The following is a 121,589-nucleotide window of genomic DNA, read 5'->3' on the forward strand; positions in this document are numbered from 1 at the left end:
TGGATGAGTTATTATTTCAAGTAAATCTGCTGCAGCTCTGAAACCAACATTTTAGATGTTGAGTTGGACCTGAGATTAAATTAAACCCAGAGTGGGAGACTGGGGTGGGGTGGGGTTTGATTCCTGAAATTTTTTCATCAGTGTCATCCTCGGATTCGACCTGGGGAAAGGACTGTGTAAGTTCTTCTCAGCCTGGGTGCCTCAAGGCCCCATTTCCTACGCCCTCTAGCACCATTCAAGGAAGACCACCATTCCTAGCTGCAGCGCATCAAAGGAGATGAAAATACAGGGCAGGAGGAATCATAGGAAAAGGAGTTTGGAGAGAAAAGAAAGTGATCAGGAACAAGGCTGCCACGGGGTGGCAACAAACTGTGTCTCTTCCCTCCAGGACTGTGCGGTTGTCTTAACACTTCTCTCAGTTACACACTATTCCCTCAATTTCTCCTATGTACAAAAATATAAAACAATAAAGTGCAGTTTACGTTTCAGTGACACTTTTCCTTGCTTTAATATTTTTTTGTCTTTTTCTGCTTTTGAAACGAGGTCTCGATTACAAAATATCAAACTACACTCGAAACTGCAGCCACTGTAAGGACAGCACGGAGAAGCCCACAAGTAAGGACAGAGAGCAGCGGGTGGCACGAGGTGGGAAGCGACTGAAGCAGCGGTTACAGACGGTCACAGGAAGCTAAGCTATCCAACAGGCGGTGCCCTAACATTAGCACAGGTTAGACTGGTCACTACCCTGGCGGGTAGCCTCAGTGTGTTCAGGTTCAGATTCTACATGGCAATAACAATTTCTTCCAGTTAAAGAGTTCTTGGCCTGCACCGATCACAGGGTGGCGGGAGGGCACCGGACCAGTCTATTAGTTTTTCAAAATGCTGTCGTAGACCTGATAGATGTACTGGGAGACCTCGGGAGCTCTACACTTCAGCGACAGCTGTGCGGAGGAAAAGGAGAAGGAAGATTATTAGCACGGAGGCTGGCATTCGCTCAAAAGGTATCCAAGTACTCAGTTCAAGGGAAGATCTTTCTGATACAAGGGGAGAAGAGTTTCTATCGTTGAGCAGCCAAAGAAAGAGACCCTGCTGATAGGAGGTTCTGTGGGCTTTAGAATTTCAATTTAATCAATGTCAAGCTGTCTGTTTCCACCCACATTCTACGTGGGTCTGCAAAGTTAGGAAATAATTCACAGGAAACACTGCAGGGGACAGATGCTTTCCTGCTTTGCTAGGAGTCACTATAACCAAGTGAAAAGGAAGGGCTAAAACCCTTAACTTGGTGGTCATTTCATCTCTCTGTTCCAGTTTCTGTCTTCACAAGGACGGTTATCTCAGTCCCAACTCAGGAGGATGGATAACTAAGTAAAATAAAAGCAGGAGCTAGGCAGCTCCAAGGAACTAGTCTTCCCTGTATTATATAGAAGAGAGCATACACTGCTAGGGAATGAAGTTAAGAACCACCACGGGCTTCCCTCGTAGCTCAGATGGTACAGAATCTGCCTGCAGTGCAGGAGACCTGGGTTCGATCCCTGGGTTGGGAAGCTCCCCTGGAGAAGGAAATGGACAACCCACTCCAGTATCCTTTGCCTGGAAAATCCCATGGACAGAGGAGTCTGGTGGGCTGCAGTCCATGGGGTCGCAAAGAGTCAAGCACGACTGAGCGACTAACACTAACTAACACTAAAGAGACATTTACCGAGTGTGTACCATTTATGCCAACAGTGTTCTCTTTCAGCTTCTGCCTCTATTACCACCTCTGTCTAGTCTAACAATTACCAAATTAAAATATTAAAAAGATTTCAATGCTAAACACTGAGATTTTCACTTTGTGGGTCAACAAGCGCAAAATTTAAACCTAGATTCGGACTCCTGAATTGTACCAGATTAGGCAAATTCACCAGATTCACAATAATGTTAACAAAAGAAGCATATAAATTGCATTAAGAACCAAAAAATTTAATCCCTGTTTTTTGTATTACTGACATTATCGCTCATTTATTAAAGCAGATGAACAAAAGTTGTCTTTAATGATATACCACCATAAGATTTTACATTACCTTACCTCTTTACTGTCTTATTAGAGACTAAACAATTTAACCAAGTTCAAAGAGGTCAGAATATTTTTGGCAAAATGTCAGGAAGATGACTGGTCAACCCCAAACTTCTTAAGAAAACTCACATCCTCCGAACTGAGTGAGATTTTAAAAATGCAAAACCAAGCCAAACAAAAAGAACATCACAAGAGGCTCTATTTAAAATTTACAGCTTTAATATGCATTCTCTAAGGCATTTCCAGAGCTGCTGCTCGACATACATCAGGAAGACAGTTCTGATACACGTAAAACAAAATGTATGACTAATTTTAGAATACAAATATGAATAGAAAACATCCCCCTACTTTGGTCAGAGTTGCAGCTCTAGGCCCTTCCCTGCCTTCCTGCCCCTCCTCCAGCCTCTCCACTGTCAGTGTTGTAGACAGCTCTCATGGGAAAGTATGTGGGTTCAGAAGAGGAGGAGGAGAGGAAGCTATAGAGAGTAAGAACAGCTAAGGGAGTTAACTCCCAGACCAAAGAGGGGGTAGTTCCTCCTCCCTCAAATACAGATCTGTATTTTTCATATCTTTGTAGCAGTACTGGAACTTCCAACCAGTTGGAGATCCACTTCTGGTTCACTAGTGATAAGAGAATGTTGTCTTCCTCAATAAAAGCCCAAGGTGGGCACTGGCAGGAGTCTAGACACAGAAAGTTTGAGCTGCTCTTTGGAGAGGGGAGGAGAGGGAGGGGAGGGAGGGTAAGAAGAGAAGGAAGAATCTCTTTCTCTGGACTATTCTATCACCTCCCTCCCCCAGATACCCCAGCCTTTAACAATAGGTTTAGTTTAGGGTTAAATCCGTTCCTTGCTTTCCAACAAACACAGTTAAGACAAGCTGGAATATATTAAAAAAAAAAAAAAGCTGGAACACATTAAAAAAAAATTTTTTTTTTGGCTAATTCCTAAAGAAAGCAAGAAGAAAATGTACATTAAAAAAGCAGCTAAAAAAATCTGATTTAGGGAAAAAAAAAATCTGTTTTAGGACTCTGGTCTCATTTCACATGGGAAGAGATCTCGGTCTTGCCAGGATTTTAGCTTTCGAAGCACTGACCTGCTTATGCGCCACATCTTTACCAGCAGCCTCTGAGGAGTGCCACCCACCTAGACTCACCTCCCCTGCCTAGGCAATAAGCCAAGGGCTTAAACATCTACTCCAGGTTTATGGCTGGAACACATACTTCTTCACCTGGGACAAGTTCTCTTTCCAGGTGAGACAAAGCTACTTGGAGATTATGAGGGCTCTTCCCCCTGGGACAAACAAACCTTCTTAATGACATACAGTAAGGGGATGAAGGAAGTGATTTATCATGTAGTGTACTACTACTCTGGAGAAGGTGATGGCACCCCACTCCAGTACTCTTGCATGGAAACTCCCATGGATGGGGGAGCCTGGGAGGCTTCAGTCCATGGGGTCGCTAAGAGTCAGACATGACTTCACTTTCACTTTTCACTTTCATGCATTGGAGAAGGAAATGGCAACCCACTCCAGTGTTCTTGCCTGGAGAATCCCAGGGACAGGGGGGCCTGGTGGGCTGCCATCTATGGGGTCGCAGAGTTGGACATGACTGAAGTGACTTAGCAGTAGCAGCAGCAGCGGTACTACTACTTGGTCATCAAAAAAAAAAAAAACCCAAACACCAAATTATTAATATATGCAGTGACTTAAGACAGATGTCAAGGGTATTATACTAAGTGGGAAAAAAAGTCTGAAAAGGATAGGAACTGAATTTAACAACCCTCTCAAAATGACAAAATTATAGTAATGGGAAACAAACGTATCAGTGACTCCCATGGGTTAGGCATGGGGTGAGTCTAACTATAAAGAGACAGCAAGGAGGAGTTTTTTCACGGGGACAGAACAGTTCTGTTCCTGATCATGGTGGTGATTATCACAAATGTGATAAGATTTCACAGTACTGTACACTCCTTAACCAAATAAACTAAAAATAATCATGTAAAAACTGGTGAACTGTACTATGGGTGTAAGATGTTCTCAATGAGGAAAATTCAGTGCAAGATATATGGGAACTCTATGTGAGTCTTTTTTAAAGACTTTTAAAACTTTATGTGAGTCTTAAATTAGTTCCAAATAAAAAGGTTTTTAAAACTTTATGTGAGTCTTAAATTAGTTCCAAATAAAAAGGTTTTAAACATTTTAAATCAACTATGCGACTACTAAAAGGTCTTTGTCAAAATTCTCACTATCCTTAATGAACACAAAGACGACAGTTGGCAAGTGTTCAGATATCTGAATTCTTAGCACAACTTACCTACCAACAACTTCTGTGATCCTGAATAAGTTATTAATTATTCTGAACCTTGGTTTCCTTATCTGCAATCTAGGGGTAATCATGCTACTCTAATCTACCTGAGATGGAATACTGCAATTAAATAATGAATGATAAAAAACAAAAAAACATACACACAAATACACATACTTTGAGAAAATTTCTAGGGAAGTAAATGGAGTTATTTTACAAGACCTGATTTTACAGTAAAAACCTGTCCCTCCAGAAGACCAGACAGGGCTTTCCCTTTCTTGGGGAACTCGAGGAAAATGACAGGACAAGTTTCCTACCAAAAAAGACAAAGGACTGGTGGCGGAGGAGGTGGGTGGGAGGAGTGTACAGATTATGGGAGAAGCCTGAAGTTTCTCAGCTCACAAATGCTTGGGCAAAACAATCTAGTTAGATGGGACGTAGTATCACTCACACACACACACTTGTCCAGCTTACTTCAAGGGGAAACCAAGAATTTTCAGTATAGGGTGGTACTACTTCCTTGATGTATGCTAATGAACACACGCTTGCCTTAAAACTAAGGAATGGAGTCACAGACTTCTCGGCTAAATGGCCGAAGAGCTCACTTAATCTACTGAATATAAAGCTTTATCAGTTATTCAATTATTGAACCTTACTTTTCTCATCACTTTCCTTTCCCCTCTTTCAAAACAGTGTACAAAAGCCTTGAACATAACAGAAGAGTATGATATTTCCCCTGTCCCAAGGGTTTTCTTATACTTTACAAAATGCAGATGACAAGCAGCATCTTACTGGGAGACAGTATTTTACAATAGTAAACAAATGGCCAGTGCCTAGGGTATTAGGGCTGTGCAGATTAACAAAGCAACTGGCTCCTCCTCTAAAAATAAGGCCAGGATTTCAATTTTAGTCCAGCGTGGCACTGAAGAAGTTTTCTAAAGTTCCCTTTCAGGCTATAAATGGTGTGTCCCATTTTGCCTTTATTTTTCAACAAGCATTTAGGACATACAGTATCACTAAAGAGGCTCATATGTACAGGGATTTTGACATCCTTATGTCCAAAAGCAGGAAGGAGCTTGAAATGAGCTATGGAAACAATCCTCTTAGCGGCCTGCCACAGTACCACATGCACAGATACGCTAGATGAGCATTAACCAACACTGATGAGGCTGTAGGCTCTGTGAGCAGCTCTGTATATACCTGGAGGAGTCTAAGGTACTCCAGTGGCCAGAGGCCCCTTCCTGGTGAGTGGGGGCAGAACAAGGTCTTCTAAGAATGCAACTGGGGTCTTTTCTGACTGCTTGTTTTGGATATCTGGGGAGTGCAGCAACTCCACCAGGTCTTTCCTGGCCAATTAAAAAATGCTAAGAAAAAAAAAGAAAGGGCTCTTACCTCGCCCCATGAACCCATCTCACCCATTCTGAAAAAGGCCTTACCGTGTAATTGGGGTTTCCTGGTTGGATACGTAGCTCGGCCAAAATCCAAATGCCGTTAGTGAGCTTCAGGGATTGGTACAGCATGTCCTGCCCTTCCACATTCCTCTTGGCAATAGTATAAACATTGTTGTTTTGCAGCTTGCTGGAAACAGTGTCTAGAAACACAGATTCAAAATGCAACACTTTCAGTTAAAATACCCAACGAGGATGCCATGAGCCACGTGCCCTCAATTAGGCCCTGATACGCTTAGGCCCTGATACGCTTAGGCCCTGATACGCACCGTCACGTGCACAGGTGCACATTTCAGAAAGCCCTTTCCCCACCAGAGCCAAGTGTGAGGAAGCTCTCCACGTGCCTGTGCACCACGTTCCAGGCCAGAAAACGGAATAAGGCGCGACTAGGCACCAGTGTGTGAGAACTACCTGTGGAGCTTATGGGGGGTCTAAGCCATTGGTACCCTTAAACTATTACTAGGAGCTAGACAGGTAAAAACGCACTGAAGTGGACAGAGACAGAAATGGGTGAATGTCCGACTGCCATGTTGGGGTTCACTTCTGGAACACTGGTCCCAGATCCACAGGGACACAAAGACTGACAACTGAATCTACAACACTTCCCAAGTCACTACTACTCCACCACGAGCCACTCTGGCCTCACGTGCCAGGATCAGAAAAGTGCCAGTTGCAGAAATCCTGCAAATCAAATTTGTTAACCTTGACGTTTAAGTGTTTTTGTTTTTTAAAACAGGCAAATGATTTCTTAAGCTTCTGGAGACTATCATACCCCAAATTAGTAACGAAACAAAGTCCCTGAACAAAAGTTTTTGAGAAAGACTGAAGTTGTGCAAAGATGATTATTCCAAGGCCTGTAACCTCGACTGCCATTTCTGGTTAGAATGGAGGCCTTTGTAGTCATCAACACAGAAGAAGAACAGGTTGGTGTTTGGGGTCTTCCTTGTGACTACATACAGCACCAGAGACATGACATTCTAGAATTAAAGGTCATTTCTCTCTCCTTGTTCTCTGACTGCTAACATGAGATGCTGCAGCACCAGAGAAAGAGAAACTTTAAGAACAGAGATGATAAACACCATTTCTTTGTTGATAGTTTATTACATTTGTTTCTAGTAAGAATTAAATTACTCAGGAACTAAATTCTCTCCAAATAAAAACCAGTCATACTCTATGGGAGAAGACTGCTGTGATGGATGGTCTTTCTATTCTCCTAGACAGTAAACCCTCCGAGCACAGGGATCCTAGAGTTTTTCGTCACTGTGCTTCTCACAGTATCTGGGACACAATGAGTGCCTGCCATCAATACTTGTGAATAAGCCTCTGACTCAGGTGTTGGGGATGCCAATATGTGCATAATACCATGGGCGTTAAAACATTTTAGACATTTCCCCAAAGAAATACAAACGGCCAACAGACACATGAAAAGATGCTCAACCTCACTGACAGACAGTGATAACAGATCAATGCAAATCAAAACTAGAATGAGGCACCACCTCACACTAGTCAGAACAGCCATTATTTAAAAGTCTACAAATAACAAATGCTGGAGAGGATGTGGAGAAAAGAAAACTCTCCTACGCTGTTGGGAATGTAAATTGGTGTAGCTACTATGGAAAACAATATGGAGGTTCCTCAAAAAACTAAAAATATAATTACCATATGATCCAGCAATCTTACTTCTGGACAAATATCCAGACACAATTATAATTTAAAAAGACACATGCATTCCTATGTCCACAGCAGTGCTATCCACAATAGCCGAGATCAGCAAACAACCTAAATGTCCATCTATAGATGAATGGACAAAGATGTGGTACATATATACAATGGAATGACTACTCAGCCGCAAACAAGAGCAGAACAACGCTACCTGCTACAACACAGAGGGAACTAAAGATGACCATGCGAAGTGACGGCAGTCAGGAAGATAAATACTGTATTATATCCTAAGTGACATATGTGTGGAGTCTAACGTATGACACAAATGACTTACCTATGAAACAGAAACAGATTCACAGACACACAGAACAGACCTGTGGTTGCCATGGGCGAGGTACGTAGGGGGAGGAATGGAGTGGGAGGTTTGGGTTAGCGGATGGGTAGACAGAATGGGTAGACAACAAGGACCTACTGGAGAGTACAGCGAGCTATACTCAGTATCCTGTGATAAACCATGGTGGAAAAAATGCAAAAACGTGTGTGTGCGCACATATATACACACACAACTGAATCACTTTGTTGTGTAGCAGAAACTAATACAGTATTTAAATCAACTACACTTCAATTAAAACAAACAAACAAAGCCAACTTTCTCTGGGGAGTTCTTTGGCGGTCTAGTGGTTAGGATTTGGAGCTTTCACTGCTGTGGCCCAGGTTCAATCCCTGGTCAGGAAACTGAAATCCCATAAGCTGTTAGGCTGCCAAAAAAAAAAAAGTCTGCCAGGAAAACCTCACATCTGTTTGTTATTTGAAGTGCAGTTGATTTACAAAACTGTGTTTCAGATGTTCAGCAAAATGATTCAGATACTTATAAACATATATATATATGTGTGTGTGTGTGTGTATACTTTTTATTCTTTTCCATGATAGGTTATTGTAAGATATTGAATATAGTTCCCTGTGCTATACATTAAATCCTTTTTATCTGTTTTATATATAGTAGTATGTATCACATGTATGGATGTGACAGTTGGACTATAAAGAAAGCTGAGCACCAAAGAATTCATGCTTTTGAACTGTGGTGTTAGAGAAGACTCTTGAGAGTCCCTTGGACTGCAAGAAGATCCAAACAGTCCATCCTAAAGGAGATCAGTCCTGAATATTCACTGGAAGAGCTGAAGCTGAAACTCTAATACTGTGGCCACCTGAGTTGACTCATTTGTAAAGACCCTGATGCTGGGAAAGATTAAAGGTGGGAGGAAAAGGGGACGACAGAGGATGAGACAGTTGGATGGCATCACTGACTCAATGGACATGAGTTTGAGCAAGCTCTGGCAGTTGGTGATGGACAGGGAAGCCTGGAGTGCCGCAGTCCATGGGGTCGCAAAGAGTCGGACACGACTGAGTGACTGAACTGAACTGAACTGATGTATCTGTTAATCCCATATTCCTAATTTATCTCTCCTCCTTCCCTTTTCCCCTTTGATAACCATAATTTTGCTTTCTATGTTTGTGAGTGTAAAAAACATCTATTTAGATGTGGTCTAATTTTGGAGGTAATTCTTGCCCTGATGTCTCTCTTCCACATTCAACCCAGCAAGCACTCAGGGCAGGAGGTACTAAAGCCCATCCATTAAACAACTGCATCATGCTTAGTTATGCCTTAGTTTCCCTCCTTTTATTTCCAGTTTCCACTAACACCAAGCAGAGTAGTTATAACTCAAGAATGGGTTCTCTTTGAGAAGCCAAAACGTTTATCTCAACGTCGTTATGCACAAGACTGAAGGAGGAGGGAGCCTCAATATACTTTTTCATCACCTTCTGGGGGTCAGGCAGTTCTGGCTGTCACCTTGGTTCCCACAATGAAAGGCTCTTGCAGCTCAGACTGAGTTGCTAGGCAACATCACCAGCTGGAGTTTGGCTTACATCTTTTGACAGGACTGTCTTTAACACGAGGAGGATTGCTTTAAGTTGTAAAAGCCATTCCCAAGTTTCAAGGCTCTTGCCCATTTCCAAGGAAACAGAAAATACACACGACAGGATCTTTTGTTGAAGTTCTACAGTGCTGCACAGGCACATGTTCTAGACAATATATAGAGCAAGGCCCAGATGCCTACAGATATGTCATGGTTTTAAGTAAGAGGTGACAGGCTAAGTAAGTAGTGATAGGCTAAAAAAGAGATGACAGGCTAAGAAATGGAAGCACCCAAACACACATACACACTCACCCACTCCAGAATTAAAAAACATGGCCAACAGCCAGACGGAGTAAGCAAGTTGAATGGATGTAACTTTAATGTGTTTGGAAGCATTCTGGTTAGGAACCTGGCTCTACTCCTACTGAATGGCTGTTAGCGTGATTTCTATCAGAATACTGCATGGAGGGAAGAGGGTTCTATAACTTAACTACGTGTGAGTCAATTTTTCTGGCTGCATCACATAGCCTGTGAGATCTTAGTTCCCTGACCAGGGATTGAACCCACACCCCTGCACTGGAAGTGTGCAGTCTTGACCACTGGATGGCCAGCGAAGTCTCTGTGAGTCAATTTTTATAAACCTTCGATTGTAGGTTTGAGCTGGAGAGCTTGAAGGTGGTAGGATAACCAGACTCTGTTAAGTGAACTCATTAAGAATGGCAATGGGACTTCCCTGGTGGCAGAGTGGATAAGAATCTGCTTGCCAATGCAGGGAACACGGGTTCGATCCCTGCTCTGGAAGGATTCCACATGCTGCAAAGTAACTGAGCCTGTGCGCCACAACTACCGAGACCACGCTCTCGAACCTGTGAGCCACAACTACGGAGCCCATGTGCAGCAACTACTGAAGCCCATGCACACCCCAGAGTCTGTGCTCCACAAGAGAAGCCATCGCAAGAACGGGCCATGCAATGCCATGAGGAGTATCTCCTGCTTGCCACAACCAGAGAAGCCTACACACAGCAATGAAGATGCTGCACAGCCAAATCAGAAAAAAACAAAACAGAAACAATGGCAATGGGAGCCAACGTAAAGAAGCTTCCCCGCCAGACTGGGACAGACTTCTTGACAAAATGTCACAGTTCTTTGTGTATGTTTGTTTTTTAAACATATCTGAACTCCTGGGGAAATACGATGGAATCTTATAGCTGTGAGACTTGGAGAATGAGAATGTAATGTTAAGACACTGAGATCTGTCCTACAGGACAAGAGTTTTTATTAAAAGACAGTCAAATACGGTTACACATGCATTAAGATATTTCTCTGGGTTCATTTGTCTCCTACCTCAAATCTGGCTTTGGGTCTGAGGCCTAAAATCTTAGAAGATGGGAATGTGGTCTTCCCTCCTTCATCTTCCTACTTTAGCTAAGCTCGCACCTCTTCCAGCAGGCGTAAGAGTGCAGAAGGTACTTGGAGAGCGGGAAGGGGGAACCTGCACATGGGACCCCGCTGTGGGACACAGTCATTAGCAAGCTGCAAACCACTGTACCTGCTAAAAAGAACACCTTTAAAAAAAACCATTTGAACAACCAAACTGTATTTAAGTGCTGACTAGCAATGCACTCGTATTTAGGAAATGGGGAGAACCATGACCAAACAAAGAAACAGAACTCACCCTCACCTAGTCCCTGTGCCTGAAGAAATATCTGTCCCTTATTAGAAAGCCTAACTAGAAAATACAGATGTAACATGTCTCTGAGTTTTTCAAAGCAAAACAAGCACTTAATTTGAAAAATAGGTTTGTAAACCACTTGCCCGAAAGATTCTTTTCTGGATATGGCTGGAGATGCAGCTATTTCTTATGTACTTAATATAGTGCTCCCAGATATGACCAGTGCCAGGAAGCAAGGAGACCCATACAATTTGGTGCCTTTTCTGAACCAGTATTTTCCAGTATTCACACCACTAGTGACACAGCATAAGCACACTATCATATACACCTTTCTATTAAGAACTGATAAATTATTGAGGCTTAGTAAGAGGGTTTCTTTTCTTCTTTCTTCTCTAGAAGAAATGCAAGAGCAGAAGTAAAGCTCAATGCTAGGCTGGTCAGTACTTTAAGCCTGAGACTTCCTGTAGCCTTCAGAGTGTTAGCGCCATCTGTCAAACGTCTACTCTGGCACAGAAAAGCTATTTAAAGGGTTGGTGCTATTGTGATTAGGACAGATCAGCTGGAAAGAAGGTATTTTTAGCTCTCAACCCAGGGTGTTGAATCAGAAGGCACTAAACCTGAAAACGTTCCTGTTAATTGAGCCCTCAGACTGGAAGGAAAAGAAAAGGTCGGGGTAGGTACTCCAGACCTCGGGGTGGAGGCAGAGGAAAAGCTAGAAAGGATTAGCTGCAGAAATGGTCTTGTAAGAGATCAGCAGTGATTCAGTGGCAAATGATGGATGGCCTCAGGCTCCCGGAGAAGAGGACGTGGCTGGGAATTTTCCCTGGGCTCCATGTGCTGCACCACCACAGAGCAGGGTGCCACTGGAGAACTGATTCACTGGTATTTGGAGCACCCAAGGCAGGGAGGAACTGGCGTGAGGCCACGGCTGAATTGTTCAAAACTGAACTTGTTCTGGGAAACTGTTTCTGTTTACATCAGAAGACATAGCTCCACTGGGAGAAAGGCCAGATACCTTTTCTTTGGCAAGATCACAAATGTACACCAAGGTTCGGAGCCCCCATCTGGAAGCAGGGGGATTTTCTTTATTAACCTGACAAGCCAGACTAAAACCCTCAATCATCCTAACTTTCATTTTCTTTTTGAAAAATCATGTCCCCTCACACCAGATCTCTGAGACCAAATCTGTTTTCCCAGGACTCTGGCCTTTCTCTGCTGTCTGTAGGCCAGAGTTCTCCTGATCATATGTGTTTAAGGAACACTGGTTCTCCGTAAGACGTTAGTAATAAGCATTTTGTGATTTTAAATTCCATAGGGAAAACATTCAGTTGATACTGAGTTACAGTGGTTTCCTCAGTGCAGGAGGCCTCAGCTTCTAGTGTGCTTATGTGCAATGGCAACTTCTAAGACTGTACTTCCCAGTCTTATGACCACAGAACCCTTTTCTGAGGGACAAGTGTTCTCAGGAGTGTAATATATGAAATGACTTGGGACTGACCACACAAGGGTGACTATAACCCTAGCTATCAGCCACTGTGGGTTCTGCAGTGGAAGTTTCCTGAAAAAGAGGTTAAAAAATGTAAAACTGTCCAACTTCCCAACTCATCAAATGAGGCTTGTGGTAACTAACCAGTGAGCCTAGGAGAGACAGCAAACACCGTCACCTACCTAGAACATGGCATAAAAAGCAGCTCAAATTAAATATGAATTTTTTTTTAACTCAGCAAAAATCTGGTTTTGTTTAATAGCTACATAACCAGTCAGGCTGAGAAACCTAGAAGGCATGTGGTATTCGTGGAGAGAATCAACAAACTGTCATGACAGTGGGCATTACAGAAGACTGTCTTCCTCAAACACCTCTCCAAGGGCTAAGGAGAAGCCCTGTAAGAAAAACATCTGCCTGGAACACAGAGGATGGACGTGTCACAGAGCACACCCACTCTCTGCAAAAAAAATTTTTAGCAAAAAATTTTTAAAGAACAAGTTGAAATGTGAAGCCAGTGAGTTGTTTTTCCTTCGGTCTGCCTCATTCTCCCAGGGCAACACTCTAGCCACAGTGGGAGGGCAGCATGCCGGAAGGAGGAAGTGACGGGGAATGAAGGGAGGCGGCACTGACCAGCATCAGGGCTCACTCTCATTCAAACTCATCAAGTTATATTAACCTCAAGGAGAGACTGGGACAAAGGCAAGACCCTGAACAGCTTAGGGCTCCCCTCCATGCCTGAGGATGTTTCAGTGAAACAAAGCCTGAGGCACTGCCAGCGGGTATTGTTTCTCCTCTCCGGTTCCCAGACTGAAGTTCGAGTGTAATAATAAAACGAACTACTAAGGGGGCTATAACTTTTTAATGGTGATTAAGGCGGTCATATCGTCATATGACAGCTGACACAAGGAAAGAAAGAAAAAGGCCACCAATTAGGCTTTAAACAACTATGACATAGTCTTATTTAATAATAAACACAGGATTCCAAACAAGGATCTCAGAGTCACTACTGAAGGCTGATGTAAGAGGACAAACAGTCCTTTCAACTCTTGGGAGAGCACATATCTTCAAGTGCCACTCAATTACCTGATGCTTAGAATGTTCAAGTAACATGACTGACCCATGTTCAACTACTAGACAATTGGGCATGTGGATCCATTCTAGTTCTTAAATCTGTCAGCTTGTAGCTAATCTAGAGCCTACCATCAAAACATCCCAAGCTTTTAATGAGAAGCCTGCAAATATACTCTTTACTCACTAGAAATAGGTAGCTGTGAAGAAAAGAGGTAAAGAGAAGACAGAATTTTCAACTATTTAACTGAATATACTAAGATGAAAATGGAATTTAGAGTTATCACTCACCAGCATTTAAATGACATTCCTTAATCTGAAACTGAAGTTCATTTTCATTGGGAATATCCTTCCATGTTGCAAGGAAGACCTGGCGCTCTGTTTGGGGGAAGCAGAGTTAAAGGCTGGATGGGCACAGTCTGGCAACAGTCTGGCATCTAACCCCTTGTACCATTTCTCCTTTGGAGTGCTGGCTCCAGCAGTACGGCCAGTGGCAGTCTGAGACGAGCCAAGGCTTAGCTATGTGGAAGTGCTGCACTCCAGGTCAATTAATCCCTCATGAGTCGCACTAAGACACACTGGGAGAGACTTTACATCTAGGGTTGTTTTGGCTCCACAGTTTTCCTATTTAGGTGACTTTAGGTAGGTCTTGTGACCTTTCCAATCCTTAATCTCATCATACATTATACCTGCTATACTACCCAAAGAGTTATTGTAAGAATCAAACCAATAAAATGCCAATACAACTTAATATGTATCAATGTAAGCTGGTGGTGGTTTCCTAAGTAAGGGAAGAGAGAAATATCAACCACCACATGGGGAGTACTAACGATTTATTATAAATTACTGAATTCGTTATCTTGAGACAGTAAGAACTTAGGACAGGGCTAAGTGCTAAAACCTGCACGTATTATCTCAAGTCATTACAAAAAATTATTTCTGCTTTGTAAACGTGAAAACTGAAACTCAAAAAAATTAAGCATCTCGCTATAGTCACAAAGCTAACAAACAGCCAAGCTGAGATTTCAATCCACGTCTACTTGTCACCAAGCCATTTACTGTCTGCTGTGCTGACTGGCTTATGCAGACAGTGGGCATTGTGATTTAAAGACTAGCAGCACAGCAAGATCGACTGTGACTCAGGCGAATACAGAATTAGCAGTTATCAGAGCTTTAGAATAGCCATCCCCCGTTTTTTTAAACCTCAAGATAAACTGAACTTCTGGGGATATGCTCTACCTGACGTTCAGAGGAAGGGCAAAGGTATATTTGGCAGGACAGGAGGACATACTTACCCATTTTGCCATCTTCTACAAAAAGCACGTTGAGTGGGATGAGGCAGCTGAAGTAGAAGACATCAATATTGTTTTTCACAGCCACCTGCCCGGAAAGTAGGAAGGGAAAATTAGGACATCATAAGAAGGCAGGTAGGAGCGAAAGAACAGTTACTGCCTAGAAATATATCATCCAATTTCCTTCCTCTTTTAGGCAGTGCAGAAAACCCCAAATCAAGACACACCAGCCCATATACTGGAAAGCATGTCCCTACCTACTCCACTGTCAGAGCACCATCGACAACCTGCAACTGTGCCTCACTCCAGGAGGGATGAATTCAAGGCATAAATTCTATGCCTGTAATAATCTACTCAGTTATTTTAGTAGTTGCTCTTGCTATCACTAAGTACCTGTATTAACAGGTATTTCTAATCCTCATTATAACTCATTATATCCTCATTATAACTATCTCAAACAAAGTAGTAACTGGTACTCCTCTCTCATATTCCTGATGAGGAACTCAAAGATTAAGTAACATTCAGGGCCACATTGTAAGCACACAGAAAAACCAGGATTCAAATGCAAATGTGACTCTACACTTTTGATTTTTCTCTCTCCACAATAACTGGTGTCATAATGCCCTTACCTTTTTTTCTGACATGAGTTTTAAAGTGCTTTCTTACTTCCTAAGTCATATGGCTAGAAAAGTTTGGGTCAAACACTAGTAAATTTGATGACTCTAAGGAAAAGCCTTTGAGTGAATGAAGAAATGAGTTTTCTTCTCCCAACACAAACTTCTGGATGTGCACAGGCTGTGACTCTACTGTGGCCTGCTCAGTCCAGAGGAAGCTGTTTATATATATATTTTAAAAAGCTACAATATGTATAATACTTGTGTTTAGGGGCTATATTGTTGGTGTCTCCATTCAGAAACAGACTATGCTGGGGCAGATTATAAGAAGCAAATATGTATGAGGGGAGACACAGGAGAAAAACTGCTTGAAACCATGCTTCCCACTGGTTTCTGTCACTTGTGACTTTCCTATCTATGCTCTTGGTGCCACAGAAAAAATATTTCTCTGGGTGAGTTTTACAATCAGTTCAGTTCAGTTCAGTCACTCAGTCGTGTCTGACTCTTTGCGACCCCGTGAATTGCAGCACGCCGGGCCTCCCTGTCCATCACCAACTCCTGGAGTTCACTCAAACTCACGTCCATCGAGTTGGTGATGCCATCCAGCCATCTCATCCTCTGTCGTCCCCTTCTCCTCCTGCCCCCAGTCCCTCCCAGCATCAGAGTCTTTTCCAATGAGTCAACTCTTCGCATGAGGTGGCCAAAGTACTGGAGCTTCAGCTTTAGCATCATTCCTTCCAGAGAAATCCCAGGGCTGATCTCCTTCAGAATGGACTGGTTGGATCTCCTTGCAGTCCAAGGGACTCTCAAGAGTCTTCTCCAACACCACAGTTCAAAAGCATCAATTCTTTGGCATTCAGCCTTCTTCATAGTCCAACTCTCACATCCATACATGACCACTGGAAAAACCATAGCCTTGACTAGACAGACCTTTGTTGGCAAAGTAATGTCTTTGCTTTTCAATATGCTATCTAGGTTGGTCATAACTTTCCTTCCAAGGAGTAAGCGTCTTTTAATTTCATGGCTGCAATCACCATCTGCAGTGATTTTCGAGCCCCCCAAAATAAAGTCTGCCACTGTTTCCCCATCTATTTCCCATGAAGTGATGGGACCAGATGCCATGATCTTAGTTTCCTGAATGTTGAGCTTTAAGCCAAGTTTTTCACTCTCCTCTTTCACTTTCATCAAGAGGCTTTTTACTTCCTCTTCGCTTTCTGCCATAGGGGTGGTGTCATCTGCATATCTGACGTTATTGATATTTCTCCTGGCAATCTTGATTCCAGCTTGTGCTTCTTCCAGCCCACCGTTTCTCATGATGTACTCTGCATATAAGTTAAATAAGCAGGGTGACAATATATACGGCAATATAGCCTTGCCGTACTCCTTTTCCTATTTGGAACCAGTCTGCAGAAACCATGACTATTTCTCTTAAAAAAAAAAAGAAGGTAAAAAGTGCTTATTTAGCACCACCATTCTCCTCCCACCTTCTTGGGGACAAATGTCTACACTTTTCAGCTCATCTTCTCCACCTTAAACAGTAACTTTATTTCATCCTTCATAATTTGGTTCGGGTTTCTACTCCTTCCCAGAAGAATTCATCAAGTTACTTTCCTTGAAACTTGGGCATTGAAACTTTCAGTTAAAAACCCCTAGGAGTTTCTAATCTCTATCACGTAATCTGATGCCCAAAATGCTGAGACAGCAGGAGTCCCCCAAAACTTGAGTCTGGTGAATGCAAGCAGAGTAACTAACCGCAGGAAAGAGGGATCTTAGACATTCTTTAAGATGTACTAGAGCATCACTTCAAAAGATTATACCAGCTGCAGGTCTCCGGGAAACAGATATTTTCTAATTCATCTGGTACTCAGCAGTTAAGAGAAGGGGAACTCTGTATTGCAAATAAGGGAACCAAGAACACCTTGAGGGAGTGCCAAGCTCTGAAAAGGGCATTCAGAAGTGAAAACTGGAGGAGGTACAAGTGGGCTCATGTGGGTTATATGTCCTCCAGGAGATAATATCAATGATTCTTAACCAGAGACTTATATTAGAATCATCTGGAGAGATTTTTCAAAACAGAATCTTTGACTCCATCCTGTATTTAAAAAACAAACTAATTCCTAAATCTGGGATCTGGCACACCTATTTTTTGAAAAAGTTTCTAAGAAGATCAACCAGACAAGTAATTAACTTAGAACAATGTTACCTAGAAGTCCGCTTGGGCTTATAAATAGCCTGTGCTTTTCAGGGAATCCTTAAACCAACTGGAGCCCTTTAACCATGGAAAAGATGTGAAAAGCTCTTCTAGGTCAGCAGTGCTAAACCATTCTGCCCTGAGGACCCTTTTGACAAACACATGAAAGTCAAGGACCTTCTTTTTATAAGTTGTACATGCAATGTTTCCACCCAAACTTTAGGGGTTTCAGGAGACCCTAAAGCCTATCGCTGGGTTTCTGCTCTAGATAAATTCTCTGAGAAGCTGGCACACCCAAATTGGTGGCAGCAGACACAGTGGTTCTGAACATGGACGCAGGGACCAGACCAGACCACCTGACCTTGCTGACTGCTCCTTATTAGCTGTGTGACCTGAGGCAGGAGCACTCAGCTCAGTCTCTTGCCTGAAGAACAGAGGTAACCACAGCACTGAACGCATGGGGTCGTTAGGAGGCAAGTTAATATTTGCAGAGCACTTAGAACGGTGCCTGAATTAGAGTTAAGTACTGTGAACAAATGTTTCCTAAAGAAAAGTTCCGTTTTCTTTCACCATTTTCTGCTGTACACTTTACTCAGTTTTTCATAATTAAGGATAACCACATTAGACTTACCTGAAATCTTACAAATGCTCAAATGCAGTATTTACAACTAGCCTAATGAGAGATATCAGGGGAGATTTTTAAAGAAAGGCTTGCTGGGAAACTGTTAGTTTAATGATTCTTCTTGCGACTGTGCTCCTGGTCAAACGTCATCTCCTTATAGGATCAACTGCACAGAGCACTCCTTGGAAGAAGTGGTTCATCTCTATTACATTAGCTCTTCAAAATCTGCATTTTGCTGCTCTAACTTTTACTCTTTTGTAGAGTAAAACGTAGCCTGTAAAATGCAGGCTAGAACTGCATTTATTTCAAATGTATATGGTTCTCTTGGATGTGGCCCCTGCCTATCTCTCTAGTCCATTTCCTTAACGTCAAGCATATCAAAATAACTTCCTGCTCTCCAAACACTAATGTTCTTTCTGCTTAATATGTTCTTTTCCTAAAGCTTCATCTGTCTGGAAAATATCTATTTAACCTGAAGATTTAGTTCAAGCTTGACAAGGATTTCTCAGGAAGGTTCTAACTCCTCTCCATTGCACCCACACCATGCACTTCCACTGTAGCATAAGCAAGCATTTATCTATGCCTCACCCAAAACACAACGGTCTCTCACTCATGCAGGGGCTCTCATCTTCACTCACATCCCAGTGACTCAATAAACATTTGTTCCCTTTCATTAAAGGGAAGAAGGTGAGCAAATGGAATGAAACACTGGTTTCTCAACCTTTTTTTTTTTTAAACCTCCCTATCACTCATAGGCAAACATACTTTCACCACTCACACGGCTCATTAGGCATAGGGATATACGACAGGGCAAGGGTGGGGCAACAGGACAACACATGGGCTCACCTGGTTTCAAGTCACTGAACTGAAACAGCATCTAGATGTGGGGGAAGAGTAACACAGGTGGTAGATCACAACCCAAAGAATACGAGAGTCTCTAAGAATATGCCAGTAACTCTTCGGGAGTCCAGGCCAAAAAAAGAATCAAGGAAAACACAGTATGAAGCCAGTTCAATTTTAACCCAGATGGCAGCTACTCTGAAATAGAACTGAGTAAACCTTATAGTATGATATTGATTGCTTCAGAGGGAGAAAAGGGAGTTCTTGGTTTTCTTACTTTGAAATTCACTATCCCAACAGGTACAGAGCAGAAAGACATAATCCAGACAAGCTGAAGAAGTACCTTCTTAGAGCTTTCACAGTGATGTCTAGCCTGCCTATGGCAAATCAATTATCACATACATATCCAACTGCCTACTTAGTATCTTCACCTGGATAACTAACAGATACCTCAAAATGAACCTGTCCAAAACCAAATTCTTGATCTCCTCTCCTCATCCCTACATGGAACCTCCTGCTGACTTTTCAAACCCAGTAAACGAAAAATACTGCCAAGCTTTCTATGGTGTCTCTGCTTCTGCACTCGTCTTCTCCACCTTCAACATCTAACTTCCCAGCCTCGTCTCAACATAGCATCAGAGTGATCTTAAAATGCAGGTCAGTTCATAGATATCTCCGGGTCTGAGCCTCCAATGATTTCCCAAAGTTATAAATGCCTATGGTCAGATGCCTGTTACCTCTCTGCTGTCACATGCTGGGACTCTCACGTCAGCCATGGGAGCCAGCTGCTGTGCCTTGCACACACCAGGCACGCTCCTATCTCATAACCTTTTGTTGTTTCTTCTGTCTGAAATTCTCTCCCACCAGAAATCTGCAAGGTTTATTCTGGCCTCCTTTAGGTCTTTGCTTTAATCAAGCATTATCTTCTTATGTAGGTCTTCCATGACCAATGTATTTGTGAAATCATACCACCCAGTCTCCATCTCCAGGACTCCCTAGCTCAGGCTCTGCTTTTTCTCCCGTTGCTCTTACCTGACACACATTTTTGCTGATTTGTTGGTGCACTGCCTGTCCCTGTGCCACAAAACGCACCTCCAGGAAAGTGCAAGTTCCACAAGGTAGGGGATTTTTGTCTCTTGTTTACTACTCTATTTTCATTTCTGAAACAGTGACTGGCATAGAGTAAAGGCTCAGTAAGAACAATGACTGTAAAATACATGGCTCTAAGTTCCTGACAGCCACTAGGCTTCGACAAAACATGAACTTGGACTAAAGGACAATACTTCTCAAGTTTTTCCCAGTGTACTTCCTTTAACAGAGGAAGAAAGAATGGACATATATACTGGGGTAGAGGTAGGGGTAAGGATCAGGATTAGGGGCACAGTATGAAGTAGCCCATAAGAACAAAATTTCTTTGAACTTCTGTGCTATCCCATAATGAATCCAAGTGTTTTAATATGAAATGTGCTTCTTCACTTATCTTTAAACAAAACTGATGCTCCAGGAGAATACACCATGCGTATTCTTCAGCCTCAAGTACTTCTTAACAAGGTGGTTTTAAACATTGTGGGTCACAACCAATTGGTGGTTCTTAAAATTTGTTTAGTGGGATGTAATTGGCATAAAAAAATATAATAGAAGGGACTTCCCTAGAGGGCCAGTGGTTAAGACTCATGTTTCCACTTCAGGGGACATGAGTTCGATTCCTGGTCGAAGAAATTCTGCACAGTGTGGCCAAATAAGTAATAGAATAGAAAATGTCCTAGTGTATTTCACACTAAGAGTAAGTAATGGCTCCTGAAACTGTTTCAGTTTTATGTACTATATGTGTAAATACACTATGCAAAATGTACCTTTTATGTAATAAGCTGCAGCAAAAAACTATAAAAGCCCTAAACACTCACTCACCAAATTATAAAGCAAGCAATGAGGAACTGGGCTCAGTGAGCTTAGGAACAGGGTGCACACCTCAGTTTCTGCTCTGAGGATGCCTAAAGCAGATCCCAGATGGTACCAAGAACCAAATTACTTAAATCCTGTGTTCCTCTGGTCTGCCACGAGCAACATGGGGACACAACAATATTTACTTGCTTCTCGGGGACATCAATAGGAAGAGCAAAAAGAAATGATTATAAGGCACTTGGAAAACACAAAAGCGGGCTAGAAATGCTTAATAATAATAATGAGTTTTACAAGTTACTTTCAGTGGCTGCTGGGGAAAGAGCAGCCTGTCAGCTTCAGCCTGTAACCAACAATTAGTTCCTCATAGTATAAAAAGCCTGCTGCAGGGGCTGCGGCCCCTTTCTGGCGGCACAGCTGGAGGCGAGCAGGCTGAATCCACATTCTAACCTTGTTCCAGTGTGCTCAAAAGTACTATAAAAAGGTACGAGATGAACTCAGTCTGAACTCTGGCAAATGGGGCCTCTATCTACACCTCTCCCCACAGATCACCACAGGAGGCATTGCCACAAGAAAATTCAAGCCAAGTGGTACACAGCTCACCTTTGAGAGTATATCATCTACTCTTCCGTGACGTCACTTGTGACCTTTCCCAGTCTCTGAGGGATTTTTCCCCCTTTTCTCTTCCTCTCTATTTAGCTTTGAGAAAGATTATCTGCAGGCTGGTCCAACCGAGGACCAGGCAGTGACGCCAACCTTCACCAGTTGTCTGAGGGATGATGATTCAGATGTGTTTTAAGCACCACACTATACAGTCAACAGAGCCTAGAGGAACGGCTCTGAGTGACAGGTTTTTAATGACACTGCCTCCAACTGTGTGATATGTCATCTGAGACTCAAGCAGAAGAGGCTCTCTGTTGGCTGCTGGAGTTAAATCCACTTGCACTGCTGCATTCCCAGTCAATGTGAAAAAATACCTACCATTTTTAGTTTAAATATGGTCTTCCACTTCAAACCCTATTGACCAATAAACTACCTGAGACCTCTCAGAGACATCCTGACAAAATAGGTCTATTTATAATATTTGACAGTGTCTGAACAGGGTTAAAAATATAGCAGGAATAGGTATGCAACTCACCATGTGTGTGCACTAAGTCACTTCACTTGTGATCAACTCTTTGCGACCCTATGGACTGTGGCCCTCCTGGCTCCTCTGCCCATGGGGATTCTCCAGGCAATAACACTGGAGTGCATTGCCATGCCCTTCTCCAGGGGATCTTCCTGACTCAGGGACTGGACCTGCCATCTCCTGAATTGCAGGTGGCTTCTTTACCACTAGTGCCACCATCCACCACAGAAAATATCAATTTACTTTCCTCGAATGCTAATTACATTTTAACTTGAAGAAGCATCTTTAGTTTACTTCCAAGGCTAAGATTCAACCAAGAACCCTCTATTTTTTTTCCCTAGTGCACCCAATAGATCAGATGGATTATTTGGCAGTTGAACAGCCCTCAAAGAGTGCCTGTCTGCTGTTTATGATAGATGAAAGCCATACTTGTTTACTTTCACTGTTGAGAGTATGTGGCCAGTAGAGTCCTTGATAGGGAAAATTTGACAGGTTCACTCGTCCCAATAAAAGCAGTAGCTTCAAAACCCTAATTTCTTGGGCAACAACTTGCACTTCAGCATTTGATATTTCCAAGGCTAACTAATGTCTATCTGTACCTCTTTACAGAATAGAGGCTTTCAGAATAGAAAGGAAAGCTCTGAAGAGATCCCTGGATGATCTCTTAAACTATAAATCTTCTAGTGGTACTCATAAGTACCGGGTTTTAGAATGGTATTGAAATCTAAGAAACAACCTCTTTTAGCGAGTTTTGTTTTTGAAAGGTGCTACTGCTGCTGCTGCTAAGTTGCTTCGGTCGTGTCCGATTCTGTGTGACCCCACAGACGGCAGCCCACCAGGCTCCTCTGTCCACGGGACTCTCAGGCAAGAATACTGGAGTGCGTTGCCATTTCCTTCTCCTTTTGAAAGGTGAGAAGAAACCAAAAGCTACTAAAGCTGATGCAGCTCTGCCTCCTCCCGGAGTCCCCATTCTGTCACGCGATCTGCTTCATCTCAGTCTCAGAAACCTCCCACATAGTTTACACCATGAACTGGGGTGTAGGCAGATTAAATCGCCATAACACCAAAGAGAAGATTAAGATGTAAAGAGGTAGTTTAGAAGACTCTCAGATTAAACTGGTAAAAACCGGGCTTCCGTGGTGGCTCAGTGGTAAAGAATCCACCTGCCAATGCAGGAGACGGGTTCTCCTGCATTCCTGGTTCAGAAAGATCCCACATGCCATGGAGCAACTAAGCCACATCTATTGAATCCAAGCTCTAGAGCCTGGGAACTGCAACTCCTAAGCCCACATGCTGCAGCCACTGAAGCCTCTGTGCCCTAGAGTCCGTACTCCAAAACAAGACACTGCAATGAAAAGTCCGTGCATGGCAACAAAGAGTAGCCCCTGCTTGCCACAGGCCCGTGCAAAGCAATGAAGACCCAGTACAGCCGAAAATAAGGAAATAATATATATTAAAACAAGCCAACAAAAAGCTGTTAAAAACCACTGATTTAGGCAGGAGTAAATGAGAATGACGGTCTCCAAAAGCTGTACACACTAGAAGAACTCCAAAGCACAATAGGGTTAGAACTACTGGAATCAAATTCGGTAATTCTCTGCAACTTAAGTTAGACTCTCAAGTACTGCTTTAAAAAGAAAAAGGCATTCCTGTCTCCTTCAAAGCCATTTGGAAAAAAGTAGAAAGGTCACAATTTTCATGAAAGACTGCCTCTGTGGAGGGACTCTTTCAAGAAGCTTCTTTTCGAAGTCCACCTCAAGCCACCACTAAAGCCAGCTGAACTACAGAGTCAGGTTGAACTCAAACCCTTCAACTCTCAAGACAGCCTCCAGTGCCAGCATGTGACACCTCATCCACCCCAAGTGAATTTCAGTTTAGGATTTCCAATCTTTTTACTGCTTACCTCTGAACTGATAAACAACCACACCCATTCCCCAAAGGGCAAACTCTTCTGATAGCACATGCAGAAATCTGGAATTGGGAAGTGCTAGACCATTTAAAAATTTTAAATTTAAAATTTTTTTCCCTTTTAAAGGCAAGAGTTAGACTGTTTTGAGTATTATTTGAGAAGAACTATTTTCTGAAAGCAAAGAATGAATGATGAGATTCATCCATGGGCCAAAGACATCCCTCTCTGCCCTTCCTTTCAAAGTGTGCCTCCTATCACTTTACTGCCATCAGAATTAGGAAACAGATAGGCTTTTTTCTGGTTTCCCAGGAAGAGGTTTGCTCAGCTCCATTTTCTGTCAGATATCTGAATGATTCTGCTTTTCCCTGGGGCTCTGAGACACTTACAGAGCATCCTCGAGTTTCCAAAGTTATTCTGAGAATATTACACAAATAATTTGATGGTATTAGGATAATGGTTTAATAGTTGTAGGGTGACAGTTTGTTTTTATTTTGAAGTGGCACAAAAACATAGGTTAGTAATAGAAAAAGTTCCCTAAACATTAGAAGAGTCATATGTTCTATTATCCTAGTTATCACCAGTCTTGGAAATAAGGTCCATTAATGTGCTGTGATCTTGCCTTTCAAAATATCAGTGAACAGAGGAAAAAAAGCAGTAGCTTCTAGTGTTTGTCTGCCCACTCGAGAGAAAAATGAATTTGTGATTGTAGCCCTTAGATTAAACCAAGGCATGACCCATCCAGGTAAAAAGGTATTAAAGGGGCAGTGGGAAGACTGCAAGGCCACTAAGAAACAAGAGGCAGAGAGTGTGTTTAGGGACACCATTTGCTATGATGAGGAGATGGCCTTGCTAAGTCTGGTTCAAGAACTGGAGGCACCAAATACTTGTAAACACTTTCTTAGATGAAAGCAAAAAGATTCATTCAACAACAAATATTTATTAAACACCCACTGTGTTCCAGGCACTGGGGGATAAGTCAATGAAGGGGAGGGAAAAAAAAACTAAGACAGAAACTGTTGCCCTTTTGAAGTCTGCAATCCTGTCAGGAAGCGTTGAGCTGGGGGGTGAGGGGTGGGAGGGGGAGAGGAGAAAATGAATTAAGTACAATAAACAGTATTTAAAATGAATAAGTGCTCTGGGGGTGGGGGGAGAATAAGGATAAAGGGGATCAAGAACCCTGGGAGCAGAGTGAGGTGGCCTCATCACAAAGGTCCTGTTTTACCAAAGGCCTGCAGGAGGCAACGAGTCAAGCAGATAATGGCCACTGGGAGAAGGAGCATCCCACACGTGGGAAAGAGCCAATTCCAAGGCCCTGAAGTGGCAGCATCCGGTCAGTCTGAGGGCCCACGGGAAGCCAGCATGGCCAAGCGGAGTGAGGGAGCAGTAGCGGGTGAAGCCAGCGAGGCGGGGGCAGGTGGAAGACATGGCTGGGGCATACAGGGACTTGGGGCCACTGTCAGGACTTGGCCTTTTCTGCTTGGAAAGAACACCAATGCAAGTTCTTCTACACTAGTGATGCAAACACGTGTCTAACAGGGCACTGGTACAGCAAGAATTAAGCAACCTTACAACTCTGCTAGGACCTGTGGAGAGGGTCACTGGCAGCTGTGTGCCTCACAGGGACCACTGGGTCAAGGGAAAAGGATGCTAAGATACACTGCATCTGTTCCTGCTCTAGATAGCTTCCTCATTATTACTTTTACATGTTGGGCAAAATAAATCAGAAAACTCACAGCAAAGGTAATTTGATCTCTTTTCTGTCAATACAGAACCAACCTGCCATGCTATACTGATCAATGTGGTTACCACCCAGAAATCTTTATCACAAGCCCCAGATGCCCTCCTCCTCTAGCAGTCTTCAACAGAATTACTCTCTACACTTTCAGCTGCCAGAAACAGCCAACAGTTATTTTCAGAGGCCTTTCAGTCTTCCCAACAGGTAAGTTCCCCAAACCCAAGGTCTTACCTTAAACAGGTTCTGCCCAACCTACACAGACTCTAACCCTAAAAGCATGATCTCTTTTAGCCTTTATTAACAGCTCTGTGTACCTTGCTATCATGGGCTGACGTGCCCATGATTGCAGCTGCTGCACTACTGAATACTATTTACCATTAAAAGGCATCATGGTCTGTTTGCTATGTAGGGCTTACTGTTAAAACTTTAAAATTCATTTTGTACATACTGTACTGAACCACAGAATAGTGAAGAAAGGACTAATAAACCATCAGTTCCAGTTATTAGATAGTCCACATCCCAGTCTGGTATGTCATGGGACTGAAGACACAAAGAAAACTCAATAGAAGAATAAACGTCAGTAATGAGAGTGATGAAGATTATTTTAAAATCCTGAGGTGAAACTGATTTAGAATCTAATCTAGGTTCTAGCAAGTTAAAAATCAAGAGGGTTCACAGGTGTGCCTATGCGCTGTCTGCTGTATTATTTAATCTCAGTGTAGACAAAAAGCAGACACAGGTGGCTGTCAGATGACTGGGCACATGGGCAGGCCACTGTGCAGACACGCTATCTCTGGGTAGTTTTACCAGGGAATCAGGTCATATAAAGAAGGGGCAGAAACTATTGTCAGAAACACAACATGAGCTATGGAATGAGCTATGGATTTGAGAAGTTTTGTGCTTTCATATTTGGAGTATCTGCCTTCCCACTCTTTCAGTGGAATGTTGCCACTAAGCCCAAGACCAAATTCACCTACCTTCCAAAAATGATTAAATGATATTTTCCTTTGTCTCCAATGTAACTGAGTCTAACCACATTTACTAGTATCTCCACAGTTGTTTTCCATTAAAATTAGAATAAAACTGACATTTATTTGCAGAACACAAACATAAGTCCTTCCACAAACTTAGGCTCTCCTGAAGTAGAATAAAAGGGAAAATGAATTCAGACTGGGTATATTTTCATTATAGGTCCACCTGACTGATTTTCAGGCCTTGTGAGCCTTGATTCAGAAAGAAACTTACTGTATAAAACCTGATCTCAATACCATGAAACCTATGTATAACCTCACCCTACAAAATTGTGAATAAAAGAAACTTTTCCAATCTCACTGAACGTGATGCCACAAAGTATTAAGAGAGCTAAACACGAATGAGGGCAAGATATGGCTCTCAAGTGGGCTTCAATCCAGTTTAGGAAAATCCCAGGGTGTTTCCTTTAATTCCAACCTATAATGTACCCCAAGGCTTTGTGTAAAAATTACGTGCCACAATGAGAACATAAGGACTAGAAAGAGGTACCTACTTTTTATTCATAATCTGAAGTCCTCTAATGCATAAAGAACTATTTTCCAATCATCTAACTAGAAATTCAAAACTAATTCAATTTTTATCAACTCTTGACTTACTAACATGATATAAAGATGGTTGAAATTTTAATAGATGAAACCCACAAATCACTTCTATTACCCTGCAGAACTATGTGAAATTTAGTATCATGTGGCCAAGCATGGGCTTCTATTACTTGGGTAATCATCTCACAGGCTCTTTTTAATGATGACTAGTTCTCAAGCTTTACGAACTGAATTTAAGAACTGAATTCTGGGTTTTAGGAACAACTGTTTCCTACCACTGAAGCCAGATTTATTATTTGCTAGACCATGTCAGCCTATCAGGATACAGGATTTTTATCTATTGCTTATGTGTGGTTATTCAAGCAGGGCAGCTGCTACTGACAAACATATTTGTAGAAGAGGGTACCAGAAGCCAGTAGTTGAGTTCTGGTTATAAAAGACAAAAGATGTTGTTTACCAGAATCTTGATTATCTTGACATAAAGGATAAGGAGGTTCTCTATAGGGCCAACTGAGTGAAAAAGGAACATTTAGTATATAAGATAGAATACTTCTCAGATGAGATTAAAGGACACATTTATAGTACTGATGTGACATGAAAAATACATCAAAATTGAAATAGCAATCATGAAAAGCAATTTTATCCTTTCTTTTCTTTGGTGGTAAAATATTTTCATCTTTCATAACCATTTCCTACAGGTTGTTAATGGAATATTTCAGATTCTGTCCTGTCTATAGGGGTTATTTTCAGCACTGGATCTGTCTGTGACCTGGGAATCTCTTATAGTTTTCCTAAGATCCACCACTTCAAGGACTCAATGTCTGTTCAAGCAGCATGTGGTCCCATAAAAGCAACCAGAGTGTGCAGTCCTCAGCTGTGGATCCTGGAAGACCAAAAGAGGCTTTAATACTGAACTTGTTTGGCTTGCACAACAGTCAAGAAAAGTCAGTAAATGCCAAGCTGGTTTGCTTCCTTTGATGGAAGCTGCTTAAAAGGTCTTCCGTTTGGAAGCATTTACCGGTTTTTCTGGTACAATAGCTACAGCTGTGGGCCTTCTGAGTGTGAACGGGCATATGTAAGACATGAAATATCAGGGACAGGCACCATCTGCAACTGATGGTCTCATAGGCTGGGACTGCAATGTGGGAGTAGCAAGGGACAGAATTTTCTCAGGGCCATACACTGCCAAAGAAACAAAACAACCCCCCTACCCCTCCAAAAAAAAAAAACCCTTTTTGGTTAACAAAGATCTTAAAGACATGAATAAATGGGGTTATAAGATTCTGTCCTTTGCAGCTACCATCCTTAGCATTTCTGCCCTAATCATTCAAACGTTAAATGTATAGGGTTGATGAATACTGCCTTGTTTTAGAAGGGACATTCAAATAAAAAACTGAGACATTATTTCCTTTCTGTAATCAATATCCATCCTCTTATTAAACAACACTTAAGTAGGGTTTAAAGAGGATACAAAGATAAATAATAAAAAACCATATACACTAAAGGATCAATTATTTATCTACAGGTTAACCTCTAACCACAAAGAAATACAGAAGGAAGGAAAGAAGGATTTTTATGAAGGATTTGTCATGAGACTTTCAGGTAAAGATAGCAGACTTCAAATCACATTTAAATTTTCTTTCTCCTGGAAGAATTCAGCCATAATTAAAAGGAAAAAAGAACTAAGGGTATAAGTTCACAACAATGGGAAAGAAAAAAACACAGTAGCAACAAAATCTTGTTAACTGTAAAACAAATGCTGTTAGCAATAACACTGCACAATTCTCTAAGTCTTAGGACTGGTAGCACCTCTGGAATTGTATGGAGGGGAAATGATGGAGGGGACGTTAAAAGAAAGAGGATGAAAAAGCTGAGTCCGAGATCCTCACACCACCCTGAGCTACCTCAGCCCCTCAATAAAACTAAAAGACTGATTCTTTCAGAGGAGATAAGATAGATAGTACTTTGAAGGGAATGCTAGACATGGCTGAGGGGTGGTGGAATAAGCGAATTTATGCATACTGAGTGCTGAGACTCTCCAGTCCTCTTTCCCAGTTTAGCTCCCAGAAGGCTGGTGGAAAGCCTTTAAATTCTAATCAGGAGAGTCAAGAATAATTTTTGGAAGAATTAAGCCAGCTCCCAAAAGAAAGACATGAAAGTACTGACACAGAGGATTCCAGATGCATTCAGTGATGGGGGGGTGGAGGTCCTATCTTGGGTCTTACGGTTTAGAGGGCCATACTCTGATCTTCCTCTGGCCTCCGCAGAACCCTTCTACACAAGAATCCATATGGCCAAAGAGACATGCCCAGGTAGAAAACACAGAATTTCCTAGCTAAAAAGCCTTAACACTGTTTCCAGGTCCTGTCTGAGATACTTCTACTGGTCACTTTTTCTGAGGGTCAGTAAACATATCCTCAGGCCTAAGGGATGGCCAAAGGGTGGAAGTGGAATAGAAGAAGAGAAAGCTGTGAAACACGGTTCTCCAGTTGTACTCCTGAGTGAACAGAGGTGGAATTTTAGCAAAGAACCAAGTGGAAATCCTAGAATTGAAAAGTACAGTATCTGAAATGAAAGTTATACTGGACAGATATACCAGAATGTTGCAGCCTATAAAAGAAGAGTCTGTATACTTGAAGAGAGATCAATAGGAATTACCCATTCTGAAGAACAAAGAAAGAAAACAAAAACAACTAAAACCAGCCTTAGGGGTTGAGGCGACAATCTCAATGGACAATCAAACAGTCACACGTGACAGTGGCGTATGTATACTCAGTCGTGTCTGACTCTTTGCAAACCCATGGACGGCAGCCTGTCAAACTCCTTGGTCCATGGAATTTTTCAGGCAAGAAATACTGGAGTGGGTTGCCATCTTCCTTCTCCAGGGGATCCTCTGACTCAGGGATCAAACCCACATCTCTACTGCTCCTGCACAGACAGGTGGATTCTTTACCACTTGTGCCACCTTAGAAGTGGAATTCTAAAGGAAGGGAAGTGAGATACTGGGACTGAAAAAAAAAACTGAAGAAATAATTTAAAAAAAAACCAAAAAACAAAAAACAACTGTCCTAAATTTGGGAGAAGCTGTCAATTTACAGATCCAAGTTCAGTGAACCTGTAGCCAGATAAATGTAATGAAAACACTAAGGTACATAACAGTCAAGCCACTGAAAACCAAACATAAAAATGAAGAAGCCCATAGATTGGCACTGTCCAACAGAACTTCCCATAATGACAGAGAGGTTCCACTTCTGCACTGACCAATTCAGTAACCACCAGCCATGTGAACATCTGAATGTGGCTAATGCAGCTGAGGAAATAAAACTTTTTATTTTACTTAATTTCCATTTTGATAGCTGCATGTGGCTAAGGGTTTATTTTATTGAACAGGGTAGTTAAGGAGCCTTATGAGATATCAACCCATCATTAATATGTGCACTTTAGTGATTCAAATAAACAATAATAAATAAATAAAAACAAAAGTTTAAGACACGGAGATAATCAGAAACTTGAGCACTGACTGGATATCTGATGTTAAGGAATTCTTGTTAATTTTTAATGTGCACAATAGTTGTTGTGGTTATGTTTTTAAAAAGAATCTGTTTTAAAAATATACACTGAAATATTTACAGAGGAAATGATATGCCTAAGATTTGCTTCAAAATAATATGGGGCAGGAATATGCACAGGGAGCAAAGATGAAATGCTACTAACACTGGAGTGATTAATTATTGAAGCTGAGGGATGAGCACACAGGGATTCATTACATGATTGCTTACTTTCGTAGAGTTAAAATTTTTTCATAAAAAGTTTTTTAGAAAATAGAGCAAAAAGAAGGACTTCCCTGGTGGTCCAGTGGTTAACACTCTACACATCCACTGCAGGGGGTGCAGGTTCAATCCTTGCTCAGGGAACTAAGAGCCTGCATGTCACATGGTTATGGCAAAAAAAAAAAAAAAAAGAGCAGAAGGAGATGGAAAATAGGACAAAAAGCAGAAGATTGGTCCAGGAAGGTCAACATTCAAAGAGCAAGACTTCCAATAAGAGAGACAAAGAAAATGAAAGGAGATCTATAAAAAAGAAAAGTTCCCAGAATTGAAGGATACCAGTTTCCACACTGAAAAAGCACAATAAGGACCTAGAGCAGTGGGTGAAAAAAGACACAAACCAAGGCATTATCACTGTGAAATTTCAGAAGAGGGAAAACCAAAGGATTCTACAAGCTTTCATTCAGAGACAACACGGCACAGAAAAGGATCAAGAATCAGAATGACTTCAGACTAGGAGGAAAACTATTTCTCGTCTAGAAAGATATATAGAAACCATCATATAAGTGTGAAGAAAAAACGTTCTAAAACATGTAAAGTCGCTACCTGTTTAAAACTTTACACACCTATCCAATACTTTCGCCACCTGATGTGAAGAACTGACTCATTGAAAAGACCCCGATGCTGGGAAAGACTGAAGGTGGGAGGACAAGGGGACCACAGAGTATCAGAGGATGAGATGGTTGGATGGCATCAACGGCGCACGGGTGATGGACAGGGAGGCCTGGCGTGCTGCAGTCCATGGGGTCGCAAAGAGTCGGACACGACTGCACAGCTGAACTGAACTGGACACCTGTTTTTAGGCAGCTACTGGAGTATGTTCTTCATCAAAACAAAGCAGTAAATCAAGGAAAGGAAGATACAAGAGGAGACCCAACGTGTAAGACAGATGAAGAGAATGAATCCTCAGGGCTATGATGAAGGGAGTTCACAGGATGACAGTTCCAGGTGTGGAAGAAAATCACTCTAGATTAAAGCAGTCAAACGGCTCCCAAAGGAGACTTTAAGAGTGAAGTCGGTAGACTATTCTGAAGAGTTTGATCTCACTGGAATTTGGGAATGAATGACAGTTAACACAAAAAAATTAAGCAAACAAATAGAGACAAGTCTTACTGGGTAAATATCTAATTACTTATAAAAAGTTTTATGGAGAAAAATAATCACACTATATAGTTCAGCTCTGAGGAGTATATATAATCATAGTAACAGGAACAATGAATACTAATTAAAGCAAATCCTAAGACAGTTCTATCAGGAAAATATGAGGATTGGGAATATGTACATAGATGATGGCAGTAAGTGGGAAGAGAAGGCTGGGAACTTGGTTTTTCTTAGCTAACTCTAGAACTAGTTAACTCTAACCTGTATATTCACAGACCTGATAAAATTAAAACTTGAAAGAAAGGGGTATCAACTGTCTCCCGAAAGTTCACAGCTTGGTGAAAAAGGAGGCCAAGCAAATGTGAGAACTCCACAGCATCCATACAAAGACTGGGATGAACATGTTATGTCACGATTCTATTGTACTTTTGAAGACACTGACTTGAAGAAGCAGTCACTTGCCAGGTGTCAAATTTGAAGGAGTATACTGGGAAAATGTTTCTAAGCAACTAACACAGATGAAATAGATGCAGTGAAAGGATATCAAAGTCAGAGAAAGCTCTTTTAGACAAAATTCATTTAGACATTTGTTAAGGTTTTTTGTTTTATTTAAATACAGGAGATCAATTCTCTTTTTTTTAAGGAATATAATATGTTAAACTCAAGAGACGCTCGGGGGGGGGGGGCGGGACGGGCAAGTTAAACTTTGCTTTGTGTAGTATTTATAAGTTGGATTCTCAAAGGCTTTTGATAACCAACATTATTAGTACAGTAGATTTTCTAGGTTCAAATTTCTTCTAGGTATTTAATGCTCTTTCTAAGGTATAATCCATTTTACATTTTAAGAGAGAATAGTGTCTTTTTTTCAATAATGGTTCAAAAAGACCATAGGTCAGTAAGCAGTTTGATGATATTTTTAATGAAAAGTTTTTGTACTAAATGCTACATTACAGAGGCTAGTTTGATTTGTCTGTCCTATATATAGATATCAAATTAGCCAAAACAGCTAAAACTCACATTGCTTCCCAAATTTCATTTCCTAAAACTCTTTTTTTCTTTTCTAATTTTATGGTCTGCAGTACTAGAAAAGCACTAATTTTTCCTGCATGAGCTCTTGAATTTAAACGTATGTTTATAATGTTAATGTCAATCAATCTTTACCTGGCTTTATCTGGATCTTTATGGTCAAAGCCTACTGAAGTTAAGCTCTGACTCTATTCATACTGGGACAAAAGCAGAATAGAAGCTGAAAACTAAGGTAAGCCACCATCTTCAGTTAATCATTAGTTTCAACTTCCACCTGCAGACATTAAATAAAGCTGCTCGGGGCGGGGGGGGGGGGAAACTTCATCTGTTTTCAAGTTTTTGCTTATCTTCTCCATCGGGCAATGCCAATTAAATCAGAAAATAGCTATAATTATGACATCCTTGAAAGGAAAGAATCCATGGGAAAGCATGGAGAATCAGTAGTTGACTACAGATGGAAAATTTGTGTTTTCTCTAGAGAAGTTGAACTGCTTTAGTACATTCTGCTTAGATAGAAAAATTATAAGTTTTCTGTTAATGTCAGGTTTCATTTTCATTGTGAAAATGAAAACTTGCTAGTTCTAATGCGAAAGAAGGATTTGGACTAAGATTCAACCTCTTTTATGAGGGTTCCTGGGACTTCCCTGGTGGTCTAGTAGTTAAGACTCTGGGCTTCCAATGCAAGAGACACCAGTTCAATCCTCGGGTGGGGAACTAAGATCCCATGTGCCACGCAGCCAAACAAACAAAAAGAACAACTCATGTGAGGGTTCCCATCTGGGATGTTCATTCTACCTAATGTGAAGTGGAAATGCAAACAGGGAAGTAAACTGACATTTATTCACAGTTCCCTTTTGGTTTTAAGAGGAGGAAATTTGCCCTGATTTCTGTGACCCAAATTCCTTTCCTACTTCTAAAGTAAAGCATTCTTGCGCCCATGCTGACCGACCTCAAATATCTGGCTTGAGGCTCTGTGAGCCAACAGGAGATTAGATTTCCATGAAAAGAGAGCAGATGTAAATTTGGGTTAGTTACTTTAGGATTCTATGCTGGAAAGGCCCCTCAACACGTTAGTCTCATCATAGCAGCACAGCCAATTCCTTCTACACTGTAATCCTTGTTCTCTCTCCTAGACTGAGCCAAGTTACATTGTGACTCATTCATTGTCCCTCTATATCATCAAACTCTTTGCTGAAAAAGAAGCAGTCAACTACTGAGGCAGCAAGGTAATTAGTCAACTGGCAAGCAGGCCTGGTGTGCTGGTATTTTAACTATTTTGGAGAACATTAGTTTCAACTCTTAGTAATTTTACTGTGGATGTCTCACCATGAGTACTAGGATCCCACACTGGTATTTCCAAGACACCGAGCAATGGGATCCTACCTGTCTTGACCACAAAGTGGAAGCTTGCTATTTTTTGTTCATCATTTACAGCATATTTTATAGTCTCATTCAGACTATTCTCTCAAGTTCTTGGTAGAAGGGGATGCCCAATCCTCTTAGTTGAGTCTTGTGTCAGTCACAGTACATCACTCCCTTTTTCTTTTCTTGTTAAAATGTGAGCTCACTTTCAGTAGAGATTTTCTTTTCAGATGGGAGTCCTGATGGCCTTTAAGTTCAAAATTGTTGTAAAAGGGCCAATTCTCTATTTGCTTCTTCCAGGTATCCTAGGCTCTATCAGTTCTGGTCCAACTTTACACTGGTTTGGAGAATTCTGTACCTACCCAGTATAAATTCAGGCTCCGGATTTTTCACAAGAGGCCATTAGAACCCTGGTCAGAGGGAACTTTCTCCAATCACTTGCCTCTGTGGAAATGTGTTTCTAGTTCCCTTTTCACTGAGGGACTTGCCCTTCCAGGGGGTCAGCTTTATGCAAAGCTCAGTTACAGTTCCCCATCTCAGGTCGACCCAAGGTGGTCTCTTCCGTCCCTGTGAACATTAAAACCCTCAACTTCCAGGCTTCTATCTGTATGTTATCCCTTCAGGTTGCTGGGGCTTCAATTTACATGCTTACTACTCTACCTTCATGTTGCTTAAACCCCAGAAGGCTTATTTCAAAGAGAAATTCAAAGTGATGCAAATGAAATGAAACTCTAAGCTAGAACTTAAGCATTCTAAAAATTCAGTATTTTCAAGATGGAGAGGCTCTTTTAGACATGATAAAGTTCTGACCTCCTCTAAGTTGATGTTACACTTACCACATGCATATCATACAGATAACCCAATTATTTATGGCAGTGTATTCAAAGATGACCTCCACATAGCTTTCCTGAAATCTACTCTTGCTGCTGGAGCTGCTAAGTCGCTTTAGTCATGTCCAACTCTGTGCGACACCACAGATGGCAGCCCACCAGGCTCCCCCGTCCCTGGGACTCTCCAGGCAAGAACACTGGAGTGGGCTGCCATTCCTTCTCCAATGCATGAGAGTGAAAAGTGAAAGCGAAGTTGCTCAGTCGCGTCCGACTCTTCGCGACCCCATGGACTGCAGCCTACCAGGCTCCGCCGTCCATAGGATTTTCCAGGCAAGAGTACTGGAGTGGGGTGCCATTGCCTTCTCTGGGAAATCTACTCTTACAACGTTCAAATTCCCTTTTATGAAAGTCTTAAGAAAAAAGTTTATAAATAACACCTTGAAAAGTTTTTGTTTGTAGAGTTAAAAAAAATTAGTAACTTTCTGTGTCAATGTTATGATTTTTGCGTGTGTGTGTGTTTTAATGAAAAATAAGTCTTCTCCACAGAGTTATTTCAAACCCTATTCCATGACTAAATCTAATATGAGAGGAGTTGCTTTACATATAAATAAAATAAAATTGGCAAGATATCAACCTGTACACCCAGACTGAAGTAAGAGTCTAACCTGTAGGTTGTTCAGAGGCTCCATCTTCATGACAGGGCCCAAGGTGTTGAGGGGCAGGGAGACATCGATGCTCTGGTTTGGCATCAGTGGTGTATGGATGGCCAGAGGAGTGCTGGGGATGACACCAAAGCTAGAAGAGAGGGTGAAGAAGTCCTAGAGGTTATTAGGAGGCAGGATTTAGACACATCTTTAGGTTTCCATGGCTTTTTATACAAGGAAACCACATAACCTCTGTTTTCCATGAAATAGATTAGAGGAAGGAGAAAACATTCAGCAGCAGAGAACTGGTTAGCTAATGCCCTGATTCTAAAGTTTTATGTTTATCATGCCACTAGAGGGGCAGATTTGATAAGCATCTTTTTTTATACATCTGTCTTTAGATAATCCTTGGGAGAATACCCACCCTGCAAAGTACACTACTACTATTTCACTAGCTTGACAGCCTGCCCAGTCAGCCCAGAGGATGATTTACGGTAACTCACTTTCTTTTTTCTTTGTTTACTTACATAGGATACAATCATTGGGAAAAAGCCACTCTAAGTAAAGCAGAATTGACTGGTTTAAACATTCAGAACAGTACTCCAAAGGACGAAAGACACACTGCAGACTCAAACCTGGCCACTTTCTTAGCCTAAGGCAGGAAGTGAATATCCACTACAGTTAGACTTCTCACAGAAGCCTGCATGATAATAATATAAAACAGTAAAGAGCTAGGAAAAGCCTGAGTTAGAAGTCACATAAAAACAAAAATGTATGAAGGAAGACCGAAAGGGAAAAGTTGGGCCACAGGTATAACAAATGAACAGCTTAATGATACAAATTTACATTGAACTTATGCTCTAATTAGCCTCAGGAAGAAAGATGAGATTATAATGTAAAGTAACTAGAGTTTTTTAAGCAGTATCAATTTCAGAACAGCAGGAGAAACATTTTCCTTTTCCTAGATAAACTATACTTTAGAGTCCCAAATGTAATAAATGATTTTGAGTAGACATATCAAATCATTTTGGTATTAACATTTATAGGTCAAAAACTATTCTGCCCTTTTGATCTTGATCTCATGATTGATCTATGTGGAACACCATAGGGAATCTTTAAAAAAGGCTACCAGAACTAGTAAGTAAGTTTATTGAAGTTGCAAGATACAAGTTCAATATACAAAAATCAACTGTATTTCTATAAACTAGCAACCAAAAGTTAAAACATGCTACTTACTGTAAACATCAAAACTACGAAACACTTAAATACAACATAAGATGTGTAAGATCTATACATGAAAAATTATAAAAGACTGTAGAGGGAAGTTAAAGATGTCTTACATAAATGGAGAGATACGCTATGCTGATAGATTGGAAGACTTAGTATTGTTTGTTGTCAGTTCTTCCCCTAACTGATCTATATATTCTCTATACCTTCCATCAAAATCCAAGCAGAAAAAAGACCTAGAATTGCCCAAAACAATTTTTGAAAAAGAACATAGTTGGAGGGTTTATACTATATGACTTCAAGATTTACTACAGCAAGACTTTGCTTTGACTCTTACTTTACACCATACTGGGCTTCCCAGGTGGCGCTAATGGTAAAGAATCCACCTGCCAATTCAAGAGATGAGGATTTCCGGATCCCTTGAAGGAGAGCATGGCAACCTACTCCAGTACTCTTGCCTAGAAAATTCCACACACACAGAAGCCTGGTGGGCTACAATCCATGGGGCCATGAAGAGTCGGACACAACTGGACACTGCACATTACACCATATTATCACACCAAAATTATCTCAAAATGAATTATAAAGGCAAACATAAGAGCTTTATTGACTGCCATTTCCATTAAAATTTTTTTAATTGTATTAATAACTGTAGGTCAGGTAAAGATTTGATAAACAGAACACAAAAAGCAAAAGACTTAAAAAGGAAAAAATTGTAAAATAAACTGTGTTTAAACAAAAAACCTGTTCCTTGAAAAACACTAAGAGAGTACAAGTAAGCTACAGACTGGGGGAAGATTATTTCCACGGCATATCTGAAAAGTACTTATAGCTAGAAAATATAAAAAACTTTACTACTTGATAATAGGACAAATAATTTTTTTAAAAAAGAAAAAGGAATGATGTGAGAAGATACTTCTCCAAAGAAGATATAAGATTAGTCAACAAGATTATGAAAAAAATGCTCAGTATTGTTAGTTAGTAGAGAGATATTACTATCCATCTACAAGAATGGCTAGCACTGGTGAGAACATGGGATTCGGAACATCCACACTTACCACATGGCCCAGCAATACCACTGCTAGGTATTTACCCAGAAAAAATGAAAATACAGTTCCACACAAAGACTTGTACATGAATATTCATAGGTGCTTTAGCCATGAAAGATAAAACTGGAAACAATCCCTACTTCTACCAACTGGTGAAAAGGGTAAACAAATCGTGCTACAAGCATCATTGGATACTACTCAACAATAAACAGACTAGTGAAACACCTCGAAGTATTATGCTAAGTGAAAGAAATCTAATGCAAAAGACTCCACACTATGTCATTTCATTTATAAAACATAGAAAAGGTATGATTATATTGGCAAAGACAGAGCTACAAAGAACACGAGAAGAGATATCATAGTAAAAACAGTAACAGACACAGAGAATCAAATTTAAAAAAGCAAATAAAACAGAAATGAAGAGAAAGATCACCACTACTCATGAAGCACTCCAGTCAGAAGATCAAGTCTAAATCTAATTAGGCCTGTAGACCAATTTACATATAATCAGCAAAATCTAGACTGTGGGAAACTCTACAGATAAAACATCTAATTTCTTCTACAAATAAATTTCAAGGGAGAGAGAGGAGGAGGTTAAAAGGAAGAGAGAGGAGGTTAAAAGAGATTCAAGACACATATCAATTAATTAGTATGTATGGAGACCAATGGGATCCTGTTCAGATAAAACAAGCTGTACAACAACAATAGAGAACTGCAATAATCTGCTAATGATGTTAAAGAGCTTAATAATATTAATGATATTAAAGAACTAGATAATATTAAAGAATTTTTGAGTTTAATAATGGTGCTGTGGTTATGGGTTAAAAAAAGGTCATGAGATACATATTCTAATATTTATAGATAAGAAAATATTAGGGAGAAAAATAGTACATATAACAGACAAAGTCAATAAATACATAATTCTCCAAAGAAGAAAATATAAACAACGGAACAGTACAAAAGGTTAAACACATAAACCCTGAAAACCTCCCAGAGCTACAGGACTTCAAGGTACACACTGAAAGGGCACACCTTATTCCAGGAAAAACTGACTAACATTGATCAACACAGGGAGTATCCTAGAAAAATTACTGGACTTCAAAACTTTGGACAAACAAAATGATCAAATTACTTATACATACAGGGAAAAACCATGCTGGCAATGAACTTTTCCTCAGGAATATTAAATGACAAACAACTCTGAAGTAAAACAAAGATCTTGAGTCAAGAATTTTCAAGCATGTAAGTCATGATTTTGACCATGTAAGAATCCAAGGATTGCTGAGGCCTTGTTGAGGAACCTACTAGAAGACATACAAGAAATGATCATGGAAATGTAAATAAAAGGACTGGCAGCAAGCACAAACTCAAGAAGAAACAAAGATGAGGATAAAAGTGAAAGAATAAAATGTAGAAATGACAAAATGACAACTGACCAAAATGAAAGGAAAAGGAGACAAGCAGGTGGAAAGGAGAATAAGCTCTCAGCTATCGTTAACTCTCTTCCCTATTACGGCAGAGTTCACTGCTAAAAGCAAACTGCCTGCCTGCATGTGATTATTCAGTTAACAGGTAGACTGTCTTCCATATTCTTTACAGCAGCCAAAGTCCATTCATTTTTCTCACCAAAATGTGGGCTCTAGACACACACTGAAAGGGCACACCTTATTCCAAGAAAAACTGACTAACACTGGTCAACACTGGGAATATCCTAGAAAAATCACTGGACTTGGACAGTCAAACAAAAGTTTATACAGTCCATGGAATTCTCGAGGCCAGAATACTGGAGTGGGTAGCCTTTTCCTTCTCCAGGGATCGAACCCAGGTTTCCCGCATTGCAGGAGGATTATTTACCAGCTGAGCCACCAGGGAAGCCCAAGTTACAAACACTGGGCACATATTTAAGACATACATTTGTTTGTTTCATCACTCTAGCTTTAGCACCTAGAAATGTCTGGCACTCAGATGCAAAACAATTATTATTAACTGTATAAATGGATTTCAACTAAAAGCATTTTTTTTTTGGTAAACTTGTGTTAATAAAGACATACTAGTTCTAGAATCCTTTACAGCAGTTAAGTCAGTCCTGGTTTCCTTACTCCACAGGGACCACCTTCCCGGCAGAGCTCCCTAGGGCTTCCAGAGTTACAGCTGGCCACTGAAGAGATACACAAGAGCCTTTGCTCAGTCTACACTGAGCATCTGCCAACACAAGAGTTGTTACCCACTGCTAAACGGAACACTCACTTGCTAGACACAAAGTACACTGCTGGTCTCAGGATTAAGCTGGGGAACTCAGATTTCTTACCTATTCTTGTTAAACTGAATTGCAAAGTCTGTCATGTGCTGCAGAGCTTTGTTGGTGAAGTTCATTTCCATATAGATGTGCCCTTGGCGGTGAGTAAATGTTCCTGAAATCTCCAGGCCTTTAGCCTTTACTGCAGGCAGCCAGACCTAAAATACAGCACAAAGCCCAATGAAATCAGGCAGGACTCATCTCACTGCTGTTTTTGAGTAAATAAGGATGAAATTAAGATTTCACTTCGTTAGGCAGTTAAGGTGCTGAAATAAGCTTCATTTACAGGAGTTTCCCCTTCGTCTTCTGAATTTCCTTTTGAGCATGACATCAAGAGAGGCTGAGACTAGAAAGATATCAACGACACTAACCTAAACCAAAACTCTAAAAAGGTGCCCTAAGATGCATGAAAACCAAGTCTGAGCAATGGCACTCTAGAATCCACATGCAATTCCAGCGGAAAGGGGAGCAGAAGGAATACGAAGTAAAATGTTACGTCCTTCCCTCTCTGAACTGATACACAGCTCAAAGCACTCGACTGATTTCAGTGCTGATAAGCAAGGCAATATTTCTAAACTAGAGAACAAAACGTAAACGCTTAACATTTCCAATTTTAAGTCTAATTATAAAAATGGTTAATAAGGGTGCTATGGTGCTTTTTATTGCTAGGTTTGAGGCCACGATTCATCTTCCTCGTAAATTCTCTAGAACAAGGGCCCCAACCTTGAACTTATTATCAGTGGGAGTAATGCAAATGTTAAACATGAAATAATTCAGGTCCTGTCCACTAAGAAAGTGTTGTGTTACTTACAGCCTTAGGAGCCACATATCCACCAGGTGCCATGCCTATCCCCGTGGAGAGTTCAAACAGGTCATTCAGACCACTGCTGACCACAGCAGGAGTAGGGGAGGGAGCAAAGGTTGCAGGCACTGATGATGGGATGAAGGACTGTCCCACCTGCAGGGAATGAAAGGGAAGGGGAGCAGGGAGATCAGGAAGAACAGATTAATCGTCCTTAAAATGTTGCAATCTATTTTAATAGTTACTGGTAAATAAATAAGAACACACCATAATTACAATATTCTTAGGAGTTTAATTCATATATTCTTTGTCCTTTAAATCATCATGGTTATTTTTTCATCATTGAAAAGATACACACACCCTTTAGACGTTCTATTAAGAGAGTAATCAGCAGGATCAGGAACACAGTAACCCAAGGTTTTTTCTATTTTTTTCCAATTTTAGCTTCCATGATTCTGTGCAAAAGGCCTATAGTATCCCCAGGAAACTCTCCTGGGGGAGACAGATACTCATACTCCCCAATTCTTTTACGAGGAGAGTCTCACTTGGAGTCCAGCTGTCTCTCAAGCTCTTTCTAGATGACAGAAAAGAATAAGGGTATTCTCTCATCAAGATGGGAGGTTCCATTTCCTCTGGCTCTTTACCATCAGGAAGACAAAGAACTCTGTAGACACCAGAGCGCCAATCCCTAAAGACACCCCTACAGCACATGTGGTGTATGGTTCCAAAGATTCCAAGTAACCCTATACTACTATCTACTCTTCTTAACACTGCTATAGAGGTTCTGGTGTACAGGGCTAGATAGCAGCGGTGGCTGGTCTGAGAAGGTGCGCATAGGAAAGGCATCAAATGGGGGCAGCGCATCCCATGGTGAAAAAAACTGATGGCACTTACTGCCGGACTTCCTCCAATGCCCCCGCCAAGGTCACTGCCAAGCTGAAAGAGAGAAGGAGAGAGAGGAGAGAAAGGTAGAGTTCATTTAGCTAAGTACTAGATGCCCAAACAGAATGTGCAAATTGCTCTACCAAGTTTGCGGGGAACACATACTATTCAAGTTGACTCCCAAAGTCTAAAGAAATTCTAGATTACAAAGAAATACATCCTAGGGGAACTAACTAGGGAACATGACGATGTGCGGAAGTTGTGAGAAAACTTGGAAAGAAGATGGAGCTGAGACACCTCAGGGATGTTTCAGATCCAATCTTTCCACTGGGGTACACAGACACAAACCCAAACAGCATTTAAAGAATTTACATATTCCAAGAAGCTCTATCTCCAGGTAGTAATGTTTTGGATATGTTTTATTTTTTAAAAGGAAATTTGAGGGGGAAAAAAGAAAATAATGAAAATGTGCTTTGAACTACAAAACTTGCTGCCTCACTGAGAAAGTGGGGGCCAAACCAGTAGTGAATTGCAATTTCAAGCTCCAAAAATTACAGCTGGAACCAGAGGGATTTTCAGTTTAGAACTCTGCTAAGAAAGCAAACAGCTGGGTTAGGAGGATAGCCTACCTGGGGAGGAAGTGGGAAGGCTTGCCATTTTTCAACTCTCTCACAGCCAGTACAATTAAGGAGAAATGCTGTGATTTCTCTGAAGTAGATTATTTAAAAGGATTAGCTACTAAAGAATTAGATTAATGTAATTAGCTTGGTGACAGGAAAATAATTCCACATGGTCTTAGCTCTGCCCCACCGCCCCCCCAACCCCGCCAGGGCTCTGATATAATTCACCCTGAATTTCAGGACAAAAGTATTTAAAAGAACTGAAGCTGAAAACAGCTAGCGTGAAGAAACATAAAACACACATATACGAAACTAATGGTGCTGTTGAAAAGGCCAACGCCACTTTTTCTGTGTTACAATTTCACACTGCTGCTTCCCTAGTTCTCACTGGGTATCTAAAATTCATCTCTGAATCACCAAATGCCTTGTCTGCTTTACAAAACAGTTTCCTTTATTATCATTTAGTGATAGAAACTTGGAGAGCTCGATGCTATGGATGTGTTAAAAAAAAAAAAAACAACTGTACTATCGTCAGGATTTGAGACAGAGGATTCATTATCTTCTCAGTGAACAGATACATTAAACTGAGTTGTCAAATCTCAAAAATAATATATATATTGAAAAATAATGGGACTTATGACATTCTGTTTCCATCATAGCAGGGAAAAAAATTAAAAAAAAAACCCCACCCAGGCAGGTGCTGCCTAACTGGCACAAGTAAGCTTGCTCTGCACTAAGCTACGGAGCACTCCAAACTTCAGAGTCCACACTTTCAAAATTTGGTTTCTGAAGACTATGTAATGGTTGGACCTGGGACGAGAAATCACAGACACAGACAGATGAAAAGGTCATCACAACCAAGACTCTGAGTAACTGGAAACGTGGTGGCAAACAGAAAGGGCATTACACATCTGCCTTCTCCCTGTTCCTGGAAGAGCCCACATCCAGAGGACGAGAGCCCTTTTATTCAAACACACACTTACATAACGTTTGTTAGAGAAAAGGTACAATGGGGACTGTAAAGATGCCAGGTGATGGGGGGAATACACAGACGAACCAGATCTAGGCTTTGCAAACTAGCCGGAAAATAAAACACGAATGCAAAACCATACAGAACATGCTAACCCCAAAAAAGCAGAGTTCTAGAGAGAAGAGCCTCCTTTCGGCTGAAGGATAATGAAAAGATGTTTGTGAAACTACAGAAAGCAAAAATGGGAGAGGCTATTTCTCAGAATGTACAAAGGTTAAAAAAGTAGGAATAAAAGCATGATCAAGAAGAAAGAGCAGTCTAAGCAGACTGGGGCACAGGGCAGATAGGTGTAAAAAGAAAGAAAGAAGCCATGGAAAACAAATTTTGCAAAAGCAAGCTGCTTATGGGAGGTCTTTAGTTTTCAATTTCTCCTTATGAAACTTGGAGGTTTCTTAGAGTAAGATTCAAACTTTCTAAGAGTATTAATAACTATCTCAATTTTGTTCTAATAACTATGGCTTTCAACCTTAAAAACAAAGTGGAATCAACCACCTTTGTGTGTATAGTGTGGGGAGTTGTTGTTCAGCTGCTAAGTCATGTCTGATTCTTTGTGATCCCATGGGCTGCAGTACATCGGGGTAAGCAGACTTTTAAAACCACTGATGCCCGAGTCTCAGTTCCAGTCATAGTGATTTAATTGTTCTGAGGTATAGCCTGGGCATCAGAATTTTAAAAAGTTGCCCTAGTGATTCCAATGCACAGACAAGGTTGAAAACCACTGCCTTAGAGAACTAACTATTATCTGGAGTCAGACAAGAGTTATCAGTTTAGAAATTACTTTGGAGCTATCTCCTAAATTGAAAAGGAAGCTAGAACTTGAGCAGAAAGAAAAGCCCTTTCTAAGGAAGGCAATGATGCAGAATGTCTCATTTGTCCCAGTGCTGGTTTTGATCTGGTTTTATGACTTTCTGATGGGCTTACACATTCTCCCCACAGCCATTATCCTCCCTTCTGGGCTATCTCACAACTCAAGTTTGAAAGAGATGGAATTCTTTATGGACCTAGTTGGGACTTGATGGCAAGAAAAAAACACACTGGAAGAGAAACAGCAATAGTATCAAAGATGCTAAATTCAATAAAAGGTATTGAGAAAAGGCACTCACTAGCAGTGTTCTTTCCAAAGGGAAAAAAAGCCCATTTAATAGCCCTTACTTTCTTAGATTTCATTATTATATTTGAGCATTATATGAGTATTATCTTAGCTGGACAGGATCTAAATGTACCCTCCCCCGCCCCCCATGCTGCTTGTCAATTTTATTCAAAACCATGTAAGAGAAACTGAAAAGCAATTCTGACACTCTCCATGTATATTCAGCTGATCAGATACACCTGAGCTGCAACCCAGACTCAAGATCTCTGATCTTACAGAGAGAGAATGCAAGGGGTATTAGAGACACATAGCCAGAAATAAAAAGGTTCACATAACTGGGCTATGTCCAGAGAGCACAAGTAAAGGACAATTTCAGTATGCTTTCTAACTAGCAGAACTATAGCTTATTCAGACTTCATTTGGCAGCCTTCCTTTTCAGTGAAAAGTTTCTGAGAGGCTGTCATCTTCCTCTGAAAATATGACACAGGGGACAGCACAGGGACAGACAAGAGTAACAGGAGCTGTCAGTTAGGACAGGAGCGAGGGCCTCTCCCATCCACAGTGACAGGCAGGTTGAGGCAGGTATTAGCTGGGGGTGGGCAGGGGTGGGGCAGGAAGGCTAGAAGTCGAACTAAACAAAGCAATGTTGTTGTCATGTTAGCCTGAACCAGCCACTAATGTTTCAGTTCAGTTGCTGGTATTACCCCGAGTCAGATGAGATTCATCTGTTTGGTAATACTTTCTAATCAGGTCAGGTACAAAATCAATCAAACTGCACTTGTAAAAATTTAGTGATATCTGTTATCCACTGAACTAGGGGAGGTGAGTGAAAAGTAAGCTATGACTTTAATCTCAAATGCTGTATATGTTTTAAGTGGTCTTTAGGAGCTCTTTCCCATTATTCCCAGGATTGCCTTAATGAGGCTGCTATTTTCTCCATGAAGGAAGTAATGTCAACTTGCTTCCTTGGTGGATCACGCAGTAAAGAATTTGCCTGCAGTGAAGGAGGCCCAGGTTTGATCCCTGGTTCGGGAAGATCCCCTGGAGAAGGGAATGGCTACCCACTCGCGTTCTTGCCTGGAGGATTCCATGGACAGAGGAGCCTGGCGAGCTACAGTCTACAGGGTCGCAAAGAATCGAACATGACTGAGCAACTAACATTTTTTTATAAACCAACTAAATCAGTATACAGGAAGATGAAGAAAGGAGGGGTGATAATTTCAAGAAAAGAATATTTTAAATGGTGCAAATTAAACAGAATTTTCCTAAAGGTCCCTAGTTGATACCTACGTCTAAAATTTCTGCCAGTGGTAAAGCTTCCCCAGCCTCTAATCTAAATCACATTAAATGGCACATTAACAGTAACACTAACATTGGCTACTGCCAAAGAGTGGGGTGCTTCAGCATGTCTGAATTAGTGCTGAAACAGCTCAGTTCATGTTGAACTACATAATAATGTATTGCTTCACTGTTCATTCAGTAATTGGATGCAAAGCAGTGATTTCATGGTGACTTATTTTAATTTATGGGCTAAAGAGATTTCAGCATGGATACATGAGTTCTGCTGCAGAACCTGGTTGAGTCAAAAGTTTGAGAGCTGAGTTTGCATACCAAAAGGAAATTCCTTCATCCAATGGCAACATGCTTTAATAGCAGAAGTACAAAAAAAGAATTCAAGACTGAGGTTCTGTAAGGCAACAAGTCTGTCAGACTCTAAGAAAAGGATAAGTCTTGACATGGCCACCAAGTAGACTGAAAATAAAACAAAACACAAAACCCCATAAATGTTCACAAAGACTGATCTGGGTTAGCCCCCTCGACAAGGCGCATCTGACCAGTCTAAAGTATACCTGTGTCTGCTTCTGAAACTATGGAGCTGTCTGAGCATCTGAAGACATTCTCTTAATTAGAGGTAGAGGTCTTAAGCTCACACATTTCTTTGCTCCTTTCTGGAATTACTACCTCTTATGTGACACTATCCAGAACTGATTTAATTGAAGACAGTCTAAGAAATGTTTCAGGGCAGATAGTTTGCCAATAGTTCTGTTAGGCAGGAATCAAAATAGAATGATGTAAAAATAGTACACAATGATTCCCATCACAAACAAAACTTATACCAAAATCTTACTGGCATCAAAAATACCAATCTGTGTTTTTCCTATCAGTTTTAGATTTTAGTAGGCACACACTATCTCTGAGGTAAAGTGTGGTTTTCAGCTGCTAGGCTGCAAATTTTAATTTGATTTTTCACAAAGCTATTTAGAAAAGCACCATAAAATATAACTAACTGAACCAGTGAAAATAATCTGTAACTGTGCCAAAGCTATTAGACAAACTCATGATGAGAACAGAACAGACTTGATGTGGAATAGCATAAAGGAGTTGAGATTATACAAAATCATCAGAAGACTCCTTAACTTGAAGGAAAAAAAAAGTCTTATATCAACAGAAAAAGAGGGTGATGAAACAGATTATTTTCTGAGATGGGACAGGGGACAGAATGTGACGAGAAGTTCCTAGAATGGCCATTACTGGGTCATTCTAGGTCAGATATAACTCAACGTTCAATGCAGTAAAAGTCCACAGGAGCAGCTCTGTATCTGGTTTCATCTTTCTTTGCAGTAATTACCTGATTATATACTTGTTCACAACTATATTCCCAATACACAGAATAGAGCCTGACATAGAATAAGCACTCAAATATTTACTGAGTGACTGAATGTTTCACTAACCATATAAGCAGCACTATTATTTCTTGGGGAGATAATTTTGAAATCAATCACTTCACTGGTGAAAATTATCACAAAATGGATAGAAGGCTGACAAAATTGTTTCACTAACTGCCAAGAGCACCGTTATCTCCATCAACACTGCCAAAACGTATGAATAGAACCAATTAAGGGGGGAAAATGACCCCATCCCCTCTATTCCCAACCAAAGCCAAAGCTTTTTCTAGAATCTGAATGTATTGTCTGAGTGGTTTTGACTGTCAGTTTTCATCACAAGAATGCCCCACACATCATTTTATTGCCTTGGAAGTACTTGCTTTATATCACAGCTCACCACCAAATAGCTGGGAACACAGGATTTTGTGGCTCTACTTGAAAGAGGGTAAGATTAAGCAATCTTAGTCCTTTTGCTGGAAGACAGATGTATAAACTTATCCAATCCCTCTTCTCATTAATGAATATTTTTATTGTCTTTCTCAAACTTTCAAGTGCCTCCTAGTGGTAAGCTAGCTCATATTCACATTCAGTTCAGTTCAGTTCAGTTGCTCGGTCGTGTCTGACTCTGCGACCCCATGAATCGCAGCACGCCAGGCCTCCCTGTCCATTACCAACTCCCAGAGTTCACTCAGACTCACGTCCATTGAGTTGATGCCATCCAGCCATCTCATCCTCTGTCGTCCCCTTCTCCTCTTGACCCCAATCCCTCCCAGCATCAGAGTCTTTTCCAATGAGTCAACTCTTCGCATGAGGTGGCCAAACTACTGGAGCTTCAGCTTTAGCATCATTCCTTCCAAAGAAATCCCAGGGCTGATCTCCTTCAGAATGGACTGGTTGGATCTCCTTGCAGTCCAAGGGACTCTCAAGAGTCTTCTCCAACACCACAGTTCAAATGCATAAATTCTTCGGCGCTCAGCCTTCTTCACAGTCCAACTCTCACATCCATACATGACTACTGGAAAAACCATAGCCTTGACCAGATGCACGTTAGTCGGCAAAGTAATATCTTTGCTTTTGAATATTCACATAGAGGGTACCAAATCCCATGGATGGAGGAGCCTGGTGGGCTGCAGTCCATGGGGTTGCTAGGAGTCGGCCATGACTGAGCAACTTCACTTTCACAGACTGGAGAAGGAAATGGCAACCCACTCCAGTATTCTTGCCCGGAGAATCCCAGGGACGGGGGAGCCTGGTGGGCTCCCGTCTATGGGGTCGCACAGAGTTGGACACGACCGAGGTGACATAGCAGCAGCAGCAGCAGCAGGAAGTATATCATGGAAAGGCCTAGGGCAAGCAAGTCTTGTGTTTTATCTTAAAACATTCATACAATTTTACATTCTAAGCCTTAATATGGTGTGTTTATGTTGCTTGCCATAGAGTAAAACTTAACACTACAAGATGATGAACCAGGTTTATCCTGCAGCTTCAGATGCACCCTATGCTCGCCTGTGTACTCCAGAGATTGTGTACTCCAGTATGAGAAGATCAAAGTTAAGTGAGACTGGACTCTATTATGGAAGATGACAGTAACAAACTGCAGGAACCACAGGACATGAAGATGTGTATAAACTTTAAAGTTTTCAAAAAGTCCTGGGTTCAAAATCCTGACTGAGACTTGCTAGCTATGCTTCCTTCAGTTATCTGTCAAATGAGACCCAATACCAATTACCCTGCAGACTTATTTTGAGGGTTAGAAATTATAAAAGATCTAGCACAGAGATCCGCACTCAGTATTTGGTAATTATTCCCCAAACTGCCTGAGGCCAGCCTTCATGAAACTTATGCACTGATAAAAGAGACAGTGGTTACAAAAAGCCACTTAAGAATTTACCAGGCAAAACTGGGCTACAATTTATAAAGCTCTCTCCACAACACTTCCAACTCTAAAACTTAAGTTCTTAAATCACAGTAAATCTTTTCCAGAGGAAGAGAGATGAAGATGTAGCATGGATTTCCCATGGGCTAAAGAAACCTCAAAATCATTACTATAATAGTGCATCAGTTAAAATATCTGAAAGGTAAAAATCTGTAAGAAACAGGTAGGATGTTCTGAAAAACACACTGGAGTCTGGAAAAGGCAGTTTCTCCTCTCTCCTATTCTGTTCTAGCGGGGCACACTGCTAGCACATTTCTCTGGCAGGAAACCGTCTGTCAACATAGAGAAAGGGGATTCTGGATGATGTTTCTTTTCCATTCTTGATATACAATAGCACTATTTTTCTAAACAGAGTAACACACAGCACCTTGGATGAAAAAAAGGCCATAGTTAAGCAAGGTCTTTGCTGACAGTCTGAAAATAATGGAAACAAATAATCAAGATTCAATTATCACTTCAGTGCTCCTTAGAGATATCACATTCACCAGCACATGTTGTATCTGTATAGCGTGTATGCAAGGCTTACACACACGGGTGCCAAGTCATCTCCCACACTACACCAAACCAGAAGGGTCTGCACTGTCAGAAAAGCCACACTACCCAGGATGAGCAGTTTCTTAGACTTGGTAGCTGGGACATCAAAAGACACCCATACAGCTTCTAAAACAAAGAAGCAAAAACCCCAACAACACTGAAATAGTATACTACACTGCTCTACACACAGAACAGATCACTCTTGTAAGTTTCATTAACTGAAATTCACTGCACATCAAGCAAACAGTTAAGTTTATACTAACAGGAGGAAACTATGTTTTAAGCAAAAGAGAATATGCTAAAGGACAAGAAAAAACTAAGGAGGAAAGTGAAGAGTATATCAGAAATCCATTTTCATTTAAGTCCAGTGATATAGAAACATTTTAAAAAATCTGAAGCTCTGTATACATCAATGGTTTTCAAAGGTAAAGTGAAGTGAAAGTCGCTCATTGTGTCCGACTCTATGCAACCCCATGGACTATACAGTCCATGGAATTCTCCAGACCAGAATACTGGAGTGGGTAGCCTTTCCCTTCTCCAGGGGATCTTCCCAACCCAGGTACTGAACCCAGGTCTCCTGCACTGCAGGTGGATTCTTTTCCAGCTGAGCTACCAGGGAAACTCAACGGTTTTCAAAGACCTACCTTCAAAACAAACAAACAAAAAAAACCCAAACAAAAACAGACCAAAAAACACCCAAGAAAACAAACTAAATAACAACAAAAAAACACCATGTTAAGAATCACTTGGGAGGAATGGTGTGCACGTGTGTGTGTTTTTTTTAATGTCACAGCTACATACCTACCTCACTCTGGTTTAAGAACAGTAGCTATTATATGAGTCATTATTATTGATGGACGAAGGCTAGAGCCTTCAGGTAAGTTGTAATGAATAACAATAATGAATGAATGGACTGACAAGTATTTCCTGAATGACAGCTCTGGAAAAGTCACAATTCACTAAATCTCAAAATTCTGTAAGTGTGATAATGAAAGAGGGCAAATAAAATCTAATGGGAGGTTCACCAAGATATGAAAATGGAAGACTAATACTATCCTCTAGTGAATTTCAAGTTTTAAGACAGAGGAACAGAAAATGGATAGATAATCTAAAATACAAGACAACTTTCAGTCTCCAATTATGGACCATGAGCAAGGGTTAAAGAACCCTAAATCTAAATTGGTCAAATTCAACCTTTGGCCAATTTCTGATAGGCTGGATCACCTAACAGCAAATCACAGTAAGAAAATGTCCTAGAGTTGGGGGTAAGGGGTGAGGTGGGAAGGGACAGAAGAAAGGTAAATTCAGAGAGGACTGTTCTGTAGGAGGTGCCAAGACTCACCAGAATATAATTCTGTGGAAATCACTGTCTTGGCTTAAAGACCAATTTTTAAACTCTCTACCTAACTTCATCTGGAACTTCACTTGGCCCAATACTCTCAGTCTTGGCTGCAAAATTAAAATAACCTGGATATTACAAAAAAAAAAGAAACATCATTGAAGAGAAGTGGACAACAGAGGATGAGATAGTTGGATGGTATCACTGACTCAAGGGACATGAGTTTGAGCAAGTTCTGGGAGATGCTCAAGGACAGGGAAGCCTGGTGTGCTACAGTCCATGGGGTCGCAAAAGAGTTAGACAAGACTGAGCGACTTAACAACAATAGGGTCCTATCTCTCAGAAATTCTGTTTAATTGTTCTAGAGCTAGGTACAAACACTCCCAGTATATGTATTTTTTAAATACCAATTATGCAGCTAGAGTTGAGAGCACAAAGCTTGGAATAAAAGGTAAGTAGCTGCCATGCTTCATTAGCAGCACAGCACTGACCTCTATGGGTAAGGTTCTGTTAGAAACCAATGATAAAAGCAAGCAGAAACTTTTCAGAGAGGCTTTCTGAGATGAAAACTGATGACGTAACCTGAGTGCTGCTTGCCAGACAACCACGTATTAATAATTCTGATCCAGGCTACATTTTAAATGGGGACCTGGGTCAAATTCTACCATACCCAGCAACATTCTTCTTCTTAGAGAATAAAAGACAGACTTTTAACAAAATAATTTAAAGAGTTTCATGCCCTCCCTCAATGTGAGGCAGAGTAGGAGCCATCTTTCCAGGAATGTGTTTACTACTGAAGTCAGGAGAAAAAGGCACAGAGGTTTATCAATAGCTATTCCAACACCAAAGTGAAGTGGTTCACAGTGATTACAGATATTCCATGTCTTTACGATGCAAAATGTCGTCCGCAGACATAGGTGTTTGTTAGAAAAGAAGACTCCTAGGTCATACCCCAGACCAACAACAATTGTCTTGTTCAAGATCTCCATTTGATGTATGTACACATTAATTTGAGGAGCACTGTTAAAAGGTAAGGATTCATTCAAGAAACAGCACTATCTATATAGATTAAATAAAAACCCTGAGAACTATTTTCATCTTTCAATTAGATAATTTACACAAGAACAATAAAAGCTTTTTAAAAATGGCACAGACTACTGCTGCCACAGAAACTCATCTTTCACACAACCAGATTTAGGTCTCTTCCTTGTGATGTTCTCTTAAAAGGAATCTTGGTTCTTTGAATGAATATATATTTAACTGCAGACAGATCCAAAGCAAAAAGAAGGCCTTTCCTCCTCATTCTGATTTCTGGGATATATCTGTATCACAGAAGAAGCTGAAGAAACCTGCATGTAAACACTTTCTGGGGCTGTAACACCAAGCATGCCATTTTAAATCTCAAAATCAGAATAAGCTAAAATTTAGAGTTACAGGAACATTACTGGGCTTACACAGCAACCCCTATATAATATTTAGACATCCAATTATAAAACAGTTTATTCTCTGCCCCAAAGAGAATATCTTTTGCAAAACAAACAAGAAAAAGCCCACATGTGACTTAGTCTACTACAATCTAAGAAAGTTCTAATCAATTTTCTTCCTGATGTAAACTTTCCAGAATTCTAACAGATGACTGGACTGGCTGCATAAAATATAAAGAAAAAACTCACAGGTGTTAAAGACCAGCAAGAGCTAAGATAAAAAGAGTTAAGATACTAAGCCAAATGGAAATAATATTCTCTTTCCTTCCATGCTAAAGTGGGTCAAGAAACAAGAGGACAGAATCCTGGGCCAGGCATCATCTAAATACAGAGCCTCTTTCTCCCCTCTATCCTTCGAATTTAATTTGTCTTCTTAGGTTCAATGAGTCCACCATGTTGTAAACTTCTAGAGAAATAAGCAGGGTTGTTCAGGCATAAACGTGAGGAGGATTTAACATTTAACTTGTCGTTCATCCGTCAACAGAATACGAAGAGCTGTTTCAATGTTTAGAAAGGATTTCTGGGAGTCTGCATGAATATTTCAGTATTCATTTGTCAGTCTCCTGAGTCTAGAAAGGAGGCTATAGAGCAATGCAGAATTATCACGTGAGGAAGCCATTCAGTCAACTCTGTTCATTAAAGAGATCTGAATATGAAAAGCAATGCTTATATTCCCAAGAAAGACAAAAGGAATGCTCATCTGTGTCACCATTAGCTACAGTCCAGAGCTTGGTCAGTATATAGACCCTGGAAGCAGTGATTTCCATTAGTAAAATGTATCATCCATAGAGATATGATAGTAACCCTATCTCCTTAGACTCTCTGTCAGTCGAAAGTTAATGCATCTGTACTGGCTGGTATAAATCCCAGACATAATAACACTGTTCATAAAGTAGAAGAGAAAATGCCAGTGCATGAAGCAGAAAGGAAGGTTGTTTTGTTTATATAATCTCTGAGGACATATTTTTGTATCTAAGGCACTGACTTTCAATTTCTAATGCTGGGAAATAAATCAGTTGGGCATATATATAGTCACCAGGTTGACAAACATCTTATTTGCAAGTGTCCTGCTAAAAAAGCTTCTCTTAATTCCATCACACTTAAGTATCTAATTTGTAGGGAGCCATGTGATAAGACCTCTTATTTCTCTGGCCTGCCTCTCTACCCAGATGGAAGGTCATCCTTAATATTCTCATGTATCCTGCATGGCAACAGTAACTAATTGGCACATACTCACAGACACTTTGGACTTTGAGCCTTTTAGTATTAGAATCCTGGAAGCTAATTAAATTGGAAGTATGGCAGTGTGGAGTGGGAGATGTGGATGGAGAAGAGGAAAGAACAACCAATCAAGAAGCACTTTCCAACTGTAAGAAAGATATATTAGAAAAAAAAAACAACCACAAATGGCTCAAATGTCTGCCTCAGAATCTTTCAGAATCAGATAAGGTATAAGCCAATAAACTATTGAAATAAAAAAAAGGCAAAAGCTTGAAAGCCTCAAAGCAGGATGATCACTATGAGATCATTTAAATGATGTTCAGGTCAAAAGGGGAATTACAGCGGCTATCCAGAGTTAAGCAGCAGGAGCAATTATAAGCTCTGGAAAGGCAACTAGGTTGGTTAAACACCAAAAGTTCTATTTAAAGGCAGGACAACAAAATAATCCTGTATACATGCAAACACACCCCATACAGTATCATTTAATTCTCTGGAGACATAATCCTGTCCTTTATCAAAGGACATTGCTCTGCTTGTCATCTAGCTCTAAAAAGGGGAAAGATTTAACGTTCTTCAGCATATCAAGAATTAAAAATAACTCCCAAAATTTAAAAACAAAAAGAATTTAAAAGAACTACAAGAAAGAAGTAAGATGCTTACCAGACTATCTAGTCCTCCTCCCAAGAGATCCACTGCTCCCATCTGCATGGAAGACACCTGCGGCACATTGACTGGGGGACCAAGGTCAAGGTTTAAAAGATCCCCCAGAAGGTCACCTTGGGAGGGAATAACCTGAGGCTGCTCCAGGTTGGTGGCTGTGGTGGTGCCAACAGGGCTGTCACCTGCATCAGTGCTGCAAGGTACAAACAGAAAGAGGGGAACAGAGAAAAGTCAGTTTTAGCAGAGACCTGGAAACAAGGCAACGAGCCAATGTCATATGCTCTTATACAATATAACCTCTTCAATCAATTTTATATTATTCTATATGTACAATGACCTCATCAATCAATTTTAACTGAGCACCTACTCTATAGGAGAACACTGTAATGAGAACTCTGGAGAAATATCTAAAAAAAATAAATAGAGAAATATATTTCCTGTCTTCAAATAACTTACACTTGAACAAACCAACCCCAACACCAGTATTGACAAAACAAGAGAAAAGCACATTCACTGCGGAACAGCAGAAATGAGTATTGTGTGTCTGTCTGCACAATGACAGACTACAGATGAGATGCAGGGGGGGGCTAACTCCCAAAAGCTTCTGAGGATAGTTTTAGGGCTAGATTTTTAAGAATAGCATAGTTATATGGAACCACCAGGGAGAGACCTTCCAAAACCGAAGGGATAGTTTGTGCAAAGGCATAGAAATAAACAATTTAACTTTTAGGGCCAGTGAAAAAATTATATTGGCAGGAGCAGACACTGTAAGATTAAGGGGAAATAAGGTTGAGAAAAATACAACTCTGAAAACAGGTCTGGAGAGTTAATTTTTATATGTTAGGCAATGCTGAATCACTTTTATTTGTTGAACAAAACTAAAAATAACATTTAGAGGAATGCTATTCTAGCAGGTGTGTGTATAGTGGACTGAAGTTGGGAGAATGGACATGAAGATGATGAGCTAAGAGTAATTGTTTAAAAAGGGAATAGTGAGCTTTAAGAAAGGACTAGTCCTTTTAACATTTCTTAGAACTCACTACTCCCTTTTTCACAGTGTGGTGGCAGTAGCAGCTAAACTGATTACTCTTAGCTCATCTTCATGTCCACTCTCCCAGCTTCAGTCTACTATACACACACCTGCTAGAGTAATGTTCTAGACCTGTTTTCAGAGTTGTGTATTCCTCATCTTCATGCCCCCTAAATCTTACCAAGTGAAAAAAAAAAGAACTCAAAAGAAAATTTCCAGCTCAGCTGGCTCCACTGTGAAGTATTCTAAAAATTTATGTGAAAAGTAAAACCAATTTTAGATAAACTTTAATAAAACAGAACATTTGGGAGAATGACATTCTAACATGTATACTATCATGTGAATTGAATCGCCAGTCTATGTCTGACGCAGGATGCAGCATGCTTGGGGCTGGTGCATGGGGATGACCCAGAAAGATGTTATGGGGAGGGAGGTGGGAGGGGGGTTCATGTTTGGGAATGCATGTAAGAAAAAAAAAGAAAAAAAAAAAAAAACAGAACAGACAATGGCAACTGAAAAAATCTGAAAGAAGTTCAGTTTTGAATATTAAGGAATTATTCCTAACTTTGGCTTGATAATATATTGTGATTTTTTAAAAAACTGCTTATTTTTTAGAGATACCAATTAAAGTATTTATGAATGAAGTGATATGAGGCCTGAAATTTAAAATACTCCAGTTGCCCCCCCCCAAAAAAAATTGTGGGGGTGATAAATGGAATAAAATTGGCAAAATACTGATGACTGTTGAAGCTGAGTGTTGATGTTTTAACATTCTATCTTGTGTGTTTTCTAAGACATAAAATATTTTTTTAAAAACAAACAAAAAATATTCTATAAAAATCCCATTAATAAACAAATGCTTTCTCTAAAAACCTTAGGTAGGTTTTTTTTTTTTAATTATTTTTTATTGGCGTAAAGTTGCTTTACAATGTTATTTTAGTTTCTGCTGTAGAGGCAAAATGAATCAGCTGTATATTTACATATATCCCCTCTTCCTAGTTAGTTTTGATAATGCTTGAACAAAGAAGAATGAAGACTCAAACTCAGAGAAAAAACAAACACAAACAAAGAAGCAAAAGACTAGTGATGCTCCTTATAAGAGGAATCTGGAGGGATAACAGGGCGATTATATGTTGCTTTCAATTCTGTTAAGTTTCAAGGAAGACAAACAAATAGGGAAGTTCAATAGACAGCTAAAGCGAAGGAATTGGCAGTCAGAGTTACAGAAGTAAACCTGGGAAGAAATTCATGCACACACTTCTGGTGAAATAAGCAGAGTAACATTGGGGGTGTTGTTACTCTGCTGGGGCGATTAGAGTAAGATGACCAGGAATGGGGCGATTCCTGGTCACCCTAAGAATGGGGCGATTAGAGTAAGATGACCAGGAATGGAGCGATTCCTGGTCACCCTAAGAATGGGGCGATTAGAGTAAGATGACCAGGAATGGGGCGATTCCTGGTCACCCTAAGAATGGGGCGATTAGAGTAAGATGACCAGGAATGGGGCGATTCCTGGTCACCCTAAGAATGGGGCGATTAGAGTAAGATGACCAGGAATGGGGCAATTCCTGGTCATCCTAAGAATGGGGCGATTAGAGTAAGATGACCAGGAATGGGGCAATTCCTGGTCACCCTAAGAATGGGGCGATTAGAGTAAGATGACCAGGACCAAGCTTTGGCTCCACTAGTTGCATGCACTGTCTTGGGCAAGTGACCACCTCTCTGAGACAAAGCTTCCTCACCAATAAAATGGTAACAAAACAAAGCACTCTATTTTAGGAAGGATCAAATGAAGTGAGTGAAAGTCGCTTAGTCCTGTCCAACTCTTTGCCACTCATGGACTATATAGTCCATGTATTTCTCCAGGCCAGAATATCGGAGTGGGTAGCCTTTCCCTTCTTCAGGGGATCTTCCCAACTCAAGGATCAAACCCAGGTCTCCTACATTGCAGGTGGATTCTTTACTAGCTGAGCCACCCGAGAAACCCAAGAATACTGGAGTGGGTAGCCTATCCCTTCTCTAGGGGATCTTCCTGACTCAGGAATTGAACCAGGGTTTCTTGCATTGCTGGTGGTTTACCAGCTGAGCTACCAGGGAAGCTCCAAATGAAAACATGGTATAAACTGCAAGTTTTGTAATATATCAGGGGTAACCCAGTTGAGCTATTTAAAATCCAAAAAGATGATGCTATTAAAGAACTGCACTCAATATGTCAGCAAATTTGGAAAACTCAGCTGTGGCCACAGGACTGGACAAGGTTAGTTTTCATTCCAATCTCAAGGAAGGGCAGTGCCAAAGAATGTTCAAACTATGGCACAATTGTGCTCATTTTGCATGCTAGTAAGGTTATGCTTAAAATCCTTCAAGCTAGCTTTAGGCTCAGTGAAGCAAGAACTTCCAGATGTACAAGCTGGATTTAGAAAAGGCAGAGGAACCAGAGATCAAATTGCCAACATCACTAGATCATAGAGAAAGCAAGGGAATTCTAGAAAAATATCTACTTCTGCTTCACTGACTACACGTAAGTCTTTGACTATGTGGAACACATTAAACTGTGGAAGAGTCTTAAGAGAGATGAGAATACCAGACCACCTTACTGGCCTCCTGAAAAACCTGTATGTGGGTCAAGAAGCAACAGTTAGAACTGGACATGGAACAACAAACTGATTCCAGATTAGGAAAGGAGTATGTCAAGGCTGTTTATTGTCAACCTGCTTATTTCACTTATATGCAGAGTATATCATGTGAAATGCTGGGCTGGATGAAGCACAAGCTGGAATCAAGATTGCCAGGAGAAATATCAACAACCTCAGATATGCAGATGACACCACACTAATGGCAGAAAGGAACTAAAGAGCCTCTTGCTTGATGAAGGTGAAAGAGCTGGCTTAAAATTCAACATTCAAAAAACTAGGATCATGGCATCTGGTTCCATCACTTCATGGCAAATAGATGGGGATTAAATGGAAACAGTGGCAGATTTTATCTTCTTGGGCTCCAAAATCACTGTGGACTGTGATCCACATGACTGCAGCCATGAAATTAAAAGATGCTTGTTCCTTGGAAGGAAAGCTATGACAAACCTAGACAGTGTATTAAAAAGTAGAGACATCACTTTGACAACAAAGGTCCATATAATCAAAACTATGGCTTTTCCAGTAGTCATGTGCAGATGAGCGAGTTGGACCATAAAGCAGGCTGATTGCTGAAGAATTGATGCTTTTGAACCATGGTGCTGGTGAAGACTCTTGAGAGTCCCTTGGACTGCAAGAAGATCAAACCAGTCAATCCTAAAGGAAATCAATCCTGAATATTCACTGGACGGACTGTTGCTGAAGCTGAAGCTCTAGTACTTTGGCCACCTGACGCAAAAAGTCAACTCACTGGAAAAGAACCTGATGGTGGGGAAGACTGAGGGCAGGAAGAGAAGGGGGTGACAGAGGACGAGATGGCTGGATGGCACCTCTAACTCAATGGACATGAATTTGAGTAAACTCCAGGAGACAGTGAAGGACAGGGAAACCTAGCGTGCTGCAGTCCACAGGGTGACAAAGAGTCGGACATGACTTAGCGACTGAAAAAGACATTTTTTAGACGTAATACTACTGGACACTTAATAGACTACACTATAGAGCAGATGGAACTTTTGTATGCACTCAGAAATAACAACAAAAAAATTCGTGACTCACTTTATTGCAGTGTTCTGGATCCAAAGCCCACAATCTCTATGGTATGCCTATATATGTTTTTTACCAAGTTTTCAACTACGGGAACATTTCTATCCTCATCTTCTAGAGTCTTAAGCAACTTTCAAACTTTATCCATTCTGAAAGTTTTTACCACAATTTTCTAAAGGCATAATCTTACCAACCCTGAGATTAGAACTCAAAAAGGTCTTTTATCCATTACATGTGTGTAGCCACTAGAATTCAGATGAAGCCCCCAAGGCAGCAGAACAGGTTTGCCAAATGCATAGCAAAGCTTAAGGAAGACCAGTTTCATCTATACAGAGAGTCACTTCTCAATCTAACCAAGCCTACCCGCTCACCTCCCATGGTGTATCGGCAAGTGCTTGCGATGGACGCCGTGGCTCCCTTCCACAAACGCACTGGGCGGCTTATGGTACACGGAGGCCAGGGAGCCAATGTGGCAGATGAGCTCGTCCAGCAGGGTCGGCTCGATGAGGTCTGTCTCCTCGGAGATCAGTGGCTTTTCAGACAGCACTACCTCTTTAGCTGTGACAGGGTCAGTCGAGAGAAGGCGCCAGTAAATATAGCCCCGGTCTCGGAGGTCAGGATTATCAGAATCCTAATGGAAAGGCAAACATAGGAAGGTTTAAATGTAATTATTCTGCATATAGAAACTCAAACTGCTGATTTATTATCAAGGCAATGCTGCACCAATTTATGCAGGGTTGGCTGTTAGAAGATATTTAGACTCAATATGTTGTTAATATACTCGTAATTCTGAAATATCTAATGTCTCAAAGAATTTAAATATAAATTGAGGTTAGTTCTAAGACTCAAATTCAGAAAGGAAGTTGGAAAGAAGAAAATAAAGTTTAACCCAAGAAAAATCAATTGCTTCAAATGGCCTTGGGACATAAAAATGTTTTTAACTGCTATAAATATTAGCAGAATTATTCATGAAACACATCTGACATATATTTCACCCATACCTTCTTTCTTTATTCAAATATTAAGTATCTCCTGTGGAGACAATGGCTAGGCCCTGGCAATAGAGACAACACATGGTGCCTGGCTTCAAAGAGCTCAAAGAACATTTATTATTTATTAAAATATGAGAGGTGCTATTACCTAAATAATTTTAAAAAAAACTGTTTAAGAGAGCATATAAAACTAAGTGCTTCTAAAAAGGGTGACAAATTTAGTGTCGTTTCTTTGTGTAGTGGTTAAAATAATTTTATACATGATTGTGGCTAAGGAAAATTTATTATCAATGCCACATCACAATTTAGAAATGAATAATATAAAAGTAAGTCTCCCCCAATCACCCAGCCCTCCCCTACCTTAACTCCCCCATCCCCCAAGTACCCATCCATATAAATAGTGCACTATGAGCTTACAAACACACATATATTCATTTTACACAAAACCAGTTTCATCCTATACTCACGCTGCTTTCTGCAGTGGCACACACAGCTGTCATTTTTCCACCATATACACAGCACTGCACGATTATTTACTAGTGTCCTATTGATGAAGATTTAGATTGCTGCCTCCTTCTCCCTCCTTTATCCTAATCAGTTTTGTGGTCATTACAAAGTGGCAGTAAATATCCTGGTATCTACCTCCAAGAGTCTGTCTATGTGGTGGCATTCATCTACCCATGAATTGTTTCAGTGGTATTATGTTATTAAAGGCAACAATCAGCCCCATTTCAATTTCTGTGCCTAAAACACACATACAAAAGTATTTCTTTAAAGTAGGCCAGGGTTTTCCCATGAGTCTGTATATAAGCAGATGAACTGGTTCATAACTTAGCCACTTAAGGCACTTGCCATTCAGCTCAATACCAGAAGTGACCCAGATTGCTTTACATAGATTTTCTTCATCATATGTTTATGAGTGCTTATTTGAGTGTTGAGTGTTTATTTGCACTCAAAATGGATTGCTGGTTAAAAACAAAAAAGTATAAAGAAAACTGAGATACAAGCTAATACAGCATAAAAATGGTAAATTTTAATCTCAAGATAATCTTTATCATATTCATAGGTTGCATTATTCTAAAAGAAATGCACATTTTTACTTACATCAAACTATCTGCCATATTTGAAAAGCCATAAAAAACAAGAAACCGGCACTACCCAAATTAGATGCGACTGTTTGGCTGCATGTTGGAGCAGGAAGCTTGCTCCTGAGGAAGTGTTTATGAACGGCTGACTGGAATCTCCTTAGATTTTCATTTGGAAACAAAACTTGAATATTATAAAGCATTAAGTTGATTTTTTTTTTTAAGAATACAAGTTTCTCTGAGTATCACATCAGGAAAGCAATCCCCATCCCAGCTTTTATTGATATTTAAATTGAAAGTTTTAATCTGTACACTCAGTCCGTCCCCAAAGCACGTCATTTAATATCTGTAGACTACGTTTTTTATTACACAATGAAAATGAATACTACACATCACTTAATTGGGAAAATTTTTAATTTATCTAGTAAGTTGTTAAACGTATTAAACTATACAATGCAGCTTAATAATGTAATCAAAGTAAAATTTTTTTACTTCAAATTATTTTTCTCATATATCAGCTACATATTTAACCCCCCCCAAAAAAATTCCTGAGATTCACAAAATACATACTTCTTTAAAAAAGCTTGAGTCCTCCCACAAATTCAAAACACTACAATAGGATAATTTCTAGAGATAGAGTCAATGGATTACAGGGGGTACATGCTATAAATCTTAACACTGACTGAAAAATTTAGTCCTATGAGAAATGAGAAAATGAGTGCAAGTTTTTCATGACCGGAAGTCAGGAGTGGACAAGTATCTCCACTGTCCAAACTCGATTATCCTGAGGGCTGATCTGATAGGCCTACTATCAGCCGTCCTTCACTGCCTCACTATTCACATGGAAGCCACGATAAATCAGGGCCAGTCAAGGCTAACGACAAAAAAACAGAACCTTTTATGATTTTACAGTGTCATTATGTGTTTGGCAACTCAGAAAATTTTGTTTGGGATCTACTGTACTGCTACTCTGATAGGCCCTCATGAGGATCTCAAGAAAATAATGTATTGCCCCAAATTTGAGAGCTTCCAAAACAATTCTTACCAGGCAAGCCCCAAAACAGTAATTCCTAAAACTATAACATGCATCAACATTTTAACACACCAAGAAAGCCATTTAAAGTGCAGATTCCAGGGCTAAACCAGAGTTTCCGATTCATTATGTCAGAAGGGGGGCCCAGGATTTGTGACTCATTATGTCAGAAGTGGGGTCCAGGAATTCTTACGTTCAACAAGAAGCACAGGTGATTTTGATGATGGTGGTTTCTAGCTCACATATGGAAATGCCAAGGGGAAGACTTTTTTCCATGTACTAAAAAGGGTAATTACTAAAGTTTGGACACTTCTTGTGTATTCTTTATATTTCCTTTAAAACCATCAAAGTGAAAAAGAGATCTTATTAAAGGCATGGATTCAAGGGTTGTTCTTTTTTCATAACCAATAGTATTTCTAATTACACCACCATTTTACTTAAAATTAGAAACACAAAGATTTCATACATACTCTCATGAATCCTCAGCATAGACAAAGAACAGGATTAAGTCTACTATGAAGATAGAGGCGCAGTGGTAAAGAATCCACCTGCCAATGCAGGAGACACAAGAGACACGGGTTTGATCCCTAGGTCAGGAAGATCCCCTGGAGAAGGAAATGACAACCCGCTCCAGTATTCTTACCTAGAGAATCCCATGGACAGACGTTTCAAACATCTGATATGGGAAAGAAATCTAATCAGATAAGCCATTCAGAGGGGCAGTTAACTACATACTTATGCATAAGAGAACCCAAGACTGGTTAGGAATTTTTTACAGGGTCTCCAAGAGAAGAAAATATATGATTAAATAAATAATTACTTTGATAACAAATCCAAACAGGATAGTTTCTCATATACAACCCTTACTACAGGATGATGATACCAATGTTAATTTAGTAAAAACAATTCTAATAAGGGTCAAAATCTTGTTAGATCACCAGTTCTCCACTAATTTGGCTTGATTCAGTGGTACATTCCAACAACTGTAAGAACACAGGAAATTCTCCCTAACACTTTATCTCAGGTAAATAGTAAGAGTGAGTCTGAACTCTGATAAGAACCTAAAATACAGCTCTCCCATGCTGCCTGTTAAAATACAAATACAGAGGACTTAAGAGAAAATGGAGATAAAGTCAGGGTTCAGAACTTGTGAACACAATGGAATCTACCAAGGACATTCACTTGATTATGAGACTAGCCTTATCTATCCAGAGGTGACTGAAAAGGACCAAGGCAAAAAGTCTTTTTAGAAAACTGTTCTGATTCCATCTTAACAGAGTTACAAATGGGTGGTCATGGGTCTAGGCTAGGAAAGCTAGAATGCTCAATATAGATAATATTCACTGCCTTGATGATTATGTAAATTATTCTGCTTCAGGCAAAGGAAGATGCATAAAAGTTAAAAACTCTCTGAAGAGCTCTTACAAATAAATTGCAAAAGATGTCTCTATTTCCAATGGGTATGAATGTCAAGTGGAGTCTCAGCAGTTAAGATGACTCTGACTATTCCACACATAGCTAAACACAGCCATCTTTAATTTGGCTGAGGAATGATGTCACACAATATGAGCTGAGACAGTCCCTTACCTTCTGAGTAATTCTAGGTGCTGAGTGACCCAGCACTCTCATCTCTACCTAGTCTCTTTCTTTTCTGCTCACTGTGCTTAAGTTTCACAAGGGGCCAAATACTGCTGATGCTTTGAAATGTAGCCCTCAAGGGAGAGTTAAAACTTGAATACAAAGTAAACAATGTAATAAACAGAAATCCTATGATTCTTGGAAAATGGTATTTCTGAGAAAGCTAAAAGACTGTATAAATGTGAATTTATCTGTATTTAGGGGGTTTTCTCAAGTATGACACAGGCACTGTTAATGTCAAGTTTACTATTTTACCATCTCGAATAAACACCAGACATCTTTGGATTTGGTTAAGTTATATAAAGCTCTTTCTTTTGTACAAAGCAGAGAGGCTCCAAAGCCTGTAACAAAAGGCAGAAATGAGCTCCAAGGCCCTAAGATGAAGTCAAACACATCACTAATTTAATGGCAGTCACCCTGCAGTGTCTGTAATTAGCCCTACATGATTAAGAAGTGGCAATTTCTACTCAAAATGGCCCCCTGTAGATGACCTATTATACATTAATGTGAAAATGACTTCCTGTGTCCAACCTAAATGCTTTGATTCAAAAAGATGACCAATTTCTGCCCTTAGTACCAAGACATGCCTGATCAGTGATGGACAACCTCCCATCCACCTTTCATGGACAGACTGGTGAGCCACGGCCTGCCCTTAGCTCCACATGATCATATGAATGCTTCTCCAGACTAACTGTAATGGGGTCAAGTGAAAGCTTAGAGACTTGGGAAAACAGCATGCTCATTATTGGAGAAATGAAGAAAACTGGGGTACAAGGGTGTCTTGGGGGACAAGACACCTCTGTTTTCTGCAAAATGAATTTTACAATATCCTTTAACTCAACTACTGTTGGTCAACTGCTCCATTAAAAGATAATCAAGCAGATAATTCTCAATAATGTTTACATGAATCAATAATCAGATAAGAAAATTATCTTAATTTTTAGCTTCAGGCCTTCTTCATGTTTGAGTTCACCGACTGTAAAACATCTGTATTTGAATCAAGTGTCAGAAAGTAGCCTGACTCTAGCTGTTTTCTTGGCTGTATTTTTTTCAGAGTTGTGTAGTATAGTCTAAAAACAACTTATTTGGTAATGCTGTCTGCTTTACAGTATTCCATTAAGTTATTCAAATGCCTTATCTATCCAACAAACTTCTTGTCCTTAAAATGGATTCCTGACATTTCTAAAATTAAATACTGTCAGAGGAAAGAAGAACTTTGCATTTAACATGTAGTAAATTATGTGCTCAGATCATTTAACAGGTAATGTACTGGCAACTACTCTAGGTTCACATTTGTGGTCTCAATTTAGAACTGGGATTCAAGGAGTGTACTAGGTACATACCTCAACTGTACTAATTACAATATTTACCATATCTAATCCTCCAATTGTGCTTGTTTTTGACATGAAATAAAGTTCACCAGAACAAAAAGTAAAAAATAAAAATATAAATAAAGATGACAACTCAGAACTAGGCAAAATAAAACAGTTTCAAATTTTGAAATATACAACTGTAAATAGATGAAAGAGGAAATGGTAAATTGAATATCTGAATAGTCTGCTAAAATCAGCCTGTTTTCAAATTCAATTAAGAACATCACTGGATCATGATGGATTGATTATCATTATACTAGTCACATCAGAAAAAGTACTTCGATTTTTGTACTTCGATTTCTGTGTATCCAGCTTGGGGCCACATTCCTGAAATGAGAACCCTCCCTACGAAGACCAGCTTTAGCACTTTAAAATTACTTTAAGAGAAAGCAACCAATCTAGAAGGCAGAACAGCACACATAAGATCTTTGTCAAAGCATCTACCATCTCTCTACAGGGTACTTCCATTTGAAAGCTGAAATTAAGTCCCTCAGAAGGAAGTACTGTGAGACTCAATGTCACTTTCAGAGAGGCATGTCCTTCATTCACACTGAAGAGTCTAATTTAAGTTCAATTTTCATGAATTACCATTAAAACAAAAGTCAGTCAACTCATTTAAAAGCCATACAACCAGTTCTAATTCAGCTGCTGCTGCTGCTAAATTGCTTCAGTCGTGCCCGACTCTATGAGACCCCATAGATGGCAGCCCACAAGCCTCCCCCGTCCCTGGGATTCTCCAGGCAAGAACACTGGAGCGGGTTGCCATTTCCTTCTCCAACGCATGAAAGTGAAAAGTGAAAGTGAAGTTGCTCAGTCGTGTCCAACTCTTTAGCGACCCCATGGACTGCAGCCCACCAGGCTCCTCAGTCCATGGGATTTTCCAGGCAAGAGTACTGGAGTGGGGTGCCACTGTCTTTTCCTCTAATTCAGCAGAATATGTAAAAGAAGTACTGCTTCGAATTTTTTTTAACAGAATCTAAAGACTGTACTCTTTACATTCAAAACCTCCCCAAATGAACCTTCTTGGGAGAAGTTTTACACTTTCCAAGAATTTAAAACAAGACAAATCAACTCCATGCTTTTTCCAGATTTCTTACCTGTGTTGCCAAACTCAAGACCTGCTGCACCAGCTCCTGTGTTTCTGATGGTTTCTTGAGGAACAGCTTCACTATGGCAGTGAGCAGAGTGAGCTGCACCTAAATAAATTTAATAGATGAAGTGAAAGGCATCCATATTATTCCACACCACCAATTCCAAAGTGGTGTTTCCCCAAACATGACTGACTGACTTACTACAAGGCCTTTCTGGTTTTGATTAATAGACAAAGGTTGAAAACTCCGCCAGTATCAACAATAGCAGTCAAAGGTTTTCATCAACTGAAAACTCACTAGACTCCTACCTCCAAGTTGCATTTTTGGCATCAAAAACTGCCTGTTTGTTTATGCCTCAGATTAATCATCTATATTTCTTAAAGTATATGCTAACATGCTGATGGCAATAAAACTGGTTCCTGACCAAATTCTCTATTATTTACTTCCACCGAAAGCTACAACTTTTGGGGAACTGGAGAATCGTTTATCATACTGAGGCAAGAGCCAAGACCACAGAATTATACTAGATCACAGTCAATTAAGAGTGGCTTGCTGAACCATGAAATTACTGGCTTGTATGTATTCCTTGTCAGGGCCTATTAAAATTACTATGATAGAATACATTTATGAACTTCAATTTGCAGTGAGTATGAACACCAGGGGGAAAAGGTTTAATAATTTATCTGCTTCTCTGGGCCTTTGACTCAAAAGTCTCTCAAGGTCTCTCAATTTTGGTAGAGGACAGATAGAAGGTGGGAAGGAAGATTCTTTTCAAAATGCACATGCCAGCCTTCACCCCGACAAAAACTCCAGCTGTAACCGAGCCACAACCATTATTGACAGTAATGGGCAATCATCTTTAGGTGACAGAAAATTATAATTAACTATCGCTCTAAGCCAGTAGTTGTCAAAGCATGGTTCTGGAGCAGCAGCAGCAGCAGCAGCATCACCACTCTGAACCTTGTAAAAATGAACCATCTCAGGCCTACTGAGTCAGAAACTCTAATGTGGGTTCCAGCAACCTGTAGCTTCAACAGAGATTAAATACCAGTGCTTAGGTGTTTCTACAGCTCATTAAAGTTTGAGAACCACTAGCGTAAGCTAAACAGGCTTGTTCCAACAGACGTCAGCACAACTGAAAAAGCTCACCCCTTTTGCTTTCAGGAAAAAAATGAACATATGCACACATATATACACACCACACATATACACACTATATATACACTACAGACTATATATATATACACATATATATATATAAGTTCAGACACACAAAACTGCCTAACCTTTACCTTTCCTGAAATCCTCCCCCAAACATCTATTTCATTAGGTATAGAAGAGAACTTACTTGGGTGCTTTCATCATGAAAACCCTCCAGGAAGCTCTCTAGTAACTCATCAGCATTGTCAATTCTTTCAGCATATTCTCCCACAATCCAAATCATAGCTGCTCGAGCGTCTGGCTCATCCAGTGAATCTAAGTTCTCACACAGTGTGGCAATGATACTTTCGTATCTGATGTAACAAAATGGACTATGGTTACTGAGGGCAAAACTGAGAACTGTATTTAACAATGAAGACTAAAAGCAAAACCATGGACAAGGTATCCACACTTAATCAAGAAATTTAGAAACCCAACCCCTCTTTCCTGACAGAGTGGTAAAAGCATATCCTTTTCCCAAAAATACCATTTCTAGAATTAAAAAAAATATATATAAAACACTTAATAAACCACTACCTTGTTAAAATATTTCTTCTAATTTTGAGTCCACCATTAAACTAACTTAATTGTAAGTCACTTCATTTCATATGATCTTTAAAGATTAGTCAGAAGCCTCAGCACAACCTATCTCTATGATTATAAGGTAAAATGACATTTAGGGTGCTTAGATGATCTGCTTTTTTTTTTTCAATTGGAGGGTAACTGCATTACAGTGTTGTGATTTCTGCCACACAACAACACGAATCAGTCTTAAATTATACATATATCTCCTCCCCCTTGAATCTGCTTATTTCACTCTTTCAGATTCTTTAATTGCTTGCCTTCAAAAGCAAATCTGAAAAAGTGTATGTTTCACAAACTAAGACCTCAACATGAAAATTTTCTGTGAAGTGAAAATGTAGATTTTGCATATCTTAATGGAAGCAGCTACCATACTTGAGAAAAGGTCTAAAACGCTGATAATTTATCGTTACATGTTCTACAATTTTCTAAAAGTACTAGGTAACATACAAAGTGAATAGTGAAGCTGTCACCTTCCTGGATTTTACAATAGGGTGGCCATATTACTCAAACTGAGACATTTCTGAGAGTGGAAAGGGGGCACATTTATTAATTACGCTTGGTAAGAAGCATAAAATGGATTATGCCCAGACATGAGTATCCTATTTAATAGTAACTTCATCACCAAAGAACCTGATTAACTTTAAAAATATGTCAATCGACAATGCATATTCAGACAGAGCTTCAATTCTTCTAAAAGTGATAAAACAGTAAAAATGAGATTTTAATCCTCGTGCTCACAAACTTACACGTTTCTGATTTTTAATAAAGCATTTAATTATGACCAAATAATTCTTACCTAGCCAGTCTCAAAGTGCTTTATTTAAACATTTCCTAAACGAACTGAGGAAGAGGGGCAGAAGTATTTGGACATACTTGTTGGGGTATTTGCGGAAGATGTCCCTGATGACAACAATCGCCTCTTGGACCACATAATTTACTTTGGTTTGGATGAGATCAAGCAACGTGCTCACACAGCGCTCTGCAGATTGCTACAATGAAGAACATAATGAGAAGTCAGATATCTACCCAATAACACAACCTCAACAAAAAAAAATGGGGGTGGGGGGAGAGAACATCCAGGTACATCAACTAAACTAGATTAAAAGATGAGGCACTTAATTTGATCATACTGTATTAGACACAGGGTTATCTGATGGAGATGTACAGAAGTTCAAGATACACCCCAAATTTTACTCATTACAAAAGAGTCAGTTCAAGTGAACAAAATCATCTTGGATAGCCAGGATGACAGAAAAGAGAAGATAGCGTAAGTCAAGGTATTAGCAAAGAGTAAGAATGACAGAATACACCGGAGTAGGAGGTCTTTATCTGCAGTTCATGAATGAGCAAGACAGAGGGCATCTTTAAACCTCTTGAAATGAAACTGCCAAATTTCATTTGTGCAGACAAGCACATTTCCCAGGAAGAGAGTCCACAGTTTTCATTGTATTTTCAGTTATCTGTGACTCAAAAAACTCTTAAGGAAAATCTGCCATCTTTTGGGCTATATAACTGAAAGTTTATGGACTTATAACTGTCTAAAGGGGATGAAGCAATGAGATAAACATCACTAAAATACAACCAGCCAAATCTAGACTCTGGAAAATTCTACAAGCCTATCGATCTAGTTCCTTCAATAAATGGCACCCAAATAAATAAGCAAAGACTTAACAGACATATTAACCAAATTCAACGTGTAGTTCTTTTGAGATTTTGATTTGAACAAGGCAACTGTATTTAGACATAATTATGGAAAACTGAAAGCGGATTGGATATTTAATGAGATTAAGAATTAGTGTTAGTTGTTAAGTACAGTAGGACTTTTTAGAGGACTTATTAAATATATACCCTGGTCTACAGTAAGACCATATCTGAAATATCCATTAAAATACAACAGTAACCCAATTCCTTGAAGAAGGGAGAGGAAGTAGATCAATTGGAAACAGCAATGTATTGATATTTATTAAAGACAGATGGTGGGTACATGAGAGCTCATAAATCAAGTGCATGCCTAAAAATTTCAACATTCTGAGTAATATAAGGAAAGCAAAACTGCATCCTGAGGTTATGTATACAAGGTCATATATGATGATTCTGCATTCTTCTATGTAGTTTTTCCCTTTTTGAATTACATCTTAATTCATTTTCAGCTAGTAATTCCTGTGCTATTATTACAAGAGCAAAACAGTTGGGAAATTTGAAAGAAATAAAGAGAAGAAAAGAAATTAGAAGTGGTAAACACCAAGGAATGGAAGACTAGGAAGTAGGAAATTTTAAATATGTAAGTCATGATAAATTATAGAGCACATAAGGGCTGAATTATCAAGTTAGATAGTACAAATAAACTGCTCAGCATAGGACTTGATACAAAGCAAACATTTACTAAGCCTTTAGTTTTAATATTATAATAAAGATAAAGGCTATCTCCTAGGATGCATCAACATTCAAAAATATTTAAGTCTAGGATAGCAATTTTCAAGCAAATTATCATCTCACTTATATTGCTTTTGATAAAATTTTTAGAACTACCATTAAAGCAGTATGGCAGGTATTTTCCTGGTGGTCCAGTAGTTGAAGAATCTACTTTCTGATGCAGGTTCAATCCCTGGCAGGGGAACTAAGATCCCACATGCCGAAGGGCAACTAAGCCTGCGTGCCACAACTAGAGCTTTCATGCCACAACTAAGATCTAAAGTAGCCAAAAAAAAAAAAGTGGTATGGCAGGGGAACAAAAGTAAATATCCAGTCGCTGTACATAAAAAACAAGTCCAGAAACAAAGGCATTCAGATACATACAATTTGGTATATGATTTTTAAAAAAGGTAACATTCATAGCTTTAAGGAAAGGATCAAACGTTCTGGTGTTCGATCCCCATACTCTTTATCTTTAACCAAACCATTTCCATTAAAGTAGAAAATAATGGTGAATTTTTTATAACTTTGAGGTGAACCATAAATTTCTGGGTGTGCCACTGAAGATATTATTGAGAGAAAATGGAAGAACTCACAAGGAAGTGCGAACTTCCATGCATCAAGCTGAGGAAAGAAGTGAAGCAAAAGGCAAGGGAAAGAGGGAAAGATATACACAACTGAAAGCAGACTTCCAGGGCATAGGGAGGAGAGAGAAAAAGGCCTTAAATGAACAATGCAAACAGAGAAAAACAAAAGAATGGTTAAGACTAGGGATCTCTTCAAGAAAACTGGAGATTCAGGGGAACTTAAAATTATGTCCACGTCACCTCTGGGAGGGAATAGGCATAGGAGAACGCAGTGTTCTACTTTTAACTTCTATTATTTGATGGAGTAAATACATGGTTTTTGTTTCTACAGGACATAGTTAGTACCTTATCTTTACCTACACAAATCAGAAATGATTCACACGCCCTAAAGCTTGTACTCCACAACAAAAGAAGCCACTGCAAGGAGAAGCCCAAGTACTCTAAATACAGAGTGGCCACTACTCGCTGCAACTAGAGAAAGCCTACACACAGCAACAAAGACCCACTGCAGCCAAAAGTAAAGACGAGAAACACCTTAATCTTAGCGACTTCAGATCGGTTCAGTTGTCGCTCAGTCGTGTCTGACTCTTTGCGACCCCACGGACCGCAGCACGCCAGGCTTCCCTGTCCCATCACCAACTCCCGGAGCTTGCTCAAACTCATGTCCATCGAGTAGGTGATGTCATCCAACCATCTCATCCTCTGTCATCCCCTTCTCCTCTTGCCTTCAATCTTTCCCAACATCAGGGTCTTTTCCAAGGAGTCAGTTCTTCACATCAGGTGGCCAAAGTATTGGAGCTTCAACTTCAGCATCAATCCTTCCAATGAATATTCAGGACTGATTTCCTTTAGGATGGACTGGTTGGATCTCTTTGCAGTCCAAGGGACTCTCAAGAGTCTTCTCCAATACCACAGTTCAAAAGCATCAATTCTTCGGCACTCAGTTTTCTTTATAATCCAATGCTCATATCCATACATGACCACTGGAAAAACCATACTTTTGACTAGATGGACCTTTGTTGGCAAAGTAATCTCTCTGCTTTATAATATGCTGTCTAGGTTGGTCATTGCTTTTCTTCCAAGGAGCAAGCGTATTTTAATTTCATAGCTGCAGTTATCATCTGCAGTGATTTTGGTGCCCAAAAAATAAAGTCTGCCACTGTTTCCACTGCATCCCCATCTATCTGCCATGAAGTAATGGGACCAGACCCAATGATCTTAGTTTCCTGAATGTTGAGTTTTAAGCCAACTTTTTCACTCTCCTCTTTCACTTTCAAGAGGCTCTTTAGTGCTTCGCTTTCTGCCATAAGGGTGGTATCTTAATGACTTAGTGACTTAATCTCTCACAAACAAAATCAAATAAATAAATCTCTCTCAAATAAAATTATTTTATTTGTTAAGAAAAGGAGGGCCAGTGTTTATTTCCTCCTTAAAGAAACAAATGTATACTGTAAATATATACAGCTATGATTTGTCAATCATACTTCAATAAAACTGGGAGAAGGGTGGGGTATGGAGTAAAATCTATTAAAAAGGCAATTAAAAAAGTATAGACAAAAAGCATTTAAAAAAAACAGTACTATGAGATTTCTTTTTCAGTGCTCTTTATTGACTCAACAACTTATGCTTAACCTTTAACCTAAACAACTTAATGTGACAAAATTATAGTTTTTTCACCTCAGGCTACTTAAAGCAACAGAGAGATATCTGTACCTACAGTCATGATTGAAAAAAAAAAACACTCCAACTCTTAACAATACCCAAAGTTTACAATAGGCCCTGTTCTCTTAGCTAAACACCAAACCAAAATTCTTTTTTTCTCATCTGTCATATCCTTGAAACCAGCTACACATTAAAAAACGGTCAGGTGCCCTGAGAGGAAGCTGCAGCTCAGTTTATAAGTTACAGAGAAAGTCTATTACAATTGTGTCGCTGGTTCTTGCCCTTGTCCCACAGATAAGCCAGTTAAAAACAAGCAGTCATGACCTCTCCTGCCCTAGTAACTTTGTCTGGACTAGGCAACTCTCCAACTAATAACTTTCATGATTAAAACAGTTTTAGGAAAAGTTCTCAAGCAAATCCAAGTAACTGGAGATAAGGGAACACTAGCAAAAAGGGAGGATTCTTGAAGGTTCATCTAAAGCTTCCAGAGGAAGTTCATTCCTCACACACTCTCATATTCCCGCCAGGGCATCCTGAGTCAAAGGGAGAACTAAGAGCCACCAGCAGCTCATCTCTTTCAGAAAATGATGGATAACTCTCCCGTTAGTTACAGTAAACAGTACTAACAGCCTCTAAGAACCTAGAGGCTTTACGAACACGTTCCAGTAATTCCAGGGATTGAAAAAAAAAATCTCTTTTAACTCTGGAATGAGACTTTTTAGAGAGCACTGTCGGAGAGGTTAATAAGGCAATGACATTCAGGAAGTGAAAAGCACAAAATGACTCTTCTGCCATCAGAAAAGTTCTGAAAGTTGTCTATATTACTACCATAAGAAGGCAGCTACTGCTCAGTAAGAAAAGAAAAAGACAAAAGTATGTGAAGTGTGGTGGTAAAAAAAAAAAAGATGGACCACACCAAGATCCAATAAACAGATTTTTCCATTTCTCAGATGGAACAACAGAAGCATGTATATTAAATATCTGAAGCCTCTGAACTGGCAGAACCAGGAGCAGAAACCAGGATGAATTAACTTCTTGTTATAACAACTAGTCTACTATATGACTTATCTGTGGTAACTATATGAAATGGCACTGACAAAAATAAAAATAAGCAAGGCTAATTAGGAACTTGGCTTTCAGAGACACTTTTCACTGACACAGCATCTGTTTCCTTCTGATCCTAGGAAGCACTGGTTGTACTGTACAAAATATTTTAGAACTATCCTTGTGAAATCATATGGTCCAATCTGACTCAAAGCATTACACACAGTCCAGTAATAAGAACAAATATGGAACTCTGAATCTACAATATCACCGTGAACAGAAGCCATCATTAATTTCAACAAATTTCTGAGTGAAGAAAAATAAATGGAAGACTGATGAAGCAGAGTAATATAAGTTGCAATCCTTAATATCTACTGGAAGATTTCAATCAAGCTAGAAAAAATCTGCCCTCTAAGACCACAGAGACACTCTTCCAGAGGACTTAACAAGTAACAATCAACTCCCTGTCCCAAAGCAGAAACATGCTAGTCAACAGCCCTACCTACATGCACAGAAATCCTGACAACTTTCCTGTTATCTCATTCTTAATGTCAGTGGGCAGCCGTTTGCTATATACATGGTATGTGTGTGCTAAGTCACTTCAGTCATGTCTAACTCTGTGCAACTCTGGACTGTAGCCCACCAGGCTCCTCTGTCCATGGGATTCTCAAGGCAAGAATACTGGAGTTGGCTGCCATGCCCTCCTCCAGGGGATTTTCCCAACTCAGGGATCGAACCTGCGTCTCTTACATCTCCTGCACTGGTAAGCTGTTCTTTACTACTAGCACCACCTTATAAATCTTAATTAAAAAACCGTATACAGACATGCAACCATCACTGTAAAATATTTGAGATAATTAAATTCAAACTGTAGAAACAAAACCAAAACTATACTCCCCATCCCTACAGATTTAAGGAACTATTGCAACCACAAAAAAAGAATGCTATGAAAAAGTACTGACAACAAGAAACGGCAATGAACTGAGGCTGCATGGAAAAAGTTGTGCATAAAATAAGAGAGCAGCCAGTCAGACTGGAACAAGCACTTGAAAGACAGAGGACTGGAAGACAGAAGGGCCTAGAACAAAGGAAAAGTTTTATAAATTTGATATTATGCTTGAAAAACTGGAAAAAGATAGGAATGCAATGAAGACGTAATGAAATTAAAAAAAAAAAAGGGCACTATAAACTTTTGGAAAAAAACCAAGTCTCTCTAAGAAAGAAAATACAATCACTTGTATTGTGTAGTTTCTACTTATTTATAGGCATAATACGCATAGTAAGTTTTGTAAGACTCTAGTTGATAGAACTAGAAATAAAGGTTTCCCAACTTATAAAGATAATTTAGGAACAAAAACCTCATGATTTAAGTACACGGGAGAACAGCGGAGAGAAACAGGAGTGATGGAGCATAAGAACTAATTTATCTCATAGCAGAAAAAGTTAATAGACAATGTCTACAAATGGCAAATCAATAAATAAAAGTGTAAGAATAGAGATATGGAAGTAATTAAAATAACTGTAACTATGAACAGAGTTAAAAACAATTCCCTTAGGAAAGAAAGAGATGAGGAATAGCTGTTTTTCATTAACAATTCCTTAATGTTTTAACAATGTGCTTTATTAGTCTGATAAACTGAAAAATGTTATTTTAAGCAAAGAGTAAAGAGAATCCCCAGAATCCTATACTACCAAGGAACACTCACCTCCACCTTGATGGCACACCGCCCAATGGCTCGCACAGCTTTGCGCACAAAGTCAACATCCACCTCTGTGGCATACTCTTTCAGTTCAGCCAGAACCTGTTAAAAATCCATGAAGTGAACAACCATTAAGGATTCTCCAACAACAATTTTCAGGTCTCGGTTTTTTCTGAAGATCAGGTTTTAAGATACTAGATCTTAACTTGAATCTACTTTAAGTCTGACCTGAGCAATGTTGGCTTGGGATGCCAAACGAATCATGATGTCCAATTTCTCTAGTTTCACATAGATGGGATCATTGTATTTCACAAAGAAAACTTTTATTTCCTGCTTCAAGATTTCAGGCCTGTGATGTATAGAAATACAGGTAAGGAACATGATGTATATATTGATATATCTTTCTGAGTTTGCATGAATACCCAACCTGTGCTTCTATCCTCTCCATCCACACACCCCAATCAGGGAAAAAAAACTCAGAATCTTACTCTACACCCCTCTAACCAGATCCGTTTAGCAGACTATTTTTATGCTTTTTAAGGGGCAAAGTATATACTGCCAAGAAGAATCAGTGGAAGAACAACCACCTGATCTAAACTATGGCCTGAACCATATTAAACAGACACTAGCTAGCATACTAACAGGTCCTTCAGAAAAGAAACTAAATTATACAGCAATACTAGGCATTCACTGTATTCATTCACTGCAGGAACACTCTAAAATCAATTGTCAGCCTCCTGACCCTGGGCAAGTTGCTCTACCATACAATATTTTTTTTTTCTACACATTAAAAAAGCTTAACACAGTCCTTTTAAATACTGATATCATTAAGCTTAATTCAAAATTACAAACACTTTAATCACCAATTCATTTTTTTCCCAACCTTTTCTGAACAATTAGGTTGATGTTCCTCAGGGCGACGTATTGCACCTCTGGCTCCCCAGACAGCAAAGTGACAAGTGGAGGGGCCAACTTCTTCAGCAGCATATTGTAGTAGTCAGAGTCCTTGGGTAGCAACTCTAAAAATTTCATTAGGACTTTTACTGCTGAAAGCACCACTGCTGAGTTGGCATGAGATAACCGGGGAGTTACCCGCTCACAGATGCTGAGGGCAGAAAATGAAAATTAGTATCTTAAATTACAATTTCTGTGCTCAGTCCAATCTATAAGGTAGTGCTGTCAGAGGTTCCCATGGCCCAAGTATCAAGAAATTAGAGAATCAGTTAGAAAAGTCAAAACTCCATGCGTAGGTAAATTTGGGATTCAACACTGCAGACGCCTCATTCCCAGCAAACTACAGGCAGAGCAGGGATACGAGAAGACTTTAGGAAACCAGCAATAGGGACGTTCAAACTGGAAGGAAAATAGCCAATACCCCAAACACTTGAAGCTCACACCATTTACCTTCCTGTTTTATAGTTCTTTCTGTCTCCCCATATTATGTAAGGGCTCCCTGACTCATAGCCCATTTCTCCTCAACCTATAGGAAGTCAAATTAAGCATTCTGAGAGTTATTTCACAACGAAAGATATCAACCAATTGTGGCTGAAGTTTCATCATAAGATGGAGGAGGAGATGGACTGACAGGGAAAACTACCCAAGCTGTTGTCTTCAGGATATAAGGGAATCTTGAAGAGGGTTTTTGGTTGTTAACAACAACCAAATCTTGGAGAGGGTTTTTGATTTTTTAACAACAATACCACTGCAGTATTTACCCAACCTCATCCCCTTCTCCTCCTCCCAGTCACCTATACTTATATGTTTCATAAAATATAGGATATTTATCTGTTGAGGGTTCTCCCGAAATTAACCTAATTTTGATAGCTCTTGGGCAACATTGTTGGCTAGCTAACTCAGTTAAGGATACAAGATTAAGTGAAGCTGTGTTTTTCTCCCTTCTTCCTATATCTACTCAGCAGACTTCCTGCCCTTCTTTAGGTCTTTATACAAATGCCACCTTCTCAAGGAGGCCTTCCCTAACCACCCAATATTTCTTAGATCTCTTCCCTAACTTTACTTTCCTTGTTAGCATTTATCATTATCTGACCTATTATATGTTGGATTATATACACATATATTTCTGCTCTATGCCTCAGAATAGATTTTCCCTAAGAGCTATGATTTTAGTCTGTCCAGTGCTGTATTCTCAGAGCCTAGAACAATGCCTGGCACACAGCATGGGCTCAAAAAAAAACATTTGCTAAGTGAGGAAGTGTGAGATGTCAATGACCAAGAGAAAATAAAGCTGTATGTAAAATTCTTTCCAGGAGACATTTGTACTTTCAGTGATGGAAAGAAACTATCAGGGTGAGTTTTGGTTAAATCCAGAGGGAACAATTTCCCAGACAGGTGAAGAACATTTATATTATAACAGCTCGAGCTTCAGCCAGGCAAGGAAGGTTACTTACTACCTACCATAGTTAAAATGAGCCAACAATTCTTCAGAATTACTTTGCCAGAATCACAGTGCCTACATGCACAAAATGCTCAATAAAAATTGATGTAACTCCAATTCTGTACACCAAAATGTATGTATGTGTACATGAAATTTAGTAGTCAGCATCTGCTAGCCAAAAAAACTTGCAATACTGAAGTGGTAGAGAGCTAAGCAGAACAATTCAGGTGTGCCTGTCAAATCTTCTCCAAATATGTAATTTCCATACCTAATGGAAGACATCATACATACTACAGGCTCCAATCCACTTTCTCTAGTACTAAATTACAGGTATAAGGCAACTCACTAACTAGTATCAAGCCACATACTAAGTATCTTAAAGAATGAGAATGGTCACTATAATGAAAGACACACACAAACCTTTGCCAAGTGGCTAAGAACTACTGTATGGGAGATGTGAGAAGGTGATAAAGGAGATTTTTGCAGACTGTTTTAAGTGTACTGCTCAGAAAAGAAATGACAGATACACATCTCCTCTTAGCAAGAACTATTTTTGCATGGCTTACTCTGCTACCTAAAATGTTCCTAATTACAAAGAGAAAATACCACAGGGACAGCAATATCTATCCCATAAGTCACTGTTTTCCTTATTCCTAACGTAACAGATCCTTATTCTAATACAGACACACTAGAACTTACTGAACCAGGCGAGACTCCTAGATGCTACCCAGGAAAACAGACTGACCTCTGTGCCTCCCGGTCATCTTTGGGATTGTAATTAGATAAGCAGTCCAGGATGAAAATCTGGCCCCATTCGGTGCACTCATTCAGGGCTGTCAGTAGCTTATTAATGTTCTGTGGATTCAGATCGAGTAAGTTGCTGTTGGGGTGAGATTCACTGATTTCAGATAGTGCTGCTACAGCATTAGCCACCACCTGGGAAAAGAAGCAGAAATGACCTTGATTTATCAAGAAGAGTACAATAATTTCTCTGAATCACTTCACAGATCTTAATTCATAACTGTTCCTGAACATTTTACCTTGTCATATACAAACAGATAAACTGCTTTCAAAACATTATTTTAAAAAAAAAAACATGTATTAACCATTTATGATGGCTCATACAGCTTCCTTGTGGTCGGGCAACCCAGAATTAAAACAATTCACATATTAGCAGAGAGTCACTCGTGGTTTACTATTAAAACATTAATTTCAATAGTACTCAAACCATCAATAAAACTAAGACAAATGAACAGCTATAGAAGGAGTCAAGTTTAGGGACTTCCCTGGCAGTCCAATGGTTAGAATGCCACACTTCCAATGCAAGGGGCATGGGTTTAATCCCTGTTGGGGAACTAAGATTCTGCATACCTCGTGGCCAAAACAAAAAAGCAGTGAATTTTAATTTGAAACATACATTAGGCAACAGAAAGAAGAATCTAGGCCAAATAATTTTATGGGTATATGGCAGATAGGGAGGTGATCAGTTCAGTTCAGACCCTCAGTTGTGTCCAACTCTTTGTGACCCCATGGACTGCAGCACTCCAGGCTTCCCTGTCCATCATCAACTCCCGGAGCTTACTCAAACTCATGTCCATTGAGTCGGTGATGCCATCCAACCATCTCATCCTCTGTCATCCCCTGCTCCTCCTGCCTTCAACCTTTCCCAGCATCAGGGTCTTTTCCAATGAGTCAGTTCTTTGCATCAGGTGGCCAAAGTATTGGAGTTTCAGCTTCAACATCAGTCCTTCCAATGAATATTATGGACTGATTTCCTTTAGGATTGACTGGTTTGTTCTCCTTGCACCAACAGACTTTCAAGAGTCTTCTCTGACACCACAGTTCAAAAGCATCAATTCTTTGGCACTCAGCTTTCTTTATAGTCCAACTCCCCTTAAGTGTCAGAATAAGAAAGTGTGACCTTGAAATCCTAGTTCACTGTAACATGATGTTGGGAAATCACATAAACTCTGTGAAGTTCCATTTCCTCAACTAAAAACTAGAGATAATTTAATCCACCTCAGAGATGAGCTTTAGTTTGAGGTTAAAATCAGATGACATGTAAGTGCTTTCTACAAAGCTTTAAGCAAAGTTAAGGTGGTAACGGCATGTGGGATCTTAAGTGTCCCGGCCAGGGACTGAACCCACGTCCCTTGCATTGGAAGTGAGGCGTTTAACCACTGGACCACCAGGGAAGTCCCAAGCTACTGATTTTAACATCCACATCACTTGAGTGGTCTGCAGATTATCCCGGCATTTTACCTAGAAGATTGAATTCTAGAGAATATGATTTTTTAAATCAAATAATATACTTCTGACAGTACCCATTATTATGTAAAAAATAATGATGCCACAAACAGAAATCACCTTCAGCTATAAGATAGTGATCAGGTCAAAAAACCCCAAGATGAAAAAACCAATGGTTCACTTGGTAAGTATGGTTATGGGTATAATATTTTCTTGTTATTAAGACAAACCATGAAGGATTATCTAGTTGATCTATCTATCACATGACAGCATGCATGAGGTTCTTTTCTGACAATTTTTGTTTACCAACCACACCATTAAGCAAAGCTTTCATGAAAATTAAAAAGCATGAAGAGTGAAATAATAATCTCCATCATCTCAGTGCTTTACATGCAAGGAAAAGACATATTTTCCCTGTAGAGTAAGCCTGGTATATAGGATGACAGGATAAAGGATGAAAATGTCACACTGAAAGACCAAATACCTGTTTTCCTTTCTTGCTGTCAACACATGCCCACTCTTGACCAGTTGGTCCAAAACAAATGTCCTGTCACTGACTTTCTGCCAGTTTCTTTTTCTTGTTAAAAAAATTTAAATATAAGGTCTGTTAACAGGAAACGTAAAAGAAAAGGGGAGAATTGGGGGAATTACGAAAAGCAATGGAGAGGAAAAAGAACAGAAGGATACTGAACAGGATGAACAATTTAGAATTCCTCTGCTATCATCATCCATAATTGGAAATTAAACCAAGTATAAATGCAGCTAATGAAGTGTATGGTCTGGTGGTAAAACAGGCAACTTTCACTTATCACATTAAAATAAGAAAAGAAACAGGGAAACCTAACCTGATTAAAAGATCCAGAGAAAAGATTACAGGATTATGTTTAGAAAAGTCTGTACTGGGAAAAGAGGTCATTGCCAAATGGTCACGGAGCCAATGGCTGACCAGAGGAGATGCACCCCAATAACAAAACTCTGATGCTGGGAAAAGATTGAGGGCGGGAGGAGAAGGGGATGACAGAGGATGAGATGGTTGGATGGCATCACTGACTCAATGGACATGAGTTTGGGTAAACTCCAGAAGTTGGTGATGGATAGGGAGGCCTGGCGTGCTGTGGTTCATGGGGTCACAAAGAGTTAGACACAACTGAGCAACTGAAATGAACAAAACTATACCGCTGTTCCTCTAAATCCCTTCTAGTCTATTAATACCTTTCCATTTTCATCTCCTAATCTTCACATTCAGACTGCTAGATTTTTAGAAACATACTGAGGTGGATCCATAAAGGGTTGCTTAGAGTTCTCCTGGTCAGTAAGCCATTCTTCTCTTACACTAATAAAAACTTAAAATGAGCTAGTCACACTGAATCTCAAGTAGGCAAACATTAACTTGAAGACAGTATAGCTGGATTATATAGGACAACTCACTTGTCCTTGCATCTACGCTACAAAGGAACACATCCCATAACATAAAAAAAAAAAAAAAAAAACTGTTGTTAGTTACTCCCAATTACAGTTAATTCTGTTCTTTGGGAGACTGCAACTCAACATTTCACCTCCTATCTCACCTCCATCCCTGGAGACCTAATGTAATATGTATCCTTTATAGACACTAAACACAAATATATACATACATGAAAAAGCATGCACACACATGTATGTGTATAAATAAAATCACACTCAATACTAAACAAATCTTTCTCTGCCCTAACTATACACTTCCCTTCAATCTGACAGCTCCATGTGAACCCTTGAAGTCTGCTGAATTTTTTTTAACATAAGCAACTTGTGTTTTGACTTACCTTATACTATACCTAATAGCACTGGACAAAGAAATAAAAGACAGCAATCGCTAAAATTTACTGAACACTTACTATGCCATTTACCCTCATGCAACTCTAATGTAGTTGCTATCAAAATCTACCTATTACAGATAAGGAAACAGGTTTTAAAAATGAATTTATAAACAGAGTTAGAGAAACTCAGTGACTTGCTTAATCAACACAGCTCAAAGAGAGAAAATGCTTGAATATGAACGCATGCCCCGTATCTGATTCTAGTGTCTGAGTACTCATCACTCTGCTGACTATATTTATAGAAGTCCCAAGAGCTGTGAAAGAAACATCAAAGTTGGGCAGGATGATATAATCAAAACATTATTTCCTGGCAGATTTATACAAGGAGAAAAAGGTACTCTCTTACTTTATAAATTTCAGAGATAATCACATCCTAGCAGCACTTAACGGCAAGATTTACCATCTGGCTATACAACCTGATTTATAAGCTACCCCTATCGTATACACAGAAATTCTGAGGGCATAAATTTGACCTTATTTTTTCTTGTTTTAAAAAGTAGCAAGCTGGAGTGGTGGATATGAATAAAATAAAAATGATCCTGTAAAGAAAAAAAGAATGCTAGAAGGAAATCTAGATACTCACTGGGAGTGGAGTATCACAGATAGAGGTTTTCCAGGAGGAATCTCTCACACATTTCCTTGTCCCTTTGAATGATTTCTCTAATTTCACTCACTTTCCTTGTTCCAGAACCCAAGAAAGACCGCACTTCTCAGTACAGTGACTTCCTCCTGTTAACTAAATTACTATTTAGAAGACTTTCATTCCTAGCAGTGACCTTCAAGGTCACACAGTGAAAAAAATGCTTCAATTCTCATATTCAATTTACAATCCTTTTGGCTGCTGCCCCTTGAAGATCTGAATTGAGAGCAATAGAATAGCTAAGCAAATCTATTATAATGAAATATACAGGTGATTTGTGTATTTTTATCCTCCTGAAAATCAACAACAATTCAAAACCTCACTTTCTTCTTTATGGAGCTGCCTGAAATAACATGTTAAAGCACAGAGCATCTATTCTAAACAGGTTTCAGACATTATCATCTCCAAGGATATGACTATATGGTACCAGCTAACTTTAGAGCTCATGCTTTAATCCAAAGACACTGTCCAGACTGTCAACTAATAATACACTGATTATATGACATTCTTATGTTCTGTTTTCCCATCTTCTCCAGAATGAGAAAGTTGAATGAATACATCTACCTAGTAGAGTCAACACATCCTATTACAGCAACGAAGTCTGAATACATAGTAACAAGAAAGGTTAAAAAATTAGACTCAAGGAAACTCACTACTTACTTGAGTGGCTTAAGATGTGTTCTGATGAAATGTAAATAAGCACAAAGCCAAACACTACAAATAAATGTCTATATACGTACAAGAGGCACTCCTAAGAGTTAAAAGGCAGAGAGTTACTTGGTCCACAGGCCCTAAAATCACACAAAAGAATGCTGCAACTGAATAAAACAAAAAGTTTATTATCATACCATTTATCTTCTCCTCTTTTTGAGAATAAGTAATCCTCTGCCAAATTAGAGCCTTGAGATCATTTTAAAAGGGACACTAAGAAACAAGCTGGGATCTTTTAGTACAAATTGAATGACAATATACAACAGATCCAGTTTTCCAGAAGCTGCCAACAAAAACTGCTCTAGTTATATCTTTGAACAATTCTTTTAAGAGTAATTCTGTAATGGTGTGTTAACTAATATTGTAGATAGACTTAAGCTTTCATTTGTAGATATGCTGCCCTCAGAACCCCCTAAAAAATAATGTCTGGCTTTAAATAATGTATACAAAAAAAACCTTTTTTTTAATAAAATTTCCACTGAAATATTAACCTTTCTAAAATCATTAAAAACCAACACCACAATTGCTATTCAGTAAGGAAAAGTTTGTTATATTAAGGGCTTACTCTATATCAGATTGACGGTGAAATGCTTTGCAAGCCCTCTGTCCTTTATCTTTCACAATGATCCTATGATAGAAACACTGTTTATAATCTCCATTTTGTAGATGCGGCTACTGAGATGTTCAGGAAGACCATCAAGCTAAGAAAGGCAGACCAGGATACAAACCCAAGTCTGAATGATTCCAGAGCCTGAGTTTTAACCCCCACGCTATAATACTGGGAAAGAAAAAAAATCATTTCACAGTCACAAAGCACTTTTCTGTTTTGATACACCTTGGTAAACAGTGAGTCAACTCTTATCCAAAGTAAGTGGGGAGCGCTTCTGAAGGTACTAGGCTCTGAGAACTCTAAGGACTCAAAGGAGCCACTTTCAGAGAAGGCAAGAGCTTTGGGACATCTGTGAAGTAGCTGTCTCATTTTCATGTCATTTCAAATGTCATCTTTAGCAATACAAAACATTTTTCATCACTGTTCTAAGCACTTTACATGTTCTAATTCAATTAATTCTCACAAGTCTGTGAAGTAAATTCTACTATCCTCCTCCTACAAGGGCTGAGTTGCATCTCCCCAAAATTCACATTTGAAGATTTGAAGTCCTAACCTCCAGAAACCTCATGTGACTGTGTTTGGGGATAGGGTCTTTAGAGAGGAAATTAAGTTAAAATGAGGTCATTACAGTGGACCTTAATCCAATATAACCGGCGTCATTATAAGAAGAATAAATTTGAACAGACACCTAAGGAGGGAGGATCATATGAAGAGAAGGGAGACGCCCATCTACAGGCCAGGAAGAGAGGCCTCAGAAGAAACTAAGCCTACTGATACCTTGGACTTTGACTTCTAGCCTTCAGAACTCGGAGAAAATAAACTTACGCTGTTTAAGCCAAAACAAAAAGAGTGAGTCAACTCTTTGTAAGAGGAAGTGACTGAATGCAATTTGGTATGCTGAACTGAATGCTGCAATAGTAAAAGGACACCTGTTTTGAAACAGGTGAAATAAAGTCTGTACTTCAGTTTATAATAATGCACCAAAGTCAATTTCTTAGTTTTGACAAAGGTACCGTAATTATATTTTAATATTGAGTAAACCTGTGTGAAGACAAGCATATGAGAAGTTTCTGTATGGTTTTTGAAACTTTCAGTCTAAAAATCTACCCCAAAAAATGAGATTAAAAAGAAAACACCCTAAGTTAGATATAATTTCTAAAATAAAAACTGATTATGATTAAAATCTCTAAGGTGAGAATACACATAAAAAGACCTTCACAAAGTTTATCATAAAGGAAAACAAACATCGTTTCCTTCCTCTGTAAAGAAAGACAGAAAAGCACTAAGATCAACCAGTGGGCAGGCACGCTTCTAACTAGGCAACTGCCAATGATTCCACTTAACTCAACCACATACAACATTACTTACCAGGGGCATCCAGACAAAGACTGAACATGCAACCAGCTACATCACTCTTACCCACTGCCTACCACACATACTGATACTCTCCCACATGCCCAAAATTTGACCAGCTCTGAAACTCCTCCATGGACATTGGGCATGAAGAGCATCACGCATTTCAAATTTCACTTCTGTATAACAGTCTAAGTTTACAACTCCATTTATTAATCTATGTCTAGGGACAAAAGAAATAATGTAATTAAAGTACTAAATTGAGGTTATTCATAAACAATTTTACACAGCCCACAAGGACAACAAATATAGACAAAAATCCTTCTCAAATTTACAAAGTGATCTAGAGAGACTTGAGTTTTTCATTATTTACCATCTCAGACTGACAGCAAACCACCACAAACTAAAGGCCTAAATAAAAATTACAATAATTGGAAAGCATGTCATGTTAGGTCTATTCCTCAAGAATAGCTGCTATTCATAAGAAGGAATGAATCTGAGTCAGTTCTAGTGAGGTGGATCAACCTAGACCCTTATACAGAGGGAAGTAAATCAAAAAGAGAAAAAACAAACATCATATATTAATGTATATATATGAAATCTGGAAAAATGGTACTGATGTGTACCCCTTTGCAGAGTGGGAATAGAGACTCAGACACAGAGATCAGACTCACAGACACAGCAGGGGAAAAAGAGGGTGGGACAGACTGAGAGAAGAACACCGACATATGTACACTGCCACGTGCAAAACAGCGAGGGGAAAGTTGCTGTGTAGCACAAGCGCTCGGCTCGGTGCTCTGGGACAGCGTGAGAGGAGTGGGACGGGGTGGGAGGCGGGGAGGAGGGTCAAGAGGGAGGGGCCATGTGTATACCTACGGCTGACTGATGCTGATGTTCGCAGAAACCAACACAACATTGTAAAGCAATTATCCTCCAATTAAAAATAAATAAATTTTTAAAAATTTCCCCAGAATAGCAGTTACTGTTTATTAAGCATTTACTCTGTTAGGCATTATTTAAATTTTTAAATAAATTATTCCTTCATGTTCAAAATAATCCAGTAAAACAGGCATTATTACCTGCTTTTATTTTTATTTTTCCAGATGAGGACACTGACGTTCATTTTAAATAACAGGCTCAAGGCCACGCCTCTAGTAAGCAGCCATGCCAGGACGCCAAACAGCAACCACTCTGGGCCCTAAATGCTGTGTGCTATTTCCATAACCCAAATTTTTACAACCTTAGCACCACTGACGTTTTGGGATGGATAATTCTTGGCTGCAGAAGACTCCCTGTGCACTGCAGGATGTTTAATGTATCCCTGAACCCTACTAACAGATGTCAGTAGCAATCTTCCCATCAGCAGTGACAACCAAAAGTGTTTCCCGACACGGCCGCATACCCTCATGGGGGAATACCGCAACCAGCTGAGAACCGCTGTCATAATCTCACGTGGCTTCTAACTGCTGGCTAGCACATGGTTAAAATACATACTTTTTCTAAGAAGGAAAGTGCTACTTTTCATAAGTGAGCTTTCCAGAATAAGTTTAAATTAAAAGAAGCTGAGAAGAAAAAAAAAAAAAAAGGAGCTGGCAGTTTAACTAGAGCCTTTGCTAAAGGCCATACTGGGGCCAAGTTCTGATAGCATGCTGCTTGTGCAGAAAAACCCTCAACAAATGAAAAACATGATTCTGGGGGTATTGTTGTTTTAACTAATCCAGTAGTTTGTACTTTGGCTGAGAGAACAGAGCAATGGAAGAGGGACATTCCCGGGGCAGTTCTCAGAATGATGACAGAACTGAGAAGGCTTCCAAGACAAGATCAAAGGGGCTAAGGCACAGAGCCAAAGGATTCAGAAAACTTAAATTCACAAACAAAAATCTCTCGGGGAGCAGATTCCAGTGTAAACATTAACAGAAACTGGAGTATCTCAAAATGCCTCCGAGAGAGAAAAGAAAAATTGTAGTAAGAAGGGAAAATCCTAATCTGTGGACAAAAAGCTAGAGAAAAGTCTCTATCACCAAAAAGTGTATCTTTCTTGCAAATATCAATTTACAGAGACTGGAACTTTCAAAATTCTGATATGTGTGAAGAAATCATGGGAGTTACCCTCCTCTTGCAGCAAAGTGTTTCCTCATTCTAAATACATATTTACTTTCAACAAAATGGACTAATAAAATTGGCCTCTAAAGGTAAGTTTAGCTCTAATTCCTCAGAAAAGGTTTTACCATATGAATCTGGACAGATATCAAAGGGATCAGCACCTCTTAAATTAATATTATAGTGGAAATTCCTGGAGGTCTAGTGATTTGGACTCCATGCTCTCACTGCCAAGGGCCGGTGTTCAATCCCTGGTTAGGGAACTAAGTACACGGCGATGGTATAGTGATGCACATAGCTACCTTCCTGGTCAGGGAACTAAGATCCACAAGCAAGGCTCCGTCCACCAAAAAAGTAATCAGATTTTCACTGACATTTTACCCTCCGATTTCAAAGTCATTTCTCCAGATGCTCTGGTGCTTTCACATTTAGGATGCCCTTCTGAAGCGAGCTATGAGAAAACTACTTGGGTAGAACCAGGGAGCATCAACTCCTTCTCCAAGTGGTTCTGATAGCTGCTGGTGCAGTGCTGCCACCATGTGGGGCAACTTCTGAAAAAGTGGAACGAAATTCCCCCTTAAGAGCAGAAAATTGGACTCATACCTATCATGGGAATAAAAGGGTTCAGGGGATTTCCTTTTAAAACAGTCGTCAGATAATTAAGGCTTTATCTGTTCAAAATTTTAACCATTTTCAGAAAACCAAACAGTCCTAAATATGTATGTGCATATATGTATTTAAATTATATCATGTATATACACACCCATGGAGGCAGTAACCACTGATGGGTACTAGGGCTCAGAACCAGGTTAGAATTCTGGCCACAGTACCACTAGCTGAGTGATGCTGGGATTATCCTTTAGCTTTTCCAAGTGAGAGTCCCTTGGACTACAAGGAGATCCAACCAGTCCATCCTAAAGGAGATCAGTCCTGGGTATTCATTGGTAGGACTGATGTTGAAGCTGAAACTCCAATACTTTGGCCACCTAATGCGAAGAACTGACTCATCTGAAAAGACCCTGATGCTGGGGAAGACTGAGGGCAGGAGGAGAAGGGGACAACAGCGAAAGAGATGGCTGGATGGGATCACCAACTCGATAGACACAGGTTTGGGTGGACTCCGGGAGTTGGTGATGGACAGGGAGGCCTGGTGTGCTGCGGTTCATGGGGTCGCAAAGAGTCGGACACAACCGAGCGACTGAACTGAACTGAAGTATACGCTACTTGATCTCTATCATAGAATAACTTCTAGTTCAGAAGATGGGCGAACTACTTAAAAAAAAACACCTTAAGTAAAAGCACCTATCACTATGCCTGACATGGAATGCACTTTCATCTTTTTAAAATTACTCATTTATTGGCTGCCCCGGGTCTTCTGTCGCTGCGCACGAGGGCTACAAGTGAAGTGGGGGCTCCTCTCCAGCTGCGCTGCACATAGTCGTGGTGGCTTCTCTCACTATGGAGCACAGGCTCTAGGCAGGAGGGCTCAGTTGTGGCCCAAGGGCTTAGCTGCTCCGCGGCAAATGGGATTTTCTCAGACCAGATATCGAACCCCTGCATTGCTAGGCAGATTCCCAACCGCTGGACCATCCGAGAAGCCTCTCTTTTTTTCTTAATGGTATTAGGAAGGTCATCATTAGCCTTAGGACCTTCTCAGATGTTTGATTTACTATACCTTCCATTCCACCACTAGATACTGGAATTTACTTCACATTCTTACACTCATTCATTTCTTATCAGCAGCATTTGACCCAACTGATAAAAAGGAGAACCAAAAAAAAAAAGAGGTATTCCACTCTCAAGCTTGTACAGGTAGAGTGGGCATCTGAGAATGAATGCCTTCTTAAATTCTGCCTCCTGGGCACCTTCTTAACAAGATGTCGAACGAAGGAAATAAGAAAAATTTCCCATTTAGAGGGCAGCAGGGTCCACCAATTTAATAATCCCTAATGCTAACACTTGTTCTAGGAAAATCTTCAAGATACAGTAAAACATAAGGCATTCCTGAAAGAGTTTCTCACAATTCTCCTAAGAAGCCTTAAATTTTCTCTAAAAGTTTTCTCAAAGATACTTGTGAAAATCTCCTCAAATCATCTCGATTTGTTGCATAAAAACACATTAAGATTATTAAAGGTTATTGTTAATTATGACACATTAAATTCAAATAGAGACCCATTCATGTGTGACATCTTTAAGTTACCCATACATAAGCAGGGGGTAGGAGAAGAAAACAGGTAAAACAAACTAGCATGTATTAATAATTATTGAATCTGGTGATGGTAACTGAGTTCACTTTATTTACTCATATAGTAACTCTAATTATGAAGATGTTTGAGAATTCCTATAATGAAAAGTATAAATAAATAAATGGCATGTATATACTATTTGTATATTAGGACTTGGTTTTCAGCTCAGTAGGGTACAAGACAGACAATCTTTGGGTCCCCTGGAAATCATGCTTCACATACCTAATCTATGGCTCAATGTCCCAAAGATTTATTTTAAACATGCTTTTTAAAGAGTCCCATCTTAAATACTGCTGTCTCATACAAAAGTGGAAACACATTACCATTGGATTTGAATCTGCTATGAGATCCCGCAGAGAATCCAGAAATCCCTGATCTTCCACCATCTGGGCATTGATGTCATGGAGTTTTGCCACACAGACTGCTGCTGTCTTCCGGACATAGGGATCTTCATCCTTTAAGCACTTGCGGAGGGGCTCACAGAGATACTCTGTAATCTTGTCCACCCGGATGCACCCCATGGTTCTGACTGCCAAGGCTCGAATCAGAGGATTGGGATCTTCGCAGTCCTACAGACAACAATCATTGACAACTATTGGTGTACATGGTGTCTAAAACCTAACAGACTGATTTCCATAAGCCACAAAAGAATATTTAATTAATGTACATTTCCAGTTATATTCTACATCAGAACCCATATTTTGCAAGTATAAAATTTAGTTGCCTATTCAAAGAGATTAGGCTAGGAATTCATTTAACTGTTTTAACACGCCCTGTAGGATCCGTTCCAGAGCTGGGCAGAAGCTCAGACAGCTGGTATTACTATCCTCATGGCCGTTAGTGACCTGCCCTAAAAAGAGAAAAGGGCTTTGGGCTTGTATTCTGCCACAGGTAAAGATCAGAAACTGGAAAGATGTGTCCCACTCCACAAGTATCAAGCAAGGAGAAAAGAGGGCTGGATATATCTGGGGCCTACAGCCAAGAAAACAAAGGAGATTCCAGAAGCTGGCCTGGGCTGCCCAGAAGTTCCTTAAATGAAGCAGCAGAGAGGTCCGCTGAAATCCTGATTAACATACATTCTCCTTTCCTAGCAAGTGCCTCCAAATACAGTACAAATATTAAGAGAACACTTACCATGAAGGAATACCCCTTAAATTGCCCTGTATTAAAAAATTTTATATGCACAAGCTAACTTTCAAAAAATGTAACCTAAATTCTTTCCAATGATATCATACATCTATGAATCACCAGACAGAATGTTATTTTGATTCTGTACATTTTTAAGCTAAACATACATTTTAAGCTAAACATAAACAAAAAAAAAATTCCATGAGAAGAAAGCATAATGTGTATTTTTTCAGAACAATTTAATAGCAGCTAATTTTAGAAATGCCGTCTGATTTTTGCTTCTAATGTACCCTGAATTCCAGACAGAGGAAAAAAACAAGAAGCAAACAAAACAAAAAATCCCAGTTTCTAATAGAAACAACCTTATTACGTTCATCATATCTAATCATATGAGAAATTTAACTGTATATACAATAGTATTAAGGACTTTCTTTGATGGTCAGTTGATTAAATGATTTTTCATCCTTAGAATGTTTGGAATTTGCTTTAAAATCATCCAGCAGGAGAGGAGGTGGGGATCAGGAAAGCATGTATGGAGAGTATAAGTTAAACAAGACTGGTCATAGGCTGGTAACTACTGAAACTACAAGGTGAATATTTAGGAACTTACTATACTATTTCCTCTACTTGAGTATGTTTGAAAATTTCCATAACAACAACAAAAAAAGTTAATCAACTGCTGTAATACTTATTAAAACAAAACTAAAAGGCAGCTTCTATAGTTCCCACTACTTCTGAAACATAAGCATACTTTCTACAAAGAAACAGATAAGGCCCCAGGTTACCGACACTAAAATGATATGCCCAACCTTTGTCTGCCATGGAGGGTTAAGAGTGACATTTCACCTGGCTTTCTTCTCCCATCTGGCAAGGATATACCAAGCCCAGCTGACAGAAGGCTCACCATATGGTCTAAACTGGATGACAAATGCCAGCATACAGAATGCTTAAATCATGAACATTCCTACTTGTCACCAGTACTTCTCCAGAAGCCCTCTTTTGGAACAGAGGTTGCTTATGTGCAATGCAGACGCTAACCATATCAAGAGACACTTCTTTTTTTTTTTTTTTAAGAGACACTTCTTAAAAGGCTTTCTGAGATAGAAGAAACTGTTCTTGAGTCCCTAAGAAAAAGTTACCTTCACAAAGCTGTTGACAGCCATGATGGCCATGTCTGGCTGACTCTTGGCATAATTCATCAAGTAGAGATACACCAGCTTCTTCAGTTCCAGATTGTCCGTCTGCATACAGTTCACTACATCTGGAAAGAGAGAACTGAGGAGAGAGAAAGGGAAGGTGAATTGATATTGGTGCCAAGATGTTAGATAGAACACAAAGAAAAAGCCTTAATTTAAAAAGTAATCTGATGAGAGGACGAATGCAGTGATAATATCACAGAAATGAATTACTAAAGAAACTACAGTAATGGTCTCAAGAAGATACTGAAAACTAGATTTTTTAAAAACCTTTTACTTTGAAAATTTTCGAAGTGGAAACAGCAGTTTAATGAACCTGATGCATCCATCACCCAACTGTAAATATTGATACATATCTGATCTTGTTTCATATACAACCTCAACCCACTTTCCCTCCCCCAGTCCCTACCCCATCTAACTGCTCTAAACCGTTTCTAAACGAATCCTACATATACATCTTAGCGTTATTTCTTTACAAATTTTTTTAAAAATCACTATGTCACACAAAAAAGTTAACAGTATTCTTCAGACCAATTCTTTGCAGTTTCAAAGCACTACAGTTGCTATGCTTTTCAATGTGCATATTCTTCCATCTCTAACCAGTGGGAACTTATTTGGTTGGTGTCTTTATTAAAACAGTTGTCAGATAAGGCCTTTGTTCAAAATTTTAACCATTTTCAGAAAACAAAACAGTCCTGAACATGTGTGTGTATGCATGCTTAGTCTCCCAGGCATGTCCAACTCTTTGCGACCCTATGACTACAGCCCACCAGCTCCTCTGTCCATGGGATTCTGCAGGCAAGAATACTGGAATGGCTAGCCATTTCCTTCTCCAGGGAATCTTCCCAACCCAGGGATTGAACCTGAATCTTTTGCATCTCCTGCACTGACAGGAGGATTCTGTACCAGATGAGCCACGAGGGAAGCCCATGTGTATGCATCTACAGATTTAAACTCTATTATATACATACACCATGAAGGCAGTGACCAGTAATGGGTACTGGAACCCAGAACTAGGTTAGAACCCTGGCTACATTACCACTAGCTGTATGAGTTTGGGATTATTCTTTAGCCCTCTGAGCATACCTTTCTTGACCTCTAACATGGAATAACTTATAATTCAGAATAACCTCTAGTTCAGAAGATATGAGAACTATTAAAAAAAACAAAAACACTGTTAAAACATCTATCACCGTGCCTGACACAATGCACTTAAATTTGATTCTCCCTTTTCTTAATGACATTAGAAGGTCATCATGAGCCTTAGAACTTTCTCAGATGTTTGTGTTAAAACAACATTCCAACACGAGATGCTGGAATTTACTTCTTGCACTCATCCATTTCTTATCAGCAGCGTTTGACTCAACTGATAAAAAGAAAATAAATGGGCTTCATATTAACATAAATATTTTATAAGGTAAAAAACTATTTTACTTTTCTAAAAAAATTAAGATGACATTGTTTTAGTTTCTGCAAATCTCTTTAATGTCTAGTTTAAGCAAAAATTGAGTCCCAGTCTCAGGGTCATGGGTTCAAGCCCCATGTTGGGTGTGGCTTTGGGCTTCCCTGGTGACTCAGACAGTAAAGAATCTGCCTGTAATACAGGAGATCCCTGGGTCGGGAAGATCCCCTAGAGAAGGCAATGGCAACCCACTCCAGTCTTCTTGCCCAGGAAATCCTATGGACAGAGAGCTAGTCCATGGGGTTGCAAAGAGTCAAACACAACTGAGTGACTAACACTTTCACTCACTTTTCACTTTCACTTATGCAAAAACAGCTGTATTCTCACATCTGCTCCTGCATTCAACCCGTTGCAGAATATTGTTTTAACTGAAGTATAAAGAAGAAAACACATCTTCACACACATATATAAATTGCAAAATGGAGTATTTTAATAGCTTTTTCATATAACTGGGTGTTCTTCTTTGACACATTCAGTCAGTTCCGTTCATTTATTCAGTTCAGTTGCTCAGTCATGTCTGACTCTTTGTGACCCCATGAACTGCAGCACACCAGGCCTCCCTGTCCATCACCAACTCCTGGAATCCACCCAAATCCATGTCCACTGAGTCAGTGATGCCATCCAGTCATCTCATCCTCTGTTGTCCCCTTCTCCTGCCCTCAGTCTTTTCCAGCATCAGGGTCTTTTCAAATGAGTCAGCTCTTTGCATCAGGTGGCCAAAGTTTTGGAGTTTCAGCTTCAACATCAGCCCTACCAATGAACACCCAGGACTGATCTCCTTTAGGATGGACTGATTGGATCTCCTTGCAGTCCAAGGGACTCTCAAGAGTCTTCCCCAACGCCACAGCTCAAAAGCATCAATTCTTCTGCACTCAGCTTTCTTTATAGTCCAACTCTCATAGCCATACAGGACCACTGGAAAAACCATAGCCTTGACTAGACAGACCTTTGTTGGCAAAGTAATGTCTCTGCTTTGACACATTAAAGTCAGACAAATGATCATTTTTCTTTTGTTTTTTTTTTTTATCCACAAATCACAGTTTCTTAAAAGTTAGGTGCAATATGGAATCTGAAACCATACTGATAAACTTTCTTTACTTGATTGAATTAAAATCCATTCATTTATCATTTATTTTGAATGGATCTTTTACCCATGCATAATTTTATGATATATGTACTGGTTATTTGGAAAACATTGGTTCAATGAGTTATGCAGGTCATCTCTAGGTTGTCATATTTCATTCAGTTCAGTTCAGTTGCTCAGTCATGTCTGATTCTTTGCGAACCCATGCAGCATGCCAGGTCTCCCTGTCCATCACCAACTCCTGGAGTTTACTCAAACTCATGACCAGCAAGTTGGTGATGCCATCCAGCCATCTCATCCTCTGTTGTCCCCTTCTCCTTCTGCCCCCAATCCCTCCCAGCATCAGGGTCTTTTCCAATGAGTCAACTCTTTGCATGAGATGGCCAAAGTATTGGAGTTTCAGCCTCAGCAACAGTCCTTCCAATGAACACCCAGGACTGGTCTCCTTTAGGATGGACTGGTTGGATCTCCTTGCAGTCTAAGGGACTCTCAATAGTCTTCTCCAGAATCACAGTTCAAAAGCATCAATTCTTCAGCGCTCAGCTTTCTTCACAGTTCAACTCTCACATCCATACATGACCACTGGATAAACCACAGCCTTGACTAGATGGACCTTTGTTGGCAAAGTAATGTCTCTGATTTTGAATATGCTATCTAGGTTGGTCGTAACTTTCCTTCCAAGGAGTAAGCGTCTTTTAATTCCAGGGCTGCAATCACCATCTGCAGTGATTTGGAGCCCCAAAAAATAAAGTCTGACACTGTTTCCCCATCTATTTCCCATGAAGTGATGGGACCAGATGCCATGATCTTAGTTTTCTGAATGTTGCGCTTTAAGCCAACTTTTTCACTCTTCTCTTTCACTTTCATCAAGAGGCTTTTTAGTTCCTCCTCATCTTCTGCCCAGCACCAAATAATCACATTCATTAATTTCACCACCAATCTCAGAAAAATCTCTAAGTATTAGAAACTATCAAGCTCATGATGGGAGACACAAATTTTCCAACACTCTAATTTTTAAAGTCGAAATGTATCTACTGTCAGATTTTTTCCTGTGAAGTGACAGGTTCACTTTGTTCATTTTTTATAAAATGTCTCCCAAATATTAAGTCTGATTAACCATAATTTTGTCTGTCAATCATTCTTTCGAATAGAATGGTATTCCCAAGTCAAACAATTATACAAGGGCTTTTTTTCAAATCAACCGTCACACTCTGCTATGCAGAAGTACTTTATGCAAATTCCTGTTTCATCACACGGAATACTAAAAATACCTGAACTCAGATTCAAGGTTTACTGAAATAAATTTGTAGTGCTTCATGAAGGACAGTCCTAAGTGAAACTGCCCTTTTTCCTGGAAGCACACAGTGGTAAAGGATACAGTGACTACTGTTATGGTCTGGCACACTCCTTTCATTCAGAATATAGCACCAGCCGTGCAAATATCAACACATTGAAAAGGGCAAATAAGACCTAAGTATTATTACAATAATAGCTTTGACCTCATGGAATTCATGGAAAGGATATCAGGAATTCTCAGGGGCCTGCAGACTATCCTTACTTATTTCCAAATGGCCCTGCTAAATTACAGGGAAAAAAGAGGGAGAAAAAAAAATAGACCATTTGGATTTTATTACCATTGATTTTCATCTTGAATTCTGCAACTCAATGCAGAGTTGTACAGTTGAGGCACTGGCGTGAGCCAATTAAACTACACATGGGCTTCTGTTCCTCTGTATATTTTTATCATCTAAAACTACCTTAGCAACAGATTTGTGATTTTGCCAGCTCTCAGGAGGTTTCATGCTAGATCTGTATGCAAACGAAATCAAACTGGTTTCACTCTTTTAAAAACACCACACTTGGTCACAGCGTTAATATAAAATTAACTACACTTTCTAATGTTTTCAGTGGGACAAACTAATTCTTATACATTCTTATTGTAATGGCCTTAAATGAAAAGCAGTAAAAGCCACTGGAGTAAGAGTCTAAAGTGAGCAAAACAGGAGAGGTCACCCTTACCTAACATCTTTCCCCACAGTCATAGCAGCAATCACTTTCTTCACAGCCTCCTTCCTCTTTTCTTTCTTTTCATTGTTGAGTTCAGCCTTTAATTCAAAGATTTCTCCTAGAAGAGAACAAACAGATGAGGTCCCAGGGTCAGAAAATTAGAGCACAACACTGCACTATGTAAAGTAAACACCACAGCAGCTAACCAGAGGCAAGGCTGCAACGGAAACAAGATTTTAAAAACAGCAAAGACGTGGCATCTTTCTGCAATGGGGAGAGAATGGCATCTGAGGGATGATCTCCCATCAGAATTTCCAAGTCCTGAGGAAAAAATAAATGTAGACAGGAAACAAGTTCACAAATCAATGTTTTCAAACCAGAAGAGTCTTTTCATTCACTACTCTCAACTCCACAAAGTGAGGATCCAAGGTCACAGAGCTAGCGAGTAACAGAACTGGCCTTAGAATGGTTTCTCCCAACTTTTTTAACTTAAGAATTTTCCAACATTGTCTACAAATTCTTATCTGGGAGGGATCTAAAAATACCAATGCTCAGGCTCCATTCTGAACCAAGTAAATCAGACTTTCAGACAGTGAAACTCCTATGTCCATATTTTTTAAAGTTTCCCCAAGTGATTCTAATTGTACACAGTTGACAATCACTGCTCTAATCAGTACTTTAAGATGTCAATGGGATTTAAAGCCCTATCCTGTTCAATCAAGCTAGCAACAGAAATAATCATCCTGAAGCTTCAAGAATGGTACAAACCAGTCATTTCTAAATGTACACTCTTCAGTGGCTGCTCAAGCTCTGCACTGTGAAATGCCAGGACTGTCACTACTATTTTAAGGCCGAGGTTCACCTACCTTAAGAAAGCTGGAGCCGAAATAAGAAGATAACAACTCTGGTTTTAAAAGAAAGAAAATATACTGTAACACTATGAAAAAGGTGACTACTGCCACTTCCACTTCCCATCTAGAGTACTGCCTCATTTTCTTTCACTGTTCTTGACGTTCATTTCAGCCTCGCTCACCAGTATAGAAATAGTGGGGGCAGCCAACAATGTGATCTGCTGAAGCCTCTAAATGAGAAGGATGAAACCAGTAAGAAGCACAGAAGATAAGAACTAAAAAAGCTTGTTATATCAAGATCTACTGCCAACAAAGCAAACAAATTTTGAAAACTATCACCCCTTTATTTGACAGCTGCTATAAAAATAGCACAGACAGAAAAGCTGGGCCCTTGAAAGAGTCATCCTCTTCTCCAAGTCCTCTGCTGCCAAATCCAGCTCTCAGGGTTCCCCCATCATTTACTTCTGGGAAAAGTAAAGAACAAGCAGCAGGGTTTCAGAAAATCTGAATTGTGAATAGCAGCAGGAGTAGAAGAATCAAAACAGGATGTAACTGAAATTATTCCAACTCCAATAGCATAAATTTAAAGAGTATGCTCCATGGCAGTTCTGGTGGGTGTTACAGGAAGTAAAAGGAACACTATCCATTTTTTAAAATGTGGTATTTACTCAGTCGTGATTCATCTGTAAGTCTCAAACTCGTACAAAAATCCCTGAATTTAAAAAAAGGTTACCAGGACCCATTATAAGAGAAGGTTTGAAGAATTAGGTGAGTTTTAAAATTACATCTTTTTGTATCATTATACACAACATCTGGGCTCCCCTTGTGGCTCAGCTGGTAAAGAATCTGCCTGCAATGTGGGAGACCTGGGTTTGATCCCTGGGTTGGCAAGAGCCCCTGGAGAAGGGAAAGGCTACCCTCTCCAGTATTCTGGTCTGGAGAATTCCATGCACTGAGGGGTCACAAAGAGTCAACATGACTAAGCGACTTTCACTTTGACTTTCATACAACATCTAGGTCATCAAAGCACACAAAATGTTTACAGAAGAAATAAATTCATTTCAGAATAAGAGAATCAGAAATAAAGCTGAAAATGAATGACCGGGGCTAAAGGATTTTCTAAGGTGTAAGCAATATAAACAGGAAGAAGCTGGGTGGAGCCGAGAGGCACTAAGTGAGGCAAGGTATCTCATACATACTACCGCTTTATTAAACTCTTACCTTTCCCCCTTCTTTTCTTCCCTTCATCAACTCTACCAAGCAGCTAGCAATAGCTCTCAATCTCAGCTAAACACTGGAAAAATCTGGGGAGCTTTTAAAAATCCCATCAAAGTCATATCCCAGACCAAAGAAATAAGGACATGTGCAGGGGAAGACTGGACATCACCTCTTCTCTTTCGCTGGGCCATTTCAATGTGTCAGCAAGGTTGAAAACCATGGACTAGCAGCTGACGTAATAAGCAGTGCTCTATGGTGTTTTCTGTATTACAGTGGAAGAGCCTGTTTAAAAGAAAGTGAAGTTGCTCAGTCGTGTCCGACTCTTTGTGACCCCATGGACTGTAACCTACCAGGCTCCTCCCTCCATGGGATTCTCCGGGCAAGAGTACTGGAGTGGGTTGCCATTTCCTTCTCCAGGGGATCTTCCTGACCCAGGGATCGAACCCAGGTCTCCCGCATTCCAGGCAGACGCCTTAACCTCAACCACCAGGCTGTATCCTTGTTTACCCTTAATTAACTCCAAATGACAGAACAAATGACAAATATGCGTGGGCTTTCTAGATAACTTTCTGGTGCTCCAGGCACTGTACCTGCCCTCCCATTTTCTTTTTCTTTTGAAAGCATTTTAATCTTACAGAAAATCTGTAAAATTCCCCGGTTTCTAATGTTATACCACATTTGCTTTATCATACTTATATATATATAACATTTTTCTGATTCATTCAACAAACTGTAGACATCACGTCTCTTTAGCCCTAAATTATATCAGTGTGTAATTTCTAAGAATAAGGAATTACATTACATAACCATAATACAATGATGAAAATCAGGAAATTTAACACTAATACATTATCTAATCTATATAGACTTAGTGATCTTGATAATGTCCTCTATAGAAATTGTACCCTGATCCCCTTGGGGCAGAATCCTATTCAGGATCATGCGTTACATTTACTGTCATGTCTCAGTATCCTTTAATCTGAAACAGCTGGTCAGCCTTTGCCTTTCATTATAATGACATTTTTAAAAAGCACAGGACAGTCGTTTTAAAGAACACCCTCAGTTGTCATGGGTATTTTCTCATAATTACACTGAGGTTATGCATTTTGGCAGTTGTAATTCATAAATAATGATATGTGCTTCTCAGTGCATCACATCATTTTTATCTTTAACAAAAAAGACATCATGCAAAACAACGCATGAGTGCAAGGATAAGAAAATATCAAGTTTCCATGCACTGTTTTGTATCATCTCTTTTTTGTAGTTAAAATTTTTTTCAATCATATGTATTAATATATGCACAGAAAAGATTAAGGATACACATCAAGTTCCCATCAGGAACAGCAATAGAGAGGAAGAGAACTTTATTTTTACTTTTTATTGCTCTATTGCTTTAATAATACCCCTTGTTATAAAATGTTTATTTCCAAGGAAAAAATAAAAGAATCTGGTGCAGCCACTATGAAAAACACTGTACGAGTTCCTTAAAAAACTAGAGCCACCATATGATGCAACAATTCCACTCCTGGGTATATATCCAGAGAAAATTCTAATTTGAAAAGATACATGCACCCCAATGGTCACAGTAGCACTATTTACAACAGCCAAGACATGGCAGCAACCTAAGTGTCCCTCGACAGATGAAAGGATGAAGATGTGATTTATATATACGATGGAATGTTATTCAGCCATAAAAAGGAATGAAATACTGCCATTTGCAGCAACATGGATAGACCTGGAGATTACCATACGAAGTGAAGTTAAATCACACAGAGAAAGACAAATATATGATATCACTTATACGTGGAATCTAAAAAAAAAAAAAAGATACAAATGGACTTATTTACAAAACAGAAAACAAACTTATGGTTAACAAAGCAGGGGGAAGAGTGGGAGGAGATAAATTAGGACCTTGGGATTATGAGATACACACAACTATATATTAAACAGACAAACAACAAGGTTCCTCTGAGCAGCACAGGGAACTATATTCAATATCTTCAGTATCTTCTAATAACCTATAATAGGAAAGAATCTGAAAAAGAATACACACACACAAACACACATGACTGAATTACTCTTGTGGTACACCAGAAACAAACACAACACTGTAAACCAACTACACTTCAATTTTTTTTTAAAAAAAGAATAAATGTGCTTCTTCCTCTTTCACCCTCCTCAGACCTATCAATCTTCAGTGGATCAATCTTGGATCTCTTCCTTTCACTAAAACCTTCAAGTCAAAATGATCTGCATTACAGTTATATCTTTCAAAACCTATACTCTAAAAATCTGTTCAATACACCTTTCTGTAGAAGCAGCAGATTCCCAATGAGATGGTCCAAGACCTGCATCTCCGAAGAGATCAGGAGCTTTCCACCTGAAGCAATCCTACACCATCACTTTTGAAGAATCTTCAAAAAAGGCTTTTATCAAGTTCTCATACTTACCCTTTTTATTGGTTGTGAAGTACTTGGAGTCAGTCATGGTTTTGGATCTTTAATGTGCACCTAGAGCATGAGAAAAGAATACCCTTATCTGAGTTATTTGGGTCCAACAAGGGATTCAACTAATTTTAAGAACATTTATATATGAGAATATCTAAATTCCACAATGAGTCTCTTCATCCTTACCATCATGGGTGATCCAAAGGGATGCAAGGATAGTTAAGAATGAAACTTCTGTGTCAAAAAGTTAATTGGAGCAAACTCCAAAGGCTTAATGGAAGAAAGTGAAAATCTGAACCTATCATGGCTTTATGATTTCATCCACAATTATCTCCTCAGAGCCTCTAAGACCTAACGCTAGATCTTTCTGTAAATGCATCTCCATTAGCCACTCCAATATTTAAGACAAAGTTTGTGTTGAAAGATCTCCCTATTACTTTCTATTAAGGCAAATCTGACTTACTCCCAGAGTCTCTTAGAAGCATAGAAAAACTGAAAGAGAAATTATTTGTATCAATCTATTCACTACCACATGTATCAATAAAAGGAATCTCTTTCAGAAAAAAAGAAAAAGGGAAGTCTAAATTAATAGGACAATATTCTTTCATGACAAACATCTAGAGAGGCCTTAAAAATTGTTTTTCATATTTCCAACAACCTACAATTACCTCCAAAAGAAATGATCAGTTTACACTTAAAAACAATGGAAAGAACTGAGATATCTGTTTAGTCACATTGAATACAAAAAAGAATCAGAACTTATACTAAAAAGAACATGGGTGCCAGCTTGAACTTTACCTTTTCCCTTCCAATTTCCAGAACAACTTCAGCTGACATAAGACTCCACTGGTAAAACAAAACCAGCATGGACTAATCACATTTCTCCCCAAATTATGAAACAGTGTTCTCTGATTTGAGAAATTCTAAAGACTTTGTCCAATGTACTTGACTTCTTCAAATACATTAAATTTTTCTTTTAATAATATTCCTTCTGCACTTAAAAAAGGTATCTTCTTTTTTTACCACCATTATTACTACTAATCATCACCAAATTTACGACAGATGCCCCAGTACCTGCTCATTACTTTCAGGTCAAAACAACATCAGTGATAATACATTTGGCAAATTTGAGTGACCACACCTTTGCAAACAATGGTACTTATGAATATGAGGAAAAAAGACCTAAGCACTAAACAAATCAATGTAATTAAGGAAAAAAGAGCCACAAAATCATGAAGTAGTGACAAGAGCTTGGCTCAACTTTGTTCTCTAAAATGTACTACTTGGGTAATTTAAGAGAAATTAGACTCATTTGCTATCTTTCCAAGCAGCTACTTAATATTTATAATCCTGATCCTTATATACAATAGTGCTTTAGGTTGTACCAGAATTTCACTGAATTTACTGGGTTAAAAGTGAGCTAGAACTCACATAAATCATTATAGAAAACAAAAATTTCTGTTTTCAGCATACTTGTTACAATTTAAAATGACTCTGTAACAAAGACTTGCCTTATGAAATATTTTCATAATGCCTTTCTAGCAAAAATTCAAAGAATGTTATAATCATTTAATCCGTTCACAATGGAAACTAAATGTGAAGTGGGCAAACTGAAGAAAGGAGTCTCTCACGTAGAAGACCTGGAATAGATCTGAAGTTATTATCTAAGGACTTACACATGGCATTGCACTGTGTGCTCAGTTTGACTCTGAAATCCCATGGACTGTACCCCTTCAGGCTCCTTTGTTCACAGGATTTTCCCTGCAATATTGGAGCGGGCTGCTATTTCCTCCTCAGGGGATCTTGCTCACACAGGGACCGAACCTGTGTCTCCTGCACTGGCAGGTAGATTCTTTACCACACTCAGCCACCTGGAAAGCCCAAGAACTTACATACACAAAGAGGAAAACCAGTATACAGAAATGATTGCTAAAGCCTGACAGGAGGGCCATAGCCCAAGGCCATTATGGTCTCTCCAGGATGTGATTATGCCACTCTAATCCTATGGGGTTATCAAAGCTTAAAACTTCCTCAAGATTTAAAAACAAAAGCTGCTTGGAATTTTTCATTGTTTCTTTGAAAAAGGGCCCCCAAATTGTTTTGTTTCCTAAAGCTCTGACACATTCACACCTATTAAATTTCTAACAGAAATTTTCAGCACAATCTATTACACACTAAATTAACCTAGTCTTAAGTCCTACCTTTAATAGTGACTCACACAATTTCATTACCTCCCCTAACAATCTTTATCACTGAGGAAGAGATTTCTGTCCTATCCATTGTGAGCACCAAGTGTTCCTAACTAGGGAATAATGTATTCAACCACAAAACTTCAGCGAAGAGGAGAAAGTACATAATCTTAGATACTAAATTAAAATTCCTGCTTTTAAAGAGAAGGGAGAAACTTACCACTCACTCTCTTCCTTCACTCTGTCCTACACAAGAGTAATGTAATATCCCTTAACAGCTACCAGCAGAGAAACATTTTATCATGTTAGCTCCTGCTAACAAAGAAACTCCAAAAAAATAAAATTAAAACTAAAAAAAAAAAGAAAGAGGCAGACTTGTACAATACTGTAAATGTACTAAATGCCACCAAACTGTTCACGCAAAAATGGTTAATTTCCTGTGAACTGCACCTCAAAAGATGCATATGCATCTATTTTTAAATGAGACAATCACATGCCAGGGAGGAACACAGATTCTCTAAAACACAGGACGGTGAAAACTGCTGTCTGTTTTAGAAGCACCACCAACCCCCCCTCCAAAAACGCAGCCAAGATAAAGACAGAGCTCAAAGAATAAATAAAGTATTCGCTGAAAAGCCTCAAAAATCTAGCCTGGATGGGAGTGGAGTTTGGGGGAGAATGGATACATGGATGTGTATGGCTGAGTGGCTCTGCTGATTGAAACTAATATTGTTAATTGACTATACTCTAATTTAAAAAAAAAAATCAAGTTCTTCTGGGGAGTGGGAGAGAAGTTATTCCTCAGGAGAGATCCAGAGCAAAGCGAAGCCAACATGGAATTGGAACTCACACTACCTTTTTACCAGGTCAAACTAGACAAGTCATCCATCGGCTGCTCTACCGGCTTGAGGTATGGCCTCAGGACATCGTTTTAAAACATAAATGAGGCTGACAGAGTCAAATGCACAATTTCTCTAACTTTCCTAGCCCAGAGTGTGATGTCACTGCATTTCAGAAAAGGCCTCTCTGTACAGGATTACACGTCTAGATTTAACATAACCTAGTTTCTACTAAATATAGGCTGTGACAGTTTTCCCTTCTCAACTATTCCTCCTTCCTTCTGGTGCCCCTAAAGAGAATAAGGCCAGAAAAAAATTAATAGGGGTCTTAACTCCAAATGGCTCTCTGGGAAATAGCAGCTAATTTAGAGTTGGTGAGGCCACTAAATCCACTCTCTTCACGTGAAGTTGGATTTTACACAGCTGGTGCCCGTAGGGAAAAAGTGAACAGAATTAAACCAAATTATAAAGTGGACAGGTCATTTTAGTAATCTTTCATTACAAGCATAAGGATGAGAAGTGCTAATTACACATTTCAATAACACATCTTCATGTATCATTTATTGCATACAAAATTACAACAGATAACTCACTACAACAGACATACCTATCATTCCCATTTAACTACAAAGTACTCTGCATACAGTAAGAAAAAAGGTCTTTAAGTTTTACATCCAATTCTTAATTGAAATAAACTCTGGAAAACTTATGCCTGGAGAGAGAGAAGGAAGGAAGAAAAGAAAATGTGTCCTTCCTAATTTGTTACTTGTTCAGCTTGATTCAGAACTGTGCCTTAAATGTAATATTTTAAAACACAGGTAGAAAGCTGAGCACGGAAGAATTGATGCTTTTGAATTGTGGTGTTGGAGAAGACTCTTGAGAGTCGCTTGAACTACAAGGAGATCCAACCAGTCCATTCTAAAGGAGATTAGTCCTGAACATTCACTAGAAGGACTGATGGTGAAGCTGAAACTCCAATACTTTGGCCACCTGATGCAAAGAGCTGACTCACTGGAAAAGACCCTGATGCTGGGAAAGACTGAAGGCAGGAGAAGGGGACAACAGAGGATGAGATAGCTGGATGGCATCACTGACTCAACGGACATGAGTTTGAGTAAACTTCAGGAGATGGTGATGGACAGGGAGGCCTGGAGTGCTGCAGTCTATGGGGTGGCAAAGAGTCAGACACGACTGAGTAACAGAACTGACTAAAAATACAGGTGTGTTTAAAGGAGAAAAAAAGATGGAAGAACCAGGTTTTCTTGAGTCTCTTAAGTCACAGAATGTTGTTTAGTGGTTAAGTCACATTCTACTGTTTTGCAGCTCCATGGACTGAAGCCTGCTAGGTTTCTCTGTCCATAGGATTTCCCAGGAAGGGACACTGCGGTGGACAGCCATTGCCTTCTGCAGGGGATCTTCCCAAGCCAGGGACCAAACCCTCGCCTACTGCAGGTGAGCCACCAGGGAAGCCCTCACAGAATGTTAGCTTTATACTAATTTTACCATCCAGCTTTCAGTGAAGCTATCTGCAGAACACCCTCTACTTTCGGCTTCTTTGGGAGTTTAAACTGTCAAATACCTGTAAACAGTTCTCACGTTCCCACCAGGCTTAGTCACCACTGGCAAAGTGTTACACGTTTTCTTGTACAGCTGCATCTCCTTCATCTGCTGCTTTCTATTATTACTTTGTAAGTGTACCCTGAAGCTAAGCAACACAAGTATACCAGGAAGGTGATTAATAATTTAAATTGTTCCTCACTGAGACCACTTTCTTGGTCATTCTATCTTTTCTAAACTTACGGCGTTTTTTTTTTACTTTCTCTTTAAACTACAAGGATTGTTAACAGTGTTTTGGCATTTTTAAAACCTTTAAAAGTGAAAAGTTTAATGAAGCAGCCACACTTTATTCACACCGCTTCATAATGGAGTTTAAAAAAAAGTCTGCCCCCAAATAGAAGAGTGCTGTTAAAAACTAACAGCATGAATAAACTCTTTGGATTTAAAAAAAAAAATGGAATTAACAGGAAGTTCCAGTTTCTTTACCTCTGTCTTAATCCACAGCCTTTCTCAAACCAGACCGTTCCTTCTAAGACCCCGAAGAAAAAACTCCGGGCTAACATTTACTCTCAAGAGCTTCCCCCTCTCTCATATCGGGTCAATTCTCTGGGTTTTTCTTCCCTTTCTTCGGAGTCAGGAATTCCTCTTCTTTCCCGAGGTGGTAAAAATTCTACGGCTATGTTCCTCCATTACGAAGCAGAGAGGCGTCTCTTAACCTCAAATGACGGGCGACGGCGAGGTTTACCCATCTAGGAGCAAAGCTCTGGGGAACCCCTTTTCCCTTTCCTGAGCTGAGCATGTCCTACCTAGCCTCTCAGAGAACGACGCCAAACCGGGAAGAAGCAAGGTTCTCTCCTCGGCCTCCGGTCTCCGCCAGCCACACCCCTGGCCTCTGACCCTCTTAACCCCCCGACTTCGAACATATCTTTCCCCCAGTACCCCCCAATTCCCACCCCGAGGATTCCCTCGCCCCGCCCCAGCGGTGGAGTCCTTTTCTCCAACCCTCTTCCTCACAACGGTCACACCCGACGGCTCACTCCATCTTCAACGGTCACGGTCCTCGGATTTCCTCTCCTCCGCCTGTCTCCAACCAAGTCTGGGGATCCCCCATCCCCATCAAAAAGGGACACACCCCAGAGGTAGCCGCCTACAACTCACCGTAGGCAAGGGCGGGGGTGGCAGCAGCGGCCAGAGAGCACGGCCCGAGCGATGTTGTAATGGTTTCCTGCACGTCACGACTCCTTCTCCAGGTCTAAGCCACTGCGCAAAACCCACTTTGCCCGGTACAAAGATGGTGGACAGGAAACTCTTACGTCAGAGAGCCTCGCCGTGTGATGTCATCCAGACGCGCGAGAGAACGGGAAAGGAGGGACTACTCTCTGTCGCCTTGGAGACGGAAAAATTTTGCGCGGTGGGGTAGAGATCTGAGATCTAGGCTTCGGAGGAAATTCATCTGAAAGAATCTAGTAAACAAGCTGACATCCTCTGGATTTGTTTCCTCACACAAGACCTCTCTAAAAACTTACACAGAGTCAGTGAAATGCCTGTTGCTTTCTTTAAAAAACAACAAAACCCAGCTAATTCCTTGGGCAATTAAAATACACGGACAGTGGTGATCCAGCCCAGGATTATACAAGGGCAGTGGAACTGGAGGAGACTGGTGCAAGGAAAAAAGGTTGAGACGGTCTCAAATCTATGTGTGAATCCATTTGAATCCGAATCCCTGCCCTGAATGTGACTAGGAAAGTTACTTGTCTCTTCAACTTCAGTCTTCTTACTTGTGAAATAAAGACGATGATAATAACTCTTACCAGTTTATGAAGCTTAAACCGGATTAGGTTGGTAAGAAGCCTAGCATGTAATAGGTATGCTTTGTTAATTGTTTTAGTTAAGTCACAGCTGACTCTTGTGACCTCATGGACTGTAGCCCACCAGGCTCCTCTGTCCATGTGATTTCCTAGGCAAGGATACTAGGGTGGTTTGTCATTTCCTTCTCCAAGGGATCTTCCCCACCCATGGATTGAACCCGTGTCTATTGCATTGGCAGGCGAGTTCTTTACCAATGAGCCACCAGGAAAACCTAGGAGTTTGCTTACGCGAAAGAAGTCCCTTTCAGAAACCAAGACCTAGAAATCTCTGTATCTTCCCCTCAAAACTAAAACTTCCCACATAAAACTGCTCTAAGTAAAAATAATAAAAAGTCTTTAATCAAGAAAGAAGAATGTGAAGAGCCTAAGGCAGAAGCTGGGAAACCAAAATGCAAAGGGGACTGAGAAGCAGTCAGAGAGGTAGAAGGAAAAGAAGGCAGTCATAATGATTTAGAATGTTTTTAGAGTTCTATGAAAGTATAGAACTGAATATCAAAACTGTACCTCTGAGGCCTACCCCCACCTCCCCCAAATTTGTTGAATGACTAAATGTATGAGTGAGTGGTCAAGAAGAACAGTTGCTATAGAGAAAAGGAGGAGCCAAAAAGTGTCCAAGAATTTAGCAACACAAAGGTCTTTATGTCATTGCCAAGACCATTCATAGAGACATTGAAGGCATAAGTCACGCTGCAGAGGTTGGAAGATAAATGGGAGGAAAGGAATGAAAACAGATAACTCCTTAAAAAAAGTATGACTGAAAAGAAAAGAGATACAAGATGGTGTCTGAGGGAGAAGCAAGGATTTATGTTCTATACTTATACATTGTCTTTACACTGTCCCTTTAGCAATACCATGGGTTCAACTATTTTTCCTACTCATATGACTCCTAAAAAGCCTATCTCTAGCCTTGACGTATTACCCAAACTTCACCACCAAATTGCTAACAACACTTTTGAGTAATTCTATATATATGCCAAGTCATAAAAGTACGGGGTAAGGTGGGGATTTTAAAAAAACACACACACAAACCTGATTCCAGGTACAATTCACAGAAGACAGAGTTGTATTTTGTAAAGAAGATGCCACCAGAAAAATCTTTGATTCATACCTCTTCCCCCGTTCAAAAACTTCCAAGTTTCTCATTTTCCTAATTTGTATAGACCCTGTCCTTCTCCGGTAGTCATGTATGGATGTGACACTTAAACTATAAAGAAAGCTGAGCACTGAAGAATAGTTGCTTTTGAATTGTGGTATTGGAGAAGATGCTTGAGAGTCCCTGGACTCCAAGGGATTGACTGCAGTCAATCCTATGGGAAATCAGTCCCGAACATTCATTGGAAGGACTGATGCTGAAGCCGAAGCTCCAGTACTTTGGCCACCTGATGCAAAGAACTGACTCCTTGGAAAATACCCTGATGCTGGGAAAGGTTGAAGGCAGGAGAAGGGGACAGCGGATGAGATGGTTGGATAACATCACCGACTCGATGGACTTGAGTTTGAGCAAGCTCCGGGAGTTGGTGATGGACAGGGAAGCCTGGAGTGCTGCAGTCCATGGAGTCACAGTCGGACATGACCGAGAGACTGAACTGAACAGATCTGTCCTTCTCCCAGTTTTCCCCGTTTTTTTGTTCTTTAGTTTTCTTATCTACAAAATGGAAAGTGAAAGTGAAGTCGCTCAGTCGTGTCCGACTCTTTGCGACCCCATGGACTGTAGCCTACCAGGCTCCTCTGTCCATGGGATTTTCCAGGCAATAGTACTGGAGTGGATTGCCATTTCCTTCTCCAGGGGATCTTCCTGACCCAGGGATCGAACCTGGGTCTCCCTCATTGTAGACAGACGCTTAACCGTCTGAGCCAAAGAAACAGTAATATCCAATCATGATATTATTATAAGGATGACATGAATTAGGCTACATAAGTTACTTAACTATGCCTGCACATAGTATATATATGAGGAATGAGGCAATATATGGCCCTGTTGTTGACCAGGACTTGTTCTGAGTAGTCCATGCTGTGCTTGAGCTCAGTTGTTTTAGTCCTATCTGACTCTTTTCAACCCTATGGACTGTAGCCCCCCAGGCTCATCTGTCCTTGGGCTTCTCCAGGTAAGAATACTGGAGTGGGTTGTCATGCCCTTCTCCAGATCTTCCCGACCGAGGGATCAACTGGGGTCTCCTGCATTGCAGGCAGATTCTTTACCCACTGAGCTACCTGGGAAGCCTTTGGAGTGTGCAAATATTTGCTAAGATTGCAATTATCTCAATGAATTACACTGACAAACATTACTAGCCAGAAACCTGGGCGTCATTCTTGATTTCTCTCTTTCCCTTAACTGCCACATTCATTCCAAGTTGTCAGTTCTACCTTCAAAAAGTATCTCAACTTTGTTCAGTTCCCTCTGTTCACCTCATTAGTCCAATCCACCATGACCTCTTATATGAACTACTGGAAAACTCAACTCTCCTCCAACCATTTTCCATATAGCCAGATATTTAACTTTTTTTGAAATATAACAAACATTTCAAAAAGAGCATACATCACAAATGTAAGGCTTGACAAACATACACAAAGTAAAGCTAACTACATAACCATTACAGGGTCATCTCAAAAATATAAACCTGGTCATGACTCTGGTGTATAAATCCTTCAAAAGCTTCCCATTACACTTTGACTAAAAGCCAGTCTCCTTCTCATGACTTAGGAGTGCTCTGGTTCCTGTCCACCTCTCTAACATTTTATTTTATCGTCTGTCAGTTCCTCTTCATTTCACTCCTTGCTAGGTTTTGCAGCCCTCAAATACTCGAAGTTGTTTCCCATCCTAGGGGCTTTATAACCACTCCTCCTACCTATTCGTCTTCCCTAACTCTATACAGGGTTGAGTTATGACTGGCTCATAATTTAGGTCTTGTTTTAACTGTAATCTCATAAAAGCACTCCCTGATTACCCTATCTAAAAGGTTCTTCCCTCCCAGCCCCCACTGCCACCCTCTTCCTAGCCCTCTTATTCCATTTGGTAGTGAGTGAGCCAGTGAAGTCGCTCAGTCGTGCCCGACTCTTTGCGATCTCATGGCCATAGCCTGCCAGGCTCCTCTGTCCATGGAATTTTCCAGGCAAGAATACCTGAGTGGGTTGCCATTTCCTTCTCCAGTAGCTTCCTTCCTGACCCAGGTCTCCCGCATTTCAGGCAGATTCACCATGACTATGACTTTTCCCAAATGTACTCAACGGTTTGAGGTCCACTTAATTTCTCAGTGGAGAAGGCAATGGCACCCCACTCCAGTACTTTTGCCTGGAAAATCCCATGGATGGGGGAGCCTGGTGGGCTACAGTCCATGGGGTTGCTAAGAGTTGGAGACGACTGGCGACTTCACTTTGACTTTTTCCTTTCATGCATTGGAGAAGGAAATGGCAACCCACTCCAGTATTCTTGCCTGGAGAATCGCAGGGACGGCGGAGCCTGGTGGGCTGCCATCTATGGGGTTGCACAAAAGTCAGACATGACTGAAGTGACTTAGTAGTAGTAGTAATTTCTCAGTGGACTTCTGGTCCTGATATGAGATACAAGGAGATACCAGGTTACATCACTCTAGTAGAAAGCAACTGGCAGAGAGAAGCTGAGATAAACGTGAGGTTAGAAACAACCTTCCCTTTGGTTACAAAGGCCAATACAGGGCTTCTGTCGAAGCTGGTTTGAACAGCCTCATTTCTCCCAGCTGTTATTACCATATGAATCTCACCATATTAACCTATCTGATGGCTCTTAACACCTTTTCACATAAGCACAATCAATTTTTGTGTGCCCTATCTCATTATACCATAAACCTGAGTGGGGTTTGTGATGAGGTGTTTATTATTTATTGGCTGTAATAATTGACATTGTTATTTGACTGCCTTTTTTTCTCATTGTAATAATGTCAGTTTACTTTTAAAATATTCTCAAAGAACTATTAACTGACTAACAGTGAAACAGGGAGTGGCTGCTGCTGCTAAATCGCTTCAGTCGTGTCCGACTCTGTGCGACCCCACAGAGGGCAGCCCATCAGGCTCCCACGTCCCTGGGATTCTCCAGGCAAGAATACTGGAGTGGGTTGCCATTTCCTTCTCCAATGCATGAAAGCGAAAAGTCAAAGTGAAGTCGCTCAGTCGTGTCCGACTCCCTGCGACCCCATGGACTGCAGCCTACCAGGCCCCTCCATTCATGGGATTTTCCAGGCGAGTACTGGAGTGGGTTGCCATTGCCTTCTCCGCTATCTCTGCCTATGTCGCTTTAAATCCTTCCCTAAGGCTGCAGATAATAGTGAACCACGACCCCCGCCGCAAGCAAAGTGAGGCTTCCATCTCCACATTCCCTTGGGTCCCTCGCCCCTATCTGGTTCGCCCCAGGGAACAAACGCCTCAGCTACGGGCCGAGCTCAGGCTCCAGACGTCGACGCAGTGCCCCCAACACCTTGCCAAAAAGTCTCCGCAGAAAGAGATCAGAGCTGTGGCTTTCCAACAAGACAGCGACGCAAACCCAGTTAAGAAAAGTAAAACCAATCAGCAGAGACCTCTCCTCCAGCCGATCGCCTCTAGTGCCTCCTTTACTTTCAGCAGAGGCGGAAGCGGAAGTCCCGATGAGGTCATAGAGTTCCCTAGTTCCGGTTTCCAGGGCCGCATTCCGGGCTAGAGCGCCTCTCCGCCGCCGGCCCTCTCCAAGCTCCCGCGGCTTCTATTTCCGGCTGCGGATTCTGTCATAAAGCGGAGACCTCCTTTCAATCGCGGTGTCGAGGGTCCCTCGCGCCTCGCCCAGGGTCAGCGCGCTAGGACGATCACGGTGGGGGTACTGCTCAGGCCACAGCTGAGCCAGGCCGCGGAGGGCTGGCCGTACTGGTGCACATCCGATCCCTCAGATCCGCCTGGCTTTTGAACCCTCCTGAGTTAGAGTCCCTGACTGGCAGCCTCCAGGACTGCCGCTCGACAGGCCAGCGCCCAGCGCCATGCTGTCTTCCCCGTAGTCACGCTTTGTCCCGTGAGGCGCAGCGTTAGTCAAGTCACCCCTCTTACACACTATTTCTACCCACGTCCGTGTTAACTTCGTCCTTCACCTCCCTTCACTCGAACCCTCCCCCTCACCTTGCCTCCGGAAGAGGTCTTTTTTTGCCCAGTTCCAGTAAAATTGAGGGGCTGTCCTTTGAGATAAAAGTTACCGTTGAGACTGAGCACCCATCTGGCGCCCCCCAAAAGTTCATGCTTACTAAAGAGCTTGTGGACAAGAAAAATCCAGTGCACACACCAAACTATGGCTGAGCATGGGGCTCACATCACAACTGCCTCTGTCGTGGATGACCAGCCATCCATCTTTGAGGTGGTAGCACAGGACAGTTTAATGTCAGCAGTGAGACCTGCTCTTCAGCATGTGGTCAAGGTAAGGATTTAATTCGCTGGAAAGTTTTAGGGATGTCTGGGGTGAAAAAAAAACAAACCAATAATTTGAATTTGTTGGCCTCGGTTTCGGAATAATCAATTAGTATATAATTCATATCCTATGGTTTAACAGTTATGGAGTCTCTCTTCTGTGTAGAGTGTTGTGAGCACTACATACCCAGCCCTTCAGGGAGGTTAAGGTGTAGAAAGAAAAATGTAGACTTTAGAGGGGAGAAAAGGAAATATAAATAACAAGGCACAGTAGCTGTTGTAATGGAATGAATTTCATTTATTTTGCTGTAGGTTCTTGCAGAATCAAATCCTGCCCACTTTGGCTTCTTTTGGAGGTGGTTTGATGAAATCTTCACCCTGCTAGATCTTCTGCTCCAGCAGCATTATCTGTCGAAAACCAGCGCCTCCTTTTCTGAAAACTTTTATGGCTTAAAGAGGATTGTAATGGGAGACCAACACAAGCTCCAGAGATTGGCCAGTGCTGGTCTCCCAAAGAAGCAGTTTATGAAATCAGTTATGTTCCTGGTTCTTCTTCCCTATCTGAAAGTGAAACTGGAGAAGCTGGTTTCTAGCCTGAGAGAAGAGGACGAATATTCCATCCATCCCCCTTCTTCCCGCTGGAAACGATTTTACAGAGCCTTCCTAGCAGCCTACCCATTTGTTAACATGGCCTGGGAAGGCTGGTTTCTGGTACAGCAGCTTCGATACATTCTAGGAAAGGTTCAACATCACTCACCACTGCTGAGGCTGGCTGGAGTTCGGCTAGGTCGGCTTACAATTCAGGATATACAAGCTCTGGAGCACAAACCAGCTGAGGCCAGCATGATGCAACTACCAGCTGGGAGGTAAGGCCTTAACATTTCCCCAAAGTCTTTGATTAGTAAATCCTAAAATCTGATCCCAATTTCATAATTCACCTCCCTCAGTCCACTCTGAGGTCACTTCATAAAATCATTAAAAAATTCATGTGTCTGTAAAATAAGGATTGCCATCCTGTTAACTTTCCTCCTCATACTTCCTACATTTTTGTGCACACTTGCTATATACCAGGCCCTGTGCTGGTACATAGATGTTTATGTATATCACCTCAATCCTTACCACAACTAAATGAAATAATGCATAAGCACCATTTAACAGTTGAAGAAACTAAGTTCTAATAGTTAAGTACCTTGCCAAGGCCACATAGCTTGAAGGTGGCAGAGCTGAGATTCCAGCCTGATCAATACAGTTCTAAAGACTGCTCTTACCGTGGTGCTCTCCCCCTTCCATTTGGTGCTAGTGGTAAAGAATCTGCCTGCCGCAAGAGATACCCGAGACTAGGGTTGAGTTCCTAGGTTGGGAAGATCCTCTGGAGTAGGAAATAGCAACCCACTCCAGTATTCTTGCCTGGAAGGGCCCATGGACAGAGACTGGTGGGCCACAGTCCATGGGATCACCAAGAGTTGGACAGGACTGAACGTGGACACACATCCCACTTCTAGTTAGTGTTTGTGTTCTCCTACAAGTTCAAATATATTCCTCAATACCGCTGAGTTTTTTTTTTTTCCCTGGATATTACTGTCCTTCACCCCCTGCCCCAAAAGATCTATATAATCAATATACAAGTTGATTTTATATAGTCTATATAATCTCACTAATTTCTTTCTCAAAACACAAGCTCTAGTCATTAAAAACAAATCTTAGCTCCTATACTCCTAAAATATTGTAAATCAGAAAGAGGGAATTGTTTAGAAGGGACCATTAAGGATACAATTTTCAATCCCCAAGCTAAATCAGATTCCAATGAAAAATACAAGAACTACGTTTCTATTAGTCATTCTGTGATTATACCTAAATACTTTCTTTTTGCCTCCTTGTTATATTCTCCAAACAGCATTGGTGAGAAGATAAAGTCAGCTCTGAAGAAGGCCGTCGGGGGTGTTGCCTTGTCCCTCTCAACTGGCCTTTCGGTGGGTGTATTCTTCCTGCAGTTCCTTGAGTGGTGGTATTCATCAGAAAACCAAGAAACCGTCAAGACCCTGACTGCTGTGCCTACTCCACCACCACCTGTACACCTAGACTACAATTCTGATTCTCCCCTGTTACCCAAAATGAAGACTGTGTGCCCACTGTGTCGGAAAAACCGGGTGAATGACACGGTTCTCGCCACCTCCGGCTATGTGTTTTGTTATCGCTGTGTGTTTAATTACGTGAGGAGTCACCAGGCTTGTCCTATCACAGGTTATCCAACAGAGGTACAGCATCTCATTAAACTGTACTCCCCTGAGAACTGAAAGGGATTAGCACCTTACCTCACAACAAAATGATTGCACTGTAAGGCCACAGGGCTGGTTTTCCGCAGGGTAAATAGCATTTTTGATACTTCTCATTCTCAATTAATAATTGTGTGAACTTCAGACAACCACATGGATTTCTTTAAAAGGATTTACTCATTGATCTTAACGTTTTAGCTTGCTCCCTAGACACCCCTACTTAGAGTGGACTGAACTGGTTAGAGAGAATCAGGACTGGCAAGGGATGTGAGGGTCAGCAAAGAGGAAGGGATAAAAGAGAATACTTGACACAGAAGATCTTCTCTCCCCTTTGTTAAAGGACAAGAAGTATAGAAGCTCTCAGGGAAAACCCAGGTTAGACCTCATTAAATGGGTGGATGCTTCTGTGCATCCTTGTGTGCTCAGTGGCTCAGTCACGTCTGAGTCTTTGAAATCCCATAGACTGTAGCCCAAAAGGCTCTTCTGTCCATGGGACTATCCTGGCAAAAATACTGGAATGGATTGCCATTTCCTCCTCTAGGAGAGCTTCCCAACCCAGGGATCGAACCTGCCTCTCTTGTAGCTCCTGCCTTGGCAGGCAGATAGATTCTTTACCACTGAGCCACCTGGGAAACCTGCCTCTGAAGAATAGGTTTTATTGGCTTGCAAACAGTATGAAATATGGACTTGCTCTTTATAGACATACTTAGAAACACTTTAGGAAAACAACAGCTCCTCCCATCTGCTGTGGCCCTCTGGTTAAATAACACCTGCTACGGTTTATCAACTTTTAAAGTTCCCTTTGTGAACCACACATGTCTTCCTTGGGAAACTGGTTAAAGGAAAACAGAGGTTGAATGTATATACAGAATAGTCTGAAGATTTCAATGTGAAAGCAAAGTGACTAATGAGATGGAGTAAAATACCTAACTATGACTGTGTACATAAAGCACCTTTCAATAAGCTCTTTCTGCTTGTTGTTAAGTTTGCTAAACTGACATGAATTATTCTGGCTATTACTGAAGTTTCTATGAAACGCTTAAATAAATTTTAAGAATAAATGTTTTTGGCAAAGAGCTGTTCCATGTCGTGATTATGTGGAAACTGAAAGATTAGATGAGGTATTTATTTATTTTGGGGCACACCTCAAGGCTTGTGGGATCTTAGTTCCCAGACCAGGGATCAAACCAAAACCTTCGGCAGTGAAAGCCTAAGCACTGGACCGCCAGGGAATTTCCTAGTTGAGGTACTTACAGTAAATTTTCATTTAGACCACTTTGGACTTTTTGAGGCATTTTGTATTATTTTGCTTTTTTCGCTAATCCAATACTTGGAGAGAAATCCTCTACTCCAACAGCAAGAAATTAGTCTTGCGTGAAATACCTTATTCTACAGAAACACTTAAGTTACCTATGTAGAAAAATGCAAGCCACTGGATTGGTAGGTTGGTGAAAATATACAGGTTTATTATTTTTTTTAATTATTATTAGGAGAGGAAGAATGAAAATGATTTGTAAGTGCCTCTGCTGAGACAGGTGTTTTCTAATACAACTCATTTTAGCAATTCAAAGCACATTTTATGACACCACAAAGGTAACAGATATTGAAACAATATCCTACAGATTTTAAGATACTTAAATTTTTTAATTTGTTTCAAAGTTAAACCCAAGACATACTGACTTAATAGGAAATCCAATGAGCAACATTTTTCCAGGCTGAACACCTGTTTTCCCTTAGTCTGCCCCAAGAGAGCATGTACATGGTAATTACTTTAATTTTACAATCACTGCTAAACAAGCATTTTAACACAGTAATAAGTCAATAAGGGAACTGAACCAGATTCAGGGATGAAATAATGCAGTCTTCCATGAAGATATCAAAGCTGTCTTTTTCACCTCAACCTACAAAGAAAACATGAAAGTATCAGTAATACAAAAGCATACTAAAGAAACGCTCTAACACATAATAAAGCCAGTATCCAAATAGACTAGAACATACCAGTGTAGAAAAACCATAACCAGAATCAGCTCAGAGAGAAGATTAAGGGGTCATACCCTGGTCAAAGCCAACACTGAAGCAATGGCAATACCAGGTCAGACTATGCTTCACTCATCATCGCATCATTGCTTTCACCTCCTTGTATTTCATAAGAGCAGCCCCAAACCCTATTTTCACATCAGAGAAAACTTGGGTTTACCCATGGAAAAAAAAATTAAGGCTTCTTTTCAGACAAATTTCAAGCACAGGCTTTCAATATTGCATCTTCCACTATGCACCTTAAGCAACTCTGCTGTACAAAATGTTAACATGAACAAGTTTTGTTTTGGGGTATGTGGTTTTTTTTGTTGTTTGCTTTTAAAATACAGAATAGAGAAGCATTTACAGTTCAAAATAATTTCTGGTTTTAGTGAGCCCAAACACCATGCCTGATAAAATCTTAGGGACTGTCTGTGAAGGGATTTGTAGTCTAGTTCTAAAGGAAAACCTTCAGGAAAGATTTTCTACTAAAAAGCCTTTATAAACTCTAATTCATTTAACGTATAATTTGACTTACAATTCTACTGCCAATAAAGATGAAAAGTATTAGCCATAAAAATTTTATAGAAGTCTTCTAAAGAGTCCAAAACCCGAGGGGAATATGATTTGACAAAGGTCCATAGCAAATTAACAACAGGGTTGGAAGCGAAACAGGTCTGGTCACCAGATTTATATTTTTCCATTACCAGCTAAATATAGGGTTTAATTTCATTTTTCTCCAGAGGATGGGCAAGGTAAAGGAAACAATGCAAAGCCTGAGTAATTCACAACCTGGATAATCAATTTCTGAATGAGAAAGTTGACTACATTTTATTTATTCTAAGTGACACTTTCTCGTGGTTTGCAAACAATGTCAACCTCCCCAGCTTTTCAGCAGAGTACTGTCAATATATAAGTAGCAATTTTGGACACACAACATGCTTCAGTCAGCCACTTATAAAGACTGATACTCCCTAGTTAAAACTGGACAGCTACATATGGCCTGTGTTCTCCATTCAGCAACTAAACTCCACAAAGAGAGCGAAACTACTAAAAACAAAGTGCCTTTTTAGAGGCTTGAGCCTTGATCCCACCAGCCTTTGCAGGAGTACGTGTTACAAAAAAAAACAAAGAGCTAACAAAACTTAATTTAAATAACTCTGTCTCAAAGCAGGAAACTTGAGCCGAGCTCCAAGTGTGCTCCAGTCACTCACAGTGGGCACACTTTCCTAGTTCTCTTCCTCAGTAAACTTCTCTGTCTGGCGTGCCTTCCCTGCCCCTTTCAATCTGGAGAAAGTCTAATTATAGTTCTAAAGCCTTGTTCAAATGTCACCTCTGTTAAGCGAAAGTCGCTCAGTCATGCCGACTATTTGCGACCTCATGGACTATACAGTCCATGAAATTCTCCAGGAGGGGGTAGTCCTTCCTTTCTCCAGTGGATCTTCCTGACCCAGGAATCGAATCGGAGTCTCCTAAATTGCAGGCGGATTCTTTACCAGCTCAGCTATCAGGGAAGACCCCTTCTCGGTTAACTGGTCCCTAACTCCCTCAGTTACCCCCTCCTCTGACTCTCACAGCACTTCTTCCGACCATAGTAGGCGTCACATGCCAAATATTCACTCATTCCCATCCTCCACCTCCTTGTCTCATCCACCAGTCCCATCACACAGACAGAGCTCCTGAAGAACCAGGACTGGGTCTCACTGGCCTTTGCAACCATTACACTCAGCAGAGAACCTGGGGCAACAGAAGGCGGCTCAATAAACGAGCGTTTAATTTAATCAGTGAATGACCCTCCCTACTAAACCCTAAGCTCCTAAATTATAAAAGCATCAGCACAATTTATAAAGCTGCCTTACCTCCAACATTTCATGCTGGTTTAAGGACGTTCCGCAAGCATCTATAAGCCCTCCTTCCTCCAGCTTCTAACTCAAGGCTTTCTGCATGGCCCCCTGCGCAGGACCACCAATACTTACACGCAGCGGACTCTCAAAATGATGAGAAGAAAAATAACAATACTACTAACACGTCCAAACCTCACCAACTTCAGGAAAGACTGAGGGAAGCCATTCTTGTGGGGGAAACACGAGTAAGGCCGGAGCCAGGACGCAAACCAAAGCTGCAGGCAAGGGGCTCTGCAGTCCGCTTTCCGAACCTCCCAAAACGCTTACGTCCTACATTCTCACGAGGCCTGCCCGAGCCTGCTGAGGCTGACGGGAGCCCACCCTGTGCTGTACCCCTCGAGAGGCACCCACTTGCCGCTTTCCAGACTTCTACTCCTCGCGGCAGGGCCGGCAACCCCAGCGAGACGAACAACCAATCACGCGGTGGCCAGTGGGTCACGTGGCACCCAGCTTTGAGGCGGGGCTGGTGCGGAGAGCAGCCAATCGGAGCGCGAGGCGGACTTTGGGGACGGAGCCGGCCAGAGGGCGCAAGCGTGTTTGCAGTCGCTCTGTGGCTGGGCGGGTTCTGAAGCCTGAGTTAGAAGTTAGACTTAAGGTAGTTTCTGCCAGTCCTTTAATTCCTTAATTTCCGACGTAGGAGAGGCTGTTACCTAGAGTGCCTTGTTTCACTAGGGAAAGGCATCTGAGGCAGGGTTGTAGAGTGTGTGTGCTCTGGACTTTTGGGAATGTCGGCTAAAAAAGATGTACAACGTGAGAGTTGTGGGTTAAGTTCTATTTGGGGCAAAATGAGGACTGCAGCCCGGGAGGCAGCATCTCAGATAGCTCTGAGAGACTTCCAACGCAGCAGTGGGTGAAAGACAAGATATAAGGTTTTCTCCTTTGCACGGGAGACAGGGATCAAGACCATCCCCATGGAAAAGAAATGCAAAAAGCAAAATGGCTGTCTGGGGAAGCCTTACAAATAGCTGTGAAAAGAAGAGAAGCGAAAAGCCAAGGAGGAAAGGAAAGATATAAGCATCTGAATGCAGAGTTCCAAAGAATAGCAAGAAGAGATAAGAAAGCCTTCTTCAGCAATCAGTGCAAAGAAAGAGAGGAAAACAACCGAATGGGAAAGACTAGAGATCTCTTCAAGAAAATTAGAGACACCAAGGGAACATTTCATGCAAAGATGGGCTCGATAAAGGACAGAAATGGTATGGACCTAACAGAAGCAGAAGATATTAAAAAGAGGTGGCAAGAATACACGGAAGAACTGTACAAAAAAGATCTTCGCGACCCAGATAATGATGATGATGTGATCACTAATCTAGAGCCAGACATCTTGGAATTTGAAATCAAGTGGGCCTTAGAAAGTATCACTACGAACAAAGCTGGTGGAGGTGGTGGAATTCCAGTTGAGCTGTTTCAAATCCTGAAAGATGATGCTGTGAAAGTGCTGCACTCAATATGCCAGCAAATTTGGAAAACTCAGCAGTGGCCACAGGACTGGAAAAGATCAGTTTTCATTCCAATCCCAAAGAAAGACAATGCCAAAGAATGCTGAAACTACTGCACAATTGCACTCATCTCACATGCTAGTAAAGTAATGCTCAAAATTCTCCAAGCCAGGCTTCAGCAACACGTGAACCGTGAACATCCTGATGTTCAAGCTGGTTTTAAAAAAGGCAGAGGAACCAGAGATCAAATTGCCAACATCCGCTGGATCATCGAAAAAGCAAGAGAGTTCCAAAAAACATCTACTTCTGCTTTATTGAGTATGCCAAAGCCTTTGACTGTGTGGATCACAATAAACTGGAAAATTCTGAAAGAGATGGGAATACCAGACCGCCTAATCTGCCTCTCGAGAAATCT

At 40.2% G+C, this 121,589-nt stretch overlaps 2 protein-coding genes, 1 long non-coding RNA gene and 1 other non-coding gene across 14 annotated transcripts; 1 reads left to right on the forward strand and 3 right to left on the reverse strand.

The window, feature by feature from the left end:
- Window positions 1-477: 477 nt before the first annotated feature.
- AP2B1 (adaptor related protein complex 2 subunit beta 1) lies at window positions 478-112,739 on the reverse strand. Of its 11 annotated transcripts, none has more exons than XM_069602817.1 (23): window positions 112,699-112,739; window positions 107,442-107,669; window positions 101,702-101,761; window positions 97,195-97,300; window positions 92,573-92,708; window positions 90,629-90,874; window positions 79,288-79,478; window positions 77,031-77,252; window positions 76,376-76,496; window positions 76,154-76,249; window positions 69,616-69,731; window positions 68,306-68,471; window positions 66,964-67,062; window positions 60,117-60,376; window positions 55,039-55,231; window positions 42,471-42,512; window positions 41,586-41,732; window positions 40,787-40,932; window positions 36,224-36,353; window positions 14,903-14,987; window positions 13,899-13,985; window positions 5,792-5,946; window positions 478-941 (listed from the first exon to the last, which is right to left on the reverse strand). In XM_069602817.1, exons 3-23 carry the CDS (start codon window positions 101,736-101,738, stop codon window positions 867-869), a joined length of 2,856 nt encoding a protein of 951 aa, XP_069458918.1. In that variant the 5' UTR covers window positions 101,739-101,761; window positions 107,442-107,669; window positions 112,699-112,739; the 3' UTR covers window positions 478-866. The 11 variants fall into 11 exon arrangements, with proteins under 11 accessions (XP_069458918.1, XP_069458919.1, XP_069458923.1 ...); XM_069602818.1 differs by having other exon boundaries at window positions 107,442-107,746; XM_069602822.1 differs by lacking the exon at window positions 112,699-112,739 and adding an exon at window positions 103,375-103,569 and having other exon boundaries at window positions 107,321-107,448.
- Window positions 112,740-112,766: 27 nt separating this feature from the next.
- Window positions 112,767-116,892, forward strand: PEX12 (peroxisomal biogenesis factor 12). The gene is made up of 3 exons (XM_069602829.1): window positions 112,767-113,555; window positions 113,858-114,411; window positions 115,440-116,892. The coding sequence occupies exons 1-3, from the start codon at window positions 113,430-113,432 to the stop codon at window positions 115,837-115,839; spliced, it is 1,080 nt and encodes a 359-aa protein (XP_069458930.1). The 5' UTR covers window positions 112,767-113,429; the 3' UTR covers window positions 115,840-116,892.
- Window positions 116,893-117,263: 371 nt separating this feature from the next.
- LOC138447222 (uncharacterized) lies at window positions 117,264-120,167 on the reverse strand. Its single transcript, XR_011259740.1, has 2 exons — window positions 119,694-120,167; window positions 117,264-117,719 (listed from the first exon to the last, which is right to left on the reverse strand). It is a non-coding gene; the product is annotated as an uncharacterized lncRNA (long non-coding RNA).
- Window positions 117,843-117,939, reverse strand: LOC138415549 (Z30 small nucleolar RNA). Its single transcript, XR_011247303.1, has one exon. It is a non-coding gene; the product is annotated as a Z30 small nucleolar RNA (small nucleolar RNA).
- Window positions 120,168-121,589: the final 1,422 nt, after the last annotated feature.

Source organism: Ovis canadensis, chromosome 11 (genome assembly GCF_042477335.2).
Source record: "Ovis canadensis isolate MfBH-ARS-UI-01 breed Bighorn chromosome 11, ARS-UI_OviCan_v2, whole genome shotgun sequence".
NCBI classification, from domain to species: domain Eukaryota; kingdom Metazoa; phylum Chordata; class Mammalia; order Artiodactyla; family Bovidae; genus Ovis; species Ovis canadensis.

What these genes read in the sequence shown, in the direction of transcription:
- AP2B1 (XM_069602817.1), bottom strand. Translation starts at nt 101,738, where the DNA reads ATGACTGACTCCAAGTACTTCACAACCAATAAAAAGG. An exon ending in TTCCGCAAATACCCCAACAA is followed by an intron (nt 68,472 to 69,615) that starts GTATGTCCAAAT and finishes TTGTTACATCAG; the next exon opens with ATACGAAAGTATCATTGCCA. An exon ending in TTGCCGATACACCATGGGAG is followed by an intron (nt 55,232 to 60,116) that starts GTGAGCGGGTAG and finishes TGTACCTTGCAG; the next exon opens with CACTGATGCAGGTGACAGCC.
- PEX12 (XM_069602829.1), top strand. Translation starts at nt 113,430, where the DNA reads ATGGCTGAGCATGGGGCTCACATCACAACTGCCTCTGTCGTGGATGAC. An exon ending in CTCTTCAGCATGTGGTCAAG is followed by an intron (nt 113,556 to 113,857) that starts GTAAGGATTTAA and finishes ATTTTGCTGTAG; the next exon opens with GTTCTTGCAGAATCAAATCC. An exon ending in ATGCAACTACCAGCTGGGAG is followed by an intron (nt 114,412 to 115,439) that starts GTAAGGCCTTAA and finishes TTCTCCAAACAG; the next exon opens with CATTGGTGAGAAGATAAAGT.